Source organism: Argiope bruennichi, chromosome 1, assembly GCF_947563725.1.
Source record: "Argiope bruennichi chromosome 1, qqArgBrue1.1, whole genome shotgun sequence".
Classification (NCBI taxonomy): Eukaryota; Metazoa; Arthropoda; class Arachnida; order Araneae; family Araneidae; genus Argiope; species Argiope bruennichi.
This window is the reverse complement of record NC_079151.1, coordinates 86,537,298-86,681,476: the sequence shown is the minus strand read 5'-3', so window position 1 is coordinate 86,681,476 and position 144,179 is coordinate 86,537,298. Positions and strand designations below refer to the sequence as shown.

Here is a 144,179-nt window from a genome sequence, read left to right as displayed (position 1 = left end):
TTTATGCCGTAAAATGTTAAAATGAATGAGGTATATTAAATTAGTTTCATGAAAAATATTACTTTTAGAAATAAATTTTTTTCAATGTAATAGACTATTATATATTTTTAAACAGTTTCACGAAAATTTCTAGAAATGAACGTAATATATTACCAGATTGCTTATCAGGAATGTCATGATTAAGGTATTGTAAAAGATTAAATATATTTAACTTCCGTGACAGTAGATAAAATACAATTAAAAGGAATGTTTATTATCTACTTCAGGGTATCCTTTATAAATAAACGTGAGTACTCATCGTCATAAAAAGAGAGAGAAAAAAAGATAAGAAGTAAAATGTGCCATTATAGCAGAATACCAGATTACAGAAATGGTAAGTATAGGTGATAGCAATATGATTCACTGAAAACAAACAATGTGAAATCGCTACTTTTATTAATAATGTAAAAGAATGCGAGTTACAAGCCAGACCGCTTGACCTAGAGCTACCAATTTTGGCACAAATGTACGTTGGAAGTTAAAAATATGCCTCTGGAAGTGATTTTTAAATTAAAAAGTAATTAGTTACATAAGCAAATCAGTTAATTATTCAGCGTTTTTCCGCAATTAAATTTTGAAATTACTATTGCACAAAATAATTTTTATATCATTTTAGAATATAAAAAATAATAATTGAATTGCCGGAGATATTTTTCCTGAATACTATCAATTAAAAAAAAAAATACTTTTCATATAATTTTCAATAATAATTTTTATTGTTATAGTAAAATAAAAATTGTTTTCGTTAAATAATGAATCATTCTATTTAACAGGGGCTGTTCAATATTTATTATAACAAATTTCCACATATGAAGATTATTGCCATTATTTCATAACACTTTGGTCTGTCTAGTAATTTGATTTAACTCCACATGATTTCTTGTTATGTGGTTTCTTGAAAGGGTATGTCTATTTTCGAAATCGTGTTCCTACTTTTAAATTTTTATTTATTCTTGAATTTTTGAATTATTTTTCATTTCATGGATGGCGAGTGAATTTCCAAACTACTTGCTCATCAACTTTTACACCATTCGTTTGAAAAGAGCGCCTTCTATAGTTGATAAAGTTAAATATGAACAACCAAGCATATTTAGAAAAATTTTAGCTGTATTTACCTATCTGCCTGGGTGTCATTTGTTGTCATGTGATCTAGAAATATAGTAATTGTTATTAATTCTACATTATCATGGAAATGCCTATTAACTATTATTATAATAATTAATTACTTAACGCTTTTATTTAATTAACTTCATGCTTGTAAAGATGGAACTTGTTTGATTTCCTAAACTGTTGAAATATTATACACTCTTATGTTATTTTAATATTTTCAGTACTTAATTCTCATTTCATCGAGAAATTTAAATTCTGATTCGCAGTGAGGCGATACCTGATCATGAAACTGAGAAAAATTTATTTTAGGATTTCATAACATATGCAATAATGAATAATAAATTAAATTTTAAGAATAATAAAATAATAAAAATAAAAATACATAGTCTTAACACATAAATAAAATTGTGATTTGAAAAATTATCTTATTTATTTATGTAGTTGATTTTCGTTATTGTATGCTACACTTGAAGGTCATTTTGTCCATTATATCTTTGCCAAAGGTAACTATAGGTCATTTCTATATTTATAAATTGACTGCGTACCTACTTTTGAAAGAATTATATTAAATTTCCATTTCATTGATGCCATTTCGTTAAAAATTAAATTTTTATTCAATGTTTATATTTTTGGGATAGTTATGTCAACTTTTTAAGGAATAAAGAGATTACATTTTATAATTTACCTGAGAAACTTCAAGAATGAGATTATCTATATATATATATATGAGGAGTCCTTTATTAAAAGATTTTATTTCAAATTAGCCTAAAGCCGAAACAAATCATTCGAAATTCTTGAACGTGTGGCTGCATGAAGGGATGGGAATTTGTTTCAAGAGAACGAAGGTTAATTTACCCATGTTGCCACCAGAGAGCATTATGTTAAGAAATGACACTTTTAAACAAATGTTGATTATTTATAAGAATTTTCCGCACATATATAATATGAAAGAATTGGAAATATTTGTATAATTTTTACCATTTTAGAACTTTTATGCTTTGTAAAATTTCTAAACAGTCTCTCGTTTATTACTGTTTTTAAATATTTGTATTGTTTTAAAAACTTTTACTAAAACAAAACCCATTGCAACAAACATACGGAAGTCACAGCACATGATCCACATGATGTCCATCATTTTCAAATATCATGTAAAATCGTAAGCTGATGTGTTTTATAACTGCCTGAAATGTGTGTATGAAAATGGTCAGTATATAGTGTGAAATGTGGTTTTTAAAGTCATGTAATGCTCTTGGATTGTCAGTATTTACCAAACGTTTCTGATGTTTACATAATCAAACATCGCAAGGATTAAGGATCGGGGAGATAACAAACATGTGGAAAACAAGATCGCCGTAAATAGTTCAAAGTCTTATAATAATTACAACGTAATGTCAAAACACTTTAGCATGTTTCATGCTAATGCTCTAGATACAACGTTATTTGGTGGCGATAAATGTAATTTTTTCCTTCTGAAACAAGGTTTCATCCCTTCATGCAATCTTCCACACAACTTCACAAGTTTCGGATGTCTAGTTTCATCTGTAGGCTAATTTGAAATCAGGTCTTTTAATTATGGACACCCCGTATATAAAAATAAACTCCGTTTGCTTGTTTGCACTTTATATGATTTCACACTTTCGATAGATATTCGAATGAAATTTTGCTCACGCGTTCCTTGGTTCTCAAAGGAATTAAATTCTACTTAATAAAAAGTTTCCATAGATTTTAAAGGGGGAGGAAATGAGTTTGAAAGATTTTAAGTTTTGAGCCATACCTTCTGAACAAACGACCGCATAAAAATATTTTTATACCATCTTCAAATTCAAGAAATTAATTTCATACTGACACTAATTTTACTGTCGTATTATTTTTCTCTGATTTTTATTGAGTTTTTTAAAAGTTTATTTAAGTATAATTTTTATTTAATTCAATTTTTTGTCGAAATATTAAATCTATTTCACTGCTTCATCGCATATATCGTTCTCATGTTTTTGCCAATGTTAATGGTAAATTTCTTTCTACAGATATTCTTATATTTACTTTAAATATGAAGAATAAAAGTATGCATAAAACTGTGAGATCATTAATTTCGATGTTTATTTTGTGTTAATGTTTTATAATCAAGATAATCATGTGTGCTCCCCTGCAGATCGAGAGTTCATCATATTAAGTTTGATAATCTTAAAATATATATATAAAAAAGAACGAATATATAATACATACAAATTTTATTGATTATTTTCTTACAGGGTTGTCAGTTGTGTACAAAGATAGATGAAAAGTAGACAAGTGATTGATCATTCATAAATCATTAATTTTAGTCCCGTTTATTGTGTAGCATTTGAACGAGATTTGGGTAGAGCTTGTTATTATTTCATTGCCATTTTTATTCCTTTATTTTCTGTTAAATTTTCCTATTTTCGACTTTCATCTGGAAAAGAGATATGAGGGTTTCCCTTTTTATTTTCGAAGTATCCATAAATATGTGCAAATATAACTATCCAAATTTTAAACAAAGAAGGGAAAAATTATTGCAGGTTCTAAGAAAACTATAAAATGATGAAGGAGAATAATATGTTGAAGAAGCGGGGGAGGAGTCAAACCACTTCGAGAATTTTAGATTATCTGAAAACAGATTATCAAACAGATTAGATTGTCAAACATCCGTAAATGATAACAAATTAAGAGCTGTTACTGTTTTTTTTTTTTTTTTTTTTGTCTTTCGATGCACAATATCAGCCTCTCCATCATACCTTAATCCTCCTATTGTAGGTAAAATAGAGAACATTTGATATTTTTAAACATTATTACCTATGAAACCATTATTACCTTATTGAAATCTTACGCATATATTTGGTAATTTGTTTTTTTTATTTCTTTTTAATTGCTTCTTATAGATTATATTCCCGGAATCCACTAAAACCCTATCGCATCCCATAAGATCAGAAAAACGGCAGCTCTAGCCATAGAAGTGGTGTCTGGGTAAATTTAAGAGAGACTACTTATTACTGCTCCCCCCTACTTTCAAGCTGCAAAATTAGAAAATTAATATTTTTATCTCAAAAAGATAAAAGATTCTGAAAAAGTAACTTACAAAGTTATACAGCATTGCAATCGAATTCGTAAAAACGACGATACTTACGTTGCATGATATAGCAGTTTGCATTAATCAAGATATATTCTAGTATCTATTAACATTACAGAAAGCCTAAAGATATATATTCTACGAACGTTTTGAAACACCTTGTATATGTGGAACATATAAAATTATTATAAAATGATTGTAAAATATATAATATAAAGAATTAAAATGATCTCCTTCAGATTCATTTGAAAAAAAAAAACTTTGTATTTGTAAATTTTACTAATTTTTATTTCAAATAGAGAAAGTAGTAAATTGAATAAATCAGTATGGAATAACTAGAAAAGGAATCTCACTTACATTTGGAAATAACATTTGAAATAAATAATTCTTCTTTAATATTGACTTTAAAAGCTTGAGGTAATAATATTATATGGCATTATTTATGCCAGTTCTGAAAACACTGAAAGGACGATTCAGTTTACCTCTGATTATGATGTAGACGAGTAGTCTTTATATGAAGAAGTGCCTGTCGACAGAGGAGCTAAAATCGTGGTCGGTTTGTATTGACGATTCGTTTCTGGTGGACTGAGGATTATTTCCCTCCTAATGAAACAACAACAACAACAACAAAAAATGAAAATTATGAAATGTTAATACATAACTAATATATACATAATCTATGATATCGACCTATTTGACATATTGACATTGTTTTCTCAAATTTCTTCCTATATCATCTGATTTCTTAAGACTGGTTTTTTGCTACATTTGTTAAAAAACACATATTTAAATATTAATTGCTATATATTAAATTTTACACAATTTTTCCTTCATAAAACAAAAGTGCTTTAAAATATTGTATTTCACCTATACCTGTATTTCGTTAAATAAGTATTTTTAATGGTTAAATATTGTACACACGATTAATCACACGCTAGACATAAATCTATAACACTTTTATCCTTTGGAAATTATCATGATAATGATTAATTATAATTTTTCGATGAAAATTATGTTAATAAGAAAAAAATCTGAACATAGCAGTTAAACAGATTGGATCATTGATTTTTTTAAAATTTTAAGATACATAGTTTTTTAATAATATCTTTTCGAAGTTATCACTGGTAAAGAAACAGTACTATGAAGGATATTAAAGAGAATAGTCTCTCTAAAATTTATTTGCATACTGTCTGATAAAGGTTCTATTAACCTCTCACCAATACAAAAATTGCTGACTTTGGGTATGGCTCTGGATGTCAGTAACGCTCAGATCTTTATTTTTAGTCTTGTATTTGAGGGTTTCATGTTTCACATTATTTGAAAGAAAAGCGATGCAATTGGAACACCTTTTTTTGACCTGTTGAACTCAAAATTTAATACAAATTTAAGTAAGAATAATAAGTTTAGAATCAATATAATATACCAATGAATTTTTAACTTATCGTATTTAAATGCGTGTGAATGTAAAGATAGACAGACGGTTAATCTTTTGACAGATTTGGTTTGGAATTTGAAATGGATCTACTATTTAGTTATTGAAGTTCTTTACCAAATAATATCTATTCAGCGTTTTCTAGCTATCGTATTTGTTTACACTCCGAAGGACAGACAGAAAATTTTCCGAGAAATATTTTCCATTCGGTTCTAGATTTCTATCAAATTTAATAGAAATCTACAAATTTAACGCAATAAGCATGTATTAAATTCCACCTATTTAGTACAAAACATTTTTGAGTAGTCGTGTTTAAAAAAATGACATAAATCCAAAATTGCAGTTTTCGGACTCGGAGAGATATCCGAAACGTGGCGATTAGTCAAGACCTAGGATTAGAATTTTTTGACGGTTACAGTACTTTTTTTTTTGTACACTTAAAAGTAAAAATAAACTCCAGGTGATAAATTTAAATATTTTTTTAATATTATAATTAGTGCCGTTGGACAATTTTCGGCTTGAAAATAAGCAGATACAAAAAGCTTTCACTGCACCATATTATTAATAAGTAATATTCGAGAAAACCGAAAGAAAATGTTCTCATTTTTCTTTACAAACCTTTATAGTGATTAAATTCTTAGGCCGCTATTTTAGCATGACTTCATTAGCATTGTTTTATAGGAGCTAATTTTGAGAATACAATAGTAATGGATTATATTGATAAAATACCTATGATTGAATTCAACTTTAAGGAATTTTAAATGTCTGAATTTCTTTTATCTGTTATTGTATTAGATGTTGATTTTCTAAAATGTAGACTGATTTTTCAACTTATTTATTTTTTGACAATATTATTACACATCATAATTTTTTTTGTTTCATATATATTTTTAGATTGTTTTATTTAATTATTAAAATTTTGTTAATTATATAATTAAAAGTAGCTATTTTAATTTGAATTTATATCATGTATACAATTTTCATTTATAGAAACATACATGTCAAACTTAAATACGTAAAGAAGCTCTGATATAGAGATTCGAAAAATCGCAGTTAATAGATTTTGAAGCCGAATTTAAATGCGAATGACATTAAACATAAGTGAGTGAAGCATATATGAAACATAGATCTTACCTTAATGGATCTTGTATCAATCTGTAATTAGAAAAAAGTACTTAGTTCGTAAGAAAAATTTATAGTTCTAAACCAAAATTTTAAGCTGCTTTTTTCTGTTTTAAAAATCGGTGATAGCCGTCCATAAATTGTTGTACATGTAAGATAATTTTAATTAAAAGGTTTAATTATGGGTTATCTTTTAATTATTTGTTTCCCCTTCCATAAAATTTTAAAATGATAAGTTAAGCTTAATTAGATAAATCATTATAGAATGATCTTGGAATGAACTTAAAGAAATTGAACTACTACTAGGTGACTGGGATGCCACCTAAATCGGCACTTCAGCTACCAAAATTCCATGCCACACCATCCTAATGACATTTTATGGGCAACGGAAGGTTTAATATGTATCAGGCTCAATGGTGGATTTAAGCATTTTACTGCTCCAATCAAAGCACAATATGAAGCTCCTTTTCTAATAAAATAGTCAACTTAGTTTTACATTCCAGTACATTTTTTACATGCTAATGTGTCATTTTAGGCTAATATATTTTTTATTTTATTAACTTTATGTGTATGTATCTTTTTCTATATCTATTGTGACTCCAGACTGTCCTGCATCCATTCTTCAGTATTATTTTATTCATATTTATAAATATTCTAATAGCAAAACGCAATGAAACATATAGGAACCGAATCTATTATGTTTGATAAAGTGTTAATGTTGCCCTAATATTTTATTATTTAAAGAATTTGTTGTCTTTACTATCTTAAGAAAATAAAGTGTTTTAATCGACTCGCTTGTAGCCCCTATCAACTCAGTGGTCATAGGCAGGCAACTTCCAGTTGGAAATCCTCTGCTAATCAAGGCCATGGATACTGTAGATCTTTGATTATATCGGTTCTCGAAATCTTTGCTTCTCCCACTCTGAATTTAAGATCGAGTCATAATATCAGGTCATTGCCTTGTTTATGGAAAAGATTTTGTTAGGAAAATAAATTCCATTTTGACTTTGCTTTTAGGAACAAACGGAACCGTAATGAAAGTTTTTTTTTTAAACACAGGTAGTATTCTTTAATTACATCATTACTATTGCTGGACTTGGTCTCATGGAAATAATATTTGGCAACATAATTTAGTAGAAACAATTAATTGTATTTATCTGAGGTTAATTGCTTTTTTACATGTAAATTTATTTTTTGTCGACCCTCTTTTTAATACATGCAACTTAATTCCATTGTTATTTATTTAATACAAACGATCCCTTAAGAAATGTTTATGAAAATTTTAATATATTTTTTTTGTGATAAAATTAATTTAAGAGCAACATCCCTTTTCTGTTTCATGGAATACATAAAAAATTGTTGATAATAATATATTTTTTATTTATTTTAAAACCAAATATAAAGGGAATGTTTAATCCATTATTTCCATTGCATTCATAAGTTTAACTTTTTTCTAATTAAAGTGTTAATCTTCAAAACCTTTAAATCACTACTCTTTTCTTAGCAAAATTTATGGAATACGTTTCCTTTCTGAGAAAATTTCGTAATATTATTTTATATGACGGAAAAAAAATTTCAGTCTAAAGAAGTATTTAACTTCAGTTCATATGAAAAAAAACTCATTTTCCTTTAGCACAAAAATAGAATACAAATAAAACTCCTTACCTCATTGGTGCGAATGACTGCAAGTTGCCAGCCGAGTCAGTAATTATATCCGTGGAAGCTGAGATTTTTCTATAGAAAACAAAGTTTACAGAACAAATCTTGCTAATATTTTAAATGTTTACTTGAGTTTGGATACATATCCTAGTTTTGTATTAAATCGCTACTTTATCTTTAATTAGTTACGAACTTATTTCATTCCGACGTATACAGACGATAAGAAGTTCCTGTTTACTTTTTTATAATTTATTTTTGTATAGAAAATCCCAATCAACGATTGAGGACCTGAACGCTTACTTTAAATAAATCTATTATATTTGGGATCTCTGTAATCTGGAGATATGAAAATGTGCATATTTTAAAATCTTTGAAAACTTGCTTGCTTTTTGCTGCGGATGAAGCATTCTGAAGATAACGTTTGGAGATTTAACAATCATCATATGTTTTGAATTATAGATACGATAATGAAATTCTACGACGGCAAGAATATTAGCAAAATTCGCAGCTATAACCCATAGAATTTTTGAATTAAATATTCTTCTACCAGTGGAATCAATATAGATTCGAACGATATTAAGTAAATGTTTGAGATTAGTAAATACACTTCTATAATCTGGAGTGTATTAAAGTTTTAAAATAAAAATACTATATACTAATAGCGTCAACATAGATTTTAGCATTAGAAAAATACTTGACGATTGTAAAAAATGGTTCTTAGCTTTATCATTCCATTAAAAATTATGCATCCATTGCATAGATTCATGAAAATCGATAAAATTCCGATGTAAGTTATAGGATTGTGCATTTTCCAAATAATATACTTCATTATAAACACTAATTAAAATATTAATTAATAATGCTTTGTGTGTATGAACCTGAGGTATTAGCAGTATTTCTGCCATGTGTGTATGAACATGAGGTGTTAGTATTATTTCATAGAATATGTTCACTGCCTTTGTGTATAGTTATAAAATGTTTTTTCTACTACTTTTGAGGAATAATAAAATATCTTTATGAGAAAATACTTTAAATTCTACACTACAATCAATATTGTTTAAAGAGAGGAAATTACAATTTTAAAGCACACTGAGAGCTTTAGAATTTTCTTGTTTGTACAAACTTTATCTAAATAGAAAATTTATTAAATTTCCAAATCTTCACATTTTGTACTTATTTTGACACTTTTTTACAAGATTAATTTTTTACTATATAATTTTATGGAGAACCAACACAAAAATCCTAGTTTTCCGAATTCAAGCCGATGTATTTATAAGGAGGGTAATTCTTGGATTTCATGAAACTAAACTTTTTTATTAAAGCAAAGTCTGGTTTCAAAAACTAACTCTGCTTAGTTCTCTCAGAAACATGAAGATATATTCCAAGAATCTTTTTTGTTTATTGCTGAATATTTCACTTTTATGAGAACTGATGATTATTTGCAGTTAGGTTTTTGTGTAATACTGAAAATAATCGCTGCAGAGATATCAAAAAGCAGACGTTTCGTATTATGAGAGAGATCAATGTCTAACTGCCACAGGGTCGGCAATAAAAATGATGGAAGATAATTTGACTTAATTACTTAATAATGAGATGACGAAATTACCAGAAAAGAGACGTCTGAAAAATATCGAATGCAAGTGTCAAAGTTAAAAGGAGACTATTTCACAGCTTTGTCCCAGTTATGGTTTGTAAAGGAATCAAAAAGTGTCAGAGCATCTAAGTCTTTTTGTGTTCAGTGGTGATAATATTAAGCATTTTTACTATACTTCTAATTCATGATAGATATTATTCGATTATCAATAGTTTTGATGCAAGGTCCGAGTTAGCCTAATTGGGGACCGGGGCAAAAACTTCTTTGGGGGCCCCTTCTGCTTCACTACTTCCGGAATGCAGTTTTCTAATTCTTAACTAGGTCATCAAGCTGCGAAAAATTCATATCCTTGCTGACATTAGGACGGAATTCAGCTAAATTTTCGCAATCATGATGGATCAATTAAGCCAATCAGAAGACCATATTTTTGAAAACATATCGCATTTTGCGATATGTCAAAATACAGGCTTTCGATTGGCCAAATTTGTTCATCGTAATTGCGAAAATTTAACTGAATTCCTCCCTAGAAAGCCATGGATTTACAAAATATAGATTTTTTGTGTTCATACGATAGATTAATCAAGAAGCTAATATAAAACTGACGGATTTTACACTGTACTGATATTCTGTTAATAAAAGCTCATTAAAAAAGGAAACGTAAAATAAACTTTCTATTCGATTTGGGTGTACCCTCTGATGTGGGGGCCCGGGGCAACTGCCCCGTATGCCCCTGCCTTAATCAGGCTCTGTTTTGATGTCAATTTGTAAAACCCTAATATAAATCTGCATGATTTATTTCGTGTCTTATTTAATTAGAAAAAGTTTAATCAGAGTTCAGAACAGTTTGTCAAGCATCAGAAAAAAATTTAAAGGAACAATAAAAATCTTTTTTTATTTTTGAATTATGTATGTTATCTGAACTGAACAATAAAATATAACTAAAATTTATGGAATTCAACCAAGTACTCGGCAGTTACTCAATATTCAAAAAAAAAAAAAAAAAAAAAAAAACTTGACCGTAACAACAATGTAAAGTCGGAAAACAGAATGCTGTGCTTACTTTTCTTTTGGTGGCATCGAGGGTGAAGTTTGCTGTATAGAAGGAGGCTGAGGTTTCATTTCTGGCAATTTACCTTCTCTATAAAAATAATAAATGTTTATATATCTGTAAATTATAACAGGCATTTTAAATATTTTATAATTATGTTACGTATTATATTGTTTTGCAACATATCATCATTTAGCAAGTGACACCAACTGTCGCAATTTTTCAAGCTTTATAATAAGAAAAGAAAATTGAATTGTTTTTGAAATCAATGAAGAAAAATTCTGACACTTTTTCAAAATTGGTATAAACACGAGACTGCTCATACTTGCTGTAAAAAAAGATTTGAAATATTTATTATGAGTTACGAAATATTTAGCTTTTTTCTTCTTACGCAATTTTGCAAAGTAAGATAATTGGTGTTGCTTGTTAAATGACAATGTAGTTTTTGATAACAACAAGTAAATATATATTTTTCAATCTGATATCGCAGAAATAAATATTGAAATATCTTGTTACGAAGTTTTATATATATTTGGAATCATCTTTTCCATTTTGACTTCTGAAATTCTATTTCTTCTTAGTTGTAGATTATAAAGTTTCATTAAGCTTAAATTATTTTAGTTTTATTATGAGCTAGCTATCACTGCCGATCAGCTGGTTCACTGAGATTAATGCTCTCAAAATTTTTTAATAAAATGTTTTATGTAACTTGGTATTTCAATAGCTTCTTTAGCAAAATATTTTTCAGTTTCAAATTTCGATAATCATATCACTTATACAATCATAGAAGCCTTAAGCCGTTTTATTCATTAAACTATGTATCCCTTTGTAAGCCCCTATAAAATTTAAAATTTGAACTAAAGTGGAAATGATTAAATTTTAATTAGTACCAAAACTCTCTTTTGCTTAAACTAAGCTTGTTTTTTTCAAATATGATCAAAGAAAACAAAATTGTTTGGCACTAAAGTCTTAAGTGCACAATAGAAAAAGTCTTATAACTTATGCAATATTTCAAGAAATTATTCAATAAAAAATTCATCATAAAACTCCGTTTTTAGTTTTATTTTCAAAAGGATTTAAATGGCGTAAATAGTAATAATATTTTATTTTGTTTCAGTCCATAAACATACTTCAAAAATTATGAAACCTAAATTTTATACGGTCGTTTGGTCCTAAAGCTTGACATTCATCCTGCTAAATATATTTGGCATTTCAGCTTTTAAATAATAATAAAAATAATAAAAACGTTTTCATCTTCTGCCATCAAATCTGACTGAATTATGAAGCTTTGAATATTACAATTTTAGAACAATCAACATTTTAGGCAAATTTAGCCTTGTGGAAACTCCGGGAGGTGATTGATATAGCATCTTCGTTCGAAACCATCGATAGAGTGGTCTGCGCGCATTTTTATAAGATAGGAATTTTCATAATTGAATCAATTTTAATCTCAATAAAGTGGACCTTTTCTTAAAATTAAAATTACATGCCTTTGAGTGGAAAATGAGAAAAGTTTTGTTTTCATTGTTGCAAATTGAAGCAATTTTTAATATAAAAAAATCATTAACTATTAATGATCAAAATAAACTTACCTTTGAAATCGAGACAACCTGCAAAAGACAAATTAAATTATTTTAAACTATCGAAACATATTATAAAGGGTATCCCTCAAATCGTGACCAAATAAGTAAATTTTAAACCATTAGATATGTTGCTGTTACTTATGGCACTTGTTATAGACAAGCCCACTGATGAAGTCGGCGATTTAAGCCGAGTTTGTGCAGAAGCTTCTGAGGGTAAGGGCCCCTGAATAGCCGGTAGCAGAAGTCTGACTTCTAGCTCATATGATGACACACACACACTCGCTTGCATAACCCCTTTTTATAAAGGGGGGGGGGCTCTTTCACACACAAGACAGATCGAACACAGGGTTAAGAACAACCATGCCCGAACCGGGGCGCACAGATCACGGAGAAGACGCGCTACTCCTGGGCCAGGACGCTGGCAAACCATTAGATATAGGATATATATTTTTGAACGTAAAAGAGGCTTTAACATGAAAAGAAAATGTTTCAGTCAAGAAATAAATTTTTTTAAAATTACAAGCCAAAATTTTTATACAATTTCATTGTTCTATTAATCATATTTAATAAAATTTAGTAAAGTTCCACTCTTTTGTATTAAAACTTATCTAGTTAGAAACCTTTGAATATCACTATTTTAGACCAATCAATGGGCGCCATTTCAAAAAAAATCTGAGCATTTAATTGGCGGATTTTCCTTGGGGTGGCCATTGAAATGGTCTAAAAGATTGATAGTTAAAACTTCATTAATAATAGTTGTAGTCGCAGAAGTGTGGAGCCAATTTTGTTTAAATTGAAAGAATATCAAGAATATTTTACTAAAAAAGGATTAATAAGGAAAACGGATTTAAAAAATATAAAAAAAAAATTACAAAAACAAAAATTGTAATTTTTTCAAAATTATATTTATTACTTCAAACAACATAGATTTTTACGCAATTTAGAGTATTTTTCCATTAGGAAATATATGTCTATTTCTAGTAGTTCAGAAATTAACTATTGATCTATGATTAGAGTAATCCCAATTAGTGGTGGATTTAGGCATTTTGCTACCTTAGGCAGTGCACAATATAAGATTCTTTTTTTAATAAGATGGTCATTTTTAATTCAACATTTCAGCACGTTTTTCATATTTTAATGATTTATTTTATTAACTTTGCGAATATATAGTTATTTTTATTTATTTAATAGTCGTCTATGGGGACCTGCTGATTTGGTAGGATTAATGAACAATAAAATTTCTAATTCAACTTATGTAACTTGATATTTATGCTTCTTCAAACAAAATATTTTTAAGCTTCAAATTTTGATAGTCATAAAACAATATTTTAAAACCCTTACACTGTTCTTTTCATTGTTCTATGCATTTCTCTGCTTTTTATCATTTCAAATCAATCATTCAACAGAAATTTGAAACGGTTGATTTAAAATGATTAAATTTCATTTAACAGAGAATCTACTTTTTTCTTTCTCTGAAACCAAACGCATTTTTTAAAGTTATTAAGAGAGCAGAAAATAAAATGTTCAGCACTGAAGTTTTATGTATTCTACAGAATATTTTTTTAAAAATTATGGATTTTCTCCAAGGTGTACGATTTTTATATGATGAATTATAAATTTCTCTGAAACAATTTACAATACAGTTTTCAGTTTTCAGAAGGATTTAAATGAACGTTTTTGATTAAATGTCATAAAAAATGTCATAATAATAATAATAATTTATTTTATTTCAATCTACAAATGGAAAAATTATGAAGAATAAATTTTATGCAATCAGCCACTTCTGTGGACACTATTCAGTAAAATATTCATGGCATTCTAAAATAACATTTAATTTTAATGACACGATATTTTTTATGACATTTAATCAAAACACTTTTTAATCTTCTGCGATAAAATCTAACCAAAATATAATTATTTTAGTATAATCAGCAATTTTATTATTTTAGAGCAAACAGAAAAATCTCTGGGCGCTGATTGGTGTATTGTCTTTAAGGTTATAAATGAAGTGGTCTAGAACTGAGCGACTTTGTAGAATAGTTAAATTCAGATTTTCATCTTTTGAATCAGTTTTTGTTACAAAAGAATGAATTTTTTAAAAATTAGAACCTTAAGAATATTTTATTAAACGTGACTCATAGAACCAATGATCTATATAAAAAACTGTAATTCTGTATTTCATGAGAACATTCATTAACTCTAATTACATAAAATATAATTATTTTCTTCAGTTGACCAATTTTTATTAGATGTATATGACTTTTTTTAACGCTTCAGAAATTTGCTGCTGATTAACATGAATATTCTATAGGTATTAAACCATGTTTGCTGTAAATAATCTTGAATTATAATGTAGATATTTTAAAAGTCATAGAAACCCTTTTCTAGCTTTTATTTTTTCTAAAATATCATGTTTCATATTTATTTTATTTCATAAAGACATGTATTAAAAATTAAATTTTTCTAGGATTAGTTTGATGTGAGAATTAACTTCTTAATCTTTTAATTCGAGTTTTTGTCAGCACTATGGCAACAAGTTCGTAAAAACTATTTTTTTTTCATGCAGGTTAAATTTTATTTTTATTCTTGTGTGAAGTATATATTGTTAGAAATGATGCTCGAAACATTTTTTTAAATTAATAAAAATTAAAAAATAAATGATTTTGCAAAATAATAGACTTTATTGAATATCACATAATTGAAATTACTTTTACTTTAATTTACCAAACTAATTCTTTAATTTTGTAGATAAATTTTCAAAGATTTATTTTTTTGATTTGATACTTGCATGCATGTTAGGTTAATATAAAAAAAATAGCTATGTTGAAAGTAATGCAAATTGAAAGTTGAATGTATGATAATTTGGAAAATATCTGTTACCACTACGCAATTGCCAATAAAACTTTAAGAAACTATTGTGTTAAAATAATAACAGTCACTTACAAGAACAAAACATAAAATACTGCTTTTCTTTTTTCATGAACGTATGTCCAGTACTCTGTTATCAATAGAAGTTGGTTTTAATTCATTTGAATTTGAATACCCAATCACCAATAACAAATAATCTGATCAAGAAAATGGGTGACAGAATTACATACTTTAGCTACGTTGATCTACTTTATCATGGTTTTCTCTTTATGGTATGTAGGCATTCTATCTGTTTTTTGAACAATTTTGGGTTATGATTGTTGTCTTGTGTTGTACGCTTCTTATAATGGATTAATGGTTTTAAGAAATAGAATCTTTTGACAGTGTACAACGATGTATATACACTCGGTACTATATTTTCAATACATTCATGAGTATTTAATATTCATTGAAAAGAAATGGTTATTGGATAACCATTGAAATTTTTTATTTAAAAAAAAAGCAAAAGCTTTCCTAGCAAATGATTTAATGATCTTTCAGTTGTTAGATCCGTGCAACTAACACGAGATTTTAAATGTTCACACGAATAGCGCGCTGATTTCAAATCAAACTATGCAATTTTCAAATCTAATTCTGCGGATGCATCAATAGCTTCTTTTACAATCACCTACAAATAATAGAAATTAGTCAATTTACAAACCCTGTTTCAAAACCATGACAACAACAACAACTGAAAAAGCCAAAATTCGCAAGTGGATATTGACTGCTGTTGTAAATAGCAAAGATAGCAAAGGTGTAACTTCTCAACATATCAAGAAGTTTTTGGATTCAAAACAGAATGGACTGTCCAGCAAACCTGAGACGATGCTCATTCTGAAAAGGCTTCTAGAAACTGGACATGTGGAGAAAAAGGAGGGAAAATATGTCATCAAGAAATCTAAAAAGAAGTCCCCTGGCAAAGAAATGAAAAGATCCAAATCCCCGGTGAAAAGCGCTGGTCGATTTGCCAAAAAACCAAAGTCAACCACCAACAGTCCAAGCAAGCTCCAAAAACCAATAAATGTGGAATAATTTGAGAGATACTTACAGGACAGAAATAAAAATAGAACCATGCAATGTATTAAATTAAAATTAAATGTACTGAAAGCATTATATTTTCACTGATTCAAATAAATATTATGTAATTTTTTATTGAATTTTCTGTTTTATCTAAAAATTTTTATAGCGATTCACAACTGTTAGGCATTAGTCTTTGAGTATTTCTGATGCGATGGAAACTTGAATCAGTTAATAAACGAAACTAAATATTTTGCAAAAGTAGTTCATTTGGCTTAAAACACAGCACAATTGCCAAAGTGGAGTTTTCTAATTGATAATTCGCCAAATTGATATTATATTTAACGCTGTTAAAACTTTAACAAGTTGATGAAAATTTTGCAAAAACAGTATGACGATGGGATTAAACAGTGCTTCTTTGTTTAGTACAAGTATTTCCTATTGTAATATATATTTGAATAATAGTGCAATGAATCATGTATGTTGTATAGTGTTAAGATAAATAACCGGTCACCAAAACTGAATTATTTTAGGGCAATTTCTTTTCTTCAAGTGCAATTTTGTCAATTTATTGCAACCCTAATATTCATGGGTTATCTTTTCTTGCAGCCATTCAAGGTAGCGTAATTTTACCCAATTTTTGGACGGTTGGCACGATTTTGGCTTGATACCGGACATTAATCTTAAGTCTTACCTAGTTTTAATTTTTAAAACATAAATGTTTTCATTGAGTTTGTAAAGTAAGTGGCTCCTAAATTGTTCAAAGAAAAAAAATCTTGAATAGATTTATAATCTTTTTTTATGAACAAAGAGCTATTTAACTACTAATAGTTGTTTTAGAGAGCCAATGTAAAAAAAAAAAAAAAAAAAAAAAAATTGGTACTTTGGTTTTATCCCGTCGGCCATTTTCGTTAAACCCGATATTATCGCCAAAAGGTAGCTTTGAGCCAATAAAAGCAAGATTGCTTTTCTTTATGATGGCGCCAAAGAATTGGCGCATTTTCGTCAATCTTTTGGCACATTTCGCGAGAATTGGTGCATTTTCATGAGCGTTGACAGGTCGACGGTATAATCCCAAAGTACCAAAATTTAAGGTTATTTAGAATAATAACAGAGTTTTGTTTAAAAGGATATGATTTAAAAAATTCTAGTGAATTAGAACTTTTCAAAAATTGTAAATATTTTTTTCGAATAACTTAAAAAAGTAGTTGGTGGTTTAAATTTAAAAATACTTCTTAAAGAAATTACTCACATTTTTTTGGTGAATATGAGTTCTCTATGTTGCTGCTTGGCACGTACTTTGGGAACCGAAAATTCTATTTCTTGCCTTTGCCTATAAATAAATCCATTAAAATTGTTATTAAAGTAATTTTAGCAATTCTAATTTTTTTTTTGTCCAAGGCATTTTAAAAATATTAGAATGATTTAAGATTAAATACGGATATATCAGGTATAAGTAGAATGAAATTCCATCACAACATTTAGAAATAAAGCAAGAATATTTAAAATTTCTATTGAAGGATTGTGATCTTCCTTTTAACTATTGTTATTATTTTTTTCTTTTTCCTTCTCTGGAAAGTTCATATCCATTTTTTAATGATACTATAGGTTAATGAGCTTATTAGTTTTTAATACTTTCATGATTATTTAACTCTTCGTAAGGCTGTGAAAAATATACGTACACTAAGTTCAAAGATTTTTAAATGCTCATGCTAAGCTATTTAATATCTGATTAAATTACTATCTCTTAATTATTTCAGAAACCCTATAATATGATTTTGACAATCAAATTAATCATCAATTGATTATTATTATTATTATAATTTTGAAATAATAACATCGAATGTTGAAATAAAGATTGACCTTAGTTAAAAAAAGCTAGTTATTTAAGTTTATCATTTAAACATCAACGAAATATTTTGATTTATTATTTAATTATTTATTAATGAAAATAACTATCAAAATAAATAAATTTTATTTAATAAGCTAAATAAATTTATCTTTTAAAACCAATTTGAAATCCAAAATTTTTTAATATAAGATTAATGGAAAAAGTGGGCCTTTATAGGTAAAGTACGTTCCTGTGAACTATTCTTATTTATGATATTTTGTTACTATATTAATTAAATTTTTAGCTTTATATTAGTTATATATTTTGAATCATCAGAAAGTATTTTTGGAAAGGGTGTCCAACGGGAAACACTAAATAAAACTTCAACAATCACTAAATCGATATTTATCGATTGAGAAAAACGGAATATAATATAAATATTAATGATTTTATAATCAAAACAATTCATTTTATAAATTTGTTGATTTTTCCTTCTCTTTTAAAAAGTTTCAAAAGCATTTTTGGAAATGGTGTCCAACGGGGAACATGCTCCAACAATTACTAAATCAATATTTATCGATTGAGAAAAACGGAATACGATATAAATATTAATGATTTTATAATCAAAACAATTCATTTTATAAATTTGTTGATTTTTCCTTTTTAAAAAGCTTCGTAGTCTTATGTACATTATAGTAATACTGACATCAATACTAACAAGCAGAAGTAAAAAACGAAGTATTAGTTAATAACATAATCATCATGTTTGAATTATTATTTCTAAGGCATAAAATAACTTCTGACGACTTTAAAGGAAAATGAAACTTATAGTTATAAGTATTCTGTAAAATATCTGAAAATATTTCTATCTAGACAATTACAAATTTTCCGATTAGAAACTAAAACAAATTTAAAACAGTACAAAAACCAGAGTTTAATTCTGTAGGTAATTTTCATTTAAATCAAGGTTATTAAATCAGATACACAAATATCTTTGTGGCACAACAAATATAATAATATTTAACAAAATTTTTAATAAAAGCATAGCATTTCGATTCTCAAAATTCATAATTATAGATAGTTGTTTTTAGTAAACTCAGTATTTTCAAATATTTGAATGCTAATTGACTGAACAAATTGAATCGCATTTCGATGCAATATTTTCAATCACCAATATCAAACAAGCAAGAATTGGAGATATTAATATCTCTGTAAATACTTTTTCTGTTTTTTTTCTTCGATTTTCTATAGAAATAAAATCTATATCTAGCCAAATACAAATAAAGGAAATTTAGATCGAATTTTATTCAAATGTGAAAGAAAAATTCACTGAAGCTTGGATATTTGAATTTAAGAAATATTAGCCAACCAAGTTTGAATTGCCGTAAAAATTATTTTCATATATAATTCTATTAAAGAAAATATTCTTTATTAGATTCAGAATTACCGAAATTTCACCTTAGATTAGTTTTGAAAGAAATAATTACGAACAAAATATTCTTTGAAGTGGGAAAGATGGTAGCATAAAAAAGATATCAAATATTAGGAAGAAATCATCACTTAACATTTGTCATTTTCTATTCTTTGCTTACATTAGTATGATTTTTTTATTGCAACTCCTATAAACTTAAACATTTTTTTTTATTTGGTGTGTGCTATCATTTGAGTTTGGAATCCTTGATTTAAGTGGTTATATCTGATAAATTAATTTATAGTTCAAATTTATCGATTATTCATAAAAATTTTAAAAAAGAATTTTATAAAAAAATTCGATAAAAATGTTGAAGAAATACGATTATTTTCAGCAGTAAATCCTTCCAGTATCATATAGTCAAATTTTATGTAATGAAATATTATATTTTTACATTAGAGCAGCAGCAATGAAAATCGAGCGCAAACAATCAGGAGAATTTCAGTTTTGCAGCGCCAGCCGTTCCAAATATCTTGTTACCGTTAAAATGTGGCGAATTGTCGCCACCGTTTGGTATGGTTTTTTTTTGCCTTTTGGCTTCTAACGGAAAAGTGTTCGAAAAATTAATTACTAAATATTAATAGGAAATGGGGGAAAAAAAGAAAAGAAAAAGACAGTACTTGGATGAGGAGTGACCAGTTTCCTGATTGTTGATTTGAGGCAGCTTCGGCACTTGAGATCTTCCTTTTAGTTTATCAGTTTCTCTGCCAAACAGAAATTTCAAAATGTTCCAATGAATGAATGATAATCGTGGAAAATACAGCAAAGTTTTATGTATTAATTTATAGTATTTTTTTGTTTCATAAAATCAACCTGTGATCCGCTTTCTCATTTATTGGACCCACTCTCAGATTGGGTCTTACATCTGGAAATGGTTCTTCAGGAGAGCTATAATAAAAAATAAAGAACAGAAATTTTGTACTAAAGTGGCCCATTTGTACAATTTGTTGCATTTTTTTCAACATGATAATTTTTATCATGTTGTATCATACTATTTGTACATTGCGTCATTCGAAATGCATAATTAAAATTCCTTCAAAATTATTCGCGGGACAACCGTTGCACCCATAGCTTCGAAATTTGGTATCTAATTACTTATTGATCAGTAGATTCTCAGTAAGAAAATAATTTTTAAAACTCTAATTAGATTTTTAATTAAAAATTAACCTAAATGCTAACCCATCCAATAACGTTCGAAGATTATAATTGTACAAAAATTATTGTCACGCTAAGTTAAAATGGAAAAAAAGGCTTTTCAGCTGTGTCAATATCCATATAATTTTTTTCTTTAATTTCAATAGTTTTAAAAAATGTTTTACAACAATATTTTACATTGCTTTGATTATTGGATTTATTCTCTCAAGCATTGTGTGGATGTTAAACGAATTTTTCTGTGTACTGAATAACACTACTATATTAATAAAAGTAAAATTTAAAAATAAAATAAAAGTAAATAAATCAAGGTACATTGTTTGAAACTAACATTTTGGATGTTCTTAATTTTTTTCTTTTATAAAACAAAACAGTTTTTCAAAATCACTTTGAAGTTATAATCGATAGATACAATGATAGTAGAATTTTAACCCCTGATGACTTATTTGGCGAATTTTAGATAGACAATCAGATGTTTTAAAGTAAAATTGAGCCTTGAGCAGCTATCTTCTAGTGCAGATGCTTATATGCTTTTCATAAAAGCTCATAACTGTCTATAATTTTTTTTATTTAATCAAGCAAAAAAAAAACAAAAAACAAAAAAAACCCAGTTTTTTATATTAGATTTAAATATAAAAAATTCACTTCTTAAGAATTTTTGTTTTTTTATTTGCTTTTATAAATCAATTTCAGACATTTGCAACGTTCCTTAAATTTCCTCTGAGGCCAATTCGGAAACATATTGATTGGTTCTCTTTTCGAAATGCTCATTATGATTAGCTGTCAATAAATTTCATTTTGATAATAATTTATTATTGACTATACAATTTCCATTACCCTTATTCATTTTTTAGTTTTGTTTTAAATGTAATCTTAAAAATTAGTTAATCAGATAATATTAATGAATTATTTTGAAAGGTTTTCGTTCACTTCAGGAGAAAGATTTGATCTAAAAAATATAGAATTTTTTCGTTAAGAATTTATAAAGAAAGTATCTTATCTAGGAAATATTTTCTTCAATTTAACACAAATCATGATAGGAAAAATTTAATTTAGAAATAATGATCTTTGTTGCATTATAATTTAAAAACCGAAGCATTTTGAAAGAAAAAGAATGAATTACCTTCGATATGTTGAAGTGCTGAAAGGTATGCTAGAAAAGAAATATTTATAATACGATTTTTCATAAAATTTGCATAATTAGAGCAATAATTTATTGTTATTTTTGGTAGCAGAAAGATGAATACATCATGATTAAATAAGTTCTTAGCAAAATGTAAATAAATAAAAAAAAACAGTCTTGTATATTCTTTGTTTTGCTATTAGTAAATGTCGCAGTGTCTTGAAAACCTTTAATTACGAATGGCATACATAACTTTATAAATCCCAAAAAAACAACCGGGAACCAATTTTAGATCTGAAACTATAGCGATATAACTCGAATTAAAAATATAGCAAAGAAAGTAATATATAAAAAACCTTTTGCAAAGAAATTAGTACCTGGCTTTAGACAACTTTCAAACGATAAAATATATTAGTATAAATCTTCTTATAGCACTGAGTAGCTCAGAATAAACATAAACTTTTCTGAACAATTTACCTGGCAATGGATGGGAATGAATTTGCAAACGATTTCTCATGATTGGCAAAGAACTATGTAATTATGAATTCAGTGATTTCTTATGAAAATAAACGTCAGAGTAAAACATAATTCTTTCCTCTGAATTGTACACAAATTATTATAACTTTAACGTTTTTAAGAGAATTAATTTGCTACATTATTAATCTAACAACACTATTTGATTAAAAAGAAACAAGAAATATACAGAAATCCTACTTTTATAAAATATCATCAGCAATTTCAATGCTTAAAACTTTTATGATATAATGAAACAATTGTATTATAAAAGTTAACTGAACTTTTATAATAAAATTAACTTGCATAATACTATGGAATTTTGGATAACTCTCTCTCTCTATGTTTTTTAAAAAAAATTTAAACTTTATGATGTCAGATAGAGATCTGACAACATTTTTGATATCAATTTTCAATAAGCGAGATTTGAAGACAATTGATTATTTTGTTATCTCTTGTAACTTTTGGTGTTTTTTTTAATCAAATCACTCATATTTTCGTTAATTTTAAACTCTGAAATTTTTATTAGTTTACATTTCATTTCCAATTACAAAATGGTAAACTCAAAAATAGGCAAAGAATGCTTTAACCCAGGAATTTTTATCTTAATTTGAAATAACAATTTCAATTCAATAATATATTTTACTGAAATAGCAAATCAAAAATATTAAATACTCGAGAAACACAAAAATCTATGAAAATTAAGTGTTTTTTTTTTAAAGAAAATATTAGAGAATATTAATTATTAGAAAATACAAAGTTTTAGAATTTGCCAAGAATAAGAGAATGCATTCGAGAGAGTATCAGCTCAAATGCTCCTAAAATAGTGAACCCACACAACTGATGAATATTTTTCAAATATATGATGTCAAAAATGTTAAAATTATTTGATTAGTTTGAGAATAGTGATGAAATTTGCTTGATTATAGTTGTCATGTCAACATTACATGAATATACGTCAACACAAATACACATCATTTCATGATTATTCGAGAAATTTTTTTTACGTGTTCATTCCTCCATCAATAATAAAAATGAAAGTGTGTGTATATGTGCGGGCAATCTGTATGTAGATTTCATACACACATATGTATGTGTTTTGATAGGTAGGAATGTTCAATTTAGAGCAATTTCTTTGTGCAATTTTAATTAATTAAAATTAAGTTGATTTTTGGCATTTTTACGTGATAAATTCCGAAAATATTATTGCACAAAAAGAAATTTTACACCATTTTAAAATAAAAAAAATTGTTTTTTTAATGATAGCAATTTGATAATTGTGTGATTTGTTTCTGAAATTTAGCAATTAAAACATATTTTTTTGCCAAATTTCATACAATAGATTACATTGCTGCTCTGGTATTCAATGTTTCATCAAAAATTTAATAGCATGATCTCCTTTCATTGTAGAAAGCTGATCAAAAAAGAAGTTTGTTTAATATGTGTGTAGTTTGCAAGACAAATAAATAAATGAAGTTACAACATTGCGAAATTTAGAAGATTCATAAATCGTAAATTTATGTTTTTAATAAAATTATGTATTAAGAGACTATATTAATTAGAAAAGTTCATGTACGCAAGAAATAGAACTTATGTGATAAAATTAAAATAACATGATTTTAATGTTAAACATGAAGTTATATTTAATGGATTCATCTGAAATCAACTATAACCGACGAATCAGCTGGTCGCCTGAGATGACTAGTTTCAATAACCTCAGTTTTATTATTCACATAAAGAATATCTGCTCTTATAGTGGCCGAATAGCTAATTTCTAAATCATTAAGGATATATATATATATATATATATATATATATATATATATATATATATATATATATATATATATATATATATATATAAGTGCTTTAAACGAGGGAAAGAATTATATTTTATGTTGTTTGAGTACATCGATAAATTTCTGAAAAAGTAATGAATTCTAACTTTTCATACCCCGATACCCCGATCTTAAAAATCGTATTTAATAAAACACTGTAGGCATTCTAAAACAGCCGGTTAAAAAAATTCATTTGTTATAAGTGTATAAAATGTATATTATGTATAAAATGTTTTATGATTAAAATTGATTGAATTATACCTGTTTAACCTAAACAAGGTTCTCATTCAATTTTTTTTAAGGAATACTTATGAAAATTAAACGACAATGATTAATTTCAATTTGCAGCGAGAAATTTAATCTTAAAATTTCTCGCATAGTCTCAATTCATATGTAAAAAATTTTTTAAAACAACAATTTCTAATATTTTATAAAGTAAACACTTTTAATCGCAGAAGAACAGAATTTTCTTTATTTAAGATGCTACAGTACCAAGAATAGTTTACTAAATAGGAATAGTACCAGATGATTGTATAAAAAGTAAGATTTCATAACTTTTTGAGAAACATATCTATTAATTAATTGACCTTAAAATAATATAAAATTCATTTTTGTACTGTAATATTTTCAGAAGTCATTGTGAAAAATAGCATAAAGATTTTCTAGTCGTATTAGAAAGCGAACTAATAATTATGCAGAAACTGTGATGCTTCTAGTATTATATCCACAACATATTTAAAATTAATAAAGATAATTTTCTCTGTAGCAGACATTGAATGCAATAAATTTAATTTGAATCTTCATGCTAACTGAGCAAAATTAGTATTGAATAGTTCATACCTGATGATTGTGTCTGGACTTGCGCAGAATGGAGGTTCGTCATGTGTGGGCAGTTTAGCATAGGCATCACTAACATTCCTGAGAAAGCTGAAAAATTGTGAAATATTGGCAAATTAAAAAGAGAAGTGAAATTTCAATTACTTTTTAGTTCGATTGCATTTAAGCTCACTGATGATGGAGAAAGATACTGTAATTGATTAAACCTTATGAAACAATTATATTTGAAATAAAATCAACTGGTACATTTTTCTCATATTCCTGCACAATACGACTGTTTTAATTTCGCAATGCTGTTAAGAGAAACGTATATGTTTTTCGTAAATTTTTCCTTTACTTTATTGGAGCCAAAATTTTATGAAGGTATACAGGTTTTTTTCCATCAGCAATGACAGTAGTCATTCTCAACAGAAAATATTGGAACCAGTTATTGCCAAATTATAAGACAACATCGCAACTAAGAAGTCCTAAATATGGAAGACAGCAATAACTGGATGAAGTCTGTTAACATGGCACCAGTCGTCGATTCGTCATATTGTTGCACGAAGCAGTAGAGTAAACAGTAGCTAAATATTGGTGCCAGACCTTGCCGCTTTAGAACTGATGCCGTGGTACAGAAATATACTTATAAATAATTCTGGATTCGAAACGAAATATCAAAATTGATCTATCTATTTCCTAATGCTTTTATGTTACTGTGTTCATATATTTAGAAATAATTAGATTGATAAATAGTTAGCCCTTTAGCGAATTTGGTTTAAAATTTGGTATAGTTTTTCACTGGTAGAGCATAAAGTCTAAGCGAAGCTTCATCTATGTAATTACGTTGGATTTTTGGATTATCACATTCCTTAAACACTTAAGAATAGAAAGATATTTTCTTTTGTGGAATTTTATCTAAAATTAGAACATTACTGCAATTTGAATGAACCGATACCGATAATGCAGCATAATTTGAATTTTGTCGATAATGAAATTATGACTACAATACTTTTTCTTTATATTTTTCACATATGGAAAAGCAAAATGTGTGTATTCTAGCATCCACTTCTTTAAATAATTCCCTGTAATTTCATATTATACCGTGATTTGAAAATTGCTTCTGATTTTGTCTTATACAGCCGAAGATTTTTTTTTTATTTGTATGATTATTCTCCTTCCCCATCTCCTGAACTCTTCCCAAATAGTTTTTCTCTTGACATTTTGTCTAGCTTTTTTTTTGGAAGCATAATTTTTATGTTTGAAGACAGAAATTTCATAAACTAAGAAAACAATTTTTAAACCACCATAAAATTAAAAAAAAAAGAAGATTTATTCTATGAATCAGTATTATTCCCACTCTATTTGGGGGTGGGGGTTCAAAACTAATTCTTTTTATTATAATAAGTTGAAAAAAAATCAAAAAATCAAAGAAAACATCTATATAAAACAATAATAACTATATAGCTGAATTTAGTATAAATAATAAAATTCTTTCATCAACTCTGAAGTTATGAGTTTAAATCCTATAGAATCAAAATCTATGTTGCTTAATTTAACCTATCATAAATTATAAGCATTTGTAAATTTTACTGGCAACAGTGTAAAGAATTTTCTGCTTAGATAGATCCAACTGTTTTCGTGCCATATATATATACATGTGCGTAGTGTTAAGCTCTACTTTTTAAATTTTTATTTAAAGCTTGAGAGTGAGTGCTTGCTTTTGCATTGTGTAAATAAACCTGTTCATTAATAACACTGGTTTTGTGCGTGGCAAGAGATTCATTCAAATAAAATTCAGATACAATTTTTAAAAGTATATTTTGATCTTTTTATTTTCGTTTTTACTATTATTAAAAAAAATTGTCTCTTCATTTTTTTATTGCTTGTAAAAGTGGTTAGTTTTTTCATTTCTTATATAATTAGTAATGAAGCCCAACTTATACTTCTAGTAAAAATTACAGCTCTATAAAAATAAATAAAGAAACAACTTTTTTCTTTCCCTTTTTAGAAATATATTCAGAAACATTTTTTCTAAATATTTTATCTACACATGTTCACTACTAAAATCCATCATCTTCACTTTCTTTGGTTTTAAACATTAAAAAAAATAACTTCTTTAAATGACATAAATTTATTAAGGCAGCAACAGCAAGATTTTTTATGTTGGTTTTTGTATGGATAATTTAGAGCTATGCATTGGGAAACAAAAAATTTAACCAATGGCGATTAACCAATGACGGAGTTTGTCTATAATTAATAAAAATCTGTTTTTAATTATAAAGAACGGATTTTTATCAAAATTCTTCCAAGAGATCTGATCTATAATGAAAGGATTCAAAGAATAGTTACCTTTCTTTATCATCCGATTCATCGGAAATGTTTCCAGGTCCTTTATACATCTGTTTAGGATCAATGCATTCGCTGAAACATAGAATTTTAAGCATTAAATTAGAAATTAAAGATTAAATTAGAATTAAAAAATAGATTAACTAAAAATTCACTTCAAATTATGGATTGCAAAATATTGAAACATGCAACTATCTTTACTTATAGATATATTTTTTAGAATTGCAAATAAAAGCGATTTTATTTTTATTTTAAAAATAATATCTTAGTATTTGAAATGTTGAGTTGGATAGTTTTTGGTTTCAAAATCTGCAAAATCTGCTAACAGGAAATTAAAAATATTTTTGAATATGTCTTAAAAAATTGAACTTACTGCCCCGAAATTCCAGCTGGTCGTCTGCAAAGAAGACATCTACAAAAACAAAATATATTTGGTTAGTTTTTTTAAAAAACAAGTTTACGCAAAATTACTCAGAAGCCATTAAAGTACATTTTTTTAAAAAAAATAATAGTGAGTTAAAAAGGAACGTAAATATTTTCTTTTGTTAAGAAAAATGCTTATCTATACAATTTCAAAAGTTTTCATAAAACATGTTTCTTGACAAATAAGCTACAAAGATACCAAATAATCAAATATGCATCAGGAAGTATCATTTCATTTTAATTCTTGTTGTGTGCATTGTATTTATATCTTAAATGTGTATATTATCCTATCATTTGAGTTTTTAAAATTATAAAAACCCAAAATGCTTCAATGGGAAAACAGGTGACATTTTTGCTTTATTAATAAACTTAAGCATTTAATGCTTATAAATGCTTTTGCTTATTTCAATATAATCCATTAAAAGTATTTTTATTAATTTTGTCATCAATTGATTGTAAATATTTTTGCTTATTTCAGCATAATCTACTCAAAGTAAATTTTTATTAATTATTTTTTTTATCGAGTCAATTTTTTTTCTCTATAATAAACCTCTTAAGAGTTAAAAATTGATCAAGAATGTTCCATATTCTGAGACAAAGTTTTTCGAAGTAATAATTTTCTCTGGGATGTTACGAGTACAATTTTGGAAACTACATTGAAAGTGATCAAATGACTTTACTGTTTTTTTATTATTTTATGAAGTTACTGTTTTTTTTTATCATTATCTTTTAAGTTTTCTTATCAGCGTCTTAAAACTATCTGTAGCAATGGGCCCACCAGTGAAAATGTTCTGGATTAATTTTAGGCTTTGTAGACAAAATTTAACTTCGGTGTTACCTGGTGACTCCACTGGCATCGGGATAGAGCAGGTTTTCCACCACCTTCTTGATCTTCTTGAGACCGTACAGGAGGGCTGTGAGACGTGAATTGATCTTGAGAACAGCCTCATCGAAGATGTCTCGTGACATCTTGCCGTCCAAGGCTCGCCAGACGTCAGCAGCACGTTCCTCCCACTCTTCGTTCTAAAAAGAAATGTATTGTTATACGACAATACATGAGATATCTACTAACAACCTTCTCTTGCCTCAAAAAGGAAAATTAACTTAATTACTGAATAATTATAAATATTTCATAGATTTGAATTAAGTCCTTTCAGAGTCGATTTTGAATCTATATTTTTTTTCTTTACTTCTCTATTTTTAAAATTTGTGTAAATCCATAGAAGACTTCTAGGTAAAAATATGACTATTAGAATAGTCTGAAATGTGGAAAATTAATATCCTACTAATTCCGGTGAAGAGTCGCCGCCAGTTAATCATTTGTTAAACCTTTTGTTGGAAAGAAAGGACTCTTCGAAGTTTGGCTATAGTGTCGAACTGTCCATCATAAATTTGCTATAAAAATATGCCGCATGAGCAGAATTAAAATAACAATATGCGATTTCAAGTGAAAATAAATTCCAGCAATGTCATTGATTAAGCATCTATAAACTTGTTATTTAGCTTAATATTAGAAATTATTGAGAATCTTCTTTTTCTTGCAAGAAATAGGTCAGCTTTGAAGCTATATTGTATGATCACAAAGAATGTTTCGGAAGACCATGCCCAAACTCAACATGAAGGCCCAACAGACAGGAATGAAGAATTTTGTATACAGGAAGTTATACCTAGAAAGGCGACTGTTATAGGTAATTATTTGTAAACTTGATAGAGACGAGGATATGTATTACGTGAATACTAGATGGCATACATCGGAACATTACATAATAGATAAGACAATATGCTGTGTATATACTAAAAAATACTTCACAAGCTGACGCAAGATGACATTTCTTTATATATCTTCCTGTTAAATTTATAAATCCTTTCGTTTAAGAGATATACATAGAATCATCAAAATCGTTGAAACGACAGTATGTCTCCTACGCATTCTATCTCAACTTGAGAAGACACGAGAATCTATTCGTTGGTTTTGCGAATCCTGGCCCAAAAGGGTTGATAAAATCTTGAACTTTCTCACTTGAGCATGTTTATGCCTTAATGTTCAACGTTATATTTTATTTACAAAAAAGTTATATTTAACATTGCTTTTGTATGCGCCATATAGGCTATTCATTGAACGTTGCTTGCAGGAACCATTTCCTATGCAAGAATGTTTACTGCACACTTACTATGATCTGATAGACCAAGACATAAATATACTCAATAGGGAGAAATTCACAACAAATTACATCAAGAGCAGTTGAAATCTTTTTGATTTTGTAAATGCAACATTTTTTTTATGAGCATTTATTAATATCTTTTCATACAAAGACTTGTCTAACTTGTGCATTGAATAATTGAATTTTTGATATTCAAACCTAAAGTTAAATATCAGTAGGAACTAATTTAATTGACAAAATTCGCATGGAGATCAATACGCTTTTGAAGTTTATCTTACGTTCTTATGTCGATTTAATTAATAATATATATCCCTATTAGAATATGCCATCTAATGCTGAGACTTAATAAATTAATACACCTAAGAGGTTAAATTAAAAAAATTTTCATTGTTTAAAAATTATATCGTTAGATTGACTATCTTATGAAATATATTTTCTATATTATTATTCTCTTAAGGTAATATTTTTTTTAATTGATTCTTAAAATTCCTAATAATCTAGCTAAATTTCATCTTAAATTGCTAAGTTTATTTGCTGATGGCTTAAATATGACATTCTGCTTAATTAATTAAGAAAAGTTGGGGCCAAAATTCAATTCAATCATTTTACGTTTAGATTTTTTAAATTAAAAATATTATAAGCATTATTTGAATTGTGTGTAATCAAAATTGAATTTTAAATTGTTAAATTGCATATTTTTTATTCATTAAAAATGTGTTTTAAATATCCTTTACTTTCTATTCAAACTTTAATTATCAAAGTTGATGTAAAATTTTAGACAATAAAATTAAAATGAATTAAGCTTATTTCCAAAGTATAAGATTTTTAGTAGTAAGTAGTTTAATTAGGCAAGCTGCATGAAAATAAATAATTCCGTTAATAATTTACTAGCATCATATCAAATCTTAAGGTCATGGCAATATTTAATATTTAATTTTTTAAGTAGCTAAGACAATAAAGATAAAATACCGAAAAAAATACAGTACTTATTTAAATTATTTTTTGGTTTTTAATAAAATGGCATGTGAATGAAAAATATTTATTGTTATAACCAAAATAGCTTGCAGTCTATGAAATACTAGAATAGTAGCCGTTTTGTTTTTGTTTTAGAATTTCGAATTAAAATTAAAAGCATTTGTTTATTATTCTTGTAATTTTTGTTAATAAACCTTCCTAAAAAATTTTAGTTTGCAATTTAATTCTATAGTTTAAAATACAAATATCTAAATAACTATAAGATTTAAATTAATGTAAGTTATTTTTCCAGTTTTTCTTAACTCGATATAATTATTTTATTAGATTTTATTTGAAGATAGCAAAGAACAGGATATTTACCTTCTTTTGAAATTTGATCCCAAGCAGTCCTATGGCCTCTCCTAGCTCTTCGATAGCGGTTTCAAACTCTGTTTGGTCTACTTTGGTGTTTACGAGTTCCAAATCTCCTTTCTGAATTATTAAGAAAAATATCAAGAGGCACATTTTTAATTAAAAATTGCCACAAAGCGCAATTAAGGAAGGTTGTCATTTCTATATCTGCAAAAGTTTCAGTATATGAGACCCAAACATATATAAGAAAAATCCATTTCGAATAACAAGTGATTAAGTGGCGCAGTTTTTAAGAATCAGGCACAAAATACAAAATATTATAAACAAAATTAGCGTGATAATTTTAATGCTTCTATATATTTAGTAAGGAGTGAAGATAATTTAAAAGGAAAGAAGTGTGATATCTTTTATTAGTTAAATCGACTCCATAATCTTTACCAATCTTAATCCCTATAATTTTTTTTAGATACCCAAGGTAACAGTTTAGTTAAGCTCTTATATATGGATGAAAAGTTGTCTTTTTGGAAGACTTTCCAGGGATATTAACATACTTTTGTATTTCGGTTAAAGAATAATAATAAAAAACCTTCAGAAGCCAACCCTTGAACATCAATGTATTGAATGGTATTATACCTACTCCACCTAAGAGCTGCAGTGTATGCGTGTCTGGTGCAAATTAACTCCATCAGGGCCATACTCTCCCCCCCCCCGCCCATTAATATGGTGCAGAAGTTTAGAAACGGAGTGTCAGCTTAGTTATCAACCTCGTCGTCTAGCAGCGGATCAAAGTAACGAGGTCCGTCCCAAAATAGCCCAAGTGTTGCTTTAAAATGGAGCGTTAATATAGCTAATCTAAATACTTAATTTCCACTTGACAATGTCTCAAACACTTTGGTTTATGAATTCTTGATATTTACTTATTTTTTTATGTGATTACATAACTACAACTTTTCTTGATGTTAATATTTTATTGTGATTGTAAAGACTGATTATAATTGCCTTTGGTTATTCCAAATCCTTCATCACAATAAAAAATATTTGTGTTCCGTTCAGAATAAATTATTTGTTTTGAAAAAAATATGTTTAATTTGCAACTCAAACGGTAAAAAAATTTGTAAATTTTTCCTAAATGAGTCATGCTCAGAGTACTTTTGCAACATCATGCTTATTATTATTTGTATCATCATCATCCTGGTGAAGCAACACCAGGCGCTCAGCGCGAGGAATTGCTGAGTCGCCCAGGACAATTTTAGTGTTTCTTGGTGACAGGGAAATCTTGATTCAGTTTAAAAAAACAAAACAAAATCTGTTACAAAAGTTATATAAAATATTTAGAGAAATCTGTATTTCTTTTAATGCACATGCAATAAATAAAATTCTTTTTTGTAAAAACTCATTTTGTTAACTCAGAGACCCTGCATGGTAGCATGTAATAGATTAAAATGAGTAAAAATCTCACCAAAGCGAGAGCTTCCACCATTTCCTGCATGTCAGCTTTTGCAGCTATCTCAACTTTCATTTCCTGCGAAAAATAAAGAAAAAAAATGGATGTCAAATACTGATAAATAAATGTATTTAAAGTTTAAAAAATAGATTTTTTTTCATTGTTTGAATTCTCATAAGTGATATACCATTCGAAATTTGCATTTGCTGATGGTCACAGGATGCAGCATTTCTTTTAAATCGGGTAATATAATGATGGGTAATATAATTCAAGAACGAACATTTCATTAGTTAATGAATCAGTAAAACAAAATAAAAAAAAAGACCAAATCATGAATTTTGGCCACTATTTCCGCAATTTCTCGAAAAAGATATGTTATTTATAGACTTTTCCTAAGAAATCAATATTTTTTTATTTTTTAGAAAAAAAAATGTTAATATCTGTGACTTTAGATGAGTAGTGCATAAAAATCAAAATAACTATATGACGCTTTTTTTTTAAAAATAAAAGTAAAATTTTTCATGCTTTCATCTTGCAATTTTGACAGATTTTGTTCAATTTTGCTTAATGCTTATTTCTTCCGAATGTTATAAAATACTTGAAATCAATTTTTTATATAGATAAAATATTTCTGTGACTAGCCACTTAGTTTTTATTATATGCCTATTAATTAATTGAATAGTAAACATTTTATTGAAAATTGCCAAAGACTTCATTGTATCCATTCATTTCATTTGTTCGAAGAAAATAAAACCCATTTGCAATTTAGAAGACTGTTTTGTAAGTAACAAGAAGACCATTGAAGTAACAAGAATAAATGGCACCAAAACAAAATACTGTTTTTTTTTTTGCCCTTCGCTATATTTGGAATCAAAAGTGATATAATTAAAACCGATCTAAGTGATAAAAAAAGGGCTTTATAAAATAAAAGAATTTTGGCTCTATTATTATTAGGAACTGAAGTCTGTGAATTCTTCTAGGAAATTCAATGCTCTGTTTGCGGACCTATATAAACCCGAGAAGCCATTGTGTGTCAGTCAAATGAATTCTTTTTTATCTGAGAGAGGATGCGCCAAACATTATTATGCTTTTGAGGTTGTTTAATTAACAATTTACCATTTGCGTTTGTGTTGGTCATTTGTGCAGTTGCTGTTTTTGTAATGTAACATGTGCTTCATGTTTTTCTGGAAATAAAGCATCCTTGTCTAGTATCCAGCTTGTAGACTTCTTCATCGTAAACTAATTAAATGATTATCGTAACATTTAGTTATTGCTAAGGGCTACTCAAGACTCCTTCTTGAGGAAAATATATTCTTTTTAATGCTACAGTAGTATCATCTATTTTATTGAGCTATTTTCTTGCTTAATATTAAGTATCTGTTTTCATAGGTTATTTTGGGATTTTACTTAATAATAATTTAAAGATTATTTGGAAGAAGGGAGAAATTATTTTAGTTTAGAGAATATATAATTAGTTATACTTAGCTCATAGATAAAAATGTTAGTAACTAATGAGTAGTAATCAATTAGTTATTTAATATTAAATAAATAATCAACAAGTAACAAACAATAAGTAAGTTGCTTTAAACAATTAGTTAGAAAAGTAATATAAGTTAAATTGCTAATTATTCTGAATATTAAGACTGTCTAATTTTTAAAACTAAAAAAGGAATTACGAAATGGTAAGTACAGCGGCATTGCTTTGATCTTACTTTAATTTCGCCTCCTAGGGCCTTAATTTCTTCGAATTCTTCTACCATCACTTTCTGCGTTTTGTCAACATCACTGAGTTTCAACTAAAAAGAAAAAATAACTTATGCATTTTTCAAATTAAATATTTAAAAGAAAGATGACTTAAGATCACTATGATGTGTATATTTTAAACAATTGAAATATTATTTTTTAATTACTTCTTTAAAAAAATTACATCCGCTCAAGCATATTTTGAATACAAATATTTTTTATTACTCTGATGTCAGATTGCTTCAAGAAAAATTTGTTTATTTTTCATGCTATATATAAATAATTAAAAATATTTAAAAACACTTATTTTGATTAAATATTGAAACAATAAGTTTACAATGATCTTTTGAACTCTCTTTTCACAGTTTTTTCGTTAAACCAGAAGTAAATTCATTTAATAAATATGTTATTATTCATTTGAAATAAACAAAAATTTAATTTTTGTTTAAGTTAAACTGAAAAAAAAAATGAAAAAAGTAATGTTGTTTTCATGAAAAAAAAACATTACTAAAATTAAAGCAAGCAAATGTAATTCGTTTTAACATTATAGTGGATAGCCAATACTAATTTCTAAACCGTTAGAAATAACAAATGCTAATGTTTTAAATGAGGCAAAAACTTGTATTTTATACTGTTTAACTCAAATAATGGAAAGCTAAAAAGTTATGAAATCTTTCGTATAGTCTTGTCACTCTCCGTCTTGTTAATATTTTTAGAACACCAACATTTTAAACAAGATACCATTTTTTGAAACCAAACCGAGTTATGAACCTTTGAATGTTCAGACCATTTTAGATTATTTCAATTAATTTCATGGGGAAGATAAATCAGTCAAAGAGCAATTTCTTTTTTAAAACACTCTTGCTTATTTAAAATAGTGAACTTTATAACTCAATGAATTATGAAGCGTTTCTATGAGTTTCCAATAAAAGTTTTTCAACCGATACTGCATTTCATAGCAAGGAATACTACTAATAAAATGATGAATATACTAATGATTTCCTATGAGAAGAGCCATTTGGTAATGATAAAACAAATGGATTTATGCATCTTTATTAATTATACAGATAGAATTAAAGAAATTATAAAAAGCTTTTTAGAAAGAAAAAAAAACTCATTGCTTTTCTCAATTTCAAAAGCAAAATTTAATTTCTTTTCTAAATAAAAAAATTTGGAGGATAAAACAAATAGTATAATAATATAAGATATGACAATTCAAGTTATAAAGAGTTCACCACAGCTTTAATCACATCATCATCCACAAAATGTGCACATCAGAACTTGAGTTACATTATTATTTTTAAGATATTAGATGGCAATATGAATAGTAATCGCATAATATTACGTTCAGCAAAATATCGAATACGATTCTTATGTACTTAATTCGATTAATAAAACAGAACATAATCGGTTCTGCCTGCATTATCTCATGGAATGAAATTCTATATCTAAAATAGTTTTAGTTCAAAGAGTTCTTTTTGTGAACCAAAAACATTTAGAAGTACACTTTACGTGCTTCACTTCTGTTTCAATTATTAATTAAACAGAAATGTGGATTGTCATTGTTTATAAAGTAGATTCTCAATTAATGTTATAAAACTTCACATTATCCACTCTCATTCAAGAAATTGACCTTCTTTTATATATTTGTGACTTTTCACTGCGATAACAGTCATTTCTCATCTTCCTCTCCTGGAAAGACAACTAACAATGGCACATTGTCACGGCACGGTTTTAGGTCAATGCCATAAAGATTAAGATTTCTTGTTTATCGCTCGGTATTACGTGAAATATCTCATGTAGTTTGCTTCTCTTGCATGTTATGGAGCAATAATACATGATTTAGCATTTTCAATTTGAAGGAAATGAGTGTACAACATTACTCAGTTCATCTAAAATTTCACTCTTCTGCAGAAAGATACGCATAGATGTATGCTTTATAATTATGAAATTAAATTATTACATAAATTAAAAATTTTTTAAATTTTTCATATGCAAAATACACACACACACACACACACACACACACACACACACACACACACACACACACACACACACACACACACACACACACACACACACACACACACACACAGAGAGAGAGAGAGAGAGAGAGAGAGAAGATATTATGAAAATCAAAAAATTTAGATCTCAATATATTGATGATAAAATTTAGGCTTCTTTAATAAAAAACAAATTTTTAAAATCATGTCTGTATCTTTGAGAACGCATTAAATGCAAATTGCTGATTAAGCAAGTTTGAGAAATGAAATTTAGCAAGTGATCCGAAGTTATCCATTAAAATCTGGAAGAAATCTGAGAAAGTCTATCTATCTTTAAATATGTGAATAAAATTACTTAGTAATGTCTTAAATCAGATAAATAACATTTTATACGTATTTTCATCATCTGAATCATCACTGTGAATAAAATTTTAGAAAAAAAAATCTACAATTGGCTTGAATTTCTGTATTTTCGAGTATGTAAAATCAATAAATGAAAAATGTGTTAATATAAACGTATGAATGCTATATTATCTTTACATTAAAACTGATAATTAGCGTCGAATTGGGCCAGACTCTATTGGTGTATAGGTAGAGAAGCTCTTTAAAATATTTAGTATGTTTTCTTCACTATATTAGGCGAAAAACAGAAAACTTTCTATTTTGTGGGAGTAAATAAAGAAATTGAGGGGGGGGAAATACTTATTACTAATGGATTATACAGAGACCTCTGTAATTCGGAGCAGATTTTGTTGTTTAGTGATATAGTTTATGAATAATATCATGTTTAAAATACAGGGTGTTTTATAATTGTACTGACAAATTTAGAGGGCTGTTAGTAGGCCTCAACAGGAAAAGATTTGCGATTGAACATGGTATAGCAAACCACCATTGAGAAGGTGAAAAATTGAGGAAAGCGCATTGAAGTGGAAACCACAAAAAGTGAAATAGTAATCTACAAAAGCATTTGTTTGATTGATTATTACAAATGTTGTTGGAATTGGCGGCCACTAAAATCATTGCATAATCTACAACGACGTAAAGATGATTTTCAGATGCATTCGATATTTTCGATGTTAACAGGTGTACTTTTGATGTCTGCCACAGTGAAGACAGTTTGAGCTGTGAGATTCTCTATTGTGTTCATAGCGTCGTATGAACGACTGATTTAAGGTGGCCCTATAGTGAAAAATTACACGGATTTAAAAGGCGAACGCGAAGGCCAAGTAATGGGCCCCACGCTTCCAGTCTACTTCCTTCGTATGTATCATCGAAGTGATTACGTTCCTCACGGGAAAAATGTACACCATCATGTATGAATCTGATAATTCGCAACAATTTTCAAGACGGCGTTTTGCAGTGAAATGAGGTACACAGTTCCATTCAGGCGTTCGAGAACCTAGTACGGAGCAGAAATATTCATTGAAGCTTCTTGCCCTTATGCTTGACTCTAAACATCTATTAAGATTTCTACGGTACTCCGGCATAGGGTTATCCATCGTCAGTGGACAACCTTATTACTATTTGTGCTAATAATGCCTTTTGTGCTAACTCTTACTTGTGCTAATAATGCCTCTTGGACTCAGAGTCTGCATGCTTTTTCCCTCTCTCAACTTGGTTTGCGACATTATGTTCCATTAAAATTTTTTTCTTCTTTTTAATGCTTGCTTCAATACTCTGAAAAGTCTCTCTACAACTGTCCAGTTATACGATACGCTATATAGAAAGATAGCAATTCTGCGTAATCACGCTTCTAACTGAAATTAAACTCTTTCTTTCAAACCCCAATGGGTTTCACTTAAGTGGTTCTATTTAAATGATTAGAGAACATTAACTAGTTATTCATGGCAACAAACAGAAAATAAAACATTGAACAATAACAGTAAACAGTAGTCAGGATAGACTTTTCATTTAGTGCATTCTATTTTTAGATATCCAAGAAAATTAATCTTTGAATTTAAACAAAAGTCGTGGAATGAACTTCGTTATTCTTTCGATTATGTTTTGAAGAACTAAGGTTAAAAATATCAAAAATATTTAAAACTCCCATCATCTGACGAACTTTTTTCAATCCACCTTGAGGCCTATGTTAATTACTCAGTTTATTAAGTTCCTTTAGCGTTCTTTTGTATCTTTTTATGCTTTTTGATGCCTGAAAATTATCAGGAAATTTTCTTGATGCATACGCATAAAATTATTCTTTGTAGTAACTTATAGGCCACCACATAATAAATCAAAGTTTTTCCTTAATTTTTAAATGAAAAAGTAAATGCCAAGAACATTAATAATAGCTAAGTAGTTGCATCCCAAAATATATTTTATAATATTTTTGTTAATATAAATAACTGATAATAACTAAATAACAGAAAAAATAATGAATGAATATAACTGTAATAAGTGAAGAAATAACTACGAGAAACTATTATTTTTATTAAATTTAATTTCTACAACATAGGATAATCGCATCGCGTATTCAGTAAAACTCCACTTATCAAATATTAGTGTGAAAATATTAGCTGCGCTTAATATTGCCACTGTTTGTTCATTTAATAGAAACAGCATAACTAACAGTAAATAACTAATTACAAAGCTACTAACGTAAATAATTACTCACATGATCTTCGTCAAATACTACCCGAGCGTCTTCTAATTCTTCAACCTGTTGAAAAAATTTTTATTTACAATTGTCTATAACTTATAAATAAATGCAGTATTTGATAAAATAGCTACATAATTTTAGAATTACATTTTTAAAAACCCATGAACGTAATGTGAGCCTATCCTTTGAGTTTTATTTGTTACATTGCTATTTTCATAGATATTCTTGTAAATCAGTACTTTTTAAAATGATATAAAAAGTGTTTTATATTCCTTCTTGGAATTGGTATTCAAGTGAATTTTATTTTTCAGAAGCCCGATTCCTGTTTTATTTTATTCTAAGAAATGTAATTTTATTTAAAAAAATGTGGTGAAAAAAGTGGGGATTTTTATGATATCCTACCTTTCTTTGTTGTGAACAGTTCTTAAAATAATACTTTGTGAGTTAAATGATGAGAATTTTCATCATTTAATTCATAATTATTGTAATATTTTAGCATGAATCATTTTCTACTTATCCATATTTCTATTGTCTTTTTTTTTTCATTCTCTGTTGAAAAAGAAAAAAAATGCCTTGTAAAATGTATACTTAAATTCATTATTTATGTAGGATCAAAAAAGTTGAAATATTAATATTTGTATTTCCAAATAAAAATTCAAGATACAATTTACCATTCTAAAATTTATTCTGTCTTATAGTAAAATCTAAAATTAATTCTTCAATTTATTTCAGTTTTATGGGAAATAGAATATTACGTTTCAGGGTTCTATGTCTTTATTTCATGGCAAAACGAAAAAAAATGTTCATTCATACAAGCCAGTAGAATTGGTACCATATACATGGAAAATTTCAACAAGTCATTGTGTTAGAAATTAATTAAAAAAGTAACGCCTTCAGCGAAAGAATTCCCATTTTAATTCAAGTCATACATTTATTAATCTAAAAGAGCTTAATTCGTATGGAAAGGAGATAAGAAGAATCTGCAAGTTTGAATTCTATCGCATAATTAATTTAATTTTGCATCTCTTAAAATTGCTAAATTCCGCAAGCGCTTCAGAGAATTGTTGCTATGCTGAAGTTTTCTCACTTTTCTTCGCATGCATTCAAGAAGGCAATTGCTCCAGATATTGATTTTTGCCGTGCATTCTTTCGAAATGAGTCACCGCTTTCATTATTTCGTGAGACAAAAAGGAATTATTACCTTTAGATGCATGAATTACGTACTTTTACATTGTTCAAAAATATGAAAACATGAAAGGAAAAACGTAGCCATTTAATCTTCTTCATTTATAAACGCAATTTTGTAAATAAACGTAATGAGAAAATTTAGGAATATCAGACGATATTTTAAAATCTGATCAAAATAATTATCGTGGAAATAAAATTGTTGTAAGCCAAACTTTTTTTCTTAGATAACTTTAAAAACATACAAGATTAATCTTTTATAAGATAATTATTCATGAAACGAAATGAAAAATTCAGTTGAAATGAAATATTAATTTGAAATGAATTATTCATTAATGAAAAATTCAGTTTGAGTGATTTTTGTTCCCTATATCAGAAATTACAAATTCATTAAATAATAATTTATTTTTTAAAATGTAAGAATTAGTATTCCTTCCCAAAGAATTTATATATTTTTTTAAATTCTTCTGTTCATGATGAATCCTAAGGATGGAGTATTTTATTTTACCCTTCAGAATGTAATTAGTAAGCAAATGAAATAAAAGAAGAAAAGAGAATTTGAAAACAATTTTACCTTACCCTATCTTCTAAGTTTTCGAAATCTTCGGCCGTAATGCCTCCTGTTGTTTTCACAGAAAACAAATTATTATCTTTAAGTTTTACAGAATATAAGAGTAGAAAGTTATCTTATTTGATAAAACATATTTTGGGTTATCCTGTTATAACCAAATTATTTATGGATAAATATTTTGCATGACTTATTAAGTGTCAGCTTGTATTTATTTTTAAAATTAAAATAATGATTTAATTGAATGATTAATGGTTATGTAAGGAGAAGGAGGATAATAGGAGGATAAATTTGAAATCTAAGCATAAAATGGATAAAAAACAAAATAAAGAAAATTTTCATTTCTATGGTTTTAAATATGCTACAATAATTTTCAGGGTATTAAATAATATGTGAAATTTGAAAGATAAAAAAACATGCAATTCGATTTTGATAGAAAAAAAGCTTATTTACTGACTTTTACATTCTAACTCAAGTACTTTTCTACGTCAGCTTGCAACTACAAAAAAAATTATTATTTTTCTTTAATTTTTATTAAAAGATTATCACAATACATGATGATAACGCTTGAAATTTAGCATTATTAACTCATATTAAAATTTATTTAAAAAAGAAAACTTCTTTTGATTAAAAAAAATTCGTGTGATTAAATCTATAATGTATGTGTGTTCTGCTATGAAGTGGAAAGCAGTGATTGTTTTTGAGATGACCATCTATGATGTTCTATTTATTGCAGAAAGTTTCCCGATTTTAATTTTTACTAAATTAGTATTTGTTCATCTATTGTATAAATTGAAAATTCCATTTCCGTTGTTTAAAGAAACGATATCAAAAATTATAAATACATCTAATAAGATTTGTTCATAAGAAAGTATACGATAAATTTTTCAATCGGTATTTTAAATTTGAGCATCTTTTTTCAGAGAAAGCAGAAAGCTTTGAGATAATTTTCAAGCATCACATTTTCTGCTTATTAATTCATGCTTGTTCAACATCTTTTTGAAGAAATATTACGTTGAAGTAATTTTTAAGCATCCCGTTTTGTACTCATGAGGTTACACCACAATATTGATGTGGCTGTTTTCATTTGGCTATCAAATCTGGCACGAAATGCTTGTTTAGAAAATGTGAAATCTCGAGGTTTGTCGAAGACACATTTTGGAGACTCAAAGAAATTTACAGAAAGTTCGACCCTTCACTTCTCCAGACTGTAAAAGTCAGGCAACTACGCTGGAGTCCAGTTCCAGATTTGTTCTAGGTTGCTGAACAGGGGGAAATTTGATGAATCTGCGATTCATTTTTACACAATTACAATTCATACTTTACTGCGGTTTTCTTAATTAAATAATCACACTTTTGCAAATGTTTGAATTTATGACTTTTTACCGTAAATTAAATTGTTTTAATTTAAAGAAACTTCATTGTCATCTGCTCCTCTTGTCCTATATATAAATAATAGTATGTAGTGCAACAAGTAACATTGTTTTTTAAAAAATAACCTACCTGGTCTTCTTCTTGCTTCCTGAAATATAAATCAAAATTTTATAGATAAAAATTTCAGTTTGAAATTAAAAACTTTTTTTGCTTAGTTTCTAGGTTAAAAAGTTTGCAATGCATGGCTTATATGTTATATGTCAATAGTTAAATTAAGATCATAAATTATAGGTTAATTTTATATTAATTTGTTCTTTCCCACTCTTCAGGAGAAAAACTGAGTAGTTTAGAACAATATATTATGAAATAGCTTCTTTTATTCAAGCTCGCTTTGGACTTTCGAATCATAAAAAAATTCAATTCAATAATAAGCTAAGAACGTCACTGATTCTGATTTGTTTTACTTTTTTTAATTGCAAACAGCAAATTATTAAATAATATTATTTTTATGTTTTATATTTCTGTAATATTATTGAGAGATAGTTAATAAGTCTTTAGTTTTAATGCATTTCTTCTGAGAGCATAAGCACTTAACGATAAAGAATTTTAATCATAAGAAATGAATCATTTTTAGATATTTCTATGGGGTTTTTTTTTCCTCCAGAAACTATTCCTCATTTTATAAATTATGCACTATAAATTAAAAATAAAACAAATGAAAATGATATTTATAAAGTTAATTAAAATATACTCCTAATCAATATTGTAAAAATAAATAATGTCCTGAAACAAAAATCAATTAAAAAAAAATTAAAAATACACACATAAAAAATGATTTTTCTTTTAATATCACTTTTTTATCTCATTCAATTTCACAATAAACTAAATGCTGAATAGTTGAGTTATGATGAAAAAAGGCGAAATTCTTGTTTATATTAAAATTGCAGAATTTCTTAAAATATTCGATCAAAACATTTGTTTTTTTAACAAAAATAAAACAAAAAAGGCTCAACTTACTGATTTTCTTATTTTATCCGTTATCATATCTATGATATCTGTAAGCTGAAACGGAAGGAAGAAACATATGAGAAATAAAAAATGTATTAATACTGCAATTTGAAGAACATATCTCCAATAAAGTTCCAATAAAAATCCATTCTCTAATATACTCAAAACTATTTTCTCTCATCCAATCTCTAATCAAGCTTTCTCATGAAATATCTTTACCAACTTGTCATAAAATGCACCCTGAGTATATATTTCTATAGCTTGGCATGATAATTAAACTCAACATATCAGCAATTATTGTACAATTTTAACAAATTCTTTAGTGCTTTTTTTATTTATAAAATTTTTCTCGCATTCTTTTACATAATTGTATAAAATTATGAGTTATGAAATTATTTGTTTCTATTATTTAACATGCGGATGCTTAGTTTTTTATTACATGTTTTTTTAAATGCAGCAACTCAGTGTGGCATTGATTCTACAAGTTGTCAGAAGTCTCTTGAAAAAATATTCAACCATGTTGCCTCAACAAACCACTATAGTTGCGAAACTCTTATGGCTTCAGGACTTTGTGCATAGCTTTTAATTTTTTTTATCATATCCAATATATATGTTCGATAGTATTCATAGTTGGAAAAAGAATTTGCTGGAATTTTCCAGAATGTGTCTCAAAACCAATCTCAAACGAGTTTGGCTCTGTCCTTGCAAATTCTGTTAATGGTTACGTACACAAATCCGGAATGTTTGCAAATGATCTTCAAGTGACAGAATATAATAATTTCCAGTCAATGATTGCTTCAGTTTTATCAGAATATTCAATCCATGCCAAAAAGCAATCTCCACCAGCTTTCACATTGCTTTGTTGATAATTTGGGTTCATGGTCTCTTGGTATCTCCCCAAATTTGAATCTTAGTACCATCTCTTAGCAAGTGGAATTATAACTCATCTGATCAAGTATCATTTTCCCAGTCACCTAAGTTCCATTCGAGCTCAGCGGAGCTGATGTAACCGATACCTTATTTTTAGCAAAGATATTCAAAATAGTCCTCTACTAGCATATCTTACGAATATGAAATTTCATTTCGTTTCTTTCATGGACGTGAGTCCCACATTGATTTTTACTATTATTTGACATAGTTCTAGTTATCTGAGCTGCACATATCACTAGTCTTAATTATTATAATCCCCACGCATTATCATAAAAAATACCAAAATATAGGGAAAATGCATAATTTTTTATTGGATTAAGTTGTTGAGTTGTATAGAATGGGGTCCTTTTTTTAAAATAAAATGTTTTATAAATATTTAACTTTAAAAAAACGCTAAGGTAATAGGTATTAAAACGTGCGTTTTAATACCTACAAATTTTTAAATTAAAAAAATGTAAGTATTAAAAAGACCTATACAATAAGTTACTAATAGCTTAATCAGAGCAGGCCTAAATTAAAAAAATGCCTAAAAGTGTGGTGAAAAGCTTTAATAAGTAGGACTCGTGAAGGTCTACAGAAAATGAATTCAGACTTGATGATTGAGAACAGGACATTAGATGCAAATTTTATTAGTAACTTTCCTTTTGAAAATCCATCATACTGTTTGAACCATCATCAATGCCGTTTGAAATCGTAAATCAACATTTTTAGAGTTGGATATTTTTTTTCGGTCCTCGAATTCTGACTGATAAAAAAGTACGTATTGATATTTTTCCGACAGTCCTGCTTTTTTATATTTTCAACAAAACCGAATTTTTCTAAAAATAATCCAAATATTCGTTTGAAATTTTTACCAGATATTTTATTTTATATAAAACTACTTTAGAGAAATTTTTAAAATTTTGTTTAAATTTTAAAAAAAGAATGAAAAATATTTTTCAAAGTTTAAACTTTTTAAGAATTTACTCCCGATCTAGTTTAACTATCATTATCTTTCAGAACTCATTTTGAAGGTATTTTTAATATCCAAAACTTTTTAAGATTAAAATTTTTCATCCAGATTAATAAATTTTGATTTAAACGCGGAAACTGTCCTCTCCCCGTTTACTTGGCAATATATCAGAGAGCAAACTTAGAGTTCTGTTTCGAACAGCCAACTTAAAAATTTAAACAAATGAAATTGCTATTATGTATTTTATTATTAGTGCAATTCAACTTAACATTTAAATATATGTAGCAAATCACTGCGTTTTTTTTTGTTTGTTTAGGATTAGTAAAAATGGAGAGTTACACTATAGAACAGAATGCTTTCATTATTGAACAGTATTTCAAGAATAATGAATGTCTGCAGTTCGGAAATTTGAGAATTAGCCCCCTTGATTGTGTGGTTTAACACTATTGGATTTCTTTTTATGAAGTTATTTGGAGTCAAAAGTCTATGTCAACAAGTCCACAAGCACGCGTGCATTGAAGTAGGAAATTCAATGCAGCATCAACGATGGTGAATTTCGCCAAAAGAGTGCATATGTGTCAGCGAAACCGTGGAGATAATTTTCCCTATGTTCCATACATAACCCTACTCTGTGTACTTCATGATTCAAATGCTATTAAAATTAAAACAATTTAAAGGGAAAAAAAACTGTTTTTCTTATTTAATTCAAATCTTGCGTTAACACGTTGTTCTGTCGTCGAAAGCACCATTTTTACTAACTCTAAGCTATCAATTGTCAAATGGTCTTTTTGTAATAGGATTGCCAACACTTTACTGCTCGAATGATGGAAAATTCAAATCTTTCATCAATTTACCCTTTACTAAGCATTTGAAATTATAAGAACGAACATGTAAGGAAGGAATATTCATATATCTTCTCCGAGGGATGCAAAGTACCTTTACACTGGTGCTAAAAAAAATAGTGTTGTAAATTAAAAAGGCATAAACTAATTTATAGAATTTCAAATGAAGACAAAAAAGAAGGATTAAATTATCTCTAGAAATTTAAACAGACTTTACTCGCATCATGCCTTCTTCCGTTGCTGTGACTCTTGTATCTAACTGAGTGTACCTCCAGGCATCTTTGACTTGACGAAGATCTTGCGTAGTCTTCGCTTTACTTCCCTCTTCAACGTGCAGAGATTTCCGATGTGTTTTGAGTTCTTGTGAAACATCATCCCATCCAGCTGCCTCCCTCCGACTCTTTGGTGTCTCATCTTTTCGTTCTGGATGTTCCTCAGGCGGCTCTTTTTTTGGTTCCTCACGTTCCTTCTCCTCAGGTGCTTCAGATGTCTTCTGTTCAGTAGATTCCTCGGCAGGGAGATCTTCTTTAGCTGTTTCTGTCTGTGGCGGTTTTTCGATTTCTTCAGAAACTGTTTCTTCATCGGTGGTGGGCAGAACAGATTCTTCTGTCTGTTTTTCTATTTTCTCTGGCAATAAAAGGCGGCAGTTAAGCGTTTTATAATGACTGAGATTGAAAGAGATTTAGAAACAAGAGAGAAAGAATAGAAATTTGTTGTTATTTTTAATGCCTCGGCGATTAATCGCCCCCCCACTCACACACACACCAAAAAGATGTAAATTGTTGCCAGCATAGATTGATAACTTGGCGTTGGTGATCTTGATGTAATCTGAAAATCCCCAAGTAAATAAAGAAATTCATCCACTTGGCGAAATCTTGGCACCTAATGTATAATAGAGTCTGGTGATCTTGGTGTAATCTGAACATTTTCAAGTAAAGACTCGGGCCCTAAAAATAAGTGCCAAATTTTATTTAAGTTTCAAAGCTCATTCAAACTTCAGCTTATGCCAATGGTAAATGTTTGTGTAATATTGTCATGCCATCATCCGTCTGTTAATCTGGGGTTTTTTTGTGTGTATACGCGAACGCATTAATTCAAAAACAAAATTACTTAGATAAATAAAATTTGGTATATGATCGTAACCCAAACATTGCGAATTTGCATCACAAATGGACAAAGACAAGACATTCAAAAGACATAGTTTCCGTTGTTCTCCGTGCTACGAAATCCAAAACTCATCATATTTCTAAAAATAGGAGAAAGTTCAGGGAAGAACTACAATATTTATGTACTATATTACAATATTCATAGAATTTCAGCTCACAGTTTTATTTATTCTTATAAAGATTACGCATTTTGCACATTTTATATTTTTAATGATTAAATAATGAAAGAAATAAGTTCTTATTTATAATGAAATTTTAAAGAATAATAGCAATAATTGTAAATATTCGAGTTTGCAATTAGATAATGATTTGTGTTTACTGGTTTTATATGAATATACTATTTTAGCATAATCTAATAGAAAAAAATTATTACATTCCTAAACTTTAAATTTTTTTTCTTGCCTTTTGAATGTAAGGATGTATTCAGAACAAAGAGAAAAAATATCAAAAATACAAAAATATTAAACTGCCATATCCTTAACTCTCATCAGTTTTACGTATAACCAGTTACCTTCAGATTTTGATGGAGTTTCTTCAACCTTTTGCTTGGCAACGGGTTGCGGAGTCTGAGGCGGAGGCCTTTCAGTTCCGATAGATTCTTCAGCCCCGAATTCTTTGGCAATTGTTTCTCCCTTAAGTTTGGCTTTTGTGAGTGCTGATTTCGCCAAGATAGGATTCTCTATGTGACACCAAGGTCTCACATTGTGGAGCCGTAACTCGGCTATCAAAGTTTGTAAAACTGTATGCAGTATATTGAAATTCACAGATCCGATTTCTGGAACTTTAAGTGCAAGATCTACAAGATCCGGTAAAGTGTAGAAATTCTGAATCATAGCTGGTGGGAGGAGAGGTCGCCTGTAAACAAATTGCATAAAATGAATTAAAAATTCTATTGAATGGAAGTGTTAATTCTTTATCATATCAAATGCACCACGTAACATTGATAAATGTTTAGACTTTTCTGGATGATATACAGTATACTCCCGAGTATCCGGTTCGTGACTATCCGGTCTAGTTTTCGTTTATCATAATTAAACATGGTAGGTAAGGTGTTGCATTGACAACATTACCAAGGCATTGAAATCGAGCGTCTGCTAAGATCCTCCTACGTGTCGTGTGCAAAATATAAGTTGTGACTGGAAAAGAACAGTGTTCTGTTCATTGCTTTTTCAGTGTGTAACAGATCTCAGTTGTTGCTGCTGTCCTTGATTACAACTACATAGTACGTACAGTATTCGTAAATTGTTCTTGGAGTATGCTTGATGTTTTTTTTAAGTGTACAAAAATGAAGATTTCGAAATGAGTGATAAATGAAAAAAAGTTGTAGTAACTATGGAGGAGAAATTATGCTCTATACAGCGACTAGACTCTGGTGTAACAGCAAAAAATATAACTTCTGAGTTAGGGGTTGGGGAAAGTACAGTGGGGGACTGGTAAAAAAATCGGGCAGAAATTGAAAATGGGCGTGTTGCAAAAGATAGTGCAAGTGGAATAAAAGTAAGAAAAACCATTCACATTCTACGTGGCTTGAGATAAATGGAGGGCTTAGTGCTCAAGAAGAAGTGGGAAAATGCTTATTATAACAGCGTGTTTTGATATAAAAACTTTGCCTTCTGGTATTGGCGGACAAAGAAACGAGTTCATAGAAATCCAGCATATATTTCTTTTTTGTTATCCGGCCTTCTCTTTTTCCACATTAAGCCGGATACTCGGGAGTGTACTGTAAGTATAAAATATTGCATCATCTCGATATAACAATAAAATAAAAGAATATATCCGATTTTAATAACAATCAATTAGTTTTTATTCTGAAACAATAGTATCACTAAACTCTTGAAACAGTAATGACGAAGCGTCTTCATCTTGGGACGAATATCAATGATATTTGGGATAATATTAATAGTAAACATTTGCTGCAACAAATGTTTTTTTAAAATTTTTTGGTTTAATCAACACATTCTTTTATATTTGTATCAATATGAATCTTTATTTAAAGATTACGCTATAAATCAACTCATTAACTGTGCATTTCGGATATTATTTGATGCTAGTATAATAATTGCATGCCAGTGTTGAACATTAAATACCAAGGAATCTATTAGCGCGCGATCTTTGGCGATTAATCGCTAACATGGGGTTAATGCACAAGTACTCACTATTTAATGACTGTACAGATAACCATAATTACTTTTAGAAGTTACTCGCATTATATAAAGTTTGGTCATGGTAATAATTTGTTAATAATTGTTGTTTGTAGTTATTAATAATTTTTTGTTGTTGTTAATAATATTTAGTTCAAAATTTTTTTCATATCTTACATCACCTAAATGTAAGCGTCGTTTCAGGATGCATAAAATTCATCATTGCCAATTTACTTTTCGCGTAGATTTGGCATCTGTTGAGTTATGGCAGAACAGAACGCCGTCTCATACCCTCGTATCCGTGACCATTCTGGTCACTGAACGGTTTGGTGGGCATGTTACGGGAATTTTATTTAATTAACAAAATATTTACAGTAGGAAAACGAAACAAAAATAACTATATACAGAATTTACAATTATATAAGAAATTATATCATGATGAGACCGTTTACATAATTTTTCAACTTAGAAATGTAATTTGTAGAAATAAAGAAATATAGTGCTGAGAGATAAAATGTGTAAAAATATACATATAATCTGTGTTCACTTATTTTTTATGATATAGTAGACCAGGATGCAGTTAAAAAAATCAGATGGAAAATAATTTGAGAAATGGATATGAAGACAATCTCTGATTGATTGAGATGTGTGACAGGAGACTGCGGTACTTGTTTTTTCTTTTTGGTACGAGACTTGATGTTGAGAGCTATGGAGGCAAGAATAGGTCTCTATTTTCACTTATAAATTTGATTATACTGTGGACTTTTTGCCTGGAAAGGAAGTTGTTGGCGACTCTTTTCAGCCATTTCTGTTCATGGCTTGGTGATGGTTTTTTCATATGCCAGGAGATAAGTGGAGTTATGACAAGGGGCCAATTAATGAATTTCAATCAATATTTATCAAGCATCTGTATTCAGCTTAGCTGTCTACTTAAAGTACCTGCAACTACCGCTATTATGCCTAATTCGAAGTTGGATTGCGTTAAAATGTATATAACTTCTAAAAGAAGTAGATACTTGTGTATCTATCATAGAGCATTGGCGAACTTTTGCTTTAGCCGCATGCCGCATTTGCTTTGGCGAATTTTAGGTTTAAATACCTTCCATTAGAGAATACAGTCAATAGACTTATGTGACATCTTTGGGATAATTTTGGGATTAGTTGTTGGTTGTAATAAATAAGATATATTTGACGATTCTTTTGGCATTTAATTAATGACTTGCGGCTAATATACAGCTCACAAGAAATGATGTCAAATGCATAAAGGCAGGATTAAAATAAGTTTGATATGATATTAGTAATGCGGTTGTTTTTTAATTTAGAGAAAATACGAACATGGATAAAGCACAATTTACAGGGTGTGGCAGAAAAACCCAAACAAACAAATTCTAATATAACTTGATTAAAAATAAATAAACAAATTAAAAATAAATAAACAAAATAAATAAATTAATTAACAAAATATAACAAATAATAATAAGATTAGGCCTTTACTGATCAATAAATTTAATTTGTTTCAAAGTGCCAGGCTTTTTCAGTGATGCCGTGGCCCAAAAGCTTATTGAAATTTTCAGCAATGGGCCGCAAGTCTTCTTCCTTTAATCTATCCCAGCCCCGCAGAAGCCATCGCCTTAGAGAGTCCAAACTTTTATGCCGTTTAGTGCAAGCCCTAGAATCCAAAATGGACCATACACTTTAATCATGGGATTGAGATTCGTAGAGTATTGTGCCCATTCTGCAGAAGATAGATCATGTCCAGAAAATTTTCCTTCCACCACTCTTCTGTCTTTTTAACCTTGTGAACTGATGGAGAGTCTTGTTGAAACTCCCACTTTACATTGCCGAAGTGCGTTTTGGCCTACGGAAATATAAAAGTTTCTAAAATGTTCAACTGGTACACTTTTTGAATTATTTTAGTTCCCTCATCCACAAAAACGAAAGATGTTTTGCAGCTTTCGCAAATTCCATCCCAGACACTGACAGACTTTGGAGTTTTGCAATGTTCAACAATTGCTGAAGTGCTTAGTGCGTTAACAGACCAGAACCTATAGTTCTAAGAGTTACGAGCACTTGGACGGTAAAGAGCTTCTCATTAGTGAAAAGAAATCTCTCACAATGCTGACATGCGGTCCGTTTCAAAAGTTTTCGGCGTCTTTGGAGCCGTATGAGTTTGTTTTCTTCAGTGAGAAGCTGAAATTTCTGGATCTTATAAGGCTTCAATCGAATTCATATTCAACCATTCGTTGCACTGATCGGTCCCTTATTTCCAGTTCACCAGCGATCTTTCTTATGGAAACCTTCGAATTTCATTGAACTCGCCTTTTGATAACCTTACGGCAACTGAATGAGTTCACCATACGTTTTAGTTCACTTCCTGGACTTTCAAAGTGGCTGGCTTTTAAGTGACTATCATTGCCAAGCTCTTTGAAACGATAAATTGCTTCATACACTATTTTCCGGGGCACATTAAGCAAACGAACGACTTCATACTGTTCGTTTTCCAACTTTAAAATAGTATATCTTTTGCTTGGCATTGTAAAAAGGCCAAAAATTAATACATAAACTAAAAGATGCCTTGTATGTTATAATTGAAATGGTAGACAAAAAGAAATGAACAAAAATTAAAAAGAAATGAATTTCCTTTTATTCTATGATGTAATAACTTTGCTCTAGTTTTTGTGCAGCACCCTGTATTAAATGACAAAAAAAAAATATTATCTAACAAAATGCGGATTTTTATATTTACTCATAAACATTTCATTTACATCTCATAAACAGAAGATTATTTATGTTTCGAAATTAAATTAAAGGTCTTATAAAAAAATCCTCATTCCGAAAATTATATGGTAGCGAATCGAATTTCGATGTAAATACAAGTTTAAAGGAGTTTTAGATATAAAATTTTGTCTGATTTTTATAATTTCAGATTTAAAATAGGAATTGCTTGATTGTGTAATTTTATCGTTTTTAAGTAAATAAAAAAAGATTCAGATTTATCTATAGAAAACGTTAATCATTGCTCTTTAATGTTAACTTTAAGTTACTGTGCATTTAAAATATGGAATTTGTAGTTTATTAAAATCACTTATTATGCAGATAAAATATTTTCAATAATTAATACTTATTGCAGAAATTCCCAGAGAATCAATATTATTAGTAATGGATTTAGAAAAAAAAATTAGTTCTCTTCTTTAACTTCATTCAACATAGTAAATAAGAAAACATAGTTGTTATGAAAATAAACATGAGATTGTATTTAAAGATATATCTCTTTCTATGAAAATATTAGCTTATAAATGAGCTAAAATAATAATGAAGCAGATTAAAGAGAAAAATATGCAAGAAATTAAAAAAAGTACTTGTAAAACCGTCTTTTTCAGATCTATTGAGTAAATGCTATGAAATATGAGGTTTTGCCATTGGTAACCTTAAAATTCTCTCTGTGAAAAATGAAGGCGTTTGTTGTTGACAAAATATGATGAAAATCACGCGATAAAAAATATGCTGTTGCCAGAAATAAAATAAGAAATTAAATATAGTTTTTAACCATTTGCTTGTTTTTTTCCCTCTTCAAAATGCATAGCTCAGTTACAAAATCTTCATGTCCAGTAAAAGAAAAAAAAAATCTTTTTTTGTGGTTGAATGAACTGGCTATCTGCTATGTGACTTTAATAACATCCTTGTATATTTGTAGTAAGCTTGAGAAAAAAAAATTTCATTTCTTGGAAATTTCATGATTTTACTTTCGACTTCAAAAAATCTTTTTGGTTAATATTACTTCTTAAAGTAATATACTAAAAGAAGCTGTATAGTATTATGCACATGATTTCTATTTTAAGAACATCAAGTGCTTAAGTAAAAGCAGTCGTTTTAATTATGATTTATTTTTAAAGCTTCAGTCATTCTTCCAAGAAAATTCGAAGAGTAGTCTTATGATTAAAATTTATCTTCTTTAAATATATTATGAATGTAAATCCATCGCATTGGTTCCATGACACATTCTCTCATGCTTCCAAATAAAGATTTAATCCTCCTTCTTCTCACATAAAAGATGCGAGTCTTGGGCAAAGTCATGAATGCCATGAGAATTTTATTTTCGACGTTCTGCATTTTATGTTTTGTATTGTTGTGACGAAATCCTTGTATGCACTTGGACGATTTTTTTTGTCGGCGAATTTAAATTCAAATTTGATTTAAAACAATATTAAATATCAAGTGATTACGTTCCATCATTTAAATGATTGCGTTTTTTTTATTTTCTATGCAAGAAGTATAGAGAAAGTATTACAATCATAAATAAATTCATGAGTCCTGAATTTGATGAATCTCGACTTTTCAGGACTCATTTTAAGTTCGAAAAACTTATTTATTGTCCTCATATTTATTTCTGGACATGATTATTCAAAAAACGTTTTGAGTTAGACGATGAAATGTTGTATATGATCTTTACATCAAATTTGTGATTTTTTTATCGAATATTAAACAAAATCAATTCAGAGAAAGTCTATTTGTCTGTAAATATAATTAGGCTGTTAATATACGTTAACACAATAACCATAGATTGAAGAGAAGTAGATGGATAAAATCTGGTACACAGATTAACATCTAAAGTGTACCTACCAAATTTTAAATAAAATCCGTCAAAGAATTAATGTTATATCCGTCTATACTTTAACAAGCATGCAAATGCCATAATTAAAAAACGCAATGACTTATACACATGAATTTTGGTACTTGGTTTTTTATTATAGTTGTAATTCTATGTCAAATTTTTCAATCGGTTGGGAAAAACGCTTCTAAAACACAAATTCGATTTTCGAGTACTATTATTAATCGATATTAAGATTAATCACTGGAAATAACGCCAAGTATTACGTGATATATTCAGGAAAAATGTTAAATTCAATATATAAAATCAATATTTCATCGCTCTTATTTTCAATGCAAAGCATTCGCGACTTTATCAAAATCCACAATTTTATCCTGAGTGAGACAGATAACACCTTTATTACAGAGTATGAGAGAAAGTTCTGGAGAGACCTACCTGTTAATTGTCGCGTCTACATGTGAATATATAAAACGACATATGGTTAAATGCCATTCTATAATCCTGAGGAAGTCTATATCGGAATTTGATACTGATATGCACTTTAGATGCCAAAATTTGTACCATATTTTTTTCTGTCTAGGCCCATATATTTTGTTGCTATTACGCTCGCTTGTATTCGGAGTGACAAACAGACAAACTTCAAATTCCATTCAGAAATTTGTAGAAATCTACAAATTTATGTAAATATTAACCCTTTAAAGGGCCATTTTTTTCTAGGCAAATTATGTTAAAATATTTTTAGGCTTGAAATATGGATTAGAAAAGGGATTCATTTAGCTTATTAGATAAATTTAATTTGATAAATTAATTAATTTGGTTAATTAATAATTAAGTAACAAACCAAGACACATCATTTTGTGTGAGATAAAGAACTAAAGCATCTAAATTTCTGTCTTTCTAAAAAAATTTGTCAGAACTTATGCCAACCTACATAATTTCATACAAAGATTGATAAATTTGGTGGGAAGATACTTCTCACGGCCTTAGAAAGGGTTAAATACCAAATATCACCAGTATTTTTTAAAAGCATTTTCGAGTTATTGTGATCATAGATAAACGTAATTAAAAAAAGTTGATTTTAGGACTGAATATTCATTCGTCAAAATTTGAAGATCGAAATTTCTTGATTACGATACTTTTTCCATGTATATGAGAAAATAAATATTTGTTCTAACAACTTATACTGATAATGAAAATATTTTACTGTATTCATAATATAGTTTAATTTGTTTTTCATTAAATTCTTATAGCTTTTCAAATGATTTATAAAAACGATAAAGTTAGGAAATCTTAGGATTTGATTTGAAAATTTGAAATCTATTTGCCTGTTGCCTTAGTTGGCAAGAAAAATGATTTAGAAATTCCACAACTACTAAGTTGATAAATATAAATGTAAGATTCTCATTGAACAAACACAGTAACATTGATTCCATTCTCTACAATAAAATTAGTTAGACACAAGATTAATATGAAATCTCACTTTCAAAAATAGTAGCAATCATATTATATTACCCTCCTATTTTTTTTAACGTTCTCATTTTAAAGAAAAATTGAAAGTATGGCTTTTCCTTTGGTAAATCTTTTTTTAATGCATGAAGAAAATAATATAATTAATATGGGAAAATTGTCATAAAAATTACAAAGATATCTGCAGATAAGATTTTTTTTTTTGAATTTCCGTTTTACATTATATTAAAATTGACTCAACGGAAATAAAAGTTTTTTTGTTACTAAATTTATTACGCAACTGCTTTTTACGTTAGCAGCAGCATTTTAATTTAATGACAAACTCATTTTCTTCTTTTTTATATTTCAAAGCTTTTTAGACATTAAGAATATTTTGCGTGTTGAATACAATCCAATTGTATTCAAAAATTATATAAACTAAAATGCGGTTTATGTAGGATTATATTTCTGTTATTGGAAATTAGCAGTTCATTCAAAAATTATTTTTTCTTTTATGAAAACTTAAAAGACTGTGAATTTCATTGGGGAACTTAAAATTTTTCTTGCCATAAATTGAAGTATTTATTCATTTATTCTTATTTGGTGTCGCCATCTATTGGCGTTTTTTTATCTTCCTTAAAACAAGACTTAAAGACCTTAAAGACATGTATTTAAAGACCCTATGAATACATTTATTCAGACATGTCTTTCTTTTCGATAATTGCTTTATACCTATCTATCGGTTTGATAGTTTTTCTGATTATCATTTGTAAAAGTTTTTCAATTTCTTTAAACTTTTTTAAAATTACCAGTGAATGAAATATTAGTTTCATTTGTACACGCTATGTTCCTTTTTTATGCCAATAAAATATAAAAATATCCGATTTACCTATGGTAGGGAAATATTGAATCTGTGGAATGAGTCCGTTCTTTCAGGCTATTTGTCTTAAGCACATGAAGTGTTCCGGTTGCTGAATCTGAGGAATTAGCATTCAGCCAACGACAAATTGATCATGCGAGTCCCACTAGATTGCATACCTAATCTTCCGAATAACAGTTAAGGTTAAACGATTACCTATGAAGGGGAAAGTCACCAGCTTCATACCAATAGAATGCGATTTAAAAAAAAAAATCAGAATTGGAGAGAGAAAAAAAAAGAAAAGTAAGAAGAAATTAAAAAGGGAAGAAAAAAAAAGAGAGCAGAAATTAGAAAAAAAAAGAGAGAGAGAGAGAAAAATCCATCGAATAAAATTAATCAATTTTAAAAATTACGAAATATGCTCCAATACAAGCATATACTATATTCATTGAAAAGAAAAACAATTACATGAACTAATTTTTTAAAGAGTATTCTGCTTTTTAAAGTTAATCGAAATAGGAAAAAAAAAATGTATTTTGAAAATTGTAAAAAGGCATAAAAAATGAAAATTTGTAGAAAAACTCTTTAAAAATATTTTTTTAAACCTAAAAGTGCTTTATTGTAGACTGTAGAAGGAAACTGGAACATAAAAATTTACTTTGCTTACCTAAAATATGAAATAATTTTACAAATCAGAAATATTTCAAAAACTTACTTTAAATGAAATCTATTAATTTATATCCTGTATATAGACAAAAGATGCCAAATTGTTAATTTTCTTTCTCGCATTCGCAATTTGACATACTTTGAGGGTATGAATTGGAACCATTTGGTAAATATCGACATATTTAATTTTAATGAAAGACATTTCGAACAATGAAAAATTGCATACAAATTGTCTGGAATGTTGCAAAGCTATATATTGTACATGGAAGTAATTTTCATTTCAAATATTAAATTTTCAAAAGAATGGACCTCTTAAGATTATCATTATTTTATTGTTATTTATAAGCTATTGATTTCTGTAAAAATAACGCAAAGATGATAAAAGTGAAGAAATAAGATAAAAAAAATTTAATAACATGAAACAAATTTTAAAAAAAATACCTACTTTTATAAATGAATATTCAAAAAAGGATGTATTCCATTATACTTTATCATTCTTAAATCTTTATTATTCCCTTTAAGGGCATATGATAACGAGACCTTAATTAAAAATTTTTGAACAACAAATAATTTTCTGGTTTTACATAAATAAATATTTAAACATATTTGCGAATATTTTTAATCGGCTTCAAATGCTTAGGAATTCGGATCGATATTCAAGGTGAATTTGAATTAGATCTCTTTCTCCCAGAAACTAACTTTTGATGTCTGTGAAAATTTAATACTGAGTAACTGAATTTTTAAAGCATTAAAGATGTTACTTGCTTTTAAAAGCAAAACGAATTTAAAATTCTTTAACACAATTTATAAAAAAAAAAAAAAAAAAAAACTTTTTTTTTAAAAATGGATCTTCAAAGTTTTGAAGAACTTTCTTAAGTTAAATATTTAAATGTTGATTTCAGATATTTTAAAATAGAAATTTTAATTTTTTTAAACTGTGAATTGGCCTTTTCCAGTATAAAATCTGAATATATATGGAAAAAGATATATTTAATTATTATTCAGAAATTTTAAAATTTTAATTATTATTATAATCCTTACAATCTTTGTTAATTATCTTTAGATATCTTATGCAGAACAATAAATTGTGTTAATTACTTTACCTTTTTTTCTTTATACTTCTTACATTAGAGCGCAGGAAGGAAACTTTAAACAGCATTTGCGTTCAATTCAAAAAGTTTCCACATAATGTGAGCAGTATTTAAAGATTGGAGTGATTTTTCTATAACTCCCTGAGATTTCTCTTAATAATGGAAGGTACTTTGATAATCAGATATTTTGAGCTAGAGGTATCAAATTCATAAAGAAAGTATAATTTGTATAATATGAAAGCATAATATGCACTTCAGAGAAATTTTCTTGACATAATAAGAATAAAAAGAATTTTAATTAATTAAAATTATGATGAATTTTGGAGTTTTTCGATAACTTTATGAAAACATTATTGTACAAAATTAAGTTTTATAAACTTTTAAATAAATAAAATATTTTTATGATATATATTTGCTTGTGCAATTTTTTCTGAAGTGTAAAAATATTTTTTGCGATCATTTTTAATAATGTTATCATTATTATATTGAAATTCAAACGGCTTCTTTGCATCATAAAATATTTAATGGGGCTTTATTTTTTCATTGTGAAAAGACCAAGAAAAAAGACTATATTTAATAAATATAGTCTTTAATAAATTTTAATTTGAATAGAACCAGTATTTCCGGTGAACCAATTGGTGGGTAAGTACGACTCATTTCGAATAATATTGTTCCGTTTGTTCATATATATTTAATCTAACTTGTGGCCATCTTGAATTTTTAGGTATTAAATAACACAAACGTTTGAATGAGGCAGATCAAAAAGTTTTTCTTTAACAAATGGGCTCTTTTCACAATGAATCGATATTTTTTACTATGATCCTCCACTGGTGTGGTGTGGAAATTTGGAGAGGAGGGTGCCAGCTCAAGTGACGTCTTCATCATCTGATCATGGTTAAAAATTACGATATACGTCCCAAAATAGCATTAGTGTTGCTTTAAAAACTGGACGTTAATATACTAAACTAAACTAAACTTTTCGCCAAACTGAAAGGAAATTAATGTATGTTAATGATATCTATTTATCTAAATGTAATGGTAATGATATCTATTTATCTAAATGTAATGGTAATGATATCTATTTATCTAAATGTAATGTTAATGATATCTATTTATTCAGATGTAACCACACAGCACATTCTCTATAAATAAATGCTAACGTAGGTGGCACAGAAATCAGTCTTATTACTTATTGTTGAATGGTTGAAATGTAAGCAAAGCGTCATAAAATCTGTTGATTGCTTCATTGAAGGTTTTTGCAACTACATTTAATTCAACATCTTGCTTAACTAACAGAGCTGCAAAATATTATTACAAATTCTCATTTGTAGACTTGCCGTTCCTCTCCATTCAGAGGAAAGAAGATGTAAAATAACTAACGATTATCGAAATAGATGGCAAACCAAGTTTAATATAGGCTTAACTGACGCTGGATGGCTAATATCTTCCGAAGGTTTTATCTTACAGAAATGGTTTCTGCATTAATTTAAAATTAAAGAAAAATGGCATTTTTTATGATAACAATTTGAATTCATTTTTTCCCTTTGTCTTTAATATGTTCTATTCAATTTACTTTGGTTTCCGTTTGAAACAATGTTATCATGAAATTCAGACTCATCAGTCCAAACAATGGCAATCAACCGCGTATCTTTGCCAGTGTTAAAATTGATTATAAAGCTTCTTTCTTTGGACATTACCTTCGAAGTGGGATTTTTACTTCCGCTTTTATTCGTAGTATATACAATTTTTAATTTGCACTCCAATAATTTATTGGTTGACTGATTCAATTAAATTCATGTCTTTATGACTTGAATTTAATTGAATGTGTCAAAGAGCCCTTTGAAAGTTTAAAAAAAATACATTCCATATTAATCGTTTTACTGCTTAAAAAGTCATTAATTTAGGCAAACAAACTAGTCGCCAAAGATGGCTAATTTCAATAATTTTATTCTATTGGTACTAATTTCAATAAATACGCTTTTTTTAAAAAAAAGATATAACAGTTAAAAAAATTTTAGTGTTGGTTTTCCAAAAATTGCATTGCAAATCTGTGGTGCTATGAAATGCAAAAACGTTATGTGAGCAATGCACACATAATATCAATTTTTGATAATCAAATTCCATAAAATAGAGATTAATAACGATTACTTTCAAATTCAAGTTGGCATAAAATCCGTAAAAAATTAGCATCAAATAGTCGAGTTATTTTTAATGAAATCAAATTCACCATTAAAATACAAATGCGATATTAAGCCTGATAATTTGAAGTTAAATTTTCTTTGTTGTTTATGTAATAATAATAGCAATTTATGCACTAGTTATACACGCCAAATCAAATTTTGGAATTTATTGACGCATTTTGAAGGAACAAAAATACCATAGTGTTACAAAATAAGACAATTGAATTAACTGACATTCGCATGCGACTATGACTGCACATTACTTAACTTTTGTATTAAACGCAATGAGAAAACAATTATAAAACCGACATGGGATCAAGGTACTAAACGTTTTCCATTATTAATGTGTTATGGTTTAATGTTCTTAAAATAAAGGGGGGGGGGACGCTGGATATTTATTTGGGTCAATCCTCTTTAATAATTGATAATGAGCAGAAAAATTTACTTCTGTAACTGTTGATTCAAAGACTGTGGAATACTTCCAATAAAAGTAATTTAAAAAGGCAATCAAATTCCTACCCTTACTTAATCAGCTATGTTTAGAACTGCATCTTATAGATATTGTATTCCATAGAAATTTTGGAAAGCTGTTTCGAAGTAAGTTATGGATTTACTTTATAATACCTTAGTACAAAAAAGAATTAAAATTGATGTATCCTGCTGGGGTGAAGGTAGCTAAATTTCTTTCAAAAGATCTTTTTCAGACTATTTTTAGACGATAAAATTATAGAAGAAATACTAATGTTTGATTAGTAGATAAGTTAGTTTGATGAATTATTTTCTTTAATTTCATTATTATGAGAGGTTACACAAGTACAGATGGAGAGGTTTAATACACTCATGTCCATAAATTAAGGATAATGCAAGTTTAGGAAAAGAAAGAGTCAGAAGCAAAGCAAATGTGATTGACTTATTTGCAAAGCCTATTTATTAAACAAAAGGTAAAAAGTAAAAAAGATGCTATATGTTTGATATCATTAATGAAAAGGGATTTTTTGTTCCCTGGAGCATATAAAAAAAAAACCTACATACAAAAACCAATATTACATGGTTGGTATGATGTTAAATACATAGTATGTCTCCCAGACGATGCAATACAGTCCGTACAACGCCTAGGCATGCTGAGTATCAAATTATCGATCTGATCTTGGGGAATATTATACCACTCATCAAGCAATGCTCTCCTAAGTTCCGGTAGACATATAGGAGATGGTTGATGGGTTGCAATTCGTCAGCCAAGCATGTCCCATACACGCTCTATTGGATTTAAGTCCGGTGAGAATGCTGGCCAGTCCATACGGATGATATCCTCCAATCGAAGGCATTCGATTACGGTGTTTGCCCGGTGAGGACTGGCGTTGTCATCCATAAACACGAATTCTGCGCACATGGCGCCCCGAAACAAACGTACATATTGTCCAGAATAACGTCCCGATAGATTTGGCCTGTCATGTTCCAATTTGAACAGGTCAGTTCTGGAACCCAGAATAATTCCTCTCCAACCGAGCAGTCCTGCACCACCGTAACGGTGTCATTCAATGTTGTTCTCTTGGTGGTAACGGGTACCTGGCGCTCTCCATATGAAAGTACGGAGAAAATCAGACTGCAAGTTAAACCTGAACTCGTCGGAAAACATCACACAAGCCCACTGTTGTGGTGTCCACAATGTATGCTCTCTACTTCAGGCTAACCGCAGGCGACAGTGAGTTGCAGTACGTAGAACACATCTGACCAATCTGCCCTAAACGTCTGTACACGGTCTGCCTGAAACTGTCAGTGGCTGAAGAGAGCTGACGAGACAGGTCTGATGCTGTGCTCCCTCTATTTCTTTTGACAATATCTGCCAAATACCGGTCTTCATTCGGCGGTGTAACTCGGGGGCGCCTGTGCTGTAACGTCTACTCACATTACCATCATCTTGGAATCGTTGCCAAAGCCTGGAGATGGACTTCTCCAGGAACTTGGAATCCTGGACTTCTCCATCCTTGGAACTTGGAACTTCTCCAGGAACTTGGAATCTGGGCGATTCCAAGTTCCTCGGATACTTCCAGCTGGATACGCCCACATTCCAGATGGCCGATAATTCTACCATGTAAAATGTCATCCAAATGCGTCCTTTGTGTCATAACTATGTGGTTATTGCACTGAAAGGTTTATAAAGCGCTTGCGAATAATTTTACTTCTTTGCCTGTATTCTTTATACATCACTCTTTAACACTTTCGTCATTGTGACGTACTATCGATGCCATCTGGTAGCTTCCTGCAATTTGCATATGCTTTTTGAAGATGTGTGAAGTCATTTTACGGGTGATATATGTATTTTAGAGTTCTATTTCCGCGTGACTCTGAATTGTCTTCAATTTATGGACATGAGTGTAAATCGTTCTCGAAGATTATACAATTTAGCAAAAGTATTCATATATTAAAAATAACTGCAGCACAGAGAACAATTCTCGAGTTACGCCTCTGCTGATCCTATTCCATGAATTCTTGTTTCAAATAGTAGCTCATAACCACCAAATTCGGCAATAATGGTCGTTTGTCTCAACTCTTCTCCAATTTTAAGAGAAATCTCTAACATATATGTAAACATTCTATGAAGAAAGACATTTACAAAGACTCCTAATCCAACCTTTGCACCGATTTCACCAATTTTTATTTCATTCAAAAGTTAGTGATTCCTAGTTCTGCAATAAATAGACTCAAACCACTCTCTCTGTCCTTCAGTATCAACAGTTACCAAAAAATAAAACTTTGGCAGCTTGATAGATTTTGCAATTTCATCACTTTGAAAACATAGGAAATTAATCAAAATGTTCTTTTTTTTTCAAATATAATTTTAACAAGTACTTTCCTTTGTTATGATAAGATATAGTTTATCATAGTTGGTTGATACGACTGAATTAACAATGTGGATATATGGTTAATTTAGTCGTATTATTGATAGCTGAAGGCGGCTAGATTTCGATAAGAATGTAGTTTTCTTTTCAGTACTTAATCAGTCAAAGAGTTTATCACATTCGTATGATTCGGATTTAGTTATCTCATTTTTTCTGATTTTTCGTTCATAGTTTTTACTTTCTCAAATACAAAGTATATAAAAAAGGGTTTTGTAACTGCTAAATAAATTTAACAATGAATTTTGATGAATTTCCTCATTTTAGATCTTCCATAACTCGGAAAAACCATTTTTCGAATTATTTCTTTCTATCTTTGAACATGGATCTTCCATATACATTAATCGGTTCAGTTGCATTGACTCTGATATGTTATGTTCTACTATTTCTTTATTATTTAAAGAAAAATATTTCACAACATGAATTTTCCTAGCTTAACAAAAAGGAAAAAAAAATTCCAAAATAGATAAAAACAAATCTGTAAATTTGTCCTAAAAGATGCTCTACTTACACTCAATCTAAAATGCTTAGGAACTGAAAATTCTATAAAATGTGTAAATTTATTACAGTCTTTTTGAAGCCCCTTGAACTTGAGGCCTTTTAAGCTTAACATGAGTTTAAATCCGGGACATTATTAATGCTTGTTATCGCATATTTGGACCTATTCATGACCTTGCCCACTTGTTGCACCTGTCACGGTAGACAAAACTTACTTCTTCTGCAGTTGGAAATAATAATAATAATAAAAAATGCGGCAGTGAAGACCAGTTGGAAACAAAAGGCCCATTTTGGCGATTTTTGGCGTTTGATTGCCGCTTCATTAGGAGCAACCCTGTTTCTTGGCCACGGTCACGGTCACAGAGTAGCCAGGAGGCATCGAACCCCAAACAACAGACTCTCCTTCGGAAGAAGATGCTAATTCCGGCGCTCTGATTCACCTCTAATGGTGATCTCCAGAATTCCACCGCATCTGTGATAGAACGCGAATGTGACTCGTTTTTGTTTATTTGTTTGCTGATTCTTCGTCTACAACTCACTTCACAATGGATAGCTGGATATCAAAGGTCAGCTTTATTTTTATTTTTTCGTTCTTTTCGAAAATAAAATCTGTGATGCAATTTTTTTAAAAAAAACTTTCAGCTTTCAAAACTTATCTGTATCTATATTGAATCCTAACAGAATGCAAATATTAGAGAGCTTTCATAAATATATTTTTAATGTGAATTTTCTTTTATATATTTTAGTAGTGAGATATTTTTACTTTACATTTAAACACACTTTATATAAATATTTACAAAATCTTACCATTTAAAGAAGTGTTGAGAACAAATATATTATATTAGGTTTATAAATCTCTTCGAGTTGAAGAATTATTTTTATAATTCTATTTTTTAGCAAGTTTTTGTTAAATATTCAACTTAGAAAAAAAAATTCAACATTAGAAAACAAACTCCAATTTTTAAAAATCTAATTGTAAATGTTGAGTATTTATTATGGAATTAGCAGTCGTATTTTCAGATTAATTTATAGTCAATTCATAGAGCATTAATTAAAATCTAATGGTTATATATCAACTGAATATAGCACTCTATCTAAAAATAATTAAATATCATTGGAAAATATTTTAACTTTAAATGAATTTTTTTATTTTATTATTTTATTTTGGATATTAAAATGCTTTGTTGACTATTCAAAAAAATGACATATGTCTGAATGAAAATCTAACATCCATTTGTTCAAGATTAAAAGAAGTCATTTGATTAAAAATTTGTTTATTGCATTTTTGCATCTAAAACAGTCTATCAATCAGAAAATTAATAAAACTTTCATTTAAATATTTTCATTCTTTTTATTGCATGTTAAACTGATATTGCCATTATATTTATTAAGTACTTCATTATTTTATTTTGATATAATAGAATTCAGATATAATTTAGAAATAATAATTCCTTTAATTATTATTACCGTAAAAGAACAGAAAAATTTAAAAAAAGTATTTTTTAAGAATTAATCAGAATTATGTAAAAAATTTTTCCTAAAAATTATTTTTTCTTCACCTGCCTGATTTGTTTCATTGTAACTGAAACTTCTTACTCTTAGAATGTTTTTAATCTTTTCGCTGTATTATTCGCTGTATTATAAGAGAATGTAAAGTGTTATTTAATGAAAAAAACGTTTCTTACCTCAGATCAGATAAAGAAAGTTTTTATTCTTCATGATTGTTTTGGTCTCTTTCTTGATTGGTAATTTAATTTATTCATTTATAATTTTTTTAAAATACAAAAATTATTACATAATAAAATGCATTCGCAATTTATTCTTTATCGCACATGATACAAATTACGTTCTACAGTGCTTTTTAAGAATTAAAATCCAAAAATTTAACCATTGCCATTCTTCTGAAGATAATCTAATGACAAAAAATAAATTGCAATCATGATTTTACCAGCAATAAATAAAATATGAAATTCTATTGAAAATTAATAATTTTATTTGAGAATAAATTTCCGAATAAACTTAGGAAATGTAACGAAGTATTCGACTTTAAAAAACTATCACAGTGTTTAAATTAAAATAGTGTAGAAAAAGAAAACGCTTCATAAGAAACAGGGAATAATGTTAACAAAAAAAGGAACAGTCTTTTCTTTATATTTCCTATATATGCGATACGAAAAAATAAATGATTTCGAATTTTTTCCATTTCTATGATAGAATTATGGAGGTTGCTAGGATCTGATAGCACAATCTTACATAGTAGGAGTTTGGGTTCAAGATTCGGTTCTGCCCACCAACCGCCTTTAAAGAAGAAATGCTCTGCATAATAAATCTGAGGCCGTTTCATTTTTCATTATGTCATTTTTCATATAAGAATGTAACATACTAACGTTCGATATTTGCTTTCTGCATCTGGTTCGTATTTCAAGCTTAAGATATCCGTTTTTACTTTCTCGCATGCGAAATATATAAACAGATTGTATTGCAATTGTAAAAAAATTCGCACTTGAGATTTTGACAAATGTCCCAGACCTTTCTGAGCCCGAAAAAAATTATTTTTGGAATTATATTACATCTATCTGTCTGTGAGCACTGTAACTCCTAAACACTCTAAGATAGACTGATGAAATTTGGTATAAGCTCTAATCCAAATTTGTGGATTCTTATCAAATTTTGGAAAAAAGTCCATTCAAAAATTTTTGTTGTTATTTGAATACAAATGATGGGCACAATGATCACAAAATTAAAAGAGCTTGATAGATGAAATTTCGCACACAGATTTAACATTTAAATTGTCGATATCTATCCAATTTAAAACTAAATTTGCCAAGATGCTGATTGCCTATCGATCTCTGTACTCTTTCTTGTATGTAAATGCAATAATTAAAAAAAACTATGATCTAGGTAAATTAAATTTGGTATGTGATTTTAGGATTACAGTTGTAGTTCTGTGTAAAATTCTGATTTCAGTCTGTCGAAAAGAAGGGTGTTCAAAATACATATTCAGTTTTCTGGTACTTGTGCATTTATAGCATCTCAGATTAATTGCCCCCCCCCCCAAAAAAAAAATCTATTCGAAGATCGTAGGTTAAATAGCAGGTGTTAAACTCTTCTATAACTATTGTTTGTCAATCGAAGTTAATAATACACAAATTCCGTTTTCTTTATGATAATATGAAGCACATAATTGCCACGAGAGGAGAACTGAAAATAAAAACTTAAGTATTCGTATCATTCATTCATCGTCTGATCTAAGGTCAACAATTTTATACGGGGTGATAGACTTTATTAAAGAGAATGTGATAAAGTTTTGAGAAAAAAATACTCTCGCTCGTTAATAGCTGATGTAGCTGGAAATTAAACGAATAAATAAAACCAAATGGTGTTTTTTCATCGATAATTTTTCTTTCATTCTAATATGATTTACTTAGTCCAACAAAATATTCTAAATTTTAGTAACATGAAGTTCCAGTCCCAATAGGAGACAGATTTTTTTTTAAATATAAAATTGTCTATATATGGAAAACTAGCAAAAATAAGATTTCGAATGATTTGCATTTTCAAGAAATTTTTAACTACCAAAATTCAAATATTATTTCTGGGTCTTTTTTTGATGAAAATAACTTGAACTGAAAGGAAGAGCAGAAATGAAATATATTTATAACGACAGCGATGAAATGCAAAATACGTACTCTTAAAAATAAATCTGCATGATAAAATTTCTATGTTTTTTTAAACTTCTTTATCTTCTTATCTCTAGGTCAATTCTTATATTAATTAATGAATTGAATAATAAGCCCGCATTATTGTTGCCGTCATTGGCAATTATTTTATGTTTAATTGATTCATTAATTACTTTTTACTTAATATTGAATCCAGATAATCATTTCATGAATCAATAAAAATAATTAAAAATAGCAAATATATCAATAACGTTTGTATATTGCAGTTTTCATTCCGAAAATTTAAAGGACGAATAAAATGTTGGTTTTAAATGATTTTTGACGATTTTTAATAAAAATCACTGCACGATGCCTTCATCATTTATGATGATCACGAAGTGCATTCCGTTCTACAGAGTTAAGGGCAAGTTTTTGTTTTGTTTACAAACAACCAAATAAACCGGATACGATAGCAATCAACTTCCGTAACCAGGCATCGTGAGTAGAATTGAAAATTTTCCATGGCTGTCTAAGAAAATTAATGAAAGAGCACAAAAAGTTTTTTTTATTGTAAAATATACAGTATGGTTTGAGAGAAATGAAAGTAATAACAAGAGGAGGTCACGGGATTGAAATCTGAGATCGGGAGGAGAATTAGTATAATGATAGTACACATTTAGAATGTTCATTTATGAAAATATTAAAACGCAATGGCCAGTCAATTTCAAGAAAATGGTCAAACTTTTGATAAAGCTTATATACTGATAACTTGACTCCCGTTCCGATTATCTCGATTGCATGGTTGTCTAGGTAACCGTCTCGTATACGGAAGGTCAAGATTCGAACCTGGCTAGGAATTTTTTTCTTTTTTTAATAACTTTTATTCAATTCAAATTTTACAAATACTGTTAATTAATATATTTTTAATTTTTTTCATCCAAAATAAATATTTATTATCAAAATACATAATAATAAAATTAAAATTTTAAAAGAAAAAAATTATAAATACCGATGCATTTAAAAAAAATAAAATTATTTCAATTTAATTAACTATTTACAGATAGTTTTAATTAATATGCTACTTATTTTTATGCAAGGATAAATTTTTATTCTTTTAATACTTAAACTATAATTTAATGTTTAAAGGAAAAATAATTAAAAACGTATCATTAATGGCTACAGATAATTTAAATTGCTTGCATCATTTTCAAACAATTAATTTTCACATTCTTGGATTTTAATAATAATAAATTATCAGTTCTAACTCAACGAAGCTGTATTTATATCAAAAATTGAAGGGAGCAGCTGATATTTGTTAAATATGTAAGCAAAGTTCCCCAACTGCAGTAATCAAAAGAGATAGTACAGAGCAGGTGCTAATTTATTGAATGCGTAGGCAGATGGTTCAAAACATATTAAGCGTATACAAAATTCTTATTTAATCGAACATGATCAATTTCAATCGATTACAAATGTGCAATATATAATAATTTATATAAAATTTGTTTTTACATTAAAAATATTGTACATGGTATTTAAATTTCTAGCAATACCTTGTACTTCAGCTAGCATCAAATAAAGATCAGAATGCTACATCGTTACTTTTGGCGATAGAAGGACAATTTGATTTTTCATTCTCTAATTTTAGGCGCATAAGTTGCATAAATCACGCGAGACATTTTTGTAAATGTTCGTGCTGAATATATTTAGCAAATGATCTCATATTTTGATACTTAATAAATAATGTAGTAAGTAAAAGATCTCATATCTTTAATAAGCAAATAAATTTTATGATAGTTTCTATTATAAAAATTTCAGAGCATAAAGTTACCTTGTTTTAAGCGATGAAATCTGCAATGATTTATTAGCAAATTCAATGTTGTTGCCGCATATTTGTAGAATTCGTGTTTTGAAAATGTCAATGAATAAAAGTAAGTGTCCAAGCAATTCTCACCGCCTTGAATAATTCGGATCATATTTTTAAATATTCAAATAGTGTCATGTTTTTATTCATTTCATAGCAATATTATGCATTTTCTTTCATTTTAGAACACATTTTTCTTCTTTTCCCCTTTTACTTCGAATTTTTGACGGTTAGAAAAGAATTTGCTGATTCATCTGAAAATTCGTTTCGTTGATTGATGCTTCTTTTTCAATTTTTTAAATTTAACAATAAGTTAAAATTTTGAGAGCACGCTCGATATAATTGAATGTAATACAATTATTTTTTTCTAATGAAGGAAAACATCTTGTTCTCTCAATCAACACCTATTTTCCGTTAAAAAAATTTGTTAAATGGATACATTTTTTCTGATAAAAATAGTTTACATCACTTTCAAATCTTTTTTTATAAATTTTCTTTTAACTTGGTTCATAGAATAAAATCCATTTTAACTTTTTATGTAAAATGGCATGCTTAATAATATAGTATTATATTAGGTTATAGTTGATACGTTTCATATAAAAAATGTCTAAAGTCTTAATGAATTAACCATTTTTGTTTTTCTATGAATTCCATTTCTTTTCATTTGTAATAATATAAAATATCATTGCTATTTTCCTCCGTCTTATACTGCACAGGAATATAAGACAATTGTGTGTGCGCATAGAAACGGTTTTCAAGAACACATTGATAGATACTGTTTTTTGTAAGAAATATAAAAAAGAAGGAATAAAAAAAATTTATTTAACCATTTAACAAGTTCACGTCGAATAAATGATCCTTGAAGGTCTTTCTTCAGGAAATTCTTAGCTTTCGAGACGCAATCACGCGAGCACTTGCTGCTATTAGCTTTCTAGTAATTTGTGGTTTTCACTAATAGTATGGTACTTTTTTAAAAGAGCAAATAAATATTTTTAAGAGATTAAGAAATGCAATTTTTTAAAATGAAATATTTGTTTTAATAAGTTCACTTAACAGGCGAATAATTTTTAAAGAATATTCGCTCACATTCACCCGTACACATGCGCACGAACACATATTAATTACAGGTTTGAATAGTATGATTAATCGGCATAGATTTGTTCTTTTTAAACATTTATATTAGACACAAATGCAAAATTTAGAGCAAATTCTTTACACTTATAAGAATCTTATTGAAAATAAAATCTGTTATAAACCACGCGCATTGTGTTTTGAATTGAATAAAAGCTATTTATATTTATAACAATAATAAAATCATTTAGGTGATTTGTCTATCACTTTTATGCTCTACTTTTTTTAGCGATTTTTCTCAATTCACTATTTAGACCGGATGGGGTTCCACGATTTTTTTTTAAATTTAAAACAACCAACGAAAGAATGTTGAATTTTGTTAACAAAATATTCTTTTTTTCCAATTCAAGTAAACATTATAGGAAAACACTCTTACTCTTTGAAAAATTTAGGTAAATAGCTATCCAATGAATTTAAAGAAATGAAGCAAAAGAATAGTTTATAGTTTTGTGGAAATATTTCTGTATTTTTCTTGAAAGAAAAAAAAATTGTTTGGACACAACAATCAGAAGAATATGGATGCCAATTTAAAGAAAAGAAACGAATGAATTCACTTTTTTAAAATTCATCTTGGATTTCATTTTTGTTCTTTGCAAACGCGATGCGCACCAAGAAAATGACACAGAACTTTTATAATGAAAAGAAATCAGCAACATAGGTAAATCTTGTATATGTAAGCCGATAAAGCGAGAAGTGGTTATTAGATTAATGTTGGATTATTACATAATGATACCAGTGATAAAGGTAATAGTTACAAATTGTTCCTTATTGTATCCATTTCTGAATATATTTGATTTCTTTCAATAGTCACCACTCTTGAATGCCCGATATTCATAAATTTCTACTTCGATGTTTTTAAGTAAATTTAATTTCAAAAATAAATCCTTAAATCTCCAGCCCTTATTTTATAACTGGGGATCATTACTAGATATATTTATTATCGTTTTTATTATTTATTTTTACTCTCCTCCGGTGAGGAACACCACGAATATGGGGATGAGAATTCGCCAGATAATGAAGATAATATTCCGATGATGGAAAGCACCTCCTGTGGGAGGATGACGTCTTTTTGGGTTATAACTTCAGTTCTCTGGCCGATGTCGTGGCAATTATTTTTCTGATTACCCGGATGTTTAGGTAGGTCGGGGGTATTTAAATTATGATATTTTTACTATCGTTGGAGAGGGGAGGGACATGGGTAGGCAGATGAGTATCTCGGTTCAAGATGCCGGTTCTCCTGGGGATATAGTTGTGATTATGTGGTCTCATCTCCAATAACAGGACGTAACTCTATTGGAAATGACTGGTACATGGTCAGGATAGGACCACAATATCAATATTGTTATCTGCGACGATCTGAGCATTGAAGCACCAAAATGCCAAGACAAGGCAAGGGCGTCCTTCTCCTTTGCTTACTTATTGTTTTGATGACGGTAATTGTAAGCATTAATTTAAATTCTTTGTTGTCTACTTGTAAATAAAATATACTAAGAGAAAATTTTCGAATTGTCCCAATATTCTACCTCAAAAGTTGGACGAATCGCCACGTTTGAAACTCCATGAACCAGAAAAAATATCTTTTCTTAAAATTACCTTTGATTATCTCAAAATCGATACATCACGAAATAGGTTTAAAGGAAATTTTAGTTATCTGTCCATCCGTGTGCTTATGAGAATGATAAAACAAAAATAGATCAAGCTAGACAGATGAGATTTAGCTTATGAATTGTAGATCTGTATGTAATTTGGGACAAATTATAGGTTGCTTGACTATCCATAGATGGAAAAATTCCTACTATTGCAACAATAAATAAATCTCAAAAAGTTAAATAAATAAAAAATTTTGTGTAATTTTATCACTGCAGTTGCATTTAACTTTTTATCGAGTTAATTCAAGAATAATTTCAAGAATCATTCTTGTTTTTCTTCACATATAATGAAGCTTAACAGAAATCAAAGTTAATTACATAGATGAAATGTTCTTCAATTTTTTTTCCAGTGTTATGCTAAGCATAAGGTGAAAATGCAAATAATAATTTCATAAGAATTCATTGCTGTTAAGAATGCAGCTCGAATTTAAATTACATCTTAATTTAATCATGATAAAAAAGATTTTCATCCGTTAGATATATTCTTTTAAAGACAATAAATTGTAGAAAAAAACCATGTTCCCTTAATAGATGATAATAAGTAATTTTTTACCCATTTTCGATGTGAATTTCGAAACAAGATAAAGATTATTTTCAGGATTAAAATTTTCTCATTGTCTAAGAACTGATTATTACATATTTTAATATTTAACAGGTTTAGTATTTCTTTTTATTTATTTCCTGATGTTGGTGTAAAAATAAAAAGTAAAATTCTTTCCAGCATGACCAAATTTCTAGGGAAAAAAAAAGCTAGAAACCATAACTTTAATGCTGACAGCTTAATTTCGCCGACAAAGTTTGGTTTCAACGCAGTCACAAATGACTTGCCATGCACCAATGGAGAAAGAAACTTGTTTGAACACAGAATAAAACAAGTGCAAAAGATATGAAATAAGACAAAGGTTGATAAAAAAGTAAATTCTTAGTTCCGGCATTTTGTTCTGAATAGATTCTTGTTGAAGTTATTTGTTCTACATTTGATAATTAGGATTTATTCTTGTTTCCACGATGTTTAGCTATTTTTAGGACAGATTTTAATCGGAAAGATTTGTGGAATTTTTTTCAACAGAACGGTAGAGTATTCCATTAAGAAATCATTTTCATGTGATACGCTAGGTTAATTTTCTAGAAATTGCTCGAAATGATTTTAAAATATTTTTTTGAACTTCTTTATAATATGCATCAGAGCAATACAGCCTAATTTGGGAAATTTTAAACATCTCATATTTAGAATTTCGTCCTTTTTAAACTTAAAATTATACCCTTGTGGTAAATAAAAAATTGGAAGTAAAGATTCAAGGTGAATCAAAATGAATGATCGGATTTCAAAGCTTTATTGTACAGTAAGTAGTTACATCATTTGTTCGAAATATATATATATGTTTCAAGAAATAATACGTTAAAGTTTTGAATGCAAGCCTCCAAGATGTTTCATATGCCCTACTTTTGTTACATCATGCTTTAAATAAAATTGATGTCATATATCCTATATTCTTTCTCAATACTGGAATCTGAAAGGCGAACTGCCTGATTTTATTTCATTCGGTTTTTCGGTTCCATTCTCTATCGATGTGCATGATCTTCCGTTGTCGAGGAGAAACATGATTAATAAACGATTAGTTAATTCCGTAATTTTTTGTAAGCATAATATGTCATTTCTCTTAGATAATCTAATTTTATTAATTTTTAGCACTAAAACAATTAAAAAATTTTAATGTCTTTTTAATTCCACCATAAAAAATTTTTCAGTTTCAACTTTTGATCTGATTTATACTGGATTATCACGATATTAGATAAATATCAGAAAATTAACATCAAATGAAATAAGTCCTCTAACTAACAAAAATTATCCAAAACGTAGCTAAATTATCTAGTTATGAAAACTGTAAACATTTTTACATTAACTTAACAAAACGAGACGATTCTCCACCACATGTTTTGTAAGAATTTCTGAAATACCTTAATGATACGTTACCACATTGGTAGATTATTCTCTCATTTCGAATTCAGAAATTCTTACTTTAATCTCTGCAACCCTAGATCCTTTTTTGTGGAAGAAGAAGACTGCCACCACGTCCAATAATCCTCTCTGACATAAAAGTTCGATTCACAACTGCTCATATTAGCATCGCCAGAGACATACTACAGAAGAAAAGGCAAGAATTGCACTATAGCTGCTAAAGCACATTTAGCTACATAGATATAACTTAAGATAAATATCCGGTTTGTCGCCAAGCAGGTCAAAATCATGCCAACCGTCTTAAAAGTCCTCCATTTTAGCTGGCTTCTAGAGATGATGACGAATGGCTTTTAGGGTTGCAATAAAGAATTGCAGGATAACATTTAACGAAAAAAAAAAATAATTCAACTTTGGAGGCTGGACATAAATCTTAAATCTAGCCAGTTACAAAATGATAACATATTGAACACCTGTGATACTTGCTTTGAAAGTTTTTCGAATATAGTGTTTGAATATACTGTCTTTTGAAGTATGCAATAAAACAAATTTAGATATTACATGCAAAAACTACTAGAGGATTAAATTTGATTTGCTTAATTTATCCTTCTAACACAATAGATACTCAATTATTCCAGCCTTTGTAAAATAAGGTCTCTATTAACCACGTCTATATTAGAAAACAGGACTCTGTTTCTTCTACTTCTTTTTAATAAAGCGTCCGATGTTTTCAGAACATTTGGTCAAATTGGACATTCAGCCGATCAATGACAATACTAAGCTTGCTAAAAAATTTATTTAAAGAGAAAAAAAAATTAAGAATAGCTATCCATTTTAAAGTACTTCAATAACGGTTTTTTAAAAAATATCCCATGCATTTTCATAAGAAAATGGTGGTAAAAATGTAGGAAAGAGTACTGTCGTTGAAAGAAGGAAATATATTTTGAAGAACATTTTTAAATGGTCATTGAGTAAATGCAAAGGCAAAAGCGAAAATTAGAAACTTGCGAATTCTCTTCTCAAAATAGCTAATGGTTAAAAAAATACACGCAAGCGATTTATAAACTAATAAATGAATTTTTAAAAAATGTTAACGAATAATAAGTATTTGAGGATTTATTTTTGTAATTTCAAAAAAATTCTGGAAAAATTTAAATTTAAAGTAGAAGAAAATTTTAAAATTTAGTCTTTATCAATCGAATTTTCAGTTATTTGAAGTGTTACAATCCCAATAATTCCTAAATTCATCCCGAGGGAATTTGTCTTTCGAATACATTCTAACATGGTAATTATATGCTACATAATAATTGCAAAACGAAAAGAGTTAATTAGATAAAATTCGGTACACAGATTTAGCATCAGCAGAATAGATTTTTATCAAATTTGGAACAAAATCCACCAAGGTGTTAACTGTCTATCTGTCTGTCTGTACCTTTGAATGCATGTGAATACGATAACTTAAAATCATAAATCTTAAATATATGAATTTTGGTATGTGATTTTGTGATTATAATTATAGTTTTGTGTTAAATTTTAGTTTTTCAATTGTTTGAAAAAAAAAAGTCATGGAAAATATATATTTGGATTTCTGGTATTTGCGTCTTAACCGCATGCCAGTGATTAATCGGCAAAGATAGCATGCTAATAGCTTCTTTCCTAACTATTTTTTTTACCAATGGCGTGCGGTTAATAATGCACAAATATATTTATTACATGGCATGCGAGAAAATTTCAGGGACATTACTCTCACTGGTTCAATCATGTAAAGCGCAGATAATGTAACATTCAAAGCATGTGAGCACAGTAAAACACGCATAGTAATGATGTCTTGACAATTCACCAATCGAATAAGTAAAAAAAATGTTTCAATTTCTTCAATTTAGCGATCATCTTCCCATCCTACTGAATCACGTTCATTTCTAAATGTCAAAATGAACGCATTTCCATCATTAAATCGATCAAGATGTCACGCCAAAATCAAAGCGTGTGAGATCAATTTATGGCTGAGAAAGCTTCTGAAGAGACAATGTAAACCCTAATTCAGCCATAAAAACGAAGTCACTGTGACGGTGATGGGCAAATTCCAGTTTATGTGACAATCTTCCAACCCCAAGAGGCTGTGTAGAGAAAAAAATCAATGGACTGTAAAGACAGGAAACGATTCCATTCCAAACACCCTTTCTATCCTGACCTTTTTACGTAATGACCCGAGCGAAGTCAATGTAATGTGACTAAAGATGGTTTTCTATCACTTTTAAAAGGTTTATATATATATATATATATTTCGCGATTGAGAAATCCAGCGAAAATCACGACTTTTATATTTTTTTTAGTGAATCAGTCACGAAAACGTATAACAAGCAGCAGCAGGACAATCTTCGTGGTACATAAACATATGTGCACGTATGATTTCTATATGAATAACTGAGAAAAAAAATATGCTGTGCGAAAATTGCTGTGAGAAACTTGATCTGCTTTCGTAAACGTGAGAATAAAAGGGTTAGGTTCAGAAAATGACGAGTTTTCTTATGAGAGTGATTTTTTTTCAAACCTTTCCTGATTTTTATCGTGCATTTGGTGCTATATAGCCATGCCTGTCCTCATTGTCATAAACCCTAAACCAAAACAGCAGCAATTTTCTTCCTTAATCTGTGTTATAAAAAGAACAGATGAAAATAGATATACTAAGGTGTTTGAATTTCCTATACATATGTTAAAAAACACCTATATTCTTGGAAGGAGAGTATTTCAACTCTTCGTCAGTTATTAAATCCTTTCTAAAGCGGAGGGAGATATATTTAGCATTAAAAGTATTAATTCTTAAGTGTCCATGGCTATTTTCTTTCTCCAAATACATTTTTAAATGCCTATGGTTACTTTTGATTAAAGATAACAAAATATTTTGAGGTGGACATTGTATCTATTAAACATATCATTTATTACGCTATAAATTCAGAAGTTACAAAATATCAATACAATTTTTGACCAGACAATGCTATCTATGGAATCAAATATATTATCGGTAAATTATTTTTACTGTCATCCTTTAAAGAATGTGCAAAGACTTTACGCTGGAAAGAAATTTGAAGTTAGTACTTAGTACTTTTTTTGATGAAATAAAAATCTAGATATTATAATTTCTTACTTCAAATTTTAAGTAAGATTATTTATTTTTTAATTAATCATGAATTAATCAATTTAAAGAAAAGTTCAAATAAATTAAACAAACTATTTTCTTAAATGCCTCTCAATTCTAAAAATAATTAATATAACATTTCTAGAAGAAAAACTGAACCTTTTAGGTATATAAAAAAATCCACATTCAAAGATTCAAGACGTAATCCAAAACAAAGCAACAATCTAGTAACTCAAAAGAGACTTAATTATTCATTTAAAGCGTCATATCATATTTCTAAAATTTCGACCCATGGATGTGACAATTCAATATCTATATCTATATATAATTATCATTTAGTTCTACGCATATTTAAAAACATCTTAAACTTTATGTATTTAATAATAATATAAAGTTTAACTTGTTTGACTGTTTGATACAGTTCGGAAACACTACAGTAGATGATATCTTTTAATTCAAGTACAGATTTTCTCTTAGTCCGATAAACTTCTTGCTTTACTTTTGAGTTAAACATTTCTTACTTCATTATTTCGTTGAGAAAGAATATTCTCACATTTTCTAAGCTAGTCTAATTTATAGGAAACTTTTTCATTACAATATTTATATGTATATATTTTGCTTCTGATTGTTGAACTTCTATCTAAAAGTTTTGAAAATGAATGTGTGTTTAGTGATATATTTATCTACATCCTCCCTTTCACTATTTGCAAATTAAATTGTTATGTTATGTAAAATAATGTTATACATAAAAGTTTTGTTCTTAACTATTGCCACACAATTAAAAGATTTCAACTATTTAAAATTTTTTTATTAAAATATATATGATGTCCAATCTAACCGTGACCCAGCAGCTACTTTCTAATCTGTTAAAGAGCGGCATATACTCCGGTTGGAAAAATGGTCCAAATGACATCCAGAATCAGATCAATGTTGTTTGAATTATCACACATTTAAAGAATCCTACTTATGTTTTCGAATATTTCTACAATTAGAGTTGCCACACAGTTAAAGAATCATATTTATATTATTGAATCGTGCTACACAGCTAAAGATCTTTGCCATATATTAAAAATCATTTTAAAATGTTTGTAAATAAAAGTATATACATGGTATCCTATCTAATTTTGACGTAACAGCTCATTTCTAAAATGCTCTGATATAAGGAGTTATATAGATTGAGCCGATAAAAGTAAGCCTGAAAATATGTGATGTCACAAATTTTATAATGTCTTGTAGTCATATTAAGTAAATTATTTTAAACAAAATAATTCCACTCTTCTGCGTATAAAACAAACCGAATTATGAAGCTTTGAATATCTCTTTTTTAGATTATTCAAAACCAATATCGCCTGAAGAAAGATTCACAACGTCTCAGAGGATTGTTCATTGGTTTGAAATAAGGCAATTCAATTTTTTATAACTTAGTCAATTTTAGTAGTGACAGAGTAGAAATTAACTTCGTTAAAAATATTTTATTACATTTGACTAACAGAACCACAGGGCTGAATAAATACGTCGTTTTGAGTATTTTTCCAATTCGAAGTATAGATTTATTTCAAACGGTTTGGAAAATAATTTTTGGACTACAATTGGATTGGGCATTCTCTATATAATACGAAATGAAATTCCAATCCAAAAAATGCATGTATATGTTTGTTTGGATTGTCCGTCCTAACAACTCCCTTGGAACAGTGTTTTGTATCGAGATGTACTATGCACATGCCTTTCTTTTTAAAGAAATTCAGTAACAGGTAGCATGTACACAAGAGCAAACACATGATTTGTCGTCTAGAAAAATATTAAACACAGCTGAAACAATCGGTAAATCCAATCTCAAAAAAGGATGCCATGAGGACGTTAAATAATGTATAAAACAAAAATCCAGTCATGCCCACACAAACAGGAAATAATCAATATCTTATGTGCATGAAATTTGAAGATAATTGCTTCTTTGACAGACTCTTTAATCATAACCGTTTATTGGAGTGATTCAATCTAATAAAGCTGTTTTAATCCTTTTTTTTAAATTCTCCTATTGCCAGTAAGATATAAATCAAATGAATTATTATTTTCATTTCACTTTAAAGCGTTTTATGCATATAATAAGCGTCAGTCTATAATGGTATTGAATGCAGGAAAATGCTTCCGTTTCACTATAGGTTATATGATGCTGAAAATAATATGTATACACGATATTAACTGAAAAAATTCCAACTAATATTGAATTTTGCATGGGTAGTAACACAAAGTTACGAGAAATCACATCATGTATTCCAAGATTAAATAATAAGTATCAAGGGCAATGAAGCTTTATTCTAGATAAATAAATAGATGAAGTATTGTCAGCGAACAGATGAAATATCTAAAATTTGTCATGTAGGTTTAAAGTATATTACAGCTTATAAAACTTATGAACGATAAAAGTTTTTGATCAGGCTTTTTTTCGATTAAGGATTCTTATCGCGATATGATTTTTTAAAAACCTCTTAAAACACATGCCTAATTTGAAGTAATATTTACAAAATGCAAATCTATTTAGACTTATAATCTATCATATTATTCTAATCATTTTCTAACCTAGCCCTTTTTTTGTTAGTTTCTCATAAATAAATAAATGACAAAAAAAATTCTTGTAATTAATATATAATGTACATAAAGTGATATATATTTATTTTGTCGTCGTATGGTCAGCATAATGACTCTTGCACATAAAGAGAAAAATCCATCATCCAACTAAAATGAATAATAATAGATGACCTATTCTTCTGATTTAATGGCTTTGTTCCAGCTCGTTTTCTACAGTTAGAGACAATTTACATGGCTGAACTAATTGAAATTCATAGTTCATGGATTGTTGAATACTACTTTAGCTTTTCAACTTTTCATTTATTATTTATTACATTTTATTTTGTCGCAAATTTTCCTACATTTCATTTTTAATTGATTTTACTGTTATTTTTATTTATATGTTTCACATACTGCAATGAAAAACTTTAAGAACTCTCCTCATTTCTAAATATATTTTAAATTTTATTCTTTGTTTGGCGCAGTATCAACAGATCTGGGTCTTGAAATCGAAAATCTAAAAACAATTCAATCATTGTTCTACTTTTCCCTTATGATCTTATTGAAGCAAATTGCTGAGTCCGAAAAGTATATCGTAATGTAATAAAGTTTCCAAATTTAGATGTCTATTCACACCAAAGAAAACTTCTTGACTAAATCTTCCTATCTTTCATAAATTACTTATTTAGATGCCGATTATTCTTTTCTGCTGTCATCCACTACTAAATTTCTTGTTCCTAAAGGAAATCGTAACGTAACAGAACTTCTAAGCTTGCCATCTTACTACATTAAAACAAACTTCTTGACTATAGTTTACCGTGCTTCTTAAATTACATAGTCAAATGTGAATTACTCCTTTCTGTTCAGAGCATATTCTCAAAAGAATCAGATTGCTACCCGAATAAGTAATCCTGTAAATATACATTTCACGTATCAATTTAAAATACAATATCGTTTGATGGCGTTTGGTAAAGGGTTGTCATCGATTTGGCTCTCGTTGTTCAGTGGGAGCAGGTGGAACAACCTTCATAATTCAATTCGAGGGTCACAAGAGAAAGTTTATTTGTTTGAAGGGCAGCTGACCGTTCACCTCTCGTCGAAGGCGTCAGGAACCAGTTCGGGAGCACTTTTTCTGTGCTCGAAACCGCCCCGTTGTTATTTTGGCACCTCTCTTGGCGAAAACAGCATCTCACGCCTGGAAAAGCAGCAATAAAGAATCTGGCGCATAAAATTATAGGTTTTTTTTAATGATTTAAATATAAAGGAATTTCTGGATTTTTCTTCCTTTATTGCTTTAATTTTTTTCAGCAGGAGATTAAAATTACTTGGTAGTCTTTTCTTTTTTAATGTTCTTTGTGATTGTTACGCTAGAATTTTATTCTCATTGTGAAATAAACAATGACTATGCTGTTAAGACCACATATGAGTAGCAGACAGTGGTTGACTTTTTTATGTCTGGTTTAAAACTGTTATTTTGTTTTGTTCCATCTTTCTATAATTCTTTTCTTTAGAGAATAATCTTTTCACATAAAGTGGAATTAAATTAATTAAGGAAAATAAGATGAATTCTTTCCTACTCAAAGATTTTCTTTACTTTGGAAAGAAAAATATTCTTACGGTTGGCTTGTATTTTGTCTTGTATATTCATAAAGAATTAATTCGAAAATCTTAGTTAATTCGTAACTTTTGGTTATTCTGTAATGAGGAAGTGGATACGTTGCTGGGGGGGGGGCGAGTTACAAATGCTACAGGAGCATATAATGGAAGAAATTGAGACTTAGAAACACAATATTAGTATATTTAATTAATATTAAATATGGCTTGGAAAATCTCATGACAACTGCTGCCTTTGACACATTAATGCTCAATTTGCCAGAAACTGATTTCATGAAATAAGCTTATATTAAAGTCAATATTGTTATGCATTTTATAAAAATATCATTTTAATTATTGAGGATTTCTTTTAAAAATGAGCCGATGATTACCAGTGGAAAAATGAATTTAAGTGTTGGTTGGAACATCAATGAGATCTTTTCATTTCTGATCGTAATTAATTCTCTCAAAACTGAAAGGCCCCAAACACCCGTTCTTTGAAACTACGGTGAGCGCCCCAAATGCTTAGATTTCACTGCAAAATAGCCTTTTCCTTTTCGTTAAATGTGATTGATTGAATACCAGTAGATCGAATATCAGCTTTGATCATTAAGTACCTCTCTCTAATGGATTGGGGGACTGAGAGAGTTGGGGGATTGGGGGATTCTTAAAAGATGTCCGACCACACATTTGCTTCACAAACATCAGCTATACGAGGTTCTCTTTTCTGTCTCAGGTTTTGATATACAAAAGAGGATCCGGGGGGTAGAGAATTTTTCTTAATGAGGAGGACATTTTTTCTTATCTTTGAAAGAGAAACTCTTGCAGTCCAAGATTCTGAGTATTCTGAGTACTCGAATAATCTTAAGAATGAGAGAGTTGATCGAATAGAAAGGATAATTGATGTCCGTAGTATAGTATTGTACTGCCTCATAGTTAGATTTTGCTTAAAGAGTTACAAAATATACTAATACTTTGATTCTATATCACGGCAAAAATTAGTACCCGAAATCGAAATATCATCCCACCATTTTTGAGCCATAAATGATAGCAGATTTAAAAGGTGTGATAAACTTCAGAATTAGGAATCTTATTTTTAAGTTTTTTTCCCCACTGTGAATGCACTTTCGGAGAAGCTGATCCCTATTTATTTGAATGAATGCACACAAAAACAACTTCTTAACTTTCTCTGCAATTGTAAATAAACAAGAGTAGTCTAAAAATTTTATTTAAAACAAAACATCTGACTTCAGAATCTGAGAAGCATATAGGATATGTGATAAAATTTATAATAGATCGTTCCATGCACTAGCAGGTTTCTCCTTTTTTTTTATTTTTCCTGTGAATAGCTTTATTTATATTTTAAATTTAGTTGATTTGATTTATTTTTACTTTATTTCCTTTAATCTTGATTTTAGAAAAATGAAGATTTTGCTTAAAAATGAGTAGAAATTGCTTGAAGTTGTTTTGCAATAACGAGTGACTTTGGATTTGATTTGATTAGGAATTCTGTTTTTGGGGTTTAGACGGATTTTAAATTTTGTGTTTGTTTTTTTAATTTTGTATTTTTTTATTCTGAGCTTTTAATTTTTTAAATTTTGTTAGTTAACTAATCTTTAATTTTTATTTTGTTATTTACTTCCCTTTATTTATTTATTTTTATTCGTTTTTTTTCCATCGGCCTGTTTTTCAATGCTTTGTGTGTATTTTTATTCAATGTGAGTTTTGATTTAAAAAATAAAGAAATAAAAATAAATAAAGGAAAATACAATTTTTATAGCCTTTTTTAATTTAAATATAAAATTTGCTAATTTAATAAGTTTTCTGACAACATTTTACAATTCTTAACAAATTATTATCAAACAAGCAAACTTGGAATACTTCTCAGTCTATCATATATTTGTTGTATATATCCAAACGAAATTTCTAACATCTTATTTTAATTTTCCTCAAGAACAAAGCGTAAGATTAATACACGCATTTGCTTTTTTAAAACATCGTAATTCCGAAATTTAAAATCCTGGTCAAAAGCAATAGCTCTTATTACAAATATCTTTATTAAATGGACTGCTAAATCTATGATCCAAATGCAGTGGGAAATATTGAATATTTTTATCTTCATAACAGCTATTTCTCATTTCCATGCTTTATATTTAAAAATAAAACAATGCATTTCATTCTATATGACAGTGAAAACTTTCAAACCAGCTTTAATAATATTTTTACGTCTTACAGTTTCACTGGTACATCATAGGACTTCATTTATTATGTATCTGCATTAATGCTCAGGACATAAGATCACAGCATCGCAATAACCGCAGGAAACTTCCAACTGTCATCATCACTAAAGAACATTTGAAAAGAATGCCACAGTTGTACGGCCCTATTGGTGGCACAGCAGCGGAATTCATAGTTAGTGCTGGATTAGATAACACTCATTCATCTGCAGTCAGAATAAGAAAAGTAAGCAGTAGAGGAAGCAACGGCACTCTTTCACCTAATCCAATTTTAAATGCAAGTCGAATTGATAATTTTAATCCCCACGAACCACCGAGAAGACCAGATCCAATAAGTAATAATTTTAATATTGCAAATGACAGAAGACAGCCTGTTATCTATCGGCAGTCAATAAATAGGAGGCAAGATGTGTTAAATGAACGAAACAATGCTCAGTTTCATCACCAACGTTTCTTTCCAACTGTTGACGTGAACATAAATGGGCCACATCCAAGGTACGTTCCTCCGATATTTGTTCCATATTACCAACAACAGCCTCAAAATCCTGGTCATGATATGAGACCAGCATTTCCTTACAGGCCATCATTTAACAATCCAAATAGACCAGCTGAAGGATATGATTACCAATACAGAACAGCTCCAAAACCATACGACAAAAAACCTCATATTCAACCTGATTTTAACAAGGACAAAATAACAAGCACCGCAATTTATTCTGATCCCGTACCCACAGGAATTGATAAAATTGATTCTGATTCGGATCAAGATGATACCGATATAAAGTTTAACGAAGAACATCCAAAAGAAGAGATTAAAAAGACAGCTACTCCACACAAGCACATTGTTGCCGAAACTCCTGTTTTGAGATTAAATCGTGTAAAACCTCAAGATGCTAAAAATCTTATAATAAGAAGACCATCATTAGTTCTGAGAGATCAAATAACTGTAAATGAGGTGGGTGAATCATCGGAAAGACCTCGCTTCGGACCAAGAGCGCTTCAGTTTGACGAAGATACCTCAAGAACTTCTCGCCGTAAACGCCAGGCAGATTCTGGGGAATCATTAAAAGAAAAGTTCAGCCATTTCCAAAGCAAAAGAATAAGTCACAACATTGATAAAATAGATAAGTCGAATGAAGAGAAAAATGAATCTGATTCTATAGAATTGTCCAAAGAGCAAAATGAATCTGATTCTATAGAATTGTCCAAAGAGCAAAAAGAAACAACAGATTTCCCTTTGCTTTCAAGCTTGAAGAATATTTTAGGTGAATTTACAAAAAACAGGCAGAGGTTAGCTAGAAAGTATGCTTTTCAACAATTTGATGATTCCAAAGTGACCAATTATTCTCGAACAAATTCTTCGGATGAAATTCCTGCCAATGGTCGATCTGCGTTTTACTCAGATGTAAACTATCAAGCACAAATGGACCATTTTCCATTATCTAGTGACGATAGATCACAAGGTGGCGTGATGTCGTTTTCAGATTTTTTAGCATCTCCACTTGCTGAGCAGATCCGTTTGGATCGACAAGTTATGTTTCGAAATTTAAGCTTCTTAAATGACAGTCTCATTAATGAAAATTTCAACGTAAGTGCAGGATTCGATTCAATCACACAGAATTCAACGCTTTTGAAGAATATTGTTGCTGCTAAATTGCTCCAAAGTATTTTGAATATTGATGGTAATATTTCGAGCAATGCAACAAGAATGGATGATGTCTCGCATCCTCGTAGTAATCCTGACAAGATGGCGTCTTCTGAACAACGACAGTTTGGCATTGTGGTTAGCCCTTATGATGGCCATGAATCTTTTATCTCTAAGTCCACTATGCCTGTGATCAGGATACTGAAAGGAAAGATTGTGCCCCTGCCTGATTTGCCACAGGAACTCATACCTATTCTTCTTGGAACATACAGACCAAGTTACACATCAGAAGCATCTTTTGATGAACCGAAGCTCACAGATAGTATTTTAGACAATGCTCTTCTGTCTCTTCTCAAGAATGAAGAAATGATGAATCAACACCGTCAGGTGAATCGTAAATTACATCCTATGGGATACAGACTAAACAGGAAATCCCCTTCTACCAACTACATTGGTTCTATGAAAGCCTCCGAACCCGTTGAGAAAACCAGCCACAGCTATAAACCCAACGAATGGTCTCTTGGGCCAAGATGTGATCGGCTTACGGAAGAAATTTGTCTAGATGATTCTGATTACCCAAGGTAAGTTTTGAAATAAAGTATTAACGTGTGAATAATTTGTGTAAATTTCCCCTTAATATTTCTGTAGTAAATAAATTTTCTTTTACTCTAAATTTTTTGACTAAGTTACAAGAGAAGCTAATTCTTTAACAAACGTTTCAAACAACATAATCCTGGTCAATAGATGGGCATCAATAAATTGGATTATCAAAATGAGTGTTATCTATAAATGAGTATCAGTACTTTGCACATAAAATATTTTCTTATTCTTCTTGCATATATAAAATAAGAACAGATGAATTTGTTTAAGTTTAAAACAATTTTCTTTTGTCTTAACAGGATAAAAATAATAAATGTAAAATAATTGCATATTGATAGCATTTAAAATGTTTGTCGAAAAATTTATGAAATGTTGTTTCCATAGAATTTATAAATGAGATTTTCTACCTAAAAAAACTAAAAAAAAGAAGAAAAAAAAATCGCAGTTGTGTGATTAAAATTAGTTTTTACTCTCTTGCAGATTGTAAAATTTGTGTGAGAGAGCTGTTTCCAAAAATTAATTTTTATAAATCTTTATTTAAAGGATATTAGAATACAAAATTCTTATTAATCAGTGACGAAAAAATTTTCCCAGGGGATAAAATTAATTGTGGATTAATTTTTTCCAAAAATTATTACTCTTGAAAAAATTTCTGGTGATTTTAGAAATACTATAGCACTATAGTTAGTACTATAATTATTCATAATTATATCTGAAAATATGGAACATATTTATTTATTTCACATTATCTTGCAACCTAATTTTGCTTAATAACTTCTTCATTTTAGGCATTGATCTATTTTATTGCACATATTATTCAATTTTTTTATTATTTGGAAGACATAATCAAATATTCTTTTTCAGAAAATATTACTCAATTTCTCTATTGATATAATTTCTGTCACACACTTTAATGTATCCGAGCATTGACATTTATAGTCGCTACTATCTTTGCAGCTCTGCCATTATGAGCAGCATCTACAAGGACAAATCCAAGTTTGACCTGATGTATGCGGAGCTGAAAGTTCGTGAAAGTCAAGTTGAAGGCCTCTCCCGACAACAGGAACAGGCGTACTCCTTCGACCACTACTATGGTCCTTATGCGCAGGGTTCAAGCTCCTCTCTGGTTCCAAAGGATTATGGTCCGGCTGGGGGCTTCGTGTGTCCGTCGGAAGTCCACTATGGTCGACCCCACCGCGCTAAGAACAGAAAGGGCGAGTGGAAGGTAGTGGTCAATGTTGGAGAATACACGCAAACGTTGAGGATGGAGAAATGTCTGTGAGTAATTTATTAGGAGTTAGACAAAATAATAATTTCCTTAGACAAACATTTTGAAAAGAATTATGAAGTCTCAAACTGGAAATTCTATATCTATTCGAAATTTGCAATGTTTCAATCAAGGCAAAAACTTCTCTGTCTATAATTTTTAGCTAAATGTTTTTATTGTTATTTCTTATTTTAAAGAATATATAAAAACAATGTATCTAGACTTAGCAAATGGACTTAATTGTGTAAACTCAATTCAAGTCATAAAAGTAACGAACTACTTTTAAAGAGCAGCCCCCCTTTGAGTACATTTTATTTTCCATTTGAGTATATTTTTAATAACTGAACATTTTTATTTGGACACGGAATCAAATGAAAGCCTTTTCGGTACTTTTTAAGTTTCTGTGGATTTTTCAAAAAGCAGTATTTTTTCTGAATTAAAATAATTTTTTTATTATTATTCATATAATTAGCCTGCCTAGATGTACATAATTAAACAATTAAAAAAGCAGTTAAATAACACATAATCACCGCAATCATCTGCACTTATTTCATCAATTTCTATCTTATGAATGTTAAGATACACTTAGATAATACAATATGCTTATGAATGTTAAGATACACTTAGATAATACAATATGCTTATGAATGTTAAGATACACTTAGATAATACAATATGCTTATGAATGTTAAGATACACTTAGATAATACAATATGCTTATGAATGTTAAGATACACTTAGATAATACAATATGCTTATGAATTTTAAGATACACTTAGATAATACAATATGCTTATGAATGTTAAGATACACTTAGATAATACAATATGTTATGAATGTTAAGATACACTTAGATAATACAATATCATTGAACCCTCTTTTCTCAATCACTCCCATTTTTAGTAAATATTCCTCCAATCGAAGCCACTAAATAAAATATCTAACATACAGATTTCACCAATTTCCCTCTGTTTTAAATTCGTTTATGAGTTAATATGATATAACGTCATAAGTAGTTTGAATCCCTATTTCCATTTTCAAGAGATATTGAAAAATGAAACTTAGACATTACCCATAATCTCAAAGAAAGAGTAATTTCAACAATTTTTTTGTTAATGACTTTCACTATGATTCATGATTGTTACGCAGTTATTATTTAAAATAATTCTTCCATTTGTTTAAATAAAATGTAGTTCATCAAAATTGGCCGATAAGACTAAATTAATTCTAATAATATAATCGCCAAAGTAGCCAATACAAATTTATTTAGTAATATTAATAACCTTATCGAATTATATCTTACCACAATAAAAGAGAGATTAATTTTAAATTATACTTGCTTAATAATCATAGATCATTCTGATTGGTTGATAATGCTTGAAAAATATTGAAAATTATTTAATAGGGAAACTGGTGATACCAGTCATAGGGATAAAGGACTCTGCCAATGTTTTATTTTTCGTTGTCTCTCGACATGGTGAGAAAGAAGTTAAACGATCATTTGAATCTAGCAGTCATTCCATATTTTTATTCCATAAATTAAATTTTATTCCAAAATTTTAATTCCACATGAGCATTCATATGGAATAAAAATTTTGGAATCCAGCGGTTGTGCCGGGAAAAATTTGTCGCGCATTTTCTTCTCAAAAATTTGTCAGCGAAGTAACTTATTTTCAATTTCTCTTAAAACTGAAGAGTGGAAGATGGAAGCAACCATTGATGACGTACTATCTAATGGTCATGGGCATGTATGAAACAAAAACTGGGAAAATCGAAATTAATGACTGGGATGAGTTAGTGGTCCATTGCTTTTCTTTATTATGTTAAATACACGAATATTTTCCTGAAAATGAGAATCTTGGCAGCAAGTCAATCCGGATGAAATTCATTTGATGATCAGAATATATTTCTGACTAATGAATATATTCCTAAACCTCAAAAAAAATTATGTAACCTCAATCGTTTTCATTTCCTTTAAAATGTGTTATATAATCAAAGGTTAATATTTATATTTCATGCCAAAAAGCCTTTAATATATAAAAAATATTATCTAGAGTGAGTGCTAAAACTATCCATAAAACTCAGTATCTAAAAAATAATTTTTTTTTCTAAAAGGATTTTATGACAAATTAAAACATATATATATATTTGATAAATAGTCATGTAGAGATAACTAATCAAATAATTAAGAACAAATAAAAAACATTTGTTTTTTCCATACAGTTTACATTTAATTTTGGATCAAATTGGTTTTTAATTCCAGAAGGGATTATAATCCTTACCATGAAATTCGTTGCTTAGAAAGAAATTTCTTTTAAAAAGAAATATTAGTTACTTTTGCACACATGGCTGCACACCGTAACAATATAGTATTAATTTTCTCATGCCAGCCATCTAGCTAAATTTCGTCTTGTATTAAAAAAAAAAACAGCTATTATTTTAAAATGCATTCGCGAAATAAATATAGAGCTTTCAGGCTAGTTAGTTACGCTTGCATTTCGGCAAATTCGGTATAATAGTTAATGCTGGATGCTTTGCCAAAGTTTTTTCCTACCTCTCGAAATTAGAGAGTAGTAAGGAGTAAGCCATCACTGATGACACATTTAGGGGCCATAAAGTTTCATATGAAGTAAAAATGGGAGAAATCGGCTCAGTGGTTGTGGTTGGAAGGATTTTTTTCAAAATTTTCTTTACATTGAGAATGAACCGAGGAATAGTGTTTTTAGATTTTTCTTGAAAATGGAGAGCGCTGGGGGATGAGGATGGCGACCCTTAGCGATGCATTTAGACATCATTAGTGATGTTCGAAATGGAATCAGAGGCTGTGATAGGGGAGCTTTGCCTCACTATAGGAATGTACACTGAAGTAAGGTTTTTTATATTTCTCTCGAAATGAAGTAGGGGTAGGGGAAATATATAAGAACCGTTAACTTTCATGTGAAATTAAAATCGTAGAAATAGTGTCATTGGCTGCTTCTTTAGCTTTCCTGATTATTTTAAATTAATTAACAATATGAATAATTTTAAAATCTTTTTCTTTGGAATGACAATTAATACTCTTATTAGCGCTTCTGGAAATCCCTGCAAGTACGTTGTGAGCCCCATACAGTCCACTTGTGCTCAAGTCTACAGTTATCATAGACTTCTCGTATTCAACAAAGACCTAGGATTGCACATTGATCTGTTCCGAGTTCCCACCTCTTGTGCCTGCCACCTGAGGGCTGCACAGCAAGATCACACTTCTAAATTTTCGTCTCGAATCCCGATGGTTCACAGACCCAATCCTTATGAGGAATTTGGAGGACATGTAGAGACTGCGCCGTCTCCGCAACTGATGTCTGAAGGTACAGCAAAAGTCATTGATAAGGACAATGCATAATTATGTTGAGAACTGGTGTTATAACGGATTTCTTATCATAAGTGAATCATAATAATTTAGTCTGGTTTTGGTTTTGATGTATCTTTGTGCAAGAGTCATTCTTAGCTAAATTGTGCCCTGGTAATGGTTAAAAGTTAATGACGTGGCATCAATAAAAATGTTTACAGCATTTATAAAAATAATTAAAAATTATACATAAATTGGTAAATTGGCATAAATACTTTAAAATGGAAATAAAAATAAATGAAAATAAAAAAAGGAGAATATAATATCAAAGTAAAAATATTTGGATGTTATTTTTCATCTGATAAGTTTTTCAAGATTAGAGGCAATAATTTGACAAATTGCATACGACTAAAATAGAAGGCATAACAGAAGGACATATTATTGTGAATGCCAAAAAATATTAGCCATATTATCTCTTTTTCCGTTTCATTTAGAATAGTTTTTATTAAAACACATAACTAAAGTGGATGATATTTGTTTGCATATTGCAGATCGAGTTGCTTTATATTTAATAGAATGCAGCAATTTCTGCAACTTGACCGTTTGAAAGAGTATTAAAATATTATTATATTATTTAATCAAATTAAAAGGGAAAGGGATATAATATTTTTAAAAGGGAAAGTGAATAAAAGAATGTCCTTTTTACTGTTATATATGTCTATCATTTCTCTCCTTTTTGAGTCTATTTTTCAGTTATAAAGGAAAATATGCTTTCTCTGATATTTGCATCAATGTTATAGCGAAAAATAATTTCATTTTTATTCATTGTAAATATATGTTTGATAGCTTTAGCATTAGTTCGCTAATGGTATCTGGTAAATCACTCATAAATCTATTTATATTAAATCGAACTCTTTCTGTTTCTTCATTGTTGACGCATATTCTGTTAATGCACAGAAATTCGACAAAACGAGAAACATCATTGTTGCTTATCTTTCTGAAAAATAATTTCATTTGATAGTAGCAAATTTGTGCAGGGTCTACTATTGAAATGTTTTTAACGAATGTTATTCATTAATAATATTTGTTGCTTTAATTTCAAAATTTATTTTGAACTTCACTGTTAATGAACTTTTATATCGATAATGTTATCTAAAGGAAGAGAAATATTTACTTTTTTAAGATACAGAGGATTTCATAGAATCAGGCTTTATAAATATAGTTGCAATTAGCTGCTTATTGTATATGTAATATTTAAATAAGTTATAAGTTATAAAAATTTATACCAATACATTTTATATCAAATGATACATTTTTAATCTTCAAATAAACCTATTAAAACTGTATTTAAAGAAAAGATATTTAAATAATCATGTTTATAAATGGAGCATAGGGTAAATTAAGCAACATATATTTACAAAATCTTTAATCTAAAGGACTTGTATCTGGCTGATGCTTCAAAAAGGATTTTTATAACGTTGTTTTTGAAACAAAGAAAAATATTCAAAAGTTTTGCTCGTGACTTCAGGTTAATAAAGCTTGATTACTATCAATTAAGATGAGATTAAGCTAAGTTGCCCAAGACCAAGCTAAGCTAATTTAGCTAGATTAAGCTAAGTTACCAATAATGAATTTCATTAATCGAAAATAAATTTTGTTTTTCAAAATGAAATTCTAAATTCGATTTTAGAATCAGTTTTTATACCTTACTCTCATTTTAACCCCTTGACCTATGAAATAACTTAACTTCCTAATTAGATGATATATCCTACTAGGGCATTTATTATTATTTTAGTTCCTATAATGTTATAAGGAGAATTTGAGATTTGAAAACATCTCTAAATGATTTTTGCATATAAATAACAATGCTTTTTTTCAGATTTAAAACTAAAAAAATTAGAAATTCGATGCACCTTTCAGACACTTTATTGTATGATTAATGTCTCGTTAAATTACATCGTTTTCTTCAATATGTTTATTTTGTAATTAATTTATTCAAACAGGTTCATCAACGGGTATGAACGATAAAAAGAACTCCTTCAGTAGCACTTTATGGGCTATTCTAGGAGGTGGACAGCAGGCCAGTGCTTTGGCCCAACAACCTCAATTTTTAGACGAAGTGCAGAAGCAAATTAGTTGGACTCAACAGATGAAGCACTTCCCTCAATTATTGAAGCAGATATCTCCAAATCAAGTACGATTTCCAACTTTATGTTTGATAAATAATGTTCCATTTAACAACATTAAAAATTCTTTTATTAATGTCTTATATTTAACTTTTTTTCTTATTTTCAAGTATATTATTTTGTTATTATATTTCTTTGCCCATTTCTAGTTGTATTAGAATTCTTAAATTCTTACATTACAATATTTTAATATTTGCAGAAATTAATTATCATTTATGCGACTAAATTTAATTAATTTTTTTTCTCCAAATGCTTGACAACAACTTCTAGTGATTTACAAAAAAACTTATTTTAAGATTCCATAGTGTTTATAAAAATAGTTATGGAATAATTAGTCTGAAATAGAAAACAAAATAAAACACGAATATTAGTTAAATTTCGTTTTCATCAGACTCTTTAAATGTAAAAGGAAATATTCTTTTTAAAAATTCTTTTCATATTCTTTTTAAGAAAACACAATTAAAGCATAAAAACAAAATAATCAAAGCAGCATTCAGCATAATACTATAAAGAATTAAAGTACAATAAATATCATAAGAAAGAAAATTCCTAAATTTCACAAAAAATTAAAAATAAATTATAAGTGTGATCTTAATTCAAATTTATTTAATGGATTTAAATCAGCGAATGAAATTTTAACAATTTTATTTTGATTTTATCATTCAGGAGATTTCATTGCTTATTTTTAATTTTATTATGCTATTAAAGCACGTTTTAATAATACTTTCAATTTTTATCAATTGTCTTAATTTATAAGTTGCTTGGGTTAAGTTTAAACCAAGATATATATATATATATAAAAAAAACCGCGATAAAATATTACAAAAATTTATGTGCTACAAATTCTGAACAATTTCTCTTGTATGCCTGTTAAAAACGTCTTTAAGCCTCACACATTGTTATTTGCAAAAAATTTTAAAATATATATTGGTTTAACTCTATCAATACTGAGAAGCTCCGAATGTCTTTTAACAAAATTATTAAAGGAAGCCCGAGACGTCTTGGTATCACTGTGAAATTAAAGAGTAATTATTTGAATATCCAAGGGGCATTTTTTTATTAGATATAATCGCTGATATGGGATTGGGGCACAGGTTTTTTTTCCTCAGAGCAATCAGAGGATGCCTGGGTATATATTTGCTTAATTGCTTTCAGTTAAGTGAAGTTCTCTTCTGTATATCAAATCTTTATAAAAATGGGCTGTCATTGCTGTGTTTGAGGGAGTAAGGAATTTTCTTGCCTTTGAAAAAGAAATTCGGACTTTCCAGTATTTTGAATTTCCTGAAATTGGAATGATCCCAGGAATGTAAATCATATGAAAATGATTATAAGTTTAATAAACCGAAAACGAATGGCACTTTTAAAATGCTTGTAAATCATAAATTTGTGCATATTAGTTGGAAACTGTGAAATCTTATATGCATTCTGATATATATATATATATATATATATATATATATATATATATATATATATATATATATATATATATATTATAAATGGTTATAATTTTTTTAAATAGTTTGAATTTTTATCTTCTAAATATTTAATCTGAAATTTAAAATAAAATATTTTTGAATCACTATCTTTGAACTTAACCCTTGTTGATTATATCCAAATTATTATGTTTATTTTGCATTACATTATTCATAGATTATTCATTTTGTCATAGTGGATTTTTAGTAAATTATTTTTATAGTAACTTTTCACATTTATATTTTATTTTCTACCTTCTAAACAGAGACATTTATCTATTTTAAATTGCTTTGATTGAAAAATTTAAATTTTTTTATCAAAATTAAAATTTATTCACGTCGTCAGAAATTTTAAACAAGTATCTGAAAATTTTGATCATTAGAATGTTTCTGTAATGTATCAGGTTCTTTGATTCAAGATTGCACGAATGTTATGGACATACTAATTCTTTTGAACCCTTTTACGCATTTTTGATATCAAATTTCAATACTATAAAATATGCATGCAGTTTTGTAAAATGTATTAATTCAAACTATGAAAGAAGAAAAAACAAAACAAAGAAAACTATGCAATAATTTATTTGAATAACCAAAACAAGTGTTTTTTTTATTTGATTTTTTTCTCAAATAATTCAACAAGAGTTAGAAGTTATTTTTGTTTTTTGTTTAATTTATATATAGGTTATATTGTACACACGCACACACATATACAAAGGTGCAAATTTTTAATGGTGATATCTGCTTGTTTATACGATAGGTCTTATTTCATTATATACAACCTATCATAAGAAAATAAAATTCCGTTTTGTATGTTAAAGAGAGATAAACAAATCATTCTCGCCATACGAAAGAAAAAACGATATCCATTCCATATTGTCTGAAAGCCTTGCAGCATATTACATATCCAGGCAGATTCTATTCATATACACATATATTGTATTTGTTCTGTGAAGTAACATTTTGAAAATTAATAAATATTGCAAGATTAATCTTAGTAAATGAAGAGATTTTTTAAAAATTTTTTGCTCAAAAGTAACAGACAATTCTCTCATTAATGTATTAATACAAGAGTTCCCAAACTGAAGGCTTGGCATTCATTTTTGGTGCGTCTCAAAAAGAGTTTCGATGTATATGTAGCTTTTCCGTTTTGGCAACAATGTAATTAAGGTTTAAAAATACTGATCAAGCCACATCTTAAAAATTAGAGCCATTCCAAAGCTACCATTTACTGTAAAATTATATTTAATGATAAATATTTTTTTTTCCTACACAAAAGTTCCTTTTTGGCCTATTCCACACGCTTTTCCGAAACAAATCTCTTTCGGAAAAAACGTGTGCTATTCGTCTCTGAAAGACATCACGACGACGAGGATAAAGTGTATTGCTGCAGACTCGTTTTTAAAAAAGTGCATCGCACTTTTTAAAAATTTGAGAACTCCTGACTTAATGCGTCAAAGATTTTTTTGAATTTCGTGTTCCTTTAGTCTTTAGAAACCATGAAAAAAGTATTTTTGTTTATCTTTGTTTATCCTTTTATCTATAAAAATATTTAAAAAAAATATAAGTTAAATTATTTTACCATCTTTACAAACTGCTTTAATAGCAAAGCATAAAGAACATGCTGTTTAATGGCTAACAGATTAAGATATTGTCAGATGTAAATATATTTAGCTTTATAATGACTCAAAGTTATTAACAGAAGCCTGTTATCATATAAACTAAATTAACTGCTCTTCTTTTATCATACTTAGGTGTATTGATATTTAACCATTCATTGAAAATATTTAACCATTCATTTAAAAAAATGCGCAAGTGACTCTATAACTTCAAATATTAAGCCAAATTCCTATAAAATATGTTTTTATGTGTACTTTCACTATATTTTTAGGTAATACCGTTGAATAGAATATTGGTTTTAAAACCAGCAGGAGTGGGCTAAAAATCTCTTGCATATTCTGTAATAAAATTAATATTCCAGAGAATGCCTTGTGTGGCATTGGCGTGCAATAGTTCTGAAATGTCAACCTTTCGCGAGATTTTAGTATTTTTGCAGAATCTATCGTGTAATTTTTCGAAATTAATCCGTTGTATGCGGTTAATAGTATTCGAAAATCGAATTTGGGTTTTAGATGCATTTTTCCAATTCAATTGAAACAAAAAGTTGACACAATACTACACTTGTAGTCACATAACATATTTGATATATTTGCGTTATTGCGTTTAAATGTTTCTAAAAGTACAAACCAACAGACAGTCAAATCCTTGTTGGATTAGGTTCACAATTTGATAGGTGTCTATACTATAGATAATAAATCAAGGCACAAATTTTTTTTTCTTGGTCTTTTTTTTTTTTTTTTTTTTTTGTGATTATCGCCTTAACTTATATTTGAACAGCCGGACAGATAGACATCCTAAAGAAAGAACCATAAAGACATGCTAAAAATTTAATAGAAATTTGCAAATTTGGTGGAAAAACTAAATCCTACCCGTCTAGCTAAAAGCGCTTGAAATTATATTTGTCATAGATAGACATTTTTCAAAAATATGTTTTTCGAACGCAGGGAAAACATGGTAATTCGCCCAAATCTCAAGTTCAAAATTTTTTTGACGATTACAATACTTCTTCTATACTTAGCATATGGGAAAGTAAAAAGAAAGCTGAATTTCATGTTCTTGTTCCCAATGACTTGTATTTCTACTGTATTTTACTTGAAAAGTAAAGTTTTTTAGAAAAAAAAGCTGTTTACCCCCGGATTTTTGAAAAAAAATTTTATAGCTTGAAGCTTTTTTCTTAGTTATATTTTAATTTTTTAATCGTTTTATTGTATAAGCTGAATTTATTTCCTTTGCTAAATGTTATAAATTCTTCATTATTGTTATAATTTATACTTGTGTATTTATAATAAAGAAATCCCACTACACCTTAGCGAATATGTGAGTAAATTTATTATAAAAGAATAATTTTGAGCTAAATTATTTAAATGAAAGTTTTATCTAGTAACTTAAAATTTTAACATCTGTGCATCTGAATGTCACCTGTTAGCAATTGTACTTCCTCAAATTTCATTTTAATTAATTAAAATTTAAAAATTTGAATTCCATTTTCTTCTGTCTGACTTATTCAAAAGTGACGAATTGAATAGCTTAACTAATGGACAATTCTCAACTAGAATAATGCGTTTTTTAAAAAAATTGATAACCTAAGTTAGATAATTAAATTTTTAAGTAAGTTTAGTTTCAAAACATTTTATGCAATTTTAGCATCAATGATTGTTCAGCGTTACACAATCTGATAATGAAAAAAATTCAGAAAATTTCATCCTTTATTAATAATTATATTTACTCAATTAATAATTTGTTTCTTTAAAAATAGGTGTTAAAGCAGCTTTTGGAAGACGATGAAGATGAAGTTCCTGTTCGAAGACAGCGTGTCCGACAACCTGCAGATCGTTACAATTCAGGAGGATTCGCTAGTCACCCGGTCCCGATTTCAGTCCCTCTTCCACCCCCACCTCCACCTCCAATGGTCATCGCTCGCAGACCAGTAGTTGGTGCTGCTACACCTGATCAGAAACATCTTTTTGGCATGCCTTCCAATGCTCAAGCCAAAATAATCAAAATCTCGCCAACAGAATCTTCAACCAAAGTTTTCAGCCTTACCAAGGAAGGTTCTCCGGGCAAGACAGTTGTTCGTCTAACAGAATCCAGCCCTCAGTCCATCTTTGGTGGTTCTTCTGTTCATGAATTGAAAGCCTACAAGATCAGGCCAGGTATGTACCATCCATCAACAGGCACTGGCGAGAAGATACAGATATCCGAAGCCAGTTTAGTTCCTGTTGCCCCTCAGTTCTCGGATCAAGCAAATTCAGAAGGAGTTTTAAAACCTATTTTGAAGCCAATGCCTGTTCCAAAGGGATCCAATAAGCGTGTTGTTGAGGACGAAGACTTGATAGCGGTTGAAAAGTCTGAAGAAGGTGAAGTACATGCTTTTAAAGTTGAAACGTTCACAGAACAGAAAGCCCCTGAAGACAGCACAGAAGATTCCTCTGAAGATGGGAAAATCAATTTTTCATATCATCCCATTTTGGAATATTTAAATCTATAATCTGAAGGATTACGCACTGAGGAATAATACAGTAATGCGGTAAAAATAAAATTAGAATTTGCGAAAAAGAAGTTCGATATTTGATACATAACCAGAACAAATTGAAATCAAATGTAAGAGGAACAAAAACTTAAAACTTCAAAAGGAATTTTTGAAATGAATTTAAATTCCAAAAGCATTTCATATTAAATATTTTTAACATAAAATGGAAACGAATATTCTTCTTGGCGTGCCTTAAATCCCGTTAATGTTATTAATAGACATCTCTCGTACTGCAGGACGGTACAATTTTATTAACCAGCAATTAAAATGTATTGATAATTGTAACTTTTAATACATTTCTTTGATTTTTTCATTTCATAGTTACAGTGGTAAGAGTCGTTACTTTGTGGTGTCTTTGAAAGTAAACTATATGTAATCCATTCATATTTCAAACAATATGCAATCGCTTTCTTAATCAGCAAGAATTTATTGCGACTGTTTGATGAATTAATGTATTTTATCAAACGCAACAACATTCATTGTACTCGTTTGCTTTGATGCTGTATTATTCGCTTTAATGCATATTTATTTTTGACTGTGGAACAATGTACGTTATTTATTTAATAAATGTAAGAAACTTACATCTTTTTGTGATACATTTTATTTTGTGTATTTCTTTCCTAACAATTCCATAGACATGCTAATTGCTTTATAAAATCACGCTTTTAGTATTACTTTTTAATTAAATTATTATTTAATGTATGCGTTTAACAGATAACATATATTACAAAAGTTTTAAATCATTTTAACATTATTGAGTTCAAAAAATTTATAATTAAATAAAATTTTAATTCATAATATGGGTAAAAAACTAGGTGAAATTGGCATATTTTAAATAAATTTTTATGAAAAAGAATATTAAATGATGGTGTACTTTTTTTACTTGAATGTAATGCTTTTGATGTGACATCAAAACGACGTATTGAATTAAGTTTTAAAATATAATTTAGCTTTTCAAACAATACAAAAACTATGAAGAGCTACACAATAAGACAGACAATTTAACGCAATAAATAATATTTTTACTTGATAAGGACAGAAGTTCAGAGATTTCAAATATTTTAATAAATAAAATTTTTAAGTAGCATTTTTAGTAAAACATGATATTCCAAAAACCTTCTGCTTTTAAATTAGGGGACTCAGATAAATTTTAAGCAAAAAACATTTTGTTTCAATTGGGAAAACTTTAATTATTTATACGGTATTGGCAAAATATCTGCTTTTACAAGAAAATACTCGCAATCTTTATTCTAAGGATTGCTTATAGAGGATAAATGAATAAAGGAAATTGTAATTCAAGCAATATAGTCATTGGCAAATAAGTAATAACCATGCTACAAGAAGTATTACTAAAATTTAAATTCTTTCTGAGGATTTTCTTCAAAATGACGAATATTTGATAATTTGTTTTTAAATAAAGAACATCTTTAAACGGCAATTATAAGAACAAAATTTGAGATTTTTTAAAAATTAAAGAATAAAAGCTTTCCTGCTTTTTTCCCTGTTAAATTAATCTTTATATCTGTCAGAAAATATACCTCACATTCAAGACTGCTCCAAAATATTAAATTTACCGACAATATATTTGGATGCAATAAATTTCGCATAAGGTATAATCTTATTTGAGGTTGAATTCCAAATTCGCGCATGCCTCATGTCAGTAGATAATTCTATTTTAAATATATAAAAAGAAAGCAAAATTTTGAATATAATATTTTTTTTTCTATTATAAGCCACCACATTGCTAAAAAATTCGAAGAAACTTCTTCCGTAATCCATCAGAAGGTCATTTTTTTTCTAGTGGCTTGAGAAGAATAGTCGTTTAACTTATTAGATAAATTTAATTTTATTAATTAATAATGAATTAACAAATCAAAACACACCAGTTTCTGTGAGAATAAGGAACTGAAGCTAAGTTTCAGCCTTTTCATACCATGACAACCTGCATAATTTTATACAAAGATTGATGAATTCGGTGGATATTCCCCATGGCTCTAGAAATGATTAAACTACGTTCCGTGATAGTATTAGAACTTGTCAATATATTGAAGTATTGCCGCCTTTACGACAATAATTCAGCGAGAATATTAATTATGTTTAAATTTAATAAAACCTCTTATGCAATTTGGATATCCATTGTTCTTTAAACAAAATATTTTTAAGCACTCATTTGTAATAATTACTCAAGTGTTATTTTAGTAAACATATGCCTGTTTCTGAATGTTGCGTACTTACTCTTCTCTTCTTATGTTGTTAGTTGCATTGAAAATGTTAATAAAAAATTAAAGAATAGAAAATATAATAAATAATCGAATATATTACTTAATATTTCAAAGAGTTCAATTAATCAAAATATTACAATAAGTATTTTATGATTTAAAATAAAAAAATCATTATAATATTCTCAAAAAATAAAATTTTAATTTTAACATATTATGAAATATTTGTAGATTCAATGAAAACGGTTTAAATTTTATTACAACAATGAAAAACATAATTTAAAATTCTGCATAATAATGTCTACAAAAATAATAAAATTTGAGAAACACACTTCCGGCCATTAAAAAGATAATTCTTTTAGATCTTAAGATCATTTTTTGTGTGATAATAATTTTGAAATTTACTATCAAAAACGTTGAAATTTTGAATAATTTTTATTTAGTTAATATTCACTAAACGCTTTCAGTTGTAAACATTCCCATTTAAAGTTATGCAAAATTTAGTATCTTTAAGTGCTAATAGACAAAGTATAGATTGCAAAGCATGCGCATTCGTTTTTATTATTAGTGGAAATTGCCTTTCAAACAATTTAATTTAATTCAACGTATAGAATCAGATTTTCATACTTATATCTCTTCCCTCACACAAGATGTTCACATCTTATCGGATATGTAAAATATACTATGATGCTGAACATGCTCCTTCTGTTATAAAGGAAGATTCCAGAAATACATTTATTGATAAGTGTCTGCATATCTCCGGTAACTTTGCAAAAAATAATTCAATAAAGTTTGTTTCTATTTCTTCTACACGATGAAAAATGCTTGATGATAGAATATTATTGAAACTTTAAAAATAACTATTAAAAATATTACATCTAATTTGAGAGTGCATTTTAATGATTGATTCGACATTAAAGTTTGAAAATACTATTTATATTTGATAGTATTATGATAATATCTGATAGTATTATGCATACTGTTTCTTATAAAACGATTCGTCTATGTATAATGAATTCTTTTGAGATATTTTTCTATGTATTCTGTTCATTTGGAGAAGATTTACCCATCAGCAGACATCACTGTTAAAAAAAACCCCACCTGTTATCAATCAAGAGGACATTTTGAATAAGAAATTTTACTTTCAGAAATAAAACTACTATTTACAATTTCACCTAACATTTATTGTATTTTCCACTACATTCTTCTTATAAAATGCACTTCGACAAATTAAAAAAAAAAGATTGAAAATTCAAATTAGTTCATAGATGCAATTATTCTGAATTTGAATATAACATTTATATGAAAAAAAAAAACAGTTTTTTTTTTGCCTTAAACCATTTCCAAAAAATACAACAAAACAAATAAAATTTGATACCTACAAATTTAAAATGTACACTTGAGGCATCTATCTAGCTGTCTGCTGTAATTACGTTCGACTTTTTTCGTACTTCTTATATGGGTTAAAATCTTCACAGTATTTTTTCGTTTAACCCTTAGGGCTATTTTTTTCTAGTCATATTATGTTAAAATATTTTTGGACTTGAAATTAGAATAAGAAAAGGGATTCATATAGCTTATTAGATAAATTTAATTTGATTAATTAATAAATTTGGTTAATTGATAATTAAGTGACAAACCAAGACACATCATTTTGTGTGAGATAAAGAGCTCAAGCATCTAAGTTTCTGTCTTTCTAAAAAAATTTGTCAGAACTTATGCCAACCTACATAATTTCATACAAAGATTTATAAATTTGGTGGGAAGCATACTTCCCACGGCCTTAGAAAGAGTTAATTGCCATCACCAAATAATAACAGAAATGTCATTCGTCGTCATGTCTAGAAAACTTTGTTATCATACCCTGCAGGTATTAATCACACATTAAAAACCTATAACAAACAGTGCTATTGCATTTTTTATTATAATAGTATGTTATCATAATCTGCCATAAACAATATATTCTCTCTAGTAAATGCAAAATGTTCTTATGCACAAAAAAGAAATCTTTTGGTCTGTTACACCAAAAAAAACTTCATATATATATTTTTATGTATATTTTCCCAATACCTTGATTGGTTTTTGGACTTTTGATCCCAAGATTATATTTTATTTTCATGATATATAGGTGAGTGATTTCATATTGAATTATTAGTGCTCTTGAGATATCATCAAACATTAAATAATTAAAGAATATCAATATAAATCTATCAATGAGCTTTTAAAGAACCAATAATAAATATATATGATGCCACTAATGCAAGAGCAGTAAAAGCGAATGTTTTCGTCACTGAAACCATTCCCCATAAAGTCATGGCGATCTCTGTATTAGCTGCCTTGTCCATCAAAGGCAAAGAGATCAAATCAGAGTTTTCTATCGGGAGAGATGAGATCTTCATATTGGCAGACATGCCAGTATCATTCATTTTCACAGCGCATCCAACCATGACGAAAAAGAGGATCAAAACATGGACGCTGGGTAACAGCAAAGCACATTCGTAATACTTAGTGCCGGCAAAGATGATGGTGTAACTTGTCCGCAGAATTACCGATTCAAAAAAGAGGAAACATAAAAGAAATACAAAATTAATTTTTTTGTCAATCAGTAGCAAAAGTTCTGTGATGACATTGTGCAGTTTCAAAGCAGATTCGAAGTCTGCCTTGTCGATGTCTTTGTGAAGCTTTTTACAAGCATTCTCAAAGAGCATGCATATAATGGAATAGAACAAAACGAAAGCAGCTGCCGAAGAAAATACCACAACGTTCCAACAACAATGAATTGAAAATAGAAATGTGTGGAAATACGAGCCATACTGATGGTCTTTTAAAGAGAAAGTGTCTAGCATCATGTCGATAATAATAGGCATGTTTTTCAACACATAAATATCATTTGCTACGCCTAATGGAATGAATAGCATATTTACACTACAAAACAGCTTAACTCGTCTTTCAATAATCTTCATATCAGCATATCTCCCCAGTTTCTCGAGTATCTGGAAAACTTCTGAGAAGTCATTTGAGTATTTTACAATTTGACTATACAGCAAAGAACCAAAGCATAAAAGCATAATAATAAGAGTTAAATCTTTTGTGCCGTCACTTAAATTGGTGAGAAAAGCAGATAAGTCGAATATGACTTTTATAGAGTTGCAAATAATTGCGGTTATTGATATCAATTTGGAAACGTATTTAAATTTTGAATCAATTAAAGGCCCTTTCAAATATACTCCTACAATATTGAAAAACATAACTGCTATCTTTGCTGTCTTACTTAAGAGAAAATTCATAGTCAGGCTACTGAGTACTCCTATCCGTATTTTAGAAAGGGAATCTGATGTAAGAACTGAAGAATGGATGTCGCCAAGCAGTCTCTGAAATACTCGAAATTTTAGAAAAAAAAAGACTTTTGCAGTAAGTCGTTATTAAATTGTTTCAAAGTTTGAAAATATATCCAGTAGATGAAATAGAAAATTCACTTTTTAAAATATGTTTATGTTTGAAACGCTTTATTATTTAAACCGTGAAAACCTTTTGCTTAAAAATAATTCCAGTAAAATAATAATAATTATCAGTATTCATTACATGAACGTAAGAAACTTCTAGTTTTATTGATGCCGATTTCAGATCTGAATATATCCAGCAAGACTTGGTATCTTTAAAATTTGCCATCATGTAAAATCAATGTAAGCTTCTGTATTGCTTTTTATAATATATTTTATGCTCATAGCTTCGGAATAACCAAAGTAAATGACATTTTATAAAGATGATTGTATGTATTATAGACCTTTGATGTTCAAAGTTCTAAAAACAAGACTCAAGGCGATTGTCCGGTGTATGTTATATTCTTAATACATGAATTTGCTGTACCTCTATAACAGAAAACATTCAATTAACAAAGAGCAAAGCTTTCAAATTTTCTAACAATGCACCCTTATTTCATAAAAATATCATCAAAGTATAGACAACCCCTATTTAGGATTTATTCACAACTTATTATTATAAAACAATCACTAATGATTGGTTGTTTTAAATTTTGCCATAGCAACACTTATTTTTTTCTGTGGATATCGTATCAAAAACACAGCCTTGTGCTCGCAGTTAGCAACGAGATTATAATTTATTAAAATAGGATCTCTTTATGTGCATTTGTACGATAAATAATTCTTGCCATTTGCTTTTTCTATCTGCACTCCAAAATAAGAAACCTACTGCTTATAACAAATTGGGAGAAACGGTATCCAAAATTTAGAGATAAGAATAATTTTTTAATTAAAATAAAAAAAAATGTTATATTACGTGGATATCAAAATAAAAAAAATCAGCAAAGAACCCATTTTCTAAAATTAAGAAATTTTTGAAATATTGAGAAATATTATAACATATAAAACATTAATTGATTTTCTTCAGAAATACTTATCAAAAATAATATAAGGTATGATCATATTTGGAAATCTCATTTTTTAAAAATTGTTTTTAAGCATTAATCAACTACTTCAAATCTTCGTTATCATAAGAATTTCAATAACAAGATCTATTTTTAATAATATAAACAAAAATAGATAGATAATAGATAGAAAATAGATAATTTTATAGTTCAATTTATAACTTTCATTAAAGCACCAGATATGTAAAGAATGTGAAAGATTCGTTCTAATATAAGCTTGATATGTCAAAATTAATTTAAATTATATTTAAAGCAAACATACTGTATACAAAATTATTTTAGCATACAATATTAAAAACAAGCCTTCATATTAAATCATCATTGCCTTGATATAACGAATGTTTATAATACTCTTATTTAAAAAATGAAAATGAAGAAGATTATGAAATGTGATTTCATTTTCATATTTCATATAACCCTCATGACTCCTAATATTTTATAAGGCTCATGAATTTGTGAAAATATTTCATGTTAAATATAACTATTTCATTACTCTCATGTTTATTACCCTCATTTTCAAGGTTTGTTTTATTATTAATTTTAATTATTTAAAATTAACATTAAACCCTAAATTTACATAACATTTCCGCCAACTTAATAAGCTCACATGAAGATAAAGGCTCTTTAAAATTTTTATCAAGAGCTATAAAACTTAACAATTGCATAATAATTCCATAGGTAAAATATCCCTTTTCTTTTCTTTCAAAAAATTTTTTTAAAAAAATCACATTTAAATTTTTTGTGCCTTTTAGGTAATATTGAAAACATGTGTTTCTCTTTTTTGCCTGTTTCAGTTCTCCTCTTTCCTTTCAATTTCGCATCATTCGATTTTAGCGTATATAAAGTTTCTTAGTAATAAAATAAAATAACATATTTTTAGTAACTTCATAACTTGAATCAATAGTTAAAAATCTATTTTGAATAAAGCTCATTCAATTTCGTGAGCTTTCTGCATGTAAAAATATGTTCAATAAAATACAAATGTTTACATGGGATTCTTCATCCCATGGTTTTTGTGATGTCTAATTTATTTTCAAATACATATTTTACGTGAATCACCTTGATCATGATTCTAATTCATAGAATACACGTCAAGGCATTTGATACCAAAAAAAAAAGCTTTGATGCAAAACACAAATTATTACATTGAAATAAAATGCATCTTCATAGAATCTACATTAAATCACGTGAAAATATTATAAATTATTTAGTCTATTAAAAACTTTAAAAAATTGATTTTACAAAGGTAAATTAAGCTTGGGACAAAAATCCACTCAACTGTACAAATAACCAAAAGAGCTATACAGCTCATAATGTTCCGCATTGCTTTCTATCGCTTCACAACTCGAATTGCTTCCGATAAATGTTGTTTTGTTCCCCTCTTTTTAAATTCTTTTTGTAGAACTTGTTCATATTTGCAAAATGTGAAAAAGCTTTCTAACATATTAGTTTGCCCCATTTTTTTTCCACTCCAAGTTTTTAAAACACTAAATAATCCAATCCATTGAATAACCCAATGCCAACTTTTTATGCAATACTCCCTTCATATATTGCTATATTATCTGTACCACAAAAATCTTGCTTTAGCGCTTGATGTTAAAATCTGTAAAGCATCAAAAAAAGTCTTTAATGTAACAGTTTATCACAAATTTTTTCTTTACTTCGGATCGTCAAAAAGATGTTTTAGGTTCTTTGGTCCATTTACTCACACTTAATAACTCATAGTCATCTGACGCACTATTCACATATTTCTATTAACATTGTTTCTTCGTTAATCCACAACTCATTACAATTGCAAAAATATTTTTCTTTTTCTAATTTATCCTTCTTATCTCCAAGGGTTGGAAAATAACTTCCTCAAAAGAATCTCCTGGCGGAAGAGGGAAACTCTCAACAGGGATGGCTTTTGTAGAACGGGCAATTGACGGTGCAGGGGTTACCCTATTATTATTTGATGATTGAACAGTGGTACCAACGTTGGGCTGATGTCTTATAAATGGACTGTACCACGGTTTTTTACTGGGCGGAAGGGCTGAGGGCACTACTTGAGTTGTCGAACTTGGACTTGATGTCTGAAGATTGATGACTCTGGCTCGACCTCTTCTAGAACGGTCTTGACTGTTGGACACACTGGCGATGCCTTGAATAGGTACTGAAGGAGTGGCAGATCGTGCTACTGGAGGTTGACTCCTTCTAGGAGACTCGCTCAAAACTCTTGGGGCTCGCTGAGGGTGGTCCACTCGGGCTCTCCAAGGGGGATTGCTTGTTGTTGCTTGAACACGTTCAGCTGAAGAAAAATATCAAAATACTTCACTGATAATATGCTATAAAAATATTGTTATATTAGAGAAGCTGATGTAAAAGTATTGGCATCAGCTGAAATTTCCAAAGCAAACTCTGGAGAAAATGCATATTTTCGCAATATAGTGACTCATCTTAAAAATTTAGAAATTATGATTTTGGGATTAAATATACTGGATTTGAGAATCATATTGAAACAGTAGCTAAAAATAAGAAGACCAAAAATAATGAGATATTTAAGATTCTTAATTCACACTAACACGCATACAAAACAAATGGGACAAGTTATTGGAAGTAAGTTCATCTTAAATGTAAGACCGAAACCATATCATGTGTTTCAGATACGTTCCAATTGAAATATATCTGTAGTTATTTTCAAGAAGTTATAATTCCCTTTCAGAAAATGTCAAATTTTAATACATAAAGTAAATAGTTATGAAAATTATAATATTATTAATTAATATTTTTGGAAATGAACTGGGATTTTTACATGTGGAAATTTGATTAAAAATAATAAGTGAATTGCTTTTATAAAAATGATTTTTTTATATTTATTATCTAGTTGTATAATTGTTCATTATTTAATATTAAGTTCTGATAACCATTACTTAGAAACTGTGAAATAAATGCAAAATTGTCCCTAAATATACAGAATTTTGATTTTTATCGGATTACTATCTTCTAATGGCTTCCAGATCTTATTTTTGATTGGAAAAATCTTCGTGAAGATCGTCGTTTTTAAACAAAATATTTAATCTAATTTAGAAATATAGATATACTGTCACTATTTCACTTACTTGCAATTCGGTTTCTGGGGCTTTTGGGTGGATCAGTAGTTGTATCGTTTTGTTTCTGTTTTTTCCTTTTAGGCTCAAAATAATAAACTCTGAAAGGTTTCGCTGTGGATTTTGATGAACTTTTATTCACTTCTTCCTCTGTCACAAGTTGCGGACGTTGACGTTGCGAATTTCTGTCTCGTATGCTGGTTTCTTTTGGTGGGATGCTAGGTATGGGACGAGCTCTTTCTTCTAATCTTCGAGGAGATCTGGACGGAGAAACGACCCTGGGCACAGTTGGTTTTGTTGATGTAAGTTTTGCTTTTTTTGTTGTCGGACGAAACCACTGGATAGTGTAGGCTGGGGTAACACCTGAAAAAATACCCCATAATGAATCAAAGATTATTCTACTGATAAATGATACCCAATCTTTTCGAACTAAACGACTTTTAAAGTAGTATTTGAAGATTTATGACACATATATAGGTGTTAGATTCTCAAATATAATGTAGGTTATTATACATTTGATCATTCTTATGAATGAGAAAGTTATTTTGTTGAGGTAAAATTAAATACAAGTTACAATTTTTCTTTAAATTATAACTTTTTAAAAGTGAGGAAACTTTTTATTTTCTTATTTTTCAACCATTTATCTCTTTAAATCGTTAAAAATAAAAGATAAATTAATATTTTATAAAAAAAATTGGATATAGACGTCAAAAACAAACCTGTTCAAAAAATTTAGTTCCAGTATTCTACTCTGAATTTAAGAAGGAAATCAAAATTTTTAATTTCTTTAAATAAATCTCTGATTCATTTCCATATTTGTCTCAATACCATCTGGGGTCTGCTAAAAATCATAGGCATTCTCAGCTGTCAAAATTTTTATATTTAATAAAATGTAATGTCTTGATCTAGACTGATCAAATAACGAAGCAGAATTTCCAGACAATTCTTTATTTTACAGCCCTATATATACAAAAGCACAACTTGTTCTAATCTTGGTTAAATAAATAATTATTTACACCTGTAGTAGGAGACACAACAGTCGAAGGTTTATCTTGAAACTCAGTTCTCCATCAATATGGAGAAACAACACCACAGGGAACTAACAGGTTGTTAGTCAACACGACCACTCCAGGGGTAGTTCTCGGACTCCGAATTCGTGGGAGTAGTCGAACAGTCTGCCTGCAATTCGTTTCTTCTCCTCTCCCTAAAAAAAACTCCGTACTTTATCTCGGCGACAATCTCCACCTCTGAATTTACATTGGTCATTTGAGCTCTCTTTCGGCCAATCGGGGTTCAGCAATATGCTCCTTCAGCGGCGCCAGTAGGTCGTGGGAAGGTCCTTTTAAGAATGCAACTTTCATAACTGACTATTCTGAAACACGGAGTTATCATAGTCCTTTCACAATGAGAAACGTTTAGTATCCAGATGTTTGGATACCCCTTTCTCTTTGAAGGTACTCTCAATAACTCTTGGACGAGGAATTCCCACATATGGTCTTTCACTGTAGTCGCTAATAAACAGATGCGAGACCACCCAGGCGAAAAGATCCACCATCTGGCTATTTCGAAGAGTTTAGTAATTAACAGCGACGACACAGCTGGCTGTTAATGTCTTGTCAGTACTGGGAAACGGGGAATGTTACAAGAGGAATTCATTATACGAAACCAAAGGTATACAAAATAAATTTTAAGTACTCTTCAGTTCTCGACTTAATCTTAGAGCAAACTAGTTGAAATAATTTTAACTTAAATAGTAATTTAATGAAAATTGTTTGGCAAAATAATCTAAGTTGCACATATTGTAGATTACATAATTTTAATTAAAGCTGATTCTGATTAAAAGTTATCAACCAGATTATAAATATATTTTGATGCAGAAGAACTAAATCTCATAATCCAACACAAAGAACTTATATTTTTTCTTCCCCGATTACATCGGAACACAGGATGTAGGAAATAACGTCTTCACATTATCATTAAAAAAAAAAGGGAAAATATATCATTTCTTACCAGGAGTTGGGAGATTTTGAAGATGGTCGGCCCTTACTGCGTTCTTTCGGGTTGGTTCGAAACGGAATATTTGGTCCATTTTCATTTCTTCTTCGGTAATAGCTCTGATGTCTGGCGTTTGAGTGGTCGATCCGGGCAAAGATCGTCTGTCCGAAAATGCTGCTGGCGGAATGGTCTGAAAACCGATGGAGTTGCGAAGATGGAATCCCTGGTTTTGTCGTGGTTTCCTACTGGTAGTGACTGGAAGAGGAGGAGGAGGAGGGACTGTCTTGGGAAGAGGAGTTGGCTTGTTTGTAACGAATGAAAGGCCTGTAAGAACAGTTTGATGCTTTGGAGTATCAAGCTCTTGATGCACTGATGATAGTTATTAAAATTAAAAAGGCTTTTATTCCCTTATTATTTTAAAGGCTTTTATTCTTAATTATTTTTAATTAGCGTTACTCATATTCTAACGAAATAATATGAGCCATTAATTTAATAATAGTATTTAATAATGACGGTAAATGTTTTTAAATTTACTGCGTTGCTTCAATGTTCTTTCAGACAGTTTTTAAGACATTTATTAAAAGATGCTGAAATTGTCTAAAGTATTATGATAAATTCAACTCAAGATAATTTCTCATGGTAGTTCGAAGACTAATATTTAACTTTGCCGGAGTAATTATTTAGAAATATTTTACTACTTAAAGAAACTAATTTAATAATACGGCATAGTTTTCCAATTGTCAATGAACAGGCGAGTAGTTATAAGAAAAATAGCATTAAAGTTAAAATTTAAAACAAATGTCTATATCACTATCCGCATTCTGTCGGTAAAATATTCGGTATGAGATATAACAGTTTCAGATTTCAAATATTAAAGATTCCTTTTTAATTAACACATAACTTTTTAATAAAGGACTTAATCATTTCGCCATGTAAAAGGGAAAGTTGTTAGTTTAATGTTAGATTAATTAGATGAAGTTATTATTAATGTTTATTTTCTTTCATTATAGTACGTTATCATAAACACTCAAAATTAACGTTTTCATTTTTTAATGCACTAATTGGGATTCTTAGTAACACGCCAGGATGTCGCAATTAACATTTCAAAAAACTTCACTGACCGAAGAAATATATACTTTTTGAAAAAAGTTGTATGGAACAGAATTTTGAGAGATAATATGGATTAGTGATAGCTTACAAGCTTATTCCAAAAGTTTATTATATCAATTGAGTATTTCAAATAATGAATGTAAAAAAATGTGTTCAATGTCCTTTTCTTACACGCAGGAGTAAATAAAAATTATCACAATTTATTCAGTATGGCTAAAATAATAACCATCCTAGTGAGGAATTAAGCATGTTGTTATTATATTACAGTCATCTACTTTTAACCCATAAAATAAAGAATAAAATGAAAAGAATATCTCCTAGTGCTTCTTGGTATTTAATATTTTGATAAATTTTGAATATATTCTGAAGTAATATTTTTTTGGTAATATGTGATGACATCTTCAACGGAAGTATATTTAAAGTATATATTCTATTTCATGACCATTTTCGAGAGGGAATCTACTTTTTCATTCCAAGAAATATTTGAATATTTTTGAATCCAAACCTATTCTTTTATTTTTTTTTGTCTTAGCTTCAATTCAATATTAATCTATCAATTACCCTCGGTGATTTGATTGATAACCTTTGAAGGCTTGAAGGATATTGTAAGAAATTGTAAGAAACAGCAATTTTTTAAAACTAAGAAGGCATTAATAGCTTGACAGATCGCTATAGCTTCGGCAGTAAAGATGGAATTCTAAGAATTCAATAAACAAGGTTTGTATGTTTGATATCTCTATGGTGAAAATGAGAAATTGCTATTTAGATGCCGCCGAGACGATGACAAAATAATTATAGCAATAATATTATACAATATTAACTAGAATAAAGCAAAAATATTTTATTTCAAGACAATATGATATAATAACTCAAATTTTACATTCATAATCAAGTGAAAAAAGAATTAAGTCAAATCTAAATGCAAAGCAGCTGACTTCATTCATGTGAAAATAGTATTAATTTGCTTGTTATTAACTTAATAGTATTTAAAGGAAAGGAGAAACAGAACATATAATTAACCTTTCAAATGAAACATGAGCCTCCAGATTCGGAAATTGGAATAGTTATGCTATCGGACCGTTAAAAAATTTGTTGATTAGGAATTGAGATAATTTGAAGTTATTGAGATAATGTGAAATCTAACTGCTCTCAATGTTCTATCCTATATAAACTGATTGAAAATTGATTGTATGACAATCACTTTTGTTTCGAAAGGAGAGATGGCAGTATATTTATAATCATACTTTATTACACATATTTTCTTCAGGAAAAGAATAATGGCATATATTTTTTATTCTAAAGGAACAAATATTATCATATTAGGATTATTTCTGACATACTGTATATTTTCCAGTATATATATATTTTTTATCTCTACGAATAAAGCCATCTCTAGTAATACAGTTACAATTGTTAGCATTAAATATTCACATAAATATTTATGAACAACTGAACACAATATTGGTTCATATCTTACCTCTGTACCTAGGACGCCGTGTAGTTGTGGCAGGATTCACTAATGGGGAGGGTGGCGCTATGGTTTGTGTTGTAGGAAACGTTACAGCATTAATTCGCACAAAATCATGTTGCAATTTGGGGAGCGATTCAGTTGGCTTGAAATCTTTCTCAATGATACTATTCACTGGAGGCGTAACCTGAATGCTTGATGAGCCTACAGACGGAATGGAGCTGGTTATTTGAACATGAGAATTTTTCATAAAAATTGGTCTCACATGCATGGCAATGCCACTTGCAAAATTATATGAAGTGTTTAGAAATTTTAGAAATGAAATTTTATTTTAGGTATGCATTGTAAAATAATACATTTTTAATATATTACAGCATCGAACTAAAAAACATATCCTTTTGTAATCTATACTACTAATAAAGGTGAATTTGTATATCTGTGTGTACTTGCGATCTACAGTACACATTATTTAACTTAGAGCTACCAAATTTGGCAAATAGTGCGTCTATGAGAAATGTGCACACTAAAGCGTTTTTTTTTTTTAAATTTTCAACTAGAATTTTAGTTACAATAGCCCCATTTACTGTTTATGATCACATTAAGAGCTTAATGTAGTCGAGGTTAATATTATAATCCGTCGCTTTATCGAAAACCTCTGGTATCGCGCAGACGTATTCAAATGTACACGAAAATAATCGTTTAGTATGATCCCTTCATCATTTATTGCTGCCAATTTTTAAGTAGTGAATTCACCGATCTCTCATTTTCAGCTAGAGCAAATGATTAATATTCGTGAAATTTCTTGCTCAGTTTGCAAAAGAACATATAAATGTCCGTTTTGGGACGGGTTTCACATTCTTTTATTTGAATTAGAGCAATCGATTGATTGAAATAGACTTCTATGCTGTCAGGTCTAACTTGAAACCTGTTGAACAGCCATAAACTGCTACTACTTACGGCTGAATAACGAAAGCAAAATAGATAAAAATAAAAGAACTGATTTCAGGGTTAAAGACAAAGTTGAAATTCTTAACAAGTATGAAAGTTTATCTAAAATTAGACAGTTAAAAATTTCACAGAAATTTTAAACACTGTGAGAAAAACCAGTAAACTTTTATGGATCTGCCAATAATAGACTTGGGAAAAGAACCCTCCAAAGAACATCGAAGTTAGTCAAGGCAATTGATATTTTGAAATTCAGCATCATCATTCAGCAAATTAAAAAAAACACAAATAAAAACAATGTGTTAATGAATCATTAAGGAATAATTGAGATAAGTAAATATTAATAAATTTAACTGATATTTTAAAAATAAATTATAGATGAAGTAGAGCTGAAGTAAGCATTTTTTCCCGCTGTTATGATAAAAATACGGTTGGTTTTATCCAATTCATTTATTTTTATCAATGCTAGTTTGTTCTGAAATGATTAAGCATTAAGCAGAAAATACTGTAATTAGAAATTAGTCAAAATCTAAATATATTATAGCACAAAAATAACTTTTTACAACATTTTAAATTTCAAAGAGTTTTCTTTCAAGTGATAGCGATTTTTGTGCTGTATAATTTTATTTTCTATTTTTAATTAATTAAAAAATATTTAATCGTATATTGCAACAATGCATATAAATATTGAAGTGAAACCATAATCGTTTTCATTGTTGCTACAAATATTTCATCCTAGTTTTTCTTTCAATTATTGATGATCAAGATAAGAAGATTTGAGTTTTTTGCGGTGATGAGTAGGTTTCAGAAAAAAAAGCATGCTTTTAGTAAAAGTTTGATTTTATTTCCGCTTTCGGTTAAAATTTAACTTCAAAACTAAGCAATGATGAATTTTTTTTTAACTGCCTCCATTTTTAAATACTGCTGTTCTTTTCAGTTATATAACTGAACTTTATTGATAAAAATAAGGGAAATACATGGTATAAAAAGCAAAATGATCTGAAATAGTAAAAGTTATATGTCTATCAAAATTTGAAGTTTAAAAATATTTTGTTGAAGAAATATTAAGACTAAGTTTTGCAAAATATTTAATTGAAATTTTTCAACTAACCAACCGCTATCAAAGGTGGCTACTATTAAAACATAAATGATTTGTTTCATTTTTATTGCTATCAAAGATTGTAGATGTACATGATATTTTTTAACTGTCAAAATGATTTTGGCATCTTGATGGGAAACCGGATATTATTCTCGAGACTTATCAATTATTTAATTCAGGCTTCATATATTTTATTAACAAAATAATTTATTTAGTCAGAGGAAAAATTTGTAGAACCACCAAACAAAAAATAATATCGTCTCCAAACCATTTTTACATCTGGCGCAAAAACCAATGTCATTTGCAAAATCATCTTCTATTTGAAATAAATGTTAAAGCCATATTAAACATTAATATTATCATGATATTGTTCATTTAGTATAATCTAAATTTCTTTGCAATATATATTTAGAAATATTCTGATTTTAAATAAAATAAGAATGATAACTTATCCCATATCTTTAATGTTCTTGAAATAATATATTTCTTCACAACTGTTATTGCAATAATTTATTTATCAGTGATAATAATTTAGTAACCATAACACTATACCGAATTTTTACATGCAGAAGAAAATTGAGTCCTATACTATATTATATTATACAATTTACGTGTAATAATCTTGAAGTAAGATATCATGTCAGTAAACATCAGTTTCCTGCATTTATCTATAAAATATTTGCCTGTTTAATACTTCTTCTATCAGTCAAAATTGAAAAAAAAAATATTTTCATATACATTATTTTTACGTTAGTTATCTGTATTAATTAAGGGAAAAGAAAGAATAACATTATTCATCCAGCATTAAAATTATTTGAAATTTGAACTTTCAATCATTTTTTTATTATTTTTTAAAATTGAAAACGTCTATTTTCGCTCTGTATTTGAATATCTTTAAAAAAAAAGATTACTATTTAGCATTATAAAATGAATAAAATTTATAGCTTACCTCTGTTTCGACCCCACGTCGTTGTCAACACTTTCGTAGTGGGGGAATTTTGTATCGATGTTACAGAAGTTCGATGATATGGATTAAAATTATAATGAACCAATGATGGCTTGGTTGATCGAATTTTCTCATACTCGACTTTACTTTCGATTAGCCGTCCTGTTCTTTCTCTATTTGTCCTCTTATTTTCTACTGAAGAGTTTTCTACTGGAGTGACTACTGTTGGTGACTGTTTCTTTAAAGAGTCGAATGTGACCACTAAAAAGGGCAGTTCTGGAGTATCTGGCTGGAAAACTTCGAAAATTGTCTCAATTATATTTCTGGGAGGGAGAGAATAAGAAAGTGATGGAGGTGGTGGTGTTTTTCCAGTAGAAAATTTTTCTACTTTTGTGGACTTCGGTGGTGATGATGTTGATATACTTGTTGAAGAGAGCATCGAGGGATGCTTTGTAGGAATTTGTTGAGAATTCCTAATTCTTTGAGTTGTTAAAGGATCGGTATGTCGATTCTCAGGAATACGTTTTGTTGTTGGTGTCATTTCAAACACATTTTTAGTAACAACATTTGTAATTTTAACTGTTTCGGTAACTGGATTAGTGCTAGTCTCTGGAAATTTTGAAGATAAAGATATTCTTGCTGGAGATAATGTCGTGATTGGTTTCTTTGTCAGTTCTACTTCTTTTTCTGAAGGCTTTGGAGTTTCTGTAACAATATTGGTTCTGATTGTAGGTGGAGGAGAAAGAACAACGCTTTGAGTTCTTGGTACTTCCTCTATCTTTGGAGATTTTGTTGTTATAGGATCGATCCTCAAGTTTTGAAGTCTTTCTGTTGGTACCTGAGGTCTGATAGTTGGTGGAGGTGTGCTGAAAATTAGTGATGGAGATTTATTTGTCACTGTGTTAGTTAGATTTTGCAACTTTTCAGGAAGTACTTGAAAGTTAGCTCGAGTTACTTCGTAGACAACTGCAGGTTTAACCACATTTGTAGCTATAGTAGCCGTAATAACTGAGGATAATCTTGAACTTGGAGAACTAGTGGTTGTAAAATCAGCCCTTGGATCTTGTAATCGTTCCGCTATTGTGTTTCGTCTTATTGTGGGTGGAGGTGTAAGAATATTATTACGTGTTACCATTGGATGTTTTGTAGTAACGGGATCATATCGAAGATTTTGAAATCTTTCTGGCGGCATTTGTGTGTTGATTCGATTTGGTCCTGAAATTACAGCAGGCTTAACATCAGCAGATTCAACATTAGACCTTTTGTTAATTTCATTACCATTGTTTGAGGCTAAACTATTGTTTTTCCTTATACGAGCACCAAAATATACAGGTGGAAGGGAAGGGTTGTTACCACCGCCTGATCCAGATGTTGATTTAAATACATTTGAGACAGAAGTAACATTAATGGCCACTATTCTTCCAGATTGCAAAAGAATATATCTTGTTGTTACATTTGGTGTTTCCACTTGTGGTGGTAGAGTTACAGTCACACCAGGAGTAGTCGGAGATTCAAGAACTACCTCATCGAATGTTGACCACCGTCCAGATCTCAGACCTGGTACTCGACTCACAACGTGATCCTCATCTTGCTTTCTGGTAACAGCTGTCCTCTCTTCAAGAACATTGTCCACATCTGATTCTGTGTCTGTGAAATTAAAATGCGTAACATTCGAATAAGATTCCAAGCTGTACCACCAGTTTACAGCGGAATTACCCCTGTACCTTCCACTGAAAACATGCTCTTCGTCTTTAGAAAGCTCTAATTTAAATTCGGATGAATCGTTGATAGGTTTCTCTGAGGGTGAGAATGGAAAAGTAAAGTTCGTGGGAGGAGAGTTTATCCAGTCTTTCTCGAAAGGTGGTAGATTACGAAAAGCATCTTGCAATGATGGAACCCTGTCCAATTCAAAGCGATTGATGACGTCAACATCATCCAGTTTTCTTTTCTTTCTGATATTTCCTTTAGAATTTAAATCATTTTCTTCTAATTCTAAGGAGCGTGATTGTACAGTTTGGATCACTATTCCTGAAACTAATATTACAGACAATAACAGGAGTTTCTGAAAGAGAGTAGGAAGACAAATTTATAGATATTTATTAATATTTAAACAATAATTAATTAAAATTCAAAATATTGATTATAGATTTGTAAATACATTTTTATGTTTATAAACAAGACAAATAACAATATTAAAATTATGGTATGATGACACGAGTTTTTGCCAGTAAAATTACTGATCAAAATCTTTGATTCAGTTGAAAAAAATTGTAAAATTTATGAATCCTGCTAATATTCAGAATTCTATAAAGATACAAAAATGCATGACATGGGATGAAATTTTAAAGTAACTTATAGCACTTCATAAGTGTTTGTATGTATTCATATCTAACTTTAAAAAAGATTCTTTTTTTTTTTTCTTTTTTGTAAATTTGAATTTAACACTAGGCGAAATATGTTTGACATTATTAAATTGATGACCAATATTATGAGATGAAAGAGAAAAATGTTACTAGTTTTAAATTGTATTCTAACATGATGAAGCCATTATGAAAGTTATTTATACTTTTTTCGTTATTTTGGATTGCAACTAATAATTTTTGTTGCCATCTTTCAAATAAGTATCTAAAGTTAATGAGAGTATTAGTGAATTATTTGTGATAATTTTAACAAAAATGGGCCGAATTATTGAAATCGGAATAAATAATTAAAGATGCTATAATTTATACAATGTATAACTTTAGAAGCGCCAACTACTTAAAGAATATGAAATGTTAAAATAGAATTTTTCAACGGAAAATTTTATTGATTTTTTTTCTTTTGCCAAATCTCTGTTAGACGCATGTATAAAATCTTTATTGTTTCCAAAAATATGCATATTATGCATAAAACACTTTTTGTTAGATTAAAAGAAATATAAAATTAAACAAAGAAAACTTAAATAATCACATATTTTCAAATATTCAACTGAAATCAGAATCATTCTGCAAGATACATTTTGCGTTAAATATTATGTCGTTCTTATTATATTTTTGTATATAAAATTCTTTAGGCAAAGAAAATACATTATAATTTTTACGCGTTTAAAAATTATTATCATAGCCTTATTATCAATCACTATAGCTTGATTATGAATTTTGAAATCATTATAGCTTAATTATGAGTCATGTAATCATTGTAATCGAGCTAAGAATTTAATTCTTTATTACTATTTAATTTTAAAATTTCTTCATAATTAAAAAAATTATATTTTTGTTGTTAATTAACAAAAGAAAAATTCAAACATATAATTCCAAAATAGGAACAATAGAAAATACTCCCATTATATACTGAAAGATCTAACTTTGGATAAAAAAGAAAACATCTATCTAAAATCTATTGTTCAATAATCAGATTTATTATCTCAAATTACATCTGTCAAACTAGATACAAAGTAGGCATATCTTAAGAAATAAAGACAAGTTTAAAGCGATATTTACACTTTTATCGACCGCTGAGAATTGTAACATTATATGCGAGTTAAAACCCACGTATAACTCTTTCTTTTGTGTATTCTTTCGTGTTTTTATTAAAGACCGATCCGTTTGCAAATCGCATAATATGCCTGCTTTCGATGAGTATCTGCTTTAGGTGAGATAGAGAATTCAGAAAACTTCCCACCATTGCTATGTAATAAAATATAGGTCGAATGCGACCGATAGCAATTTACTCAATGACGCTTCCGCTGAAGATGGCATTGTTTCAATTTTTGTACAGTTGTGCTCTAGTGAGCATTAAATTTCAGCAAAAGTCGAAAGGAATTGTTGATTCAAGGTTTTATGATTAAAAAACCCCAACGTAATTATCAGATTCTATTAATTTCTTTTATTCAACGATTAAGTTTATCATGAGACCGAAAGTAGTATTTTTTATATGATTAATTATCGAATGGAAAAATGTTTGAGTTGCTACAGCGTTTTCAAAAAGAAAGATAGAAATTGAAATTTATAATTCCAGATAATTAAACAACTGATGAATAAAAAATATTTCTAAAAAGGCATAAAGATTAATAAGTATAAGGGGTACAAAAATTTTAAATTTAGATTCTGTTTCGGATTCGCTCAAGGAAATAAAAATAAATGTATGTAGCAAGTTATTATTATAATTATAAATACATTGGGGATCACCAATTTGATGATTTATATCTAAACAATATATTTCTCTTGAAAATAAAAATCACAGATCACAGGTGAAAAATAAAATTAAAAGTTAACCCACAAAGTGCGCGATGGAAGTTGGTAGTCAATGTCTTAAAAATCGATTAATGTAGTTAAAGTCTTCTCCAGTGAACATAGATATTAAAATGTTTCCAGTTATTGGAATTAAGTGTACGTGTCAATGTTTCTTTACTGACTCGGATTACAAAATATTCTTAGATAAAAAATATAATTTTTATTTAAGAATATTCTTAAAAAAAAGTCAGGAGTAATAAAATCAAGAAAAAAACTTATAAGCTAGATTATATCAAATGATGACGAAAAATATTCAACATTTAATGTACCGATGTTTTTATTTTCCATTTGAAATTCTTTATTATGTAATCAATGCTAATTTTTAACATATTCGCATGGGCAGGTTGCTTATTTCATATTCATCTAATAAAATAACATACGTTTATTTTAGAATACAACAGGAATACGGACAGGACATCACAGCTCAAAATGAAATATCATATAGTTTAGTGTGATACACTGTTACTAACGTTAGGTAATTATAGTATCTCAATAAACTGAGTCCATCAATTTTATTTATCAGTCTTGTAAAACATTCGTTTCTTATAGATACAGAGAGATATATTTACTTTGTTATATTATTAAGTAAATAATCTTGTTCTAATCTAGCCAATGATTAGACCAAAACTTTAAATGAAGCATTTTGTACTATAAATTAAATATAAATTTTATATTAGTAAAATTATGCTGCATTTCTTAAATAATTTCATATTTGTAATACACAAAGAGAAAATAATGTTATCTTTAAAAAGTTTGACCACGCGCTTTTAATCTTCAACCACATTTTAGACTTTCCTGAGACTAAAAATTCATTTTATAGTTGTGTCTAATCATAGCCAATAAAAAAATGAAATTTTGTATAGTGTCGTTCAGCGAAATTTGAGGATTTTCATCAAATATCAGATCAAATCTGTCTCGACAAAAACAATCTTTCGCCATAAAATCGCAATAACAAAAAATATAAATTATCCTAAAACAGGAAATATGATATGTGGCTTTAGTATCTAAAGTTATAATTTTTACAAAATATTGGATCCTATCAGCCAATAGGAAGAGATATTAAAATATAAGCCCAATTTTCATTTCTCTATAATGAAGCTAAATACAATATTATGGAGTCTAAACACATTATTGTGCATCTTAAAATAGAATCAGTAAGTGCAATCATATTGAAAAGAATGTAGCACACACATGGACTATATCACCAAAAATTAACTAGTTTTCTTCTTAGATTTGGTGGAATATACAAAAAAATTATTATTGTAATTGCTAAATGAGAAGGTCGAGGTGAATATATTTTTAATAATTTTGTTTTCTTCCATTCGACGTTTGAGTTCAAAACCTCTGATATTACAAGGGACTAAAATAAGGATTATTTGTATTCAGGCTTATCGCTGCTTCCAAAAGAATTGTTGAAGAATCTCAGGTTTTCTAATTGATTTGGCTTTCGTGTGATTCTATACAGAAATGGCGATCAGAATAAGTCTTGAATTCCTTGCCTTCGTTAAGGAGTTAAATTCCATCTTAACTTAATCCTAACCAGCATATTTATCCATGAATTTATTTTGCAAACCGCTGGAGAATTTTTAAATAACATCTGTTATTTTTCTAGGCTAATAAATTGAATGACGTCGCATAAACTAAGATGTTTTATATTTCGAACTTATAATTTTATGCTACGACTGTCCATTTATAATTACTCAGAAGGAACATGAAATTAGATATTTTTGGGATCATCTTTTTATTTGGATTCAGAATTTAATTCTCACCTTAACAATGAGGACCTCAATAAATTTTTTTTTAATTATAGCTCCAATAACTCTATTGATTACATAACTTTTTAGTAAAAAAAATGCTTTAGATGTCTAAGTATTTCAGTAATGGCTGTATGCCCCTACTATTCTCTAATTTTAAGAGATGTAGTAAAATAAAACTTTGAAACAGCTGCCAATCTCAACTCTTGAACGATTTTGTTAATTTTAATTATCAATTAATTTTTCCATTTTATAAACATAGTAATCAGTCGGACTGCTCTGCATTTATTGTGAAAAAAACAAACAAATTAAAGTAATTTTTGTTGTCGTGATAAGATATAATTCATTTTAAACTGACAGACATGACTAAATTAATACTATTAATATGGTGGGTAGCTAATATTACGTCAAAAACAACTTGTTACATTTCAAATACAGAAAAAATTTCTGAATAAAAAAATAATTAAATATTTTTAGAGTAGATTTACGCTTTTGAGAAGTTTTTTCATTTTTTTCGATCAAAATTGATGAATATAAAACATACAAACTAATGGCATAATTTGAGTAAAGAATGCTTGCTGCATGAATTAATTAAAATTCTTTCTTTATTAATTTGACGTTACTCAAAATTATTAGAAATATCTGAAACTTTGTGCAATTAAGAAAGTTCAGATATCTTAGTGATTTGTTATGAAACAATTTTTATGGTTATATGATGTTTTTAAATAGTGAGTGTATGTGTGAAAACTCTCAAATGTAATTTGGGGCACAATTCCATTGATGAAAAATGTATTATATGAGATATATAATTCTTTTCTCAAATTTTCTGTCATAATAAGATATTATTGAATTATTAGTCATTTCTTAAATATTGATTACTTACTTATAATTTGGAAGGAAATCGAAAAAAGGGTTTTGACTTTTCTACGCCTTATGAATAATTCATTGTAAAGAAATTCGAAATACATACTCACACTGTCATAATTATTTACAAGATATAAACATCATACAAACGCAGTTACAGAAATTAATTTACAATGGTTTGTATGCAAATGAAAATTTCAAATTTGAGCAAAACAATATCGTATAATATGGTTTTTTTTAAAGTTTCTTTTAATCCGATTCAAATCGATTAAAATAGTTAAATAAGACGCATTGAAACGAGTAATGAGCTAATATTTATAAAATAATAATTTTTAAATACAAAAGATGTTTTTATTTGTATTTAAAAGTAAAAATAAATATTTTGATTATTAAAAAATTAAATTGAAGCAAAAATAAATTTAAAATAAAAAATTAAAAAACAAAAAATAAAACTGAACAAAAAAAAATAGAATTGTGATGCACAGATAAATTAATTTGTAATTTATTCAACTTAAATTACATTTTTATTTTTAATGTAGATTTCGGAATGTTCTTTATTTTGATATTCATTGTAGATGAGTTTCTTTGTTATATAGACTTTATTATTTCAAGCTTTTAGGACTGATTTTTTTTTTTTGCTTTACCTCTCAAGATTTTGATTTAAAAAAAAGCATTTTTTTTATTGTTCTTATTTTTATCATCTCGCCTATTCTTCAAATTTTATTTTATAATTCATCACTATAAGTGTTATGTAATTTTATATTGAATTCTTCTTCAGATTTACTGACAGATAATGCTATACATATAAATTCAATATTTTGTTTTAAATTAACCGAGTACCTCAAAATTAAGTTCCGAAAATAGTGCATTTCCATCAAAAACTAACAAATGTACAATTTTTCTGATCTCTAGTACCTAAAGATTCGAGTCAAAAACTTATTACAAAATTCCATCTAATCGTACATATTTAGAGCCACCTATAGAATTCAGTAATGTGAAGCTACATTTTTAAATCTCAGAAAGAAACAAAATAATATAATAAGTAATATTTTTAAGTTAATTTATTTTAATTGGGGATAATGGTAGACTTTCGATTAATTGTTAATTGTTTTTATACACCAAAAGGACATTCAAATTCAGTTATATTTTTCTCACAATGCTGAAAAATCTTGAATGCGAATGACTCCGCCTTCTCGGATATCAAGTTATTTTGGGTATTCTACCTATTGTTATGATATGGACCAGCTTACTGAAGTATGTTCGGATGAAACTAAGCCACCTATGAAATACTCGATTCTTGTCATGCATTAAGGAAAAGAAGAGCAAAATAACAGTTCTCTCCTACCAAGAGGAACTCAAGACACACGAGTGAATGGTAAAGGCTGCACGTTTTATGGCAGGTCGACATGATCGTGGTCACAATCTAGAGAAGGCGAGTCTCATCAGAAATTCCCTACATAAATCAGATACGAAAATAAACTTTTCGTGAAAGTGTGATTTTGCATTCAAATGAACCAACAATTTAGACTTTAAAGTCTCCTTAAGTCATAGTGGAATTAATAATGATCCACTTTGTAAAATAAACAAAGTTTTGACAAAAAAAAACTTGATAAATAAGAGAAATGATGTTAATTTTTATAGATGTAAAAAAGATATCAAGGAAAACTTTAATACCATATATTTTTTATAAATCTGACAGAAATACGTCATGTTCCTCTTAAAATGCACTTAAGAAATGAAAAGATAACCGGAACGCTCCACAATTTCAGAATATGTTTATTTTTTAAAAGAATATTCTGTATTAACATGTAAAAAACATTTTTTTCCTAATTGTAACAAATAAAAATTTTGTGATAAAATGACATTATGTTCATTTAAAGTTTTAGTTATTTGAGTATTTCTAAAAACAGGATCTCTACTTCAATAATGTTATGTACAAGCAAGAATGTCGGATAATCTGGAATCATAATTAGACAAATATACTTTCACAAAGTTAATAAAGTAAAAAAAATAATAATAAATCAATAAAATGTTATAAATGTGCGAAATTATAAAGCTAAATCGATCATTTTATTTAAAGAGAGGCTTCATTAAGTACACTGAGTAGAGAAGTAAAATATTTAATTCCATGACTGAGTGAAACTAAAGTAAAACTTTATTATAAATTGTATTTCATTAACAATAGATATTTTGAAAATGCTATATCGATTTAACAACTCTACGCAAAATATTTTCATCGATCCTTTAGATTCAAAAATTATTATTTTTAAGTTTCTAAATCTAAAATAAATTTTCTATTTATTATTGTAGCAGAATCATAAATTCTCATTATTCCTGAAAATAGTATATTCTAAAAAAAAATCAACATCTTAGCTTTTAATTTCTTAAAAGGAGCATGCCTAAATTTTCGTTATAAAAAATAAGCTCTTCTCCAATTAATTTCGTATGATACTTAGAAGATAATCTTGGTAAATATAATTTTGTTTGCTTATAACAAGTTACTCTCAGAAAACAAATTGAAAGAAAAGAAAAGAAATAATAGCTAAAGAACAATTTCTTTATCAATTTATCAGTCCGTATCAGTAGCTGATACAATCATCAAAAATCTTTTTGATAATATATTTCATTTAATTTTCATAAATATCAGAGAAACGAAATCCAGAGAAGGTCTTCTAATGATGGTTGAAAGTTTCATTAAACTTCAATAAGATCAAAAATGAATTAATGAGAAATTATTTCTTGATTTTATGGTTTAAATATGAAAATTACTCAATTACTCTTTAAATTATAAAGCTAATTTCGGCAGCTTGATAATGTCTAGATGGCTTTGATATATTAAAAGAAAATTTCTTTCTGAAATCATAAAAATTCGAGTAAATCAAAATTTTAGCTGTAAAAGAATTTAAAATCGCATTCAATAGAACTTAGCGCTCACGTTTGCTTAATACTTTATTAAAAGTTATAAAATTTAGCATATTGTGCCTACTCGTATCATATTAACATAAAACATTATATTCGCATTTACATTTTTTCGACAGTTATGTAAGTAAAAAGATGCATAAATATTTAATGCTTTAGATATCATGATGAAAAACTAGCAAAATATAGTCATACGAAACTCAAACAAACAGTTTCCATTAAGCAAACATGAATTATTAATAGATAGAAAGGAAAGATTAGGAGCATAATTTTTATGTCTGTATCATTCTATATTTGTGGAACATAGTTTTCCCCGACATATTTATGTACCTATTTCTTAATTCGTTTTCAAAAATGAATTCAATAAATAATTCAATTAAAATGAACTATTATGCTAAAATTTTAAAAAAAACATTAAAATAATGTAACATGGACATATTATAATAAGGACAAATAATGTTAATGAATTAGATAGATATTAAATAAACTTGTAAAAGTCTAACGACTAATAAAAATAAATATATATATGTTATAAGGGCTTATATAAGAACTAAAATTTCTTTATGAGGGAAAATATAAATTAAAAATATAAAGAATTATTTCAGACTATAACAACAAAAATTTATTCCATCGGAAATTTGCAAAATATAAAGGAATTCGTAGTTCAAGTAATTTATGACTGATTTGAAGTATAAAAATCAACCGAAATAATCATCTAATGAATGCCAGATCTCAGAACAATTTTATTTATTCCAATAATCGAAAAAATACTTATGGCGAAAGATGCAATGGAAAGCCAGATTTGCTGATTTGTCATCATAAATTGAGTACAACGAAGTTTTAAAATGCAATTATTAATACTATATAAAATTTAGGTTTTAAGTTGAGACATAATGGCAATATCTAATCAGTCCATTTTCCCATCGCAAAATCTAATGCTTTAATTAAAAAGCAATGGCTTTCAAAGAATTCTGTCAAAATTGTAAAAAAGTTTTTTTCTCTATAATAATAGAAATCTTTGAATATTCTAGGAGCAATTTGACATGAGTTCGGAGGGGTCAGAATTAGCGAAACATGATGGATAGGCAAAACAAAGGTCTTTTTGTAGTGAAGGTCACATTATCACCATTTAGTATTTAGAACAAAGAATCCTTCAATGCAGTTTTGAACTCAGAAACCACTTCAAAGGCTTTCAATAAATGTTGCATCAGTTAAACAATGAGTGGTGTCATCCTGTTTTGAGTAATTGGTGGTGATAATATGAAGAAGCATGTTGTAAAACAACAAGTGGCACAATATCCAGATTCTCTTTTAAGTTAAACGACGTCTGTTCTATAACTGAGGCATCTTTTGAAAACAATAAACCCCTTTCTCACGAAGCTGTTTTTACCGACGGTTATGAAATTTGACATTACCTGCATTTTCTTGGTTTTCTAACCAAAAAGGACGAAGACAGGTCTTTTTTTTTTACTAGCATGTTCAAAATTTGTTTGACCGAAGGAAATTTATGTGCCCCGGAACAACGGCACTGCCCCAGAAATCAAGTTTGAAGTGAAAGAATCGAAAGGTTGAGTTATAACTTTTACAGAAGCGATTTTACAATTCTGGAGTGACTTCCTGTTTTTTAAGCTATTGTTTGGAGAAGGAATGGGGTTGGTCGTAAAAACGAAAATGTTAAACGGTTTCGAATCTTTGATTTTTGTCCTGACTGAATTTGAATAATAGTCCTAGCCAGATACATCTGATTGTTATACGAGAGCGAAGGTAATATGACGAAATCTGTCCTTTGAAAGACATTCTTGGAAAATATTTCTCGTATGCATTAATACTGCTAAACAACCTAAAAGCAGCCGATGAAATTTGGAGAACTTTGTTTTTCAAATGGTTTGTAGTATACAACTTAAAAACTGCATTACTGTTAATGAAAGGGAAAGTGCACCTCAATATCTCGAAATACTTAAAAATAAAATAAATTTTTACACAAGTTAGTAATAAGTTTATAAAATGTAGTGGACTTATTTGACATCATTGTATCGTGACCAAACCAATAACAGCTCGTATTTAATGGCTCTAATATTTAATTTCGCTTTATATTACATCGTGCTGTGAAGCCGTGATCTTTTTTTTTATTTAATGAAGTAGATTGCAAAATTAAACTGGCACAAGTGTATTTGACATATGATACATGAGTATAAATTAATTCCATTTTTGTGAAATAGTCACCTTTATATATGTATATATATGATGAATTAATGAAATAGCAGATTTTTGTTAGAAAACTAGTATCTTAACGTAAGTGAGAGTAGTTTTTCCGAAACCTTTTTTGCATACTCTGCAATAAAAGTCTTACCTCCCTTCTTCTGCAACAATTATAGACTTTACGAATGCCTTCCAATGTATTGATGAAAGATAGTTACGAAATATAGATTTTAATCGCTTATCTAGAAATTTTACTAAATCGATCGCGATAATATGTATTATGGATAATTTTTTGTAGACCGAACGACACCAAATTTTTTTTAATTATTATTTTGTCACTAGATAACATATCGAATTTCATTGATATAATCATCGCGTTTATGAGTAATTACATTTACATGTATGTGTAAGTACAGACTGACAGGTAGTCAACAGTTTGAAGGATTTCGCTCAAAATTCGATAAGAATCTATATTTTAACTTAACTTGTGTACCAAATTTTATCTATCTAGCTCTTTATGGTTTGTAGTTATTAAATTCACTTGTAACCAAACAGTCAGACAGACAATTTCTGTGAATGGATTTCATTCAAAATTTGATAGAAATCTATCAATTCGGTAACAAATCCATATATCTAATTTCAGCCGTCCAGCTGAAAGCGTTTTTGAATTATCATGTTCACAGACTTAAAACTTTTTGAGATTTATAATAGTTTCTCGATATTTCGTATACGATAAAGTAAAAAGAATTACTTTGAATTTCATCCAAAACAACAAAAATCAAATAAGTATAATCAGATATTTTATATTTCTTGAAAATGAAAAAACAGTTAAAAGTCTGATCATGAAAAATGTAATGATTCCGTATTACTTTATCAACCTAATACTTTGTATTAGGCAACCAAAACTGTCACAGAATAGGAGTATTAGGCGCTTGATATCAGTTCTCGGAATCAATTGATGATTTTAAATAATCTTGATGTCGTTCGCATTCGTTTGATAATATTACATCAGGCTAAAACAACAAACAAAACGCTTTGGGATAAATAAAATATCTTAGAAATAAGAAATTTAATGAAACAGAAAGTTTTCTTGATAGGGAAAAAAACTCTATATCCATTGACTTACTTTTTGTCGTCATATTGCCTGTATATGGCAACAAAAAAATACTATTCACCCAAATGTTTTTGTAATTTAGAAAAATATTAGGGTGTCCCAAAAGTTTTTTTCTCATCGCGCTATGAATGGCCTTATCTGGCTCTGCTTGCGCAAACATGTAGACGTATCTATTCATCGTTTCAGTCGTTCCAAAGTTCTTAAACTGTCACAGAGCCGGGACTACTCCCCCCAAAAAGTTATTTTGCCCATTTGGTGAGATTATAAAGGCGTAATTTTCTACGAGATCTTTCCTCAAGTTGAAACAATTAATTCTATGAAATACTGTCATCAACTGGATCGATTAAAAACTGTCATAGCAAAAAAAAAAAAAAAAAAGGGCCAGAATTAATGAACCGACGAGGCGTTGGTTTACATCATGACAACGCGAGACCACATATTGCCTTAGTTATAAGAGAGAAGTTCTTACAGTTTGATTGGGATATTTTACCGCATCCTGCATACTCTTCAGATCTTGCTCCATCTGATTATTACTTCTTTCTGTCCTTAAAACATTCTCTTCGCGATAAGCGCTTTAAATCCATCAGCGAAATAAAAGTGCACCTCAAGGATTATTTCTTGTCCAAAAAACAACAATTTTGGAAAGAAGAAAGAATTTTGGCTTAAAATGAGGCTTCCTGAGAGATGGAAGAAGGTAATTAGAGCAAAAGGGTTCTTATATAACCATATAAATAATATCTTAAACAGTAAATATTGCATATTCATTTGATATTAGAAATAGGAAAGAAATTTATGGGACACCCTAATATATTGCATAGGAATGATTCTAGAACACATATTTAAAAATTGTCTTTGTGCTGAAAGATAGAACCATCTAATTAATTGCATTGACTTCGGCTTAAATTATGATCAAGTATCTGAGTATTATAATCTGCTATATTAACAGAAAATTTAAATATGCAGATTTCTTCATATATTTTATTTATTTTTATATTTCTTGAAATTTTCGAATTACTTTAAATTCAAAGAATTTTTTGTAACCAAAAATAAAATTAAAATGAGACTATTTTTTAAATAGCCTTACATATATATGTGTGCTATGAATCATATTTTAATCAGTTCTTTTTAATAATACCAGACAACAATACTAGACAATAATACCAGATTTACCACATTAATATACCGCAAGAATTGGATTTTCTAAAAATTCCTTAAATCGTAGTTAAGAGGGATTTATTTTTCATATGGATCATAAAGAATTTTGTTAAATAAATCAAAAGTGATTAATAAGGCAAGTGATTTCTAGAGAATAACCTACCATAAATATAATAATTAATATTATGCCTGCTGAAATCAGAACAGACAAATTATTTGCTTTTAACATAACACATTGAATTACTATTTATTTATTCTGGTAAATTCTACAAATTGAGTTAAGTTTACACATCAAGTGAGTATCCATGGACACAAAGTATCAGGATATGGCGAATTTATTATTAGGATAATTCAAAATGTTACACCCTATTTTGATTATCTATTATTACCCGCTGTAATATAAATTAGCTACGTCAATCAGTCATTAAATCATCAAATTATTCAGTTCTGACGCTAACCAGAAGCAGTTGTTTTAGTTAGGGAACTAACTATAATGACCATATTTTGATATTTAATTACTTTGACGGAAAAAAAGTCTGTTTCACAATTTCATAAATAATTACTTATTTTTAGTTACTGTTTAAAACGATCAACTATATATCTACAAAACTAGAATTAGTTTCTATTAGCATAATTTGGGTCATTTGATACTTTCAGTCGAAAACAACAATTGCTAGAATTATTCGAGTTTTAGTAAAAATGGATTACTATTAGATTTTTTTGAAAATTTTTTGGCTTTGTTATTATTATTTTTGATATTTAATATATTATGTTTTTATACAGAGTGTCTACTCTAATCCAAATCAAAGAGGTAATTTCTAAACACTGAAATAGGCAGATATTTCTAATTGGAAAAATGTTTTAAAAGATAAATAATAATATTTTATATTGTTTCAGTTGGTAAATATACTGATTATAAATTTTTAATTTATATTTTTATGTAGGACAGAAATACCTATTAATCACATTTAGTAATAATACTTTTGTCACATTAAAATTTGAAACAGCAATAACAATTACAAAAAAAAATCCACATTTGTGTGACTGAAATTGATCGAGATATGAAGCTTTGAATTTCGTTATTTGTTATCAATCAGGAGCCGAATCGTTCGTTGATTGGTTGTGCACAAATAACAGTATACAAATTCAAAAATGTAATTTTTATCAATATATTTACTGACTCAAACAACTTAAAATGTAATTTTTGACGTCTGTAAAAGGACTTTTGATGTTGATAATATTTGGCCATCTCTCACATTTTATAAATTAAGTTCTTAGACTACGATTAGATGGTGCACGTTATAAAAAGAAACGAAAATTTGTTCTAAAATAAAACACTAAACTAGAAGTTATATTTGATCGTATTTCAATCCTACATATATGACTTTTAACCTGTTAATTTCACTTATAGTGTTACGAGGCAGGACTTTGATCACCTTAAGTGCCTACATGCAGAGCCTCTCCTAGAATCATATATAATTATCCAACATTGATACAAATAGAGTAAGAACGCTCCCATGCTAACTCCCTTATAAATGTCAGTATGTCAGGAAATTATCCACTTATCTAAGTCAAGAGGAAATCCAATCACCAAAACAACTCACACACATATCAGAGTCATGAACTTAGGTGCCCTGGATGCAACATCTTTCACGTCCAGTTTTATTTTTATCAGATGAGCCCGTCTAATTTGTTTTCCTCATTTTAATTACTTTGAAAAGCATGACTTCATTTCTTTCGCAATATTGTTGATGTTTACAAATTAGATGTCAAATCTTGAAACAATAAATTTTTTTTTTTTTTTTGGTATTTTTCTCTTAGTAATTACTTTGTGATTTTATCCCCGATTTTTTCATTCAGTATAACAAGGAGGACTTATCTCTAAATTGTATCTTAACAAAAATCATACGGCTACTATAAAAGAATGAAGAAGTAGGAATTATTTCTTTTATTTCTCAGAATCCATATAAGAAAAACTAAATTTGTTAGTTTAGAGTATCAACATATTTTTCCGTTATCCAATCTAAATAAATTTAATTGATTTTCTTTCTAACCGAGATTTTTAAGAGTTGAAAGTCAATTATGGAAGACCATGGAAGATTCCGAGTCATATTTTTTAATTATTTAGAGTATTCGTTCAGAAGATCTCTACAAGTGTGAAGAATCCATTATTGCTTTTTCAGTTGTTTTCCAAATGCAATCCAGATGTGGAACGGACATTGGTATTCAAATGGTTGAATATGGTCGGCGAAGCACAGGTGGAAGCCAGAACAATTTTGGCAAGGCTGCAGATTTTTTTCCTATCCAAAGCTGCGAATGGATATTAAGTTCATTCAACAAATAATTATATCCTTAAATTAGAATCTGGAAGAAATTCTGTCAAAATCTATGTTCAACGGGCACAAGCTTTGAATATGGTTAATCACACTCGGAAACTATAAATTATATCCTGGTATTTAGATAATTAATATTTAATTTGGAATCAATAGCTGAGTGTTCTCAACGGTTCCCACATCACCTGAATATATTACAGGAATGACTACAATTTAATAAATAACATTAAGGATTTATTAGAATAATCCACTCATTTATAAATCATGATCCTCGTATTAGAGTGACATCAGAGTTGATACACACACTAAAGTAAGAGCTATTGTTCCAATGTTAAATACAATCAGCACTACTATCACATTGCAAATTGTAAAGATAGTTCTACATGAACTGAATCTCTAACCCTGAGTCATCTAACTAATGGCCGAAGCGTTTTTGATGAAAAGATAACTCCAGAGACGAAAGGGATTAGAACATGCCACTGGAGGACATCTAGATTACGTTTTTAATTTATTATGGTATATTAGTTTCTATTTTCGAAATGGAATTTTGAATAATAACAATGTATAGTAAAAAAAATGAAAACTTGGATGTTAAGGAGTTTAGATTAAAACTTGTTCAAGCAGCTAATTAGGCAGATTAAATTCATTAATATTTTGATTAGAATTTTAATAAGAGTAAAGACAATATTGACGATGGCAGTATACTGGTTCTTTCAAAAAGATCGAAACGCAGTTTAGTTTTTTTACCTATTAAATATAAGTGGGCCATATAAATTGCAGAATAGTTCAAAATAAGGCACAAAATAAGACCATGTTAATGAAAAAAAGTTTCTGTTAATTTTCAAAAAGTTATTCTTTTCTTAATTTTTCTGCAACCGTTCTAGACTAATTTGGTCAATTAGAAAGTTTTTCGTTTCCATCCAACAAGATCAATAATCAAAATCTCATAACGTATCTTTAAAACGAAATAAATCATGATATAGAAAAAAAATGGCTTATGCCATTTTTTAATTAACTTAAAACGCTGTTTCTTCGGTAAAAATAGGGGCCATATACAAATTGATAATGATAATTTTTAATTCAAAAATACGGTAGCGTATGTCAGAAAAAATCTAAATGGCCTTAAATAAAATTTAACTCGATTTATTTCACTTACTTTTTGATTGTTTATCCGAGTGTTGGCAGAAAAATATGCAATGATGTCAGTTTCTTAATTTTCAGTGTACAAACGATTTCTTCCATTGCCAGGTCTAGGATGAAACGAACTGGTAATTCTTAATCGTATCATTATGCGATAAACAAATGTGCGTAAAATTTCAGGTAAATTCGAATATAGGCGTTCAGATTTCTTTCCTGCATTGTTTTTATTGCACATAGAATAAATCATCGCTAATTCAAGTCGTTCGTCATTCATTAAAAATACCATAATATACAGCCAGTTTTGTTATGTTCTAAATTCAACAATATGAAACTAATCATTGCTGAAAAATTTTCAATCCTTATTTTTATATGTATAAAAAACGTTTGGTTGAGTTGTACTTAAAAATAATTCTGAGAAAAAATAAATAAATTGAAAAAAAAATCATCTGCATTTGACTTTGCAATTTTCTTTTAAAACATTTTGATATAAATATTGGAAACGGCTAAATTACAGTTAAATGAAAGAAAATAAATCGTCTGTGAGTTAATTTGTTCGAATGTTGTTTTGAAAAATTATGATAAATTTGACAATAAATTGCTTTCATGCATTTATTTTGCATTTTAATTTTTACAAATAAATTTGGCTGTCTGAATATAAAAAGAAACATTTAGAGTACATGACGATGTCGCACATGATCTAAGCATGCAAAAAGGTAAGCGTATTATTTTTATAATGTCTTTTATAATATTTTTTTATAATGTCTTAGAAAATTTATTTTTATTTTGGTATATGTAGCGTGTTTAATTTTCCACTGAGTACAAATTACACAGTTTTAAAGATATGAGGATGAGGATTTTTGTAATGATGTTGTTGCAAATAGAATTAAAGCTTTCTGATCGACTAAATTTGTCTATAGAAGTTGCTTAAAAATTTAAAAAGTGTAACTTTTTAAGAATTAAAGATAATTTTTTTTATTAACATGGGCTTATTTCGTAACTTATTTTGAACTATTTTTCAATTTACTGATAGGTAAAGAATTAAACCACGTTTCAATCTTTTTGGAACTCCATGTATATTATAATCTAAGAGATATAATGAAGATTCTAAGTTTATATTAGAATATAGAGGCTTGGCTTTTACAAGAATAAAGAGGCTTAGCTTTTATAAGAATATGGAATCTTACATTATAAGCTTAGAGTTTATAAAAGGTTTGCATTCATGAAATCCTAAATGTATTATAAAAATTCTTAATAATGCCTAAAATCCTAGTTTTAAGTTTAATATTTTTTTAAAAATATTAAATTGTACTAATTGAAAAAATGTTATATTATCTTTGTCTCTAAATAATTTTATACATAAAATTGTATTAAAATATTATTCTATTTTTTTTACCACATTTTCTCGAAATAAGTGAAATCTAAATAATTTACATTCCATTTCGGAATCGAATGAAAACAATAGAAAACGCATTCCATTCGTCCGAAAGAAAATTAATTCTTTCCGCTGTATAACATCAAATAAAAAAAAGGTGAATGGGATGAACAATCAGAGGCATATCAATAAATTCGTGCTCACACTCTTGAAAAATTGGATTTATTTAAATCGATTTTGCTAGTCATTTCAGCTGAAAAAAAATGAAGAATTTGCTTGCAGTATGTAGGTTTTTTGACTCAAAGTGCGTGGCAACCGTAACGGAGTAGAAGCGTGCATCTGACATCTGATGGTTTTAATTATCTGGATGAAAGCTACATGCTTGACCATTCTTGTAATGTTATGCATGGAATTTAAAAACTATTCCAAGTCCATACTGTTCAAAATTGTGACAAGCATAAATTATTTTCCAAGAACTCTTTCATATTGTGAAATGTATAAATGCATCTGAGTACTAATGAGGTGAAGGGAATTTGTAAATATTTTTAATTCTACAAAAACAAAAATGTGAAGGAGAAACTAATGATAAATTGAAAGTGGAATACTGGTCTAAAGATTTTGAACGGAAAAACATTTAGTTGATCTTTGCTTCATAATTATCAAAAGAGGTAAAAGTAGATATTACTTAAAATTTTTCTAAGTCTTCATATTTTGACTTGAAGAAAAAAGTCGGTGGAATCTAATATTTTTAAAAACGTTTCATAGTTACATTCAAATATTTGATATTTCAATATGGACTCAAGTTTTTAGAATAAAAGTTAATAATAAATATTTTGTGAACTGTTTCAACACAAAAATTTAAAAAAACATAACTTATTTCATTCTTTTGCTACTGTTACATTGTCTTGTTATTGTTGTTTAATATTTTAGTTAGAATTTTAATTAATTGAATGAAATTTTGGCGTTTTTCTGCGATAAAATATTACTGCACAAAAACATTTTTAGAACTTTTTAAAATTCAAAAAAAAAATCTCTTTTTCATAACATTAATTATTTGCCATTAAATGATTTACACCTCACATTTTGTTTTTAAAAAATTACGCATATTTTCCAACAATTTATTTCATTTTAAAAAAAATTTAACCTATACGAAAGCGTTGCGTGTGCTTGAGAAAGTCTTTATTAACATGTTAATCTCAAGTTGACAATAGGTCATATCAAAAAAATTAACTTTCACTACAGGTTAAGCCTAAAAACAACAAATGACTGAATGAAATTAAATAAATATGTAACATGATATTTCCAGAAAAATAAATGCAATACAATGCCGTTTTGTATAATTAATTCAATAATTTTTTCTTATTTAAGGCAAACATAATGTATATATTAGAATATTCCCTCTAATCAGAGGTCAACAGCTTATTTTTAAGTCGTTATTATTAGGAATATACATTTAATATAAGAATTATCTCAATAGAGTGAAGTAAGCACAAAACTATGATTCGATGAGTTATATATGATGGGTTAATATTCTTGAGATGCTAACATTCTGTTGTTATTACTCATGATACTTGACACAAGCAGCGATTTTAAACCGAGTTTGTGCACTAGCTTCTGAGGGTAAAGGTCTCTGCGCACCCGACGGCAGAAATGTGACTTCTAACTCATATAAAGATAACTTTCATTCCACAAAGCTCACTTTCACAACCTTTTTTCCAGCGGGGGGGGGGGGCTCTACTACGACGCTCAAATCTCGGGGAAGACGCACTGTCCCTAGCCTAGGGCGCCGGCTAACATACTGTATATAAAAAATAAATTCCGCTTTTTTATTACTAAAATTGAATGAGAGATGAAAATCTGTGTTTTACTCTTTTATAAAAACGCACGATTTTAGTCACTAGTCCATGAACGAAATGACTATATCAATCTATACCCAAAATTTCCGCAAAACCGATTAGTCTAAAATAAATGAAATTGTTTTCTACCCTAAAATAATAATATTCTTCATAGTTCAGTCAGATTTGGTCACAAAAGATTGAAAAGTTTTTTTTTTTATTTAAAACTTATTTTATCAAGCATATTTTATTGATCACTAGCCACCTGTCGCTACAAGATTGTCCGTCAAGATGGTCCGCTCGCTAAAATTTTCAATGAAATATTTAATATAATTTGGTGTCCTAATGATTTTTTCAGCAAAATATTTTTTAATAGCCATATAATTAGCACTATTAAAGAAGATTTATACCGTTATGTTCAATGTACTATGTATTCCTCTGTACGATGTTTTTTCTGGCAACCTCTGCGAAATTTAAACTTTAAATTTAAGCGAAAGTGATTAAATTTCAATAAATATAAAAACGTTCGTGAAATAAAACGTTTATAAAAAAATATGAGTATAGAGAACAGAATCGTTCAGTTTTGAAGTCTTGCGTGCATTATAATTTTTTTTTTTTTTTTTTTTTTTGTAATTTATACAATATCTCTAACAATTATTGAACAAAAAATTTCTCTGATGTATCATAAAATTCAATTTTTAGTTTCACTTTCATTTTTTTTCACTTTCAAAAGTATTTAAAAGGCATAATTAATAATATTTTGTTTTGTTGCTATATTGTATATATTTTGTTTGCTATTTTATTTGCTATATTTTGTTTGCTATTTTATTTGCTATATTTTATTTGAATAGATTTTATAATAGTGTTCCACAGTTCTGCTGCAAATTTTAAGCCATTTAATAGCATTATTAATAAAATAAATTATTTCTATATTAGACTTCAATTCCAATTTCTCCTAGTTATAAATTTTAAAAGATAAAATTTAGCATAAAATTACAACTCTTATTAAAACTTCAAATTTAGATATCTGAAATTTTGCGTAAAAAGAGGGGAAGATAGAGTTTTTGTTTTGGATTGCAAAGGTGCTCATTTTAATTCTGAATTCACGGAGTTTTGCGTCTACACTGACAAGAATGTCAAACGTCTTTCAATTGGTATAAATCAGAATGTTTAGAAGAGAGGTGTCAATTCTGATTCATTATTGGCATCTGAAAAGGTAGAAATTCACAAGGTCTGTCAAAAAATAGCTCTCGAATAATTTCAAAATAATGGGACAAAAATTAAGTAGGATTATACTAACTAGCATAATAGTATAAAACTAAAATAGATTTTTAAAAATTCCGACTAGAATTAAAGGAATTATTCGCGAAAGTTTTAAACTAATTACTTTTTTTATTGTTCTTTGAAATCTGATTAATTTTAAGTGAAGAATGTAATACTACATTGCGATCAAGCCATGTTGATCCACTTTTCAAAAGAGTAAAGATACCTCCTTGCAGCTCATTAGTCTTTTCATAACTATCTGTGCTTTTAAATGAAAATAAATCGCACCATTCCATAAAGACTGGTTTCTATTAATGGAATTTTCTACAGTAAGTTTCTCAAAATTCACCTAATTTCAGGCTTAAGAAAATAATCTCTTTGTTATAAATGGAGGCAACAGCTCTTACATAAAACATTATCTACCTGTAAAATTAAAATATAAATTCATTCGTTAACAATGAAAATATCACGTTTTTACAGAAATGTAGAATATATAACACCACCCATCATTAAAACAGTTCCTATAAGCAAAGGAAATTATATATATATATATATATATATATATATATATATATATATATATATATATATATATATATATATATATATACAGTATCTAATTTTGAGGTAAATGAAAAACAGGAAGAATTCATTCTGTAAGGTAATCAGTTTGCTGCTAATAGTTTTCAACTTTGAACTTCAACGCATTGTTTCTTTTTACTTTGTAGATTAGAAGTGTTATTTTAAAAATAGTTTCTTTCATCCTCTACTCGTATTATAAAAACATTTTTGTAACTTTAAATTGATTCTTTGAAGTTAATGAATTACTTTGAGCTACAAAAGCAAAAAAGTTGTAGTTGCTTCTATATTCTAAGAATCTCTTTTTTTAATTACTGCAGACAACTCTTAAAATTTGCAAATTATAACCATCAGTTCACATAAAATATAAATTTATGTATGAAATTCTGTGTAAGAATATTTCAGATAAAGCGTTTTAGAAGTAAAATAATCATATTGGGTTGCTCAAAAAATATTCTCTTTTTATCCAATTGAAGACTTAAGTACATTTTTTAACAGTTAACATATTCTCCAGATCTGAAACCGTTTGCTTATTGCTTGTTGAGATAAAAAAAATAATTTAGATTTCAAAATGACTTGGAGCAATTTGTTGCCAGCTATGATCAAGATTTTTATGATCATGGAATGCTACTGCCAAAAAGATGGCAAAAAGTATTGGACCAAAATGAAAAATAAATAACTCAAAAAAATATTTATACACCATAAGAAAATCATCTTTTGTTTTCAGCAAAAAAAATTATTTTCCAAGCAACTTGAATGAATAATTTTAGTACTTGAAAATTTAAATTCATAATTGTAAATAATTAAACTGGTGAATAAATATAATGTATGATAGCCCAAGAAAACATTAAAGTTATATATAAAAACCAGCAATCAGTGAATAACAAACATAAATCAGGAATTCTCCTTGTGTGTAGTTTTTAATTAGGACCTCATGATTTAAAAAATGCCCAATGAATCCATTTTCAAATACTTTACATTAGCAAAAAATTTCAGAAAACCATTTAAGAACTTATGTAAAGAGAGATTTTGGAATACAATTATTCCATTGTTGCGAATTATGTGCATCTAAATAATTAAAACTTCATTAGTTGTCGTTATGTAATCTATATTTTTCATTATAAGAATGATAAGCCCATTCCTTTTCAAAACTGTTTTTTTTTAATTTCAGATATTGTGAGAAAGCAATAGTTTAATGTTTTAATATCTTTAGTAATCGCTTATTATGCTGAATATTAATTTATATTTTTAAAGTTTACAATTTCAATGAAAATGTTTAATATGATATGATATTTAAATTCTCTATTTAAGAGGCAAGATTTTACGCCTTTTCTTGAGCTTTTCTTCAGCCTTCTAAGGCATTATTGTAAAGACTCTTTTTTTGTTACTAATATAGTACATGCAGTAAAACTTTACATGCATGTATTATATATATATGTAAAGTTTTACTGCATGTAAGCAAGCAATTTCAAGAGTAATATTTTGTTATAAATGTTTTCCACTACATAAAACGTTTTAGCAAATCCCCCATTATTTCACCAAATTGAGAATATACTCTATTGATTTTGATGTTCCGACACATTATTCTTATATAAACTAGAAACCAATATCAACAATTTTATATAATGTGTATTACCTATAACTCTTATAATATAAAGTAATTATATAGCTTCTTAAAAAAAATTATATAGGACGTTGAATGATGACTATTTTTATGTTTGAAAATTTTCCATCTTTTATATAAATTATAATTTCAAAATATATGTTTTACCGAATAATATTTATAATTTAAACATTATTAAAGAAACTTTTACAATCATATTTCTTTTTTAAAATCATCAACTTTTTCTACTTAATCTTTCAAATGTAAATATAAAAAAAGAGATAAAAAATTAAATCACAAATTTCAAGAGAAAGAATATGAAACTGAAGTTAGCGTAATTATTATCAAGTTATATAAATTCCATTCAATTTTAGGAAACCTTTATTTCTAGTGATTGAATGCTTGTTAATCCATGGTAACTCAGTTGCATTTTAAAAGTTATTAATTCTTTAAACATTCAACAAAGTAAAACTTCGTAAAAAGATATTCATAAAATCATTTTTCCTGACTTTATTCAAAATAAAAACAAATCCTTTTGGAATAATTAAAGCATCCAGAGATAAACGACCTGAAATTCCGCAAAACCAATATAACATGTTTTCAGTTTAATCAAAACATTACATAGTTTATCAAACAAAATGAAAAATGGCAGAATTTCATAATGTTTTCTGATACTTATTAACAACTGCATACATGAAAACAAATAAAAATTAAGAATTCAAAAATTTCAGAATAGCAAATGAAATTTTAAAATTTAAAAAAAAATTGTGATCTAAAGCGCACGTGAATTTAAACTTACTCACATCGCCATTTATTACTTTGATAATAAAAAAATTAAATTAAATAATCAAGGAGTATAATTTTAAAATAAATAGAGTATAATTTTGTATAAAAGGTTTAAGACTATATATTGAGAACATAAAATTTATAATAAAATAAAATATTTTAATTTCATGTCTATAGATGTCAAGGCATTACATCTATAGACATGAAACAAAGTCTAAGGAATTATTAATTTAATTTCAAGTCTATAGATGTTAAAACATCTTTAAAAAATCCGACTATCAGATATTTATTTTTAAATTCAATAGTTTTGAATTAAAAATCATCCATCCCGTTTTGAGTGATTTACAGAAATAAAAAAAAATTTAGTACTCTAATGCTAAGAATTATTTCTTGTAAAGTATTTAATTTCTAGAATTGTGATAAAAAAAAATATGATACATTAAATTATTATACGTAATACATTATAATTCGATCTGAAATCATTGTAAGTAATTTGAAATAATTAATTAAAAGTACCTTCCGTTTATAATTAAGCAATTAAAAAGTTTTAAGATGTAAATGCACTATTTCTTTGAACTAAATATATTAAACAATTTTGCGCATAACTATCAAATATTTAGAAAACTGTAACAATCAAATGTTTAGTAAATTATATAGTTCACATCTATAGACATGAAACAAAGTCTAAGGAATTATTAATTTAATTTCAAGTCTATAGATGTTAAAACATCTTTAAAAAATCCGACTATCAGATATTTATTTTTAAATTCAATAGTTTTGAATTAAAAATCATCCATCCCGTTTTGAGTGATTTACAGAAATAAAAAAAAATTTAGTACTCTAATGCTAAGAATTATTTCTTGTAAAGTATTTAATTTCTAGAATTGTAATAAAAAAAAATATGATACATTAAATTATTATACGTAATACATTATAATTCGATCTGAAATCATTGTAAGTAATTTGAAATAATTAATTAAAAGTACCTTCCGTTTATAATTAAGCAATTAAAAAGTTTTAAGATGTAAATGCACTATTTCTTTGAACTAAATATATTAAACAATTTTGCGCATAACTATCAAATATTTAGAAAACTGTAACAATCAAATGTTTAGTAAATTATATAGTTATATTGCCGTATTTATAAATTGATAATATTAAATAACATCAAAATAATAATAACAAAAATAAATAATGACAGAATAATATAATAATAACAAAAAGTTAAATTTTTTCTTGCATTTTGAAGAAAATAAAAGAGGAAAGAGCACGTACTTCTGCAAAATGCATTTATTATAAATTGCATCACTTAAAGAGTATGCAATCAAAGTATTTATCAATGACTTAAAGCATATTTAAATTAATTATAATGAAATAATTAGCAGACAAATACTAGAAAAAGTGAACAATTGGGATATAAACTAATCATTAATTTTCATTATTATAAATTTATTAAATTATTTAAAAAAAGATTAAAAGTGAATTATTCAAAAAAATAATAATTATCATTAAAATTATTTTTAATATTTTTAAACTATTCTTTTTTTTAAATAAGGAAATTTTAAAAAACAATTTTTAATGAACTTTTTATTAATAAACAGATTTGTTTTCTATTTACAAAAATAAAATCATTTAAATTTTAGTGCAAAAAAATTTTCTGGAACAATATTATTAAAATCTTCTTGCTTGCATTAGAATAAACAATTTGATTAAAAAACAAGTTAATCAGAAGCATAATATTCTTACCATATTTGTCTGAAATATCCGCTATTTAAAACAATTAAAATCCTCAATAATTATGAAACAACTCTATCCACCGGGCCAGCATATCGTTTTGTCATTTCAGTCAAAGCACTGCATAAAAGTTTCTTTCTCAATCCAAACAGAACAGCAGAGGAAAAAAGAGTGTTGATTCGAACACTTGCAACCACAGCACAACCACCACTTTCACCGGCTTTCTCACTTTTGATCCATGCAACCTTTCCAGTTGACCCACAGGCGATTTTCTGTGACACTTCTCCGGAGAAAAGAAGTGAAACGTTAATAATTTAATGGTGTCTTCCTTTACTTCTTCCACAGAGCATTCTTCTCTCAGTGGTTTTGTTCTCTTTCGGACAGTGGGGGGAGGGGTGTTGCGGTCAAGCGAGTTTCTGAAGACGAGAAGCGGAAGGGGAAATGTTCGATTTGATAGGAAAAAGAAGGGATGGCATTTTGCAGATGAGAACAGATAGGTTTGAAAATCACGAAAGACAAAAATTGGTAGGAGATAAAATATTCGTTTAATCTCAAAGGAAAGCAGCGTGGATTGATGAAAACAAGTGAGATGATACCGTTTCCCACGAAAGAGTTTATCTGAAAGTGGGAGATGCTATTGACAGTTAGAGGAAATCAAAATAAATAAGGAAATGTAATCAATGAAAAGACTATCTTGCTGCAGAAATTTTGTATTCTTTACGAAAAAGAATAAAAGAAATGTCATTTACATTTCACTCTATTCTTTATGAAGTAAATTAAAGTACGCTCGAATTTATTCCTTTAATCATAACCACAAAGAATTTTAATGAGAAAATAATTCTGTCGGAATAACCGGGACACATATTTTCTCGAAGAAATTTTGGTAGTTAGATATTGCCAGAAATAAATAGTTTAATCGATCAAAACTATTTTAATCTATCAGACAGTTTAAACAATTTTAATTGAACTGAGTTTAATATTCTTAAAACTATTCTCACATTTTTTTTTTTTTTCATTTTTCTTTATAATTATATTTGTGAATTCTGTATTTAGATTTTCAAATGTTCTAAATATTTATATTTGTTTGTATATTTTCTCAGCTGAAAGTTGAATTTGTTAAGGAAAGTCTCTATCTATTTTGTTTTAGTCCATGGTAAGTCTTCTTTGATTAAAGATAATTTTTCTCCCTCTTTTTTAGATAACCATATTCTTACTTAAAATTTTGGTAAAATTTACAAACAAAAGTAAAATCCAATTTGAAATTAAGAGCAACACTGGCATGACTACAATTACGTCACTCTATAGAAATTCTAACAAATACAAACCGAGACAGTTTCGTTATTCTAATTCCAATTAATGCTGAAATATTAGATTTGTAAGCAAAATAGAAAGATATCCATCCTAGTTTCTAATGCCACTCTTTTCTTTCTAAACGGTTCTTATTGTGAGTAATAGCATTTTTTAAATGTACAGAAAAGGATTTTTTTTTTAATTCTCATAAAATTTACTGAATTTTATAAACAGTTGAATTGCAAAAAGTGGTTCATAAATCAAAACAAATATATTTTTTCTTACATCTCATGTTACAAAAAACGTGAGCCCTTATTGTATTATATTTTTGACATGCAATATAAAGACAAAACTCCGAGTCCGTCAAATACATATATTTCAGTTCCTTGCATCTTACGTTATTTCAAACCAAATAA

The 144,179-nt window shown here is 28.4% G+C and overlaps 3 protein-coding genes across 3 annotated transcripts; 1 reads left to right on the top strand and 2 right to left on the bottom strand.

The window, feature by feature from the left end:
• Positions 1-3,485: 3,485 nt before the first annotated feature.
• On the bottom strand, positions 3,486-48,250 carry LOC129973416 (translation initiation factor IF-2-like). Its single transcript, XM_056087498.1, has 21 exons — positions 47,929-48,250; positions 46,469-46,878; positions 42,649-42,667; positions 41,157-41,227; positions 39,408-39,452; positions 34,757-34,840; positions 33,060-33,122; positions 31,610-31,720; positions 28,951-29,135; positions 27,693-27,764; positions 25,365-25,451; positions 22,174-22,203; positions 20,712-20,786; positions 20,519-20,602; positions 17,849-17,929; positions 12,682-12,699; positions 11,102-11,179; positions 8,454-8,522; positions 6,801-6,821; positions 4,717-4,837; positions 3,486-3,580 (listed from the first exon to the last, which is right to left on the bottom strand). The coding sequence occupies exons 1-20, from the start codon at positions 48,248-48,250 to the stop codon at positions 4,723-4,725; spliced, it is 2,040 nt and encodes a 679-aa protein (XP_055943473.1). The 3' UTR covers positions 3,486-3,580; positions 4,717-4,722.
• Positions 48,251-64,183: 15,933 nt separating this feature from the next.
• Positions 64,184-98,821, top strand: LOC129966032 (uncharacterized). The gene is made up of 6 exons (XM_056080383.1): positions 64,184-64,370; positions 83,594-85,821; positions 86,798-87,118; positions 90,174-90,451; positions 92,436-92,626; positions 97,467-98,821. The coding sequence occupies exons 1-6, from the start codon at positions 64,350-64,352 to the stop codon at positions 98,196-98,198; spliced, it is 3,771 nt and encodes a 1,256-aa protein (XP_055936358.1). The 5' UTR covers positions 64,184-64,349; the 3' UTR covers positions 98,199-98,821.
• Positions 98,822-105,914: 7,093 nt separating this feature from the next.
• LOC129968536 (mucin-2-like) lies at positions 105,915-142,763 on the bottom strand. Its single transcript, XM_056082526.1, has 6 exons — positions 142,486-142,763; positions 115,556-117,614; positions 112,572-112,766; positions 110,000-110,308; positions 108,002-108,352; positions 105,915-107,190 (listed from the first exon to the last, which is right to left on the bottom strand). Exons 1-6 carry the CDS (start codon positions 142,486-142,488, stop codon positions 106,718-106,720), a joined length of 3,390 nt encoding a protein of 1,129 aa, XP_055938501.1. The 5' UTR covers positions 142,489-142,763; the 3' UTR covers positions 105,915-106,717.
• Positions 142,764-144,179: the final 1,416 nt, after the last annotated feature.

Coding starts and splice junctions, on each gene's coding strand:
- LOC129973416 (XM_056087498.1), bottom strand. CDS start 48,250: ATGATTCAGAATTTCTACACTTTACCGGATCTTGTAGATCTTGCACTT. Junction 8,523..11,101: donor TCGATGCCACCAAAAGAAAA/GTAAGCACAGCA, acceptor TGTTTTCTATAG/AAAAATCTCAGCTTCCACGG. Junction 4,838..6,800: donor TTGATACAAGATCCATTAAG/GTAAGATCTATG, acceptor TTGTTTCATTAG/GAGGGAAATAATCCTCAGTC.
- LOC129966032 (XM_056080383.1), top strand. CDS start 64,350: ATGGATAGCTGGATATCAAAG. Junction 87,119..90,173: donor TTGAGGATGGAGAAATGTCT/GTGAGTAATTTA, acceptor TACTCTTATTAG/CGCTTCTGGAAATCCCTGCA. Junction 90,452..92,435: donor TCCGCAACTGATGTCTGAAG/GTACAGCAAAAG, acceptor TTATTCAAACAG/GTTCATCAACGGGTATGAAC.
- LOC129968536 (XM_056082526.1), bottom strand. Junction 112,767..115,555: donor GACGTGGGGTCGAAACAGAG/GTAAGCTATAAA, acceptor TTCCGTCTGTAG/GCTCATCAAGCATTCAGGTT. Junction 107,191..108,001: donor CCCCAGAAACCGAATTGCAA/GTAAGTGAAATA, acceptor ATTTTTCTTCAG/CTGAACGTGTTCAAGCAACA.